The 144,179-nt window shown below is 37.1% G+C and overlaps 1 protein-coding gene across 2 annotated transcripts; it reads right to left on the bottom strand.

Annotated features, from left to right (window-relative positions):
- Nucleotides 1–67,376: 67,376 nt before the first annotated feature.
- Nucleotides 67,377–124,429, bottom strand: P2RY1 (purinergic receptor P2Y1). 2 transcript variants are annotated; one of them, XM_057738353.1, is made up of 2 exons: nt 122,883–124,429; nt 67,377–71,150 (listed from the first exon to the last, which is right to left on the bottom strand). In XM_057738353.1, exon 1 carries the CDS (start codon nt 124,040–124,042, stop codon nt 122,921–122,923), a length of 1,122 nt encoding a protein of 373 aa, XP_057594336.1. In that variant the 5' UTR covers nt 124,043–124,429; the 3' UTR covers nt 67,377–71,150; nt 122,883–122,920. The 2 variants fall into 2 exon arrangements, with proteins under 2 accessions (XP_057594336.1, XP_057594335.1); XM_057738352.1 differs by lacking the exon at nt 67,377–71,150 and adding an exon at nt 114,056–120,776.
- Between the last annotated feature and the right edge of the window lie 19,750 nt (nt 124,430–144,179).

Below are 144,179 nucleotides of genomic sequence, written 5' to 3'. Positions count from 1 at the left end.
TTAATTGAAAAACACCTAAGAAACAATTTAAAATATGAAATTTATACCAATTTTGTGTAAAAAATTATTCATTTTTGTTTGATTGAGGGAGCCCCAAATCAGAGTGAAAACTGACAAATGACCATGGGACCCAGGCCTAAAGTCACACCTCAGAATTCCTTTATTTTCTTCTTTTTAATAATATACTCTCACATTGCAAACGTCCAAATGTCTTGTGTCTTTCAACATGGAAAATTGACAATATCTAGTTTGTCTTTTATATTCAAAGCTAGTTTTTTAAATTAAAATAAAAACTTCCAGGTAATTTAATCTATTAATAAACATAGTAGTTGTGTTTATTAAGTATTTACCATGTTTAGAATTCTGTGCTAAACTTTGCCTTATGTAACTTCGATTAAATTTCATAGCAACATAATACCTAATGAGATAGGTGCCATTATAATCTCCATTTTAGATATTTAATATGCAGAGAGGTTAGAAAGCTTGTTGAACATCTCTGACATTTATGTGTTGGTGATATAGTGGTGAACATAGCTGCCTTCCAAGATCTCTCACATTTAACAACTGATGGAGCAAACCTGGTCAGACTAGCTCTGGGGCCTGCAATCCAGTCACCTAACTACCCTGACTATAAAGGCGTTGCACATATTTTGGGGTTAGAAAAATCAAAATCCTTGTTTTGTGCTTTCAATGGAGGCAATATAGTTATCTTTAGCTTTTGAAATTTCTTATTTGGTACTGAATTTGGTACTTTACAGTGTTTATTTTTCTGTGAACTGAGGGAGAAACTATAGTCAGTTAAAAGTAAAGTCATTGGGACCAATTAGGTAACACATATGTAGTATTTTGACTGATTCAAATTATTTTTTGTTGAAGGCATAGTTAGTATAACAACACTGTAGAAAAATCACTACATTTTACTTAAATTATTAAATAAGGATTTTAATCTACTAAATAAATTAGTGATCCTTCCAGTTATAAAAATTACTGTTTTTTTCAAACAAATAAATTTATGCAAAGGATTGATAAAAGTAAAACGGGAAAGATTTCTATGTAGAATTTGAATATAAACTTTGACATGAACTGCTTTTACTGAAGCAAAATGGAATCTGTCACTTTCCTTTCCCCCAGGTCAATAATATTTCCAGGAACATTTTGAACTTAAATGTCTTTTAAAGTGTATATGTTTTGAAATTATCAGGAATTTGGAACTAAAAATTCTATTTTAAATGTAAATAAGTGTTTTATTATACATATTTTAAAAAAGAAGTTATGGGTAGAGAATAAAGAAACAAGAGATTCTGACCTTTATTGATAGTTAATACTCTTCCAAAAGTAATTCTTATATTAATAAATAAATTAATGAATTGCAAGTTATGCTAGACTTTATATATGTTATACCCACTGTATGTTATGCACATTTCAGTGCAGGAGATATTATGGTTTTCAAGACAGGTAATGTCCCTGCTTTTATGGAACTTATTTTCTATTTGAAGTAGGGGTGTGGGTGTATGTCTGGTATTTATTAATAAACAAATGAATAAGTGTTATGGACTGATTTGTGTTCCCCTAAAATTCATATGTGAAAATCTTAACCTCCAGTAACTAAGAATTTGACTGTATTTGGAGAGAGTCTTTAAAGAGATAATTAAGTTAAAATGAAGTCAGTAGGTTGGGCCCTAACCCAATCTGACTGATGTCTTTATAAGAAGGGAAGAGTAGGACACAGACGTATACAGAAGGAAAACCATGTAAGAAGGCAGCCATTTACAAGCCAAGGATAGAGGCTTCAGAAGAAACCAACCCTACTCACACCTTTACCTCCAACTTCTGGCCCCTAAAATTGTGAGGAAACAAACTTTTGTTGTTTAAGCTCTCCAGTCTATGATACTTTGTTATGGCAGCCCTAGCAATCAAATATACTAAGCAAGTACTACAAGATCAAATAGAATGTGACAGGATAGAGAGCAATGGAGGAGTTACCTTGGATTGGATACCCAGACAGTGTTTCTCTAAGAAGGAGTATTTAAACTGAGATCCCAGTGATGAGAAGGAGTCAGTCATATGATGCTCAGAGAGGAGAGCACCCAGTGAAAAGAACAAACAAAGCAAAGTTTCTACAGTTCGAAGAACCACAAGAAAGCAGGTATGAATTAGATCTAATAGAAAATGATATGAAATGAGGTTGGATTCCAAGCCAACATCAAATGATATAAGGCTTAGACACCAGGGAGAGGAGTTTGGTTTGATTTTAAGTGCAATGGATGGCCATTGAAGGGTGTGAATCATAGAAGTGATATGATTGGATACTCATTTTAAAAAAGATAACACTGGTTGCTGGGTGAACCAGTGGATTTAGGGATCAAGAGCAAATGAAAGGAAGCCAGTTAGATGGCTACCCTGGTCATCCAGGCAAGAGATCAGGTAGCTTGTGCTGTCTGGCTGGTTGTTGTGCAGATGGAAAGGACTGGTTAGAGCAGTGTTGTGTTTTCTAGTCGGAGACCACAGTTCTTACTGCTAGACTGTAATTGTGGTGAGGAAGAGAAGGATCAATAAGTTTTGGCTTAAGTAACTTGACGGTGAAATTGGGGAGGATCAGGAAGAAGTAGTTTGGGGGAAAATCAAGAGTTCTGCTTTGGCTGTCTTATTTTTTAGAGATCTCAGTTTGGCAGCTGGAAATATGAGCCTGAATTTCCGGAGTGTGTCAGGGCTGGTGATAAGAAGTTGGAAGCTGCTAGTATAGAGATGGTATTTATAGCCCATGGCTTGAATGCACTCACCCAGACAGAGTGGGTAATAGAGAAGAGAAAATGTCTTTTCTCACCAAGGGAGACAGTCATCTGGAATGGTCACTGGGGACAGAACTCAGGGTAGGCTTTAATATATTTTTCAAAATAAATGGTACATTTAGGGCTTCTGTGGACAACACATCTGATCTAGGTAGAAGGACAGTGTCTTGTCTGTGGGGATGTACTCTCAGACTCTCACTGAGATACAGCAAAACATCCATTTAAGAAATCAACTTAGGATACTTATCTCTTCATATATATTTTTATTCCAAACACTCTCAATTCACTCAGAACTCTCTGCTTAATGCTTTCCCGCTGCTTCTTGTGCCTATCCCTCACGTGAAATTTCAAGAGATCTTTGAGGAAAATGGAAGTCAGACCTCATAAGTTAACAAATTACATCCTGCCTCCCCTTAATACTATCCAGCCCTCTCAGCTTCCTCCTTTCTGGAGGAGGATAAACAGGGGCTGAAATAAAACAGAGTTACTTACAATGATCCATTGAATTGAGGACAGAAAATAATGATCTATGACTCACATTAGCCCCCTGAAGTTGTCAGAAGATCAAATGAAATTCAGAATGTGGTCTTGACAACACAAGCAGCTTAAGCAAAAGATATTTTTATGACTACAAATTCATCAACTTCATTTGTTCATTTATTCATCCACTCATTCAACATTTATTAAGAACTAACTGTGTTTTAAGTACTCTTTTGCCACCCAGGGTGGTATGGCAACATGACAAAGCCCCAGTCAATCAAATGCTTCTACCTGAAGCAAATGAAGCTGGTGGCTTCCTGCTGAGATGGCTTCTGCAAAAGGACAGTTATTTTGCTTGTTCTTTATGGTTCTCTGATACTATCTTAATTCTTATCAGTGCCCAAATCTTGGTCTCCAGCTTGTCAGTGACTCCATGAGCCATTGCTAAACTTCTTATAAAAAGCTTTTATGCTTAAGAGAACCAAGGTCAATTTCTATCATTTGCAAGCAAGAGTTCTGGTTGCTATATGTCTCATAATTGGCAGACTTTAAAGGGCTACATCAGACTTTCAAAGACTAAATATATATACATTTCAAATGGCTACATATCAAGAATTACTATCCAAGTCTCACGTGAATTGTAGAATGAAGGACAGTTTTCTCCATGAAACCCTTTACTGATTCAAGAATAAGTGGAAGACAAACTCTTCTTAATATCCAATTATTTCTTCAGTTAGCTCTACTTTACTGAATCTTAAAACAGCAAATTATTTCTTGCTGTCCATCTTGCCACAGATGAAGAATGAAAATTTGGGCTGAGGGATTGGGACAAGTAGAACTAATTGCTAGGTCAAGCAAAGTAAGTTAGATGCAATGTCTAAGCACTATTTTAGAAACTCTCCCCAGAACCTTGGGGTTACAGAGCTAAGTGCCAAAGAGAATAAAACGTCGAATTGGTCCAATCATTTCCAATTTGATGACCAAGAAATGAAAACACTTGGGGGAGTCTATTCACAAGCTCAGGATATTTCTAGTTCTCTTTCTTTGTCAGATCTTCAGGGTAGACTTTGGGCTTTAAAAGCCAGAAGTGATAGCAAGTCATCCTAAAGTGTGCAGAAATGGAAGCATGATGAAGCATGAGCCCCCGGTTTTCTCATTAGCCTTCTGGCTGGAAAAGATAAAGAAAACCAGGAAAAGGATGACAGTGTCTTTTTTCCAGCATGGGCACCTTAGTTTTTCACTCTCAAGAGAAATGCCACCAGAAGGCATTTATTTAAGAGGGGAAAAGAAATGTTCTTCGTAACTTTCACTGGAAGTTACAAATAAAAGTTCTACTTTGCAGTTTGACCTGCATGTTAGAAATGTCTGACTATTGCACACATTTAGACCCATAAAAGCCATATAATTATGTATCATTTTATTCTTTTATATCCACAATCAAATCTGAAATGTGAGGCAGCTCTTCAAGGATTTAGTAACGTTAATATTATCTCCATAGATTGAAAATTATAGAAAGTGATTTGGTAAAACTGTATAGTATTCTTACTGGGCTGCCACTATTCATTTGTTTTGAGAAGTATTAAATTACCCATTTGTTTTTCAAGGGAGAAATGATTTTAAAAATTATTAACTGGAATTTTTAAATGGATGTGTATATTGTATTTAATTATATATCAATTAAATTATCAATGGACTCTAAGTACTTCACAGTGTCATAAGTCTGAATTTACCAAGAGAAGACTATATTGAGTGCTAATTTTTTTTAACTAATTAATTAATTTATTGGCTGTGTTGGGTCTTTGTTGCTGCACGTGGGCTTTCTCTTGTTGCGGCGAGTGGGGACTACTCTTTGTTGTGGTGTGCAGGCTCCTCATTGCCATGGCTTCTCTTGTTGCAGAGCACGGGCTCTAGGCATGTGAGCTTCAGTAGTTGCAGCACATGGGCTCAATAGTTGTGGCTCACAGGCTTAGTTGCTCTGCGGCATGTGGGATCTTCCTGGAGCAGGGATCGAATTCGTGTCCCCTGCATTGGCAGGCGGATTCTTAACCACTGAGCCACCTGGGAAGCCATGAGTGCTAATTTTTAAAGAAAGCCTAGAGAAGAGCTGCTACCAGGTCTTGCAATAATAATAAATAACAAAACAGCTAGTATTTATTGAATATTTAATATGGATTATATCATTTAATCCCTAAAACAATCTAGAAGACTGGTACTATGATTCCCATTTTATAGTTGAGATAACCAAATCCCAGGAAACTGAGTAAATTGTCTAAATAGTCCAAAGTTACACAACTCGAAAGTAGATGAGTGGAGAGTTGGAACCTGAGTAGCTTAACCCCATCATCTGTACTCTTGATCATTATTGTCTTTACCAGATAAAGTGTATATCAATAAAGTCACATTCTGTTTACTAGACAAGGGATGGATTTTAATGAACCATTTTGTATTTGAGATAATATAACCTGAAAGGTTTGTAAATAACTTGTGCCTTGCCATGTGCTACTGTAGTGCATGCTCTTACCTCAGAAAGCTTGGATTTAATTTTCCACCTGCAGTTTGATGTATCAGGGTAGCTGAGGGCAAGTCAGACAGGTTCACCAGTTGCTGCTGTATAAAATAGATGTAGTTCATCATCACCCTCATCCTTGTTTCTTATAATATATGAAAAAATATTTTAGCTATAAAATACTATATTATGACTTTAAAATTAATATTTAATTTTTATTAAGAAACCTATATCCCAAGAAGGATAATGAGAAAAGGAATATGGGTGAAACATATTCTTAAAACTATTTGTTTTCAAAGATTCCAACTTTCTTCTTGACAATGTTATTTTCTTACTGTCAGCAAGATTTACAAGAGTTATTTACCATAGAAATGGCATTCATTGAACCATTTGTTGTCTGTGCCCAGAAGCCAGCCAAAAAAAGACAGCTGGGAAGGGTACTAGTGCTTACAGTCTGGTCAGTAATATCTTTTGAGAATGGTTGCCCAGTTCAGGTAACTCGTGTCTCAAGAGAATGAACTGCCAATTTCATTTTAACATTAGGTATTTGATAAAGAGATGAGGGAATCGGAGGTAATGGCAGAAGAAGACATAAGAAAGATGAGAAGTGATTTTATAGAAATCAGGAGTAGAGATGAAAAGTGTTGATGAACCAGATTGAAAAGGAGCTCCATGTTGCTGAGAAACAGAGAAAGGGAGAGGTCAGATGGCAGGTAGACAAAAATGGTAAGGAGAAGCTAACATATAAATTTGAAAATTTAAATCAAAATTGCATGATTGGCAAAGAGACTGGAAGTGATGTAGTATCATAAATAATATGAGCAGTGCTTCATCTATCAGGGCCTTCCCATAAAACTGAGTAGTTATTGTGTGGGCAGGAAGTGTCAGCTTTAAGGTTTGAGAGATTTGGGGGGAATGGAATATTGAGGGGAAAAATATTATGACTCAATAACTTTTGCTGACATTGTAAATCCCTAAGGAAACATTTTCTGCTTGAGAAGAACTGACAGCCTATTTCTCCCTTCCCATTTTATCCTAAAATACACTTTATCTCAGCTTCAAAAAGTGTATGATACACACACAAACACACTCTCTCACATACATATATATACACACATATGCACACATACATACATGTATATACACACATATTCACCTAAGATTTCAGAGTTCATTGGGTTCTATACTCATCTAGGATTATATTTTTTATAATAGGGAATGCAAGTTCTATGAGTATAGAAACAGGTTGTCTTGTTCATCAGTATATGCCCAATGTCAGGCAAATAATCTTGTAAATAAAAGATGCCCTATAGATATTGGCTGAGTGAGTGAATGTCATTCATTCTTGGTTTCATAGCAAATCCTCTAATTTTCTGAGGTGGTCATCAAAATCCCAATTGCATCATGGAAGGCCTAATTCTGAACTGTAAACTTTTCTGGAAATAATGAAAAATAAACATTTAATTTATGAAGAGAAAAATCTTAATATTTAATAATACTCTTTACTCATGTAAGTAGGGTATAGTTTTATTATAATCTATATGATAGAATGTCAGAGCATTCCACTATTGAGAAAATGTTTTTATCTACTCAGACTATATAGGGGTTGTTATGTTAATTTTCAAACAAATTTCTTTGTGAACAAAAGGATTACTGAAAGCCATTACCTTTTACAAATTGACAATATGGAAATCTCAGTTAAATATAGACATAAAAGAAAACCAACTTTTAGAACTAATATTGAAATGTCATTGATGTCAGTTTAGCACTGGTGGAAGATATTAAAAGCTTCTCAAAACTGACATTTTTAATCAAAGTAATATTTTTAATAATAGTTCCTCTGCAATCATGGCAATCACTTGTGTTATTCAAAATCTATTTTTTTACACCTGTACAGTGGCACAGCTCTAAAGGTGGGTGGCGTAGGCAGTACACAGACAGTGTGAACTGAAGGTCACCAAAAGGTCTGTGTCCCCAAATTTCATCCACATCGTCAGTAATATGGTGTTAAGTTTGTAGAGAACTCGCTAATATTATTTGAATATATTATTCTGTTAGTCTTATCTCCAGCACATCAGATAGGTTGAGTATATAGCAACAGGTGCTTGAACAATTTAAGTGACTTGCTCAAGGCCATATAGCTAATAAATAATGGTTCTGGGCCCCAAGCCTAAGCCTTCTTATTCATAATCTAATGTTCCTTCCACTGTGACACAGCCATTCTTGGCACCAAAACATCCTGCACTAAGGACCATCCTTTAGGTTAAGCACAGCGGTGTTTCCAGAAGATCCTTGTTAAAGTTTAAGTTTACTTGAGAGATGTGTAATGAAATGAACCAAAAAGAAGCATTAACCTTTGGAAAGAAAAGTCAGAAATCTAATAGGATAAGATGCAAAATAGGTCGGTCTTGAAAAAGTAGATTTTTTTTTTTAAATTAGGAAGTCCACAAACAGAGCACTGCTGTGATTGGAGTAATCTGGACCAGACAGGTTACACCACAGGAGGCCCTGAATACGGGCACATAGGTCTAGAAAGCAGAAAACCTCCGGGGACTGTCACTGGGAGCTAAAGGAAGTGGAGTAGGAATTGGGTCTGAGGAAGAATTTGGTCGGGCTGAGGCCAGAGAACAATGCATACTTGTTTTTGATAAGAATTTAACTCACATATATTTTATCAAAAGTGATTTGCTTTGAAAAGAGATACCCTCTCTTCAGGCAGTAAAAAAAGTTTTCTAAAGTTCTAATTTTCAGGTGTCATACATTTTTAAAACTCACGCATTAAGGAATAAAAAGGAAAGAGCACCAAAACTCCCTGTCCTCTACTCTTCAAGATGCACACAGATCTGGACACTAAAGGTATATATATTTCTTGGGAAAAACCCACACCTGCCCTCCTTTCATGCCCAAGGTCTTCAAGTGCCCTGCTGAGGGCTCCACGTTAGAGCCTTATGTTTACGGATCTGGACCTCAGTGGAAAGTGTTGTAGTCCATGCCCAGGGGTGCCTGGAAAAGGGATTTGAGACCCAAAGTTGACACACGAAGCCTTCAGACCCAGTCACCTCAGGCAACCAAGATCTTGTTCAGAAAAGCCAAATAAAGAGCTAAAATTTAGTGCTTTTTGCATGTCATTTTACCTTCATTTTATGGCTTGATATCAAAACCTCTTTCCATTAAGATACTAACAGTTGATAAAAAGCCCAGATTAAGTTTTGCTAAGAGAAAATCTAAGTTAGTGTCAAGCTCCCTTGACTTTCTTGTATTGTTATTTTCAGGAAACTTTTTTTGAGACAGAAAATATAAGGCAATGAATAAGCTGTTGAGTGAGGTGAGGCTGGGGCTGTTAAATGAAAAGGCTTTTATGTATATAAAGTTTTTTGAAGGCTGCCTGATTAAAAAAACCAGGGTTTGTGTCATAATTTTAGTTGTAGGTTTTAATCTTTGTTTCTTTTTAAAATCAATTGTCAACAGCTCACCAAGTTTCCAGCATTTTATGAGATACTAAGACCAGTTTGTTTGAAGACAGAGATTTTATTTGATTTTTTTCAAAGTTTGAAGCTTTTTTTTCCCAAACATATTTTCTTGAGCAACTAGTAGAGAGATAAATTTAGTTAATGAGGAAGAGGATGGGATGGAGAACTGTCTGTAACATGGAATTAACATTCATTTAGCAGATATGAGTACCTGTAGTATGTCAGGCTGTTCTAAGAGGTAAAGATACATTAGTGAAAAAAAAAATCAAAACAGAAATCTCCACCCTTGTGGGTCTTGCTTTCTAGCTGGGGGAGACAGAGAGTAAGAAATAAATAGAGAATGCTAGAAGGTGGTAAATGCTATGGAGAAAAAGAAAACTTGAAAGCGAGTAGGGAGTGTCAGGGTGTGGTGTGGGTTGCAATTATGAATAGGACTGTAGGGTAAAACCACACTGAGAAAAGCATATTTGAGCAAAGACTTAAAGGAGATAAGGGAACAATTACGTTGGACTCTAGGGGAGAAGGTTTCCAAAGAGAGGAAATAGCTGGTGCAAAGTATGAGGCAAGAGAAAGCCTGTCGAGTTCCAAGAATAGCAAGGAAACCTGTGTAGCTGAAATGGAATGATCCAGGGGGGAAGGGGTAGGAGATAATGTCAAAGAAGTGATGGATGGCTCAGACCACATAGGACCCTCAACGCAATTGCAAAGTTTTGCTGCTGAACAAAAAGGGAGAACATTACAGTACTTTGAAAAGAGAACTGACAATGCCTTTACTTACAGGTGTAACCACTCCACTCTGGCTGCTGTGTTGAGAATAGACTGTATGGGAGCAGGGAGACCAAATCGGAAGTCATTGCGATAATCCAGGGAGGCAATGATCCTGGTTTGAAAATAGGGAGAGGTGGTCAGATTCTGGATACATTCTGAGGAGAGAGGCAACAAGATTTGCTTAGGAAGTGACTGAGATGACTGAAGTAAAGAGAACAATCCAGGATGACTCCAAGGTTTTGGCCTGAGCCACTAGAAGGGAATAGCTGCCATATACCAGCGTGGGAAGGACTGTTTGGTGGAGAGATCAAGTGCTCAACTTGGACCCATCAAGTTGAGATGCCTGTTAGATATTCTACTGTAGATCTCCAGTAGGAGGTGACTGTGGGAATTGGATGTTCTAGGGAGATGTCTGTGCTGGGGATTTGGGACATATTTGGGGATCATCTACCTATCAGAAAGTAATTTTCAATAAAACAACACAACCGAATCAGATCACAGAGAGTTGAGTGAGAGAGAAGGCCCAAGGCCAAGTGCTGGGCCTTAAAACACTCTGATATTAAGAAGCTGGGGACAAGAACAGAAACCAGGACTTTATCCTGAGATAGAACAACCACAGACCAGTGAGGGAGGAGGAAAACAGGAGAAGGGGTATCCTAGAGGCCAAGTGAAGAAAGTGCTTCAAGGAGGAAGGAGGGATTGGCTTTGCAAATGCTGCTGATAGGATAAGTAAAATGGGCCCTGAGCATTGGATTCAGCACTGTGAGTTTGCTTTTGGGGTTACAGCCAAAGTTTCTTTTTCTTTGGCTTTGGCTCAGTGTGTTTTTCAGCTGGGTGTCTTGCTTTCTGAAGCCAGGTCTGACTCACCCTGGAAATAGAGCTTGCAAAATCTGGCCTGCGGCCAGGTCATGTGCCTATTTTCCCTGACTCTTCAACTTCTAAAAGCAGCCGATCTCTCTGATAGGGTTAGGCCAAAACTCTCTTCTGTCTGCTGGGTGGTAGCAGAGAAGAGGCTCAAAAGAATTGAATCCCATTCTCCCAGAGCATTTCCATTGTGGTTTACTTAGTATGCAGACTCCCAGAGAATATAAACGACCTGAGTCATTACACTTCAAGAGCAACAGAGTAGGTGGCCCACAGGTTATTTATTCGAGAAAAATGAAAAACTGAAAAAGACGAAAAAAAAAAGTCACAAACTTGGAATTTGTCATAATTTTGCACAGCATTTATTATGTTATATGTATCTCAACACCCAATCTCATCTCCGAGCTCATAAATTAGGTATTGCAATACCTTTACATTTCCAGAATGATAAAAATATGTAAACTATGGTTTAAAAGCACTTTAAAGATATGAAGCAATTTAGTACTTTAAAAACAAAATTCCCCCAGGAAAATAAAATGCCATTTTCATCACAGTACAAAATCAGATAACTGAAATATTATAAGTAGTTTATAGACTGACTTAGAGAAGGCTTTTATAGATTTTGACTAAAGAGTAAGTTCAGGAGATGCAGGTCACAGATTGTTCTATTATATTTTTCTTTTGTACGAATTTTTCTAATTAAGGGTTTACTTTGTGTAGGATTTTAATAAGGGGAAAATGAATATAAATAAATAAATTTCAACAAGCATGTTTCAATTTCACAAATATACTATATACTGAAGATCTAATAATCAGGATACAAATTTGTTTTTCATTTATCTATTGCTACCTAATAAATCACTCCCAAATTTAAAGGCTTGAAGCTACAATTTTTCTTTTTAATCTTTACAAATCTCTTGTTTAACTGGGTGAAGCTGGGTGGTCGACTACATTCAGCTGAGTGGTTCTTCTGTTCCATGTGATGTTGGCAAGGGCCCCAGTCATCAGGATACTTGGCTGGGCGGGAGTACCAGTTGGCTCACTCACTTGGCTGACAGTGGTGCTGGCTTTTGCTGGGAGCTCAACTGAGGCTGTAGAGTGCCCTGGTTCCTCTCCAAGTGTTTTGGGATTTCAAGAGGCAGAAAGTAAAAACTCAGTGCCCTTAAGACCTAGGCTCAGAAAGTTAAGAATGGCATTTCCGCTGCATTCTATTGGTCAAAACCAGGTACAAGATTAGCTCAGAGTCAAGGGGACAAGAAGTTAGCTCCACCTCTTGATATAAAGAGTGGCATATGCATCCAAGAAGGGAAGAAATGGTTGAGGACCACCTTTAGAGATTAGCTACCAGTTTGTCCTCTGGCCCCAGCAGTTCAAGACCCTATCAAGTGCAAAATACCTTCACTCTTCCCTAAAACCCCCAAAGCCTCATCCCATTATGACAGAGCTCAAAGTCCAGGATAATTTAGTCCTGTCATCTAAATCATGCCCAGGTATGCATGGGGCTCCTCAAGTGCAGTTTCTCATGTACAGAGACTTAAAAGACAAACTATGTCATCCAAATTCCTAATGTACAATGATGATATAGGATAGCATAATTGTAATAGACACCCCTGTTCAAAAAGGGAGCAAGTAAGTGAACCCTGGAAGTCATCAGTCCGTGGCTGGATACATGTTGCCATTTCCTCTGACACAAGGGAATTTCTCCTCCCTCAGAGTGAATTCTATGGTTCTGTGGTTCTTAGATCCCGAAATTGCTCACATTTAGAGTTGAATAGCTTTCTCTACCCATAGAAGTTGGGGGCCTGGAGGTCTTCTTTAATTTTAAACTGCCTCTGTAGTGTTTGGTCCAAGCTTGTATAATTCTTTTTAAAATGGTGTGGGTTTTCCATGCATCAAATTATAATCTACTCCATTAGACAAAAATAACACCTATAAATTTCTTCCAGACAGGCTCCTCCTTACCTTGGGCTGTGGAAAAAATACTTTAAATATTCTTAAAATCCCTTTTAATGCAGGGGAAAGGGTATAAGAATCATGTCTTTGTAATTCCTGGAGTCCCAATTTTTAAATTGAGAGGGTCTATAATACATGTCTTTAAGCTTCTCAGATGTTCCGCAATCTAACTCAGAGGGTATACAAAGTGCCCCATTACATTTTTCTGGGGACCCAACATGTAAGAACAACCATACCCCTGAACTGATTTTCACCCTCAGGCTGTGTTTTACTGGCAGTGCCCTGGATTGCCTCCAGGTTTTAATTTACTTTGAGTATATTTTGTGAACTGGGATTGTAGGATTGACAGAGAGTTTTATTATCCAAACCAGTAATTCTGGGTTTGGAAATGTTTCATCTATTTTAATCTTACCACACACAGTTAAAAGAAAACATTTGGCACTTTCAAAATACTGCCTGGAAATATTCTTAGCCATATTTACAATTTCATTAAGAATGTTGCTAAACTTTCTGTCACTACGTAACTTTTTTTCTTAATCAATTTATCAATTTATTTATTTATTTATTGGCTGCATCGGGTCCTTGTTGCTACGCGCCAGCTTTCTCTAGTTGTGGAGAGTGGGGGCTACTCTTCGATGTGGTGCACGGCTTCTCATTTCAGTGGCTTCTCTTGTTGTGGAGCATGAGCTCTAGGCATGCAGGCTTCAGTAGTTGTGGCACATGGGCTCAATAGTTGTGGCTTGTGGGCTCTAGAGAGCAGGCTCAGTAGTTGTGACGCACAGGCTTAGTTGCTCCACGGCATGTGGCATCTTCCCGGACCAGAAATTGAACCTGTGTCCCCTGCATTGGCGGGCAGATTCTCAACCACTGCACCACCAGGGAAGCCCTACATAACTTTCTGGCCACTGCTGGCTACTAGTCCTAAAGTCAATGTCACATATTTTAGGATTTTGTTATGGCAACACCCTACTTCCAGGTATCAATTTTAATTTCAGTTATAATGGTACCCCTAATGAAAATGCAGCGCGTTTAGAAAAAATAGTTATCTTAAAAATAGTAAGTGCTAAGAGAACTAAAATTCGCAAATTTGCTAATGCTTCTCCATGCCTATCTATATCAGAGTCTTTTAGCAACAACATACACATGAGATATATAGCCAGCTGTGAGTTTTTGTCCACTGATGAACTGGCCTGTAAAATTAGTAAGCCAATATCAGGGCATCAAAAAATTGGCTTTAGGGACTTTTTAAAGATTATTTTCTCTTAAAGTTACTGCATCCTCATTTATTTTACCAATCACCTTTAGGCCCCTAAATGTGAAACTATCATGATTTTTTTTTTGTCCTCCAGCTAATTAACCATCATGTTTTCTAGATTCTACCTTTACAGTATCTCTCCTCGCCATGCTGTCCACTCCATGGCTTTAACCTCAGTCCAGATTCAGGTCTCCTCATCTCTCGTCTGGTCCAGTTCAATAGCTTTCTCATTTCTAGTCTCTTGCTCCCCTTGTTTCCCCTCCTACCCATTCATTTAATAAAGTATAAGACATGCTATGAAGCACACGCACTATAATAGACTGTAAACACTCATATATGAACTAAATATGGTCCCTTCTCGAGGAACTCAACCCTATTGACAAAGGAATTTTTGTTAAGCACAGATTGAGCCACTTTATTCACAATTCAAGACCAATAGCAAAAAATCAGTTTCTGTTTCCGGCTCTAGTCCAGGATTCCACATTGCATTTATTTGTACAGCCCCTCAGTGTACTCCAATCTGTGATAGTTCCTTAGTCTTCCTTCGTCTTTGATGATCTTTACACTTTTGATCAGTTATTTCAAAGAATTTCTCTCAATTTTTTTGTCTGATGTTTTCTCATGATTTTAAGTTTTGCATATGTGACAAGAAACACCACAAATGCCATCCTCTGTCCTTCTCAGTTCATTATATTAGTGGGTACATGATGTTGATATGTCTTAATCACCAGAGATGCTAACTTTGATCCTTTGGTTAAAGTATTTGCTAAGGTTCTCCGCTGTAAAGTTACTATCTCTCCCTTTATAGTTTAAAAATACCTTGCAAGAGATTCGGGGGGGGGGATCATATTAATATCCTATTTCTCCTCAAAATTTCACCCGCTGATTTTAACATCCTCGGTGGATCTTGCCTGCAACAATCTATGATGTTTGCCTAATGCTGCTTCTGTATATCCTTCATTCCCTCTACATTTATTAATCAGAAGTGTTCTGTAAGGAAAAACTGCCTCATTTTGCCCATTTATTTATTTATTTATATATTGATGAAGCATGGACTTATGGATATTTATTTATGAATGACAAGCAAATACTATATTTTGTTGCTCAAATTTCAATAGTCACCTTTTTAAGGAAGCTTTCTTCTTGAATTACTTCAACTGGATATTATCTCTCTCTCCTCTGAACCTGCAGATTTGCAGCCCTTTTATGTTGCCCTCTACTTTTTGCCTTATACTACAGATATTTATGAATATGCCCATTTTCATAGCCTCCACCTCCATTTCATGTACTGGATTATTGAGGATAGAGATGACATTACTAACTTTCTATTCCTTCTACAGTCAATGCACATTGTAGAAAATCAGTAAATATATGTTGAATTAAATTCAATTGGCTAAAGCATTTTTGGCCAGAACATAACTTAGCAACCCAAGAGCCTAACGCTGTGTCTCACTTGTTTTCACACCCGCTTTTTATCTCAAGGTTTCTTGTCTTAGGATCCTTAAACGTTTTATTATTTATATCCCAATCTCTCAATGTTCTAGAATATTTGTGTTTCAAAAAAACTCCTCTCTTTAAAATACTTAAAATTGTTAATAGAAGGATGGGAACTTGAGCAAGAACACAAAAGTTCAAAACAGTGAGAAACCAAACCAAAAACTAAATTATGTACAGATAAAGACATGGGGCATCAAAAGAATTAGCTATAGGCATTAAAAAAGTGACCAGAGAGCTAACTTCTATGCAGCTAGACAAATTGGGGTCTGAAATGTGGAATTTGGATTCTCTCAATTTTTGATTTGGTTCTCTTGACTCATTTACTTATGAGGGACTGTATCACATTAAGGGTGAGAATTATGTCCAGGTCACATCATAAGATAATGTGTGTGTATGTTTGTGTGTGTGTGTGGAGGGTGTATACACATGTATATACAGAGATTATTCTTTGTGCCTCTGTGTCATTAGTCTTATGGAAGACTATTAAATGTCTTAATAAATATGTGTTAAATATTTATTAAGAGTGAGAATTGAGCTATTAATGTTGAGAAAATACAAATAAGTTGCCCTCCATGTAGATCTCTAATTTCAGTCACTTGTGTACTATTTTAAAAATACAGAGCTGGTTACTGACATCTGGGATATGAACCCAGGTAGTCTGACCCCAGAGCCTAACCACTGATTCTAAACTGCCTCTTAGTCTGCATTAAAATGATGTGTTCCTTAAGAACCATAAAAATCATTTTTTATAACACTGGTGGGCACATTTATATTTTGTGATTCCCTAGAAACTGGATGAAGTATGTCAGTGACAGTGGTAGTACAAAGTGTTACATACTATGAGAATGGATGGTACAATGAATTGCTACAGGAGGTAAGAGAAGAAAAAGAGTATGTCCAGGTGGGCAAAGTGAAAAGATTTAGTGGAGGAGGTGGCGTTAGAATACTTGATTTGTGTGTGTAGAGACGGGCGTGAGAGGGGACATCCTGGTTTCAGGGAGAAGCACAGATTATGCATGAAATGCAGCAAGTATTGATAGAGAATTTTGTTGGAGCACACGTGTGAATGGGAGTGATGAGAAGTAAAGCTGGAATAGTACTAGATGAAAGCATTAAAGGATCTTCCTTTTGCTAATGATTTACTGTGTTAAGAAAAGTAAATGAAGCATCTGGACAGATGCCCCCAAACCTAGAAGTGTAGTCCTCAAAGTGTTTTGAGTTGGCAACATGCTTTATATTTATAGATTGAGAAATGCATTGATCAAGATATTTATTCAAATACAAGAAAATTTAAGTCAGAATTTGGATAAACTACCACCAGGTGGTAGCAGATATGCTGATTTCTTAGTCCAGATGACTTGATTTAAGCCAGAACATACTTGTGTGAGAGTCAGTTCAGAATTCTGTTATACAGGATCTCATGTGTGTGTAGGTTTGTCTGTATAGCATAGAACTACATCATGTAATTACCATATGTATGTAAAATAATTTACTTCTAACAGTACAGCTGCATTCCCATCTTAAGAAACAATACAATGTGTTTCTTTGTGAGACATTTTATTCTTAGCAGTAGAATGTGCAGGGATATGTGCTAATTCAATGGGATGGTTGGAAATTGCTATTTTAAATATTATTTCAAATAAATTAGAAAACATATGATTAGCTGAAAGTCTTGTAGTTGAAGGAGTGAGGCCAGAAAATGGGTTAAGATTGAGAGAGATTGGGGAAAGGCCTAAATTTGGGTTTTTCACAGATAATGGATAGAGTCTAAGGGGCTTCAGATCACAGGCACATCAGCCTCCATGACGCAGCTAATGTCTTCTCCTTTTATCATCTAATTTAATCCTCCCAATAGTCCTATGAAATAGAAAGTACTATCTTCACTTAAATATAATAAGACTGTGGCTCAAAAAGCTAAGCAATTATCTTATTTATTGGCACAAGTAACAGATCTGGAATTTGAACCCTTATCTGATTTCACTTTCAGTGCCCTTTCTTCTCAGTACCCAAGGAATACATGATCCACCTACTTCAGAAACCCACTGGCCTTTGTCCTCATCAAAGCAGGAAAGGAGGTGATAACAGTTTTTTAATTCTGACTAATTAATCATTGAATTTCCCCAACATTTTATTATGAAAAAAATTCAAACATACAAGAAGTCAAAAGAATTTGACAGGAGGTCCTTCATATGGCTACAATCTAGATTCTACAATTTGCATTTTACCCTACTTGCTTTATCACATATCTGTCCATCTATTCATCCCAATATTTTATCATTATCCCAATTTTATATGCATTTCATAGTAAATTGAAGACATCAGTATGACTTCACCCCATTACTTCAGCATGCATATCATTAACTGAATTTCAATATTGGTTTATAGATTTATTAAAAATTTGAATATAAACATACAATGAAATGCAACGATCTTAAGTGTATCATTCAATAATTTCAGACAAGTGCAAACAGCTGTGTAACACGAATTTCTCTCTAGATACAGAACATTGCTCTCAGACCAGAAGTTCTCATATGTCCTTTTCCGATCGAGTTCCATTTCCTCCACCCCTTTTAGAACACCATCACCCTGTCTTTTGATTGGTTTTTAGTTTGTTTAGCCATAGATTCATGTTGCCTGTGTTAGAATTTTATATAAATGGAATGAAACAGTATGACAGGGTGTACTCTTTTGTATAAGGGCTCTGTCACAGCAGCATAACGTATTTTGAGAGTAATTCATTTTGTTCTATGTATCAGTAGTTTATTCCATTTTTTTCCTGCTGATGAACAGCTGGACTGTTTTCGTTTTGTGTCTATTGTGGAATAAAGCAGCTCTGAATAATCTTGTACCAATTTTTCATTTCTTTTGGTGTAGTGTAGGTTTAGTTTTATAAAAAAACTGCCAAAACTTTTCCCAAAATATTTGTACCACTCTACACTCCCATTAGCACTGTATGAGCATTCTGGTTGCTCCGCATTACTACCAACACTTGGTGTTACCATCTTTTACAGTTTGTGCTTCCGGAGGGTTTGCACTGTTTTCTCATTGGGGGAGAGAGCCGCGCGCAGTCACCCTTGGTTGAACCTTGCGTTCCTTTTGAGTCCAGTTCCGTTGTGAGCTTTCCCCACATTGTTTTGTCACTGTTTATAAATATTCACCAAGTTCCTCACTCATATTATTTTTGCTTCTCCATAACATTTTTTAAAATTGGGATATAGTTGTTCTACAATGTTGTGTTAGTCTCCATAACATTTTGCTTTTCCTGAATTCTCTGACTTTAACATATTTTATTTCTACTAACTAGCTCTGATAATGCCTCCTTTTCATTGCAATAGATTTTTCCTTTTGACTAGTATGGCTCGATCATAACTGCGGAGTTTTTTATTGTTGGCCGTCAAATAAGAGGATTCATTTATACAAGCTCTTTGCAGCCCAAGTTGGACGGTAATTAAGTAAGGAATTCTGCCAGACATTTCAGAAGAATTTCAGGCTCAAAGTTTTTAAGTTATGTAGGCAGGAATTGCTTTTATTTGCAATGAACTTCTTGGGCCTGGGTAGAAGTAGGACAGCTTTATGGTGAGGTGGTGATTTGTGGTTGCTTGATCAGAGGAGTTTGGTAATATGTGGAAAACTGGTAAATCAAAGGGTAAAAGGCAATGAGCAGTAGGTTTTGTTTGTTTGTTTATCTTAATTTGGCAAAACTTAAGTGGACAAAAGAGCAAAACCTAGGGATTGCCTATATTAAGTGCTGTGTTTGTTAATCCCATTGTATTTGTAACTCACTGTGAGTAACAGAGGTTTCTTGTTTTTTTACCTGCTTGATACCTATGAGAGGGAAAACCTACTAGAAGGCTTCTTGGAGGGCATTATTGAAGTTTAAATTTTACTTTAAAAAAGTCACTACTGATAATTTGCAATTTTTTATACTCTGCCAGTGATTTTTTTAAAGAAACTTTCCTTTTCTTTATCAATAGTAACTGACGTTTGTTTACGAGTTTATAGTATGCAGACCACTTTGACATACATTTTCCTATTTGATCTTCACAATAGCCCACGTGAAATAGGTATTATTGCATTGTTTATCTGTTAGAAAAGTGTGGTGCGGAGAGATTAAATGACTTGCCTGGCGTCTTTCATATAACTTGTAGCCCTCTCTGCCAATGATTAAAATAGTTTAACTGATTCCAAAAGGGCAGGTACCCTTGCTAGAATAAGAATGTTTAAAATGACATTTAAAGGCAATTTCGTGATACGGACTTTACATTTAGAAATTCTCAAAGAAGGTAGTAGCATAAATTCATTTCTGTTTTCATTAGGTAGACAGTTCTCAACAACTTATGCTTGTTTCCACATTCATTAAAAAAAGAGAAAGAAGAAACGTGAAAACTTCTTGGTCTACCATTCTCACCTGAAGTCAGCAGAAAATCTCACTAGCCAAAGAAAAAAGAAAGAAACTAGAATTGAATGGCGTGGGTAATGTAAGTATACAGGGAGATAACAGGAAGTGGAGCCACAAAACAATTCTTTGGACATCAGAACAATCTTTTTCACTTTTTTTGGTAATAAATTTATTTATTTATTTTATTTTTATTTATTTACTGTGTTGGGTCTTCGTTGCTGCATGCAGGCTTTCTCTAGTTGCAGCGAGCGGGGGCTACTCTTTGTTGTGATACGCAGGCTTCTCATTGCAGTGGCTTTTCTTGTTGCGGAGCACGGGCTCTAAGCATGCGGGCTTCAGTAGTTGTGGCACGTGGGCTCATTAGTTGTGGCTCCTGGGCTCTAGAGCGCCGGCTTAGTGGTTGTGGTGCACAGGCTTAGTTGCTCCACGGCACGTGGGATCTTCCCAGATCGAACCTGTGTCTCCTGCATTGGCAGGCGGATTCTTAACCACTGTGCTACCAGGGAAGCCCTATTTTTCACTTTTTAGCTGTGTGATCTTGGGCAAGATTTTTAAATTCTCTAAGCTTTATAAGATGATTTTTAAAACTAAATAACAGTCTACAAATTTAAAAAATTTTTTTACCAGTCTTGCAGAATAACATTACCTTTCCCCCACACCAATTTCTAGATGAGAAAACTTATGTTGTTACTTATTCAAGGATGTACAGATAAGTTATTAATGAAGCTGGAGCTATTGGTGAAGCTGTTTCAACATAGATATAGACAAATTCCTAAAGCTATTATCCTTTCCATATAAAGCACCTACCAGTTCCTTGGAAATTATAACTTCTTAGTAATTATGAGTCTCCCAGGCAGGAGAGAAAGAGAGAGAGTGAGGAACAGTGAGAGATGGAGAAAGGAAGGGGAGAAATATATAAGCTGGAAATATCTTAAAATGGGATTAATATGTGCTATATTGAGGTACTTTGAAATGCTCTCTTTCAAGTTCTCTTTTATAAAATAAAATTATTGTAGATCAGGAATTCTACACTTAAGAGTCCACTAAATCTGTGGGGTCTCTGGATAGAATTTGTAAGGGATAATCTGTGAACTTGGGAGGGAAAGAAAATTGTGTCTGTTTTACTTTAGTTCTCCCTGAAATTTAGTACTTCCTTCAGCTTTGCATGTAGGTAACAAACCATTTCATAGAACCCACAGATTTTTTAATATCAAATTACAGTTTTTGCACATATACTGAAATCTTGTATATGCCCGGGACCACTTCCAAATAATTGTAGTTATTAGAACCACCACTTGATCTGATTATTCAGTGCACTAATAAAGAAGCACCTATATTCCTACGTGGCAAATTTTAAATATTTTGATGATCTATTTCAATATAACTGGTTTATTTTGTAATCCTATGTATTCTATCTTATGCATTCAAGTATATATACATATGCATATATATATATATATATATATACAGTTAAGTATATATTCAACTATCACAAAGATGAAGATATAGAATATCATTAGCATACAAGAAGACTTTCTCATGCCACCTCACAGTCAATGGCTAATCCAAGATAATCACTGTTCTGATTTCTATCATCCTGGTTTAGTTTTATCTTTTCTAAAAATGAATTTTCTTGAAGCATGCAATATATAAGTGCCTGGCATTTTCTGTGTAAACTTACGTACGAGTGATTCATTCACTATTCATTCATTAGAGGTTGCATTCTTCAAAGATAGGTGCTGGGAAGGAGTTTGGGTTGCAAGATGCGGGTTAGTACTCTACAAAGAAGGAAGGGGGCAGAAACAGGATTTGGCAGAGAAAGAAGTTAAACTGTGATGCAGACCCAACAAAACCACAAGTGACTATTGCCCATCAGGGTGTCCTGTGTTGAACTGCATTGGCTGAGCATTTACGTCCCTGTCTTGTTCAGTCCCCAGGTATAGGTTGCCCTGGGAAGGGCCGACCAGAGGCAAAGCAGCTCCTTGCAATTGAGGCAGATTCTGAAAGAGGTCGACAATTGGAAGCTATTGCATTGCTAGTGACTGGTCAGTAAATGCCAGGGCAGGGATTTAAAAAAAGAAAAGAAAAGGAAAGAAAAGAAAGAAGGAAAGGAAAGGAAAAGAGAGGAGAGGAAAGGAAAGGAAAAAAGAAAAGGGGTAAAAACAAATTATCTGAATGTGGGATTAATATCTCACTACATTGAAATGAGAGAAAGTTTCTCTTCCAAGTTCTTCTGTATATAAAAAATATGTTTTGGCAATCCCACTACTGGGCATATACCCTGAGAAAACTATAATTCAAAAAGATATATGTACCGCAATGTTCATTGCAGCACTATTTACAGCAGCCAGGACATGGAAGCAACCTAAATGCCCAGCAACAGATGAATGGATAAAGATGTGGCACATATATACAATAGGATATTACTCAGCCATAGAAAGGAGTGGAATTGAGTTATTTGTAGTGAGGTGGATGGACCTAGAGCCTGTCATACAGATTGAAGTAAGCCAGAAAGAGAAAAAAAATACCGTATGCTAACTCATACATATGAAATCTAAAAAAACAGTACTGATGAACCCAGTGGCAGGGCAAGAATAAAGACACAGACGTAGAGAACAGACTTGAAGACATGGGCGGGGAGGGGAAGCTGGGACAAAATGAGAGAGTAGCAGTGACATATATACGCTACCAAATGTAAAATAGATAGCTAGTGGGAAGCTGCTGCATAACACAGGGAGATCAACTAGATGATTGGTGATGACTTAGAGGGGTGGGATAGGGAGAGTGGGAAGGAGTCGTGGGAGGGAGGGGATATGGGGATATATGTATAAATACACCTGATTCACTTTGTTGTACAGCAGAAGCTGGCACAACAGTGTAAAGCAATTATACTCCAATAAAGAGCTTAAAAAAAGAGAGCTGGAAAAAAAATATATTTGGAAGCTGGATCTAGGTGGTACATCTTGATGACACATTACCACATTTTTGCTGTGTAACATTACATTGTGTGAATATAGCTTGACACTAAGTCTTGGTTTCTGATAGTTTGTCTACACTTTTATACTTTTTCAAAATTGCCTTGGCTATTTTTAATTTTTTGTATCTCCATATGAATTGTGGAGTTACTGACTGCCGGAAGCTAGTACCCAGTAAGGGCTATCCTTTGGGAAGAGTGCGAGCTGGTGAACATAATGAGCTGGATTCCATCAGGCGAAGAGTCGAGATAGCGTGCACGCTGACCTCTCTCCCTGATCTCTAGCGCAACTTAAATGTTCTCATCGGCTTGCATTAGCAGATTCATGACAGCAGGATTTGGTTTGCATGGTGAATATTTTGAAGTTTTCGTAGTATTGTTATAATGTGTAGAAATATTCAGAGAGAGTTTGCATACCAAAGGAAACCTGTTTTCTGTGTGATTAATACACACACACACACACACGTACACACACACACACACATGTGCGCACACACACAGCCTTCTGTCTCGGAATTTTTATTTTGTGAGTTACTGTATTGGGAATACAGTAAGGTGGTGTTTAGTAATATACATTTTATATTAATTCTGGTAACGTAGCTTTGGTGGAACCTGTGAATAGAAGCCTACAGAACCCAATACAATAATGGATGTGGTTAGCCATTTCATGCTCCAGTGCCTACAGCTAAACATGTACTAAGGAAAGTAAATGATAGTGCAGACTTCCTTTCTACAGTGTCATTTCCAGTTGGGGAATGACTGTAATTACGTTTAATTGAGTTGAGGCACATTATTACACTGATGCATGCCTCTCTTGATTGTAAATAAGAAATGTGTGGTATTTTATAACAGTGGAAAAATGCTTTCAATCCGGACGGAGTAAAAATCAGTATGGCAACCAATGTATGTCTCGTCCCAATAATAGACAGGAAGGCCCTTTGGTATTATTAGAAGGCACTTCTGACATTTGATTAACAGAGGTCAGGTAAGTAAAAAATGCATGTAATATACACAGAAATCTGTGTAGGCAAATGATATGAGGCAAAAGTGGCACAGTGAAAGAAAAGTGGTTAGAGATACTGAAGACCTGAATCTTAGCTCCAAAATCGTGACCCACTAGTTATATTTGGAGAAGATACCCCGTTACTTTATCAGTGAAATGAAGCTGGTGAAACTGCATCTTAAAGATCTCATACCACAAAGCTCTGTACAATTCAAACTTTAAGGAAAATATGACCTGAGAAATATATTAATGTTATTGCCAATCACTTGAGTTACTTAAAAATACATTATTTGAGGGAAAATGTAGATGGCATATAATAATTGTGTTTTTGCTATAATGATACCTAACTTCTACATTTTTGACTTTGTTTTTCACAACATCATCATCTTATTCTTCCCTATCCATGATTAAATCAGTTGCATTTTCACTTTAAATACACATTGATATACGAAGTTCATGTCCTACATAAACTCAGCAATTGTGATTTTTTTTGTATGAAGGATGAGATACAAATTACTAAACTAGATTCAGATTGTCAGCATTCTATCAGATTCCAGGCTTAGTGGACTCGACACAATTTATCAATTTTGATAATCACAGAGCATAAGGAGAGGTATTAATGGATTATCTGATTACTTAGTTTTGCTCAGTGCTATGATATGTACACGTTTAACAATGTTCCTTCCATCTCCCATTTGCAACTAATGATTCTGCAGTTCTGTGTTGACCTTTGGTTCCAATTCTAATTTTGGAAATGACTGGCTTTAAAGCCATGTTGAAAAGAATTCTGAGGCCTCTTCTGGGCTTGGTAGGAAAGTGCAAAGTAATCAATAGATGATAACTGCTTTAGGATGGAGGAAGCTGTGGCTGCATATGTGTCGCAGGCTGGCCATCCCTGCTGCCTTTACTGCTTCATGGATCAGGGTGAATGTCATGATTTTGAAGTGGAAAATTTAATTGCATAAATCATTGCAAAAGAAATTATTATCATTTGTTAGCCTACACATCATATAAATTATATTAACAATCTTTGGCCCCTCCCCTTCCTGTTCTGCCATCAGGCTGGAGTGGGACAAAAATTCATAATGATGGTAACACTGTATTTACGACTCTCTCATTGAGGAGAGCCCTCCATGACTTAATTTAGTCGTGAGACTTTGTAGTAAAAGCATCTTAGCCTGATGCAATTCACATATTCCATTTTCTTCTCAATAGGGCTAATGTCCCCCAAATCTCATTCTTTTCTAAATAAAAAAAAAACAAAAAACAAACAAACAAAAAACCCTGCAAAACTTTAAATAGCATTTAGTATTTCTTCAATGCCTCTAAGCACCAAATGCTCCCTAGGAGCGTTAAATGATGCTTCAGAAACAAAGTTGCCAAAATACACAGGTGCTAAAGATTTAGGATTCTCTCTGCTAAAGTAAAAAGATCCAATTTCAATTTCACTGGGCTTAGTAAATACACATATGCTCCGAGGACACACAAACAAACTTTGTGTTTTCAAACCATTCATTCCCTAGTTCAGAGATTATCTTTTTTTCCCAATAGCTAAAGTAAAACATATCAAAGGCTACTTTTCCTCAAAGAGAAGAAAGTATGGGGAAAAGTACTAAGAAAGCACACCAACATGCAAGCAAATCACAATGATAATAAAAAGCAAAATATAAGGAGATGCAACCACATATTTTACCTAATGGCTTGCTCTGAGCCTCTTGTAAGTTTTACAAAAGACTCATTGTATCCTCAAGTGTTTATGGTATTATTAGGTATATAAAATGTATGCCCTGAATTATGGGAATATAATTAAAGATAGAATTACCAGTAAGTAAATGAGGGAGAGAAGAAATGATCTATAATTGATACTTTATACAGAAATAAAAGTTGCTATAAAGACCTCAAAAATAATTTGTAAATAATGATGTGTTAAAAATCTCTAGAGTTTTCAGGGATTTACTAATGGACATCTTTCCACATGTGTAGTACATGTTTTGGAAACAAAACGTATTTGAAGTATGACTCCACCAACTAATAGTTAGTTCTTTGACCTTGATTACATTACTTAAGTTTCTAAGCCTATTACTTCATTTATAAAATGGACATGTAATAGTACTCAAAATCCTAGAGTTTTCTGTATTTTAAAAGAGATACTTAATACAATGAACATTTATTGAATGTCTACTATATGCAAGACACTCTTTTTAAGAGCTGTGTAAAACACCACCACCAATAAGATTAAATCCTGCCCTCACGGAGAGAATATTCCAGTAGGAACTTCATTAACTTATCCATTCACTTAACAAATATTCATTAAATGTGTATCATATTTCAAGAACTGTGTCTCTGCTTTTGTGGTGTTTACTTGCATGCACACAATACACAAAAAACACAAATGCTTATGGATAAGGGCTAAGAAGGAAAGAACAGGATCTATGGGAGAAAAACAAAGGGGCAGCTACTTTCATTTGAATGGTAAGGAATGACTTTTCTCATAAGGTAACATTGAGACTAATTCATTAAAATATCAGAAGGATTAAGCCTTGGAAAAAGATGAAGGAAAGGATTTGCAGCAGAAGGAAGAACATATTAAAAATGTCCTAAATTGAGAACGAGCTTGATGCATTTCAGGACCTAGAAGAAGGCCAATGTTTCTGAGTGAGTTTTTGACTGAGTGAGTAAGCAAGTGAATGGAAAAAGGAGAGATAGGCAGAGGCCAGATCTTGTATATCAATTCTGTGCCATGATTAGAATTTGGCTTTCATTCAAAGTGCCATTGAAGCCACTTAAAGGTTTCAAGAAAGGGAGAGATGTGATCCAATTTATCTCTTAAAATTTACATTCTGGCAGCTGTATGGAGAATGGATTGAGGGGGATCATATTTGGTACCAAAGGGAATAAGAGTTTATTGCAGAAGTTTGGGTTAAGAGTCATGGATGGGTGGTGGTGGTCGATTCAGAAATGGGTTTGAAATATGTTTCGGAAGTAGAATTAAGTGGTGGATAGTACAGGAGAACTGATAGATGATGCAGAGTCGGGTCTAAAGAATGGTAACCAGGTTTCTGACTTGAACAACAGGGTGAACCATTCCACTTGAAGTGCCTGCAAAATAAAATGCTTGGCTTAATATCTGACATATGTTAGATGTTCAATAAATGCTAGCTCTAAAAAGTTAATTGATGATATGTACCTTAAGCAACCAATCCTTTTTACAAACTTTGCTTTACCTGACACTGTAGCATAGTAGCTAGAAACTTGCTTTTCAGAGTGAGGTCAGTAAAATGGCAGCATCAACATCACCTGGAAATGTGTGAAAACCTTAGCATCTCAGGTTCTTTCCCAGATGTAAAGAACTAGAGTATGTATTTTTAAAAGATGCTCAGGTGATTCCACACTCAAGTTTGGGAAGTACTGGTCTAGTTCAGGGAACATGAAACTATGGTGTGCAGGCCAAATCTGACCCATTGCCTGTTTTTGTAAACAAAGTTTTATTGGAACACCACTGTGCTCATTCATGGCCGCTTTTGTGCTGCAGTGGCAGAGGTGAGTGGTCATGACAGAGGCTGCATGGCCTGAAGAAACTACCATATTACTATTTGGCCTTATAGAAAAATTGGCCAACCCTGGTCTAGTACATAGATTCTGAAGCAATGTGGGTTTGAATGCTAGCTCTTGCATTTACTAGATGTCTATTATTCAACAAATTATGTAGCTAATCTGTGCCTTAGTTTCATTTCTAAAATGAGGACAATAGCAGTACTTGCCTTATAAGATGGCTCTTATAAAGGAGAAATAATATAATTTTAGTAAATTGTCTGGCATATGTGAAACATTCAATAAATATTAGCTGTTGTTATTTTCACTTGGTATACAATTTAGCTTACTCATAAGAATGGGTAATATTTAATGGTGAAAGAGGCCTTAGTGAAACATTAATTTGAAAAGCTAATTGGTATTTGTCATACAGATAATGCCTTTTGGAGGTTTGCTCTGATTTTTAATGTAGCTGTTGGGTGGGGGCGGAATATGGAGTAATTAGTGAAGCTCAGCGTTTTCATGTCCTATTGAAGCCTGGACAAGATAGTTTTCCAGATCAAGTGTCAGCAAACTACAGCCTGTCAGCACATGCAGCTTGTTGCCTATTTTTGTATAGTTCTCAAGCTGAAAAATGATTTTTACATTTTTAAAAGGTTGTGAAACAAAACAGAATAAAAAAGACTAGATGATAGAGCTGAGTTGGGGCCCACATGGCCTAAAATATTTACTGTTTGGCCCTTTACAGAAAAAATTTGCCAACTCCTGTCATAGACAAAAGAAAGTACTTTAAGTTTATCTTTTATGTTTTAAACGTACTGGATTAAAGAATTAAGCACAGAGTTAAAAACCCAGATTTGTTCTGTGAGCCTTTTTTGGGAGTTATTCCATCTATGAAACTTCTTTTTGTCTTTTCATGTTAGCATCTCACTTGCCAAATACCTGTATCTCTGTGGTTTCAAACTGTACCATTTCTTTTCATCACTACTGTAAAAAGCAAATCCACGGCTAGTAAGTCATTTATCTATTATGCAAATTGTTTGCACAGGGGAGGCTAGTGGGTTTTTAAATGGCACTCTTCTTAGTTTTTATTGCCTAGTTGGTCTGAACTTGGAATTTATCAGACCTAGAAAGAATTCCTAAAGCAACTTTTCAATAGACTCAAGAGAAGGCAGGCAGGAAAAACTGAAGGAAGGAAGGAGAAGCAGTGGTCATTTTAAGACTACTTCCTTATTGCTTCAGACAGGTCTCCCCCAAACCCACCTACTTTCACACTGACCTCTTTTTTCAGTCTCAGAGTTTCAGGTTCAGTTCAGGTAAGGCTCATGCAAGGGCAGTTTGCTTAAGGTTCAGAGGACTAGCTAAAAGCTGTTGTAACAATAAATGAATCCACGATCTTTTCAAGATACCCACAGGCATTTCAACTATAGGTGTACAGGGGCTCACTTGCACACCAGGCATTGTCTTTTCTCTTACAGCACGTGGGTTGTAGCTTGAGGACACTCTCTCAGTAAAGCTATGCATGGTTAATTTCCTAAATTAGTTTTCTTTAACAAGTATCTGCAAATTTGGAAAGAATGACTTGTAAAGAAACATATTTTCTAAGACTAACTTTTGATAAATACCATGTAAACTATCTGGAGTTCTTGAACAGTATTCCAAATATCTCAATAATTGAAAACATTTAGCAGATAGGTCTAAGGTTTCCAAATGGTATTCTAATCAAATATACAGTAAGCTTATTTAGAAACTCACTCCTCTGTTCTTTCCAAATTGCCTGACAATACACTTAAGATAATACACATACAGTTTTGTCCCAGAGTATAATAGTAAAAATAATGAGTCAAATACAAGGGGAGGGATGTTTTGGCTTATGAGAAAGAACTCCTAGAACTGCATTGTCTAACATGGTGGCCACCAGCCACATGTGGTTATGCAACACTTGAATGTAGCTAGTTAAACTGAGGAACTAATTATTTTTTAAACTTTTATTTTACATTGGAGTATAGTTGATTTACAATGTGGTGTTAGTTTAAGGTGTACAGCAAAGTGATTCGGTTCTACATATACATACATCTGTTCTTTTTCCGATTCTTTTCCCATATAGGTTTTTACAGAATATTGAGTAGAGTTCCCTGTGCTGTACAGTAGGTCCTTATTGATTATCTATTTTATGTATAGTAGTGTGTATCTGTTAATCCCAACCTCTAAATTTATCCTCCCCACCCCCACCTTCCCCCTTTCCTATCCGTAAGTTTGTTTTCTAAGCCTGTGAGTCTGTTAATGTTTTGTAAATAAGTTCATTTGTATCATTTTTTTTAGATTCCTCATTTAAGTGATATCGTATGATATTTGTCTTTCTCTGTCTGACTTACTTCACTTAGTATGATAATCTCAAGGTCCATCCAAGTTACTGCAAATGGCATTATTTCATTCTTTTTTTATGGCTGAGTAATATTCTATGATATACATATACCTCACATCTTCTTTATCCATTCGTCTGTCAATGGACATTTAAGTTGCTTCCATGTCTTGGCTATAGTACATAGTGCTGCAATGAACATAGGGGTGCATGTATCTTTTCAAATTATGGTTTTCTCCAGATATATGCTCAAGAATGGGATTGCTGAATCATTTGCTAGCTCTATTTTTAGTTTTTTAAGGAACCTCCATACTGTTCTCCATAGTGGTTGTACCAATTTACATTCCCACCAACAGTGTTAGAGGGTTCGCTTTTCTCCACACCCTCCAGCATTTATTATTTGTAGACTTTTTGATGATGGCCATTCTGACCAGTGTGAGGTGATACCTCATTGTGGTTTTGATTTGCATTTTTAAAATTGTTAGCGATGTTGATCATCTTTTCCTGTGCTTTTTGGCCATCTGTATGTCTTCTTTGGAGAAATGCCTATTTAGATCTTCTGCCCATTTTTTGATTGGGTTGTTTGTTGTTGTTTTTTCATATTGAGCTGCATGAACTGTCTGTATATTTTGGAGATTAATCCCTTGTCAGTTGCTTCATTTGCGAATATTTTCTCCCATTCTATGGGTATCTTGCTGGTTCTTTTAATGGTTTCCTTTGCTGTGCAGAAACTTTTAAGTTTAATTAGGTCCCATTTGTTTATTTTTGCTTTTATTTTCATTACTCTTGGAGGTGGATCAAAAAAGATCTTGCTGTGATTTATGTTAAGGAGTGTTCTGCCTATGTTTTCCCCTAAGAGTTTTATGGTATCCAGCCTTGCATTTAGGTCTTTAATCCATTTTCAATTTATTTTTGTATATGGTGTTAGGGAGTGTTCTAATTTCACTTGTTTACATGTAGCTGTCCAGTTTTCCCAGCATCACTTATTGAAGAGATTGTCTTTTCTCCATTGTATATTCTTGCCTCCTTTGTCAGATTAGGTGATCATAGGTGCATGAGTTTATCTCTGGATTGTCTATCCTGTTCTACTGATCTATATTTCTTGTTTTTTAAGACATAATGTCATTGCAGCCTTAATAGACTACAATCTAGTATAAACATAACTTTTACATGCCTTTGGAAACACAAAAAATTATCTGACTAGCTTTATTGTGATATTTGCTTTGCTTCAGCGGTCTGGAACTGAACCAGCAATACCCCTGAAGTCTGCCTATATATATAAACCATGGTGTTAGGAATGTCAGAGAAGAAGCACCAAGGTCTTTTTGAGGCATTGTCATTTAAAGCCAATACTTGTAGGGTAAGTAGGGTATTACAGATATAGAGGAAAGAGGAGCAAATGTGTGAAAGAAAGAAAAGCAAATGCAAAAGGGTAGAAAAGGAATACCATTGGAATATTTGAGGGCTGCCACGGGAATGTCCAGTGTTGCTTTTACTTAGACAGCAGAAGGGTGGGAGATGAAGCTGGATAAGGAGAAAGGATTGTATTATGAAGTGTCTTACACACCATTTAAAGGACTTCAGAGTTTACTTTGGGGGCAACAAAGTCACTGACAATCCTAAACATGATTTTATTTTTTATTTTTAAAATTTATTTTATTGAAATAAAGTTGATTTACAGTGTTGTGTTAGCTTCTGCCATACAGCTAAGTAATTCAATTATACACATATATACATTCTTTTTCATATTCGTTTCCATTATGGTTTATCACAGGATGTTGAATATAATTCCTTGCACTATACAGTAGGACCTTGTTGTTTTTTCATTCTATATATAATAGCTAAACATGATTTTATAAATTTGATTATAAAAATTATGCTTCAGAAAGATCATTTTGTAGATTCTGAGGAGACTAAGTAAGAAGTGCTTTTGGCTAGAGATAGAGAGTTTGGTAAACTCTTGCAGTGGTTCTGGCAGGAAATGATAAGAGCCTAAGCAAGAGCAGATAACTGCTATGGGACCAAAAGAATGCTGGATAAGTCCAGGCTTCCAACTTGGGGAGGTGGATATATGCAGGTACCCTTTACCAGGGCACACAAGGGAGAAAGAAATTTGGAGAAATAATAGCTCAGTTTGGGGCATTTGAGGTTGAAATACCTATTAGAAATCCAGGTAGAAAAGTTTGCATGTTATCTCTTTATGTTATCAAATAAACCAAATAAAAATGCAGAGGAGAACATATGAATCACTTTAAAGCTTTAACCATGAGAAGAAAAAAAAAAGGTATGATTTCATCTCAAAATGAATGGTCTTAAAAGTATATTGTGTACTTTGTCTTACTTTGCAATCAAGGAAATTTAGGTGAAGATTTAATCTAATTAATGTTCTGTACAAGCAACTGCAGAGAAAGTTAGTTATATAATAAGGAAGATTGGTAGCACCCTAAATGAGCAATATTAGGGCAATGATCAAGTAAACAGCAATATGTACCATCTTTGGAACATTATGTAAACATGGAAATTATATTTTGGAAACTATTTAATCAGTAAAATAGTGATGATATGATGACAAGTGAAAAAGCAGGATACAAAGCTGTGTAAACGGTACAATCCTAATTTTGCTAAAAATATATGCACCTGGGAGTGGGATTACAAGTAATTTTGATTATCCCCTTGCTTTGCTTTTATTAAATATTTTACTCTGAAAAGCATTAGAGAATAAATAGTTCACATAAAAGAAGTATTTAATTCCACTGAATTAAAAAATTACATTATTGATTTATAGATAAAAATAAAACTGAAATTCATTCAACAACCTCATTTTGGATGTGAATGTGGCATACTTTCACTTCCTGTTACTATTATCTTGGAAGTAGGAAAGTTCACTTATTTATACAAAATAGACATGCTTTTTGCAAATTATAGGATTATTACCAAAATTTAAGGAAATCTTTATCATTCAAACTAGGACAATTTTGAGAATAAAAGGGTCACTAATAATAATTATTCTGGATAGCAGGTACAAATCTGGACATATGGTTACACATTCACTTGGATTAAAATCTAAGGCCTCATATTGTGAAAAAAATGTTGACCTTTAGCATTATTTCATTTCCTTTTTTGTAAGAGTAAACATTTCAGGGTAACATGTATGATTGAGCTAAATCACACAGTGGCATGTATAGGCAGCTCTTTTTGACAATGATTTGCTCACTCACTAGATTGTAAAATTCAGGCTTAAAAGTAACTTATTCATCCTTGATGGGCTGATATAATGGGAGGAGAAAGAGAAAGGGTAAAAATCCATCTGTTCAAAATAATTTATGTAAATTAACTGTAATTCAATAAAAAAAGATATTAAGTCAATAAAAATGATTTGTACCATTTAGGCTTTTCTGGAGTTTATAAACTTCCATTTGAAACTGAAAGACAGTGTGTAGTGCATTATACTCTGAACTTTAATATATTTTATCTTCTGGTTGATCTCCTAAACACTATGATAGAAAATTTTTTTTTATGAAAATCATTCACAAATGTTATCTCATGCTACATGGTTGCTGTATTACAAATGACATAAAGTTTCACAAGAATTGATGTGACTAAGTAGAAAGTCATAAAGTCATTTAAATAGTTAAGATTTGTATCAACTTCTGTAGCTACTGGAAAAAATTGTCAGGATGGAGAAAGCACTTTCATAAACAGATGAGTATATTAAATGCTATAGAATGCATAAAAAAGATCATGTCTCCTCTTTGTTAATTAACACTATTAGGAAAGAAAAACCCAACAGTTCATAAAATCATAACTTACACTTATGCACAGTATTTTTTTTTTTTTTTTTTTTTCAGGTTTAGAAATTTAGATGTTGGCATGTGGTTTATTTTTTTTTTTTATTATTATTTTATTTTTTTTTTTGGGGGGGTACACCAGGTTCAATCAACTGTTTTTATACACATATCCCCATATTCCCTCCCTTCCTTGACGCCCCCCCCTCGATTCCCCCCCACCCTCCCTGCCCCAGTCCTCTAAGGCATCTTCCATCCTCGAGTTGGACTCCCTTTGTTATACAACAACTTCCCACTGACTATTTTACAGTTGGTAGTATATATATGTCTGTACTACTCTCCCGCTTCTTCTCAGTTTCCCCTTCACCCCCCGTCCCCTCCCATACCTCGAGTTCTCCAGTCCATTCTCTGTATCTGCGTCCTTATTCTTGTCACTGAGTTCACCAGTACCATTTTTAGATTCCGTATATGTGAGTTAGCATACAATATTTGTCCTTCTCTTTCTGACTTACTTCACTATGTATGACAGATTGTAGTTCTATCCACCTCATTACATATAGCTCCATCTCATCCCTTTTTATAGCTGAGTAATATTCCATTGTATTCTTGGATAGAACCAAAATCACAAGCTTCTTAGCAGCTTTCATTGTTATGCAGCTAATTACATATTAAGTGCATTTTATGATTTACTTTTACCAAAGTATCTTGAAAATTATGGCAAACAAGCTTATTAGATATTACTTTGAATTTCAGAATAAAGTTTTGGTGGTACTGGGACTAATGGGTAGAGGGAAACTATTGTTTATTTATCTTTGATGTTATACCTTGAAGGGAGATAGGCACTCAAAAAACCTTATTTCTGTTAAACTTTACAAAACTATGAGGGTCAGTTTTATGCATGAGAAACCCAAGAATTAAAGTATTTAAGTGTTATTGCTAGGGACTAAAACTAAGTATTTCAAACCTAAGGTATACATGTGCTTAAAAAAAGCATTAAGACAGAAGGAGCCCCAAGCTGGTGGAGTATGAAGACCCTGATCTCACCTCCTCTCACAGATAGACCAAAATCACAACTATTTACAGAACAAGATGGAAAATTTTTTTAATGAAAATCATTCACAAATGTTAAGTATCTGATGCCCTATGGTTGCTGTATTACAAATGACAATGAGAAAGACCCAAAAACTAGCAGAAAAGATTTTCCAAAACTAAAAATATAAAGGAGCCACAACGAGATAAGTAGGAGAGCAGGGAAACATTATAGGCAAGACCCACACCCCTGGTTGTCAACCCACAAATGGGAGGAATATCAGTTGTAGAGGTGCTCTCCAAGGAGCCTGGGTCTAAGCCCATATCAGGTTGCCTAGCCTGGGGGAACCTGCACCAGGAAAATGAGCCTCCAGCATCTGGCTTGGAAAACCAGCAGGCTTGTGATTGGGAGAGCCAGAGGGCTATAGGAAACAGAGACTCCACTCTTTTTTTTTTTTCAAATTGAAGTATAGTTGATTTACAATATTATATTAGTTTCAGCTGTACAACATAGTGATTCAATATTATTATAGATTATACTCCACAAAAAGTTATTATAAAATATTGGCTATATTCCCTGTGCTGTACATTATATCCTTGTATTTAGTTATTTATTTTTGTTAATTAATTACTTTATTTATTGGCTGTGTTGGGTCTCACTGTGTGAGGGCTTTCTCTAGTTGCAGTGAGCAGGGGCTACTCTTTGGTGTAGTGCACAGGTTTCTCATTGCGGTGGTTTTGTTTTTTTTTTTCTTGTTGCAGAGCACAGGCTCTAGGCACCTGGGCTTAGTAGTTGTGGCACATGGGCTCAATAGTTGTGGCTTTTCTTGTTGCAGAGCACACGGGCTCTAGAGATACAGGCTCAGCAGTTGTGGCACACGGGCTTAGTTGCTCCGCGGCATGTGGGATCTTCCTGGACCAGGGATGGAACCTGTGTCCCCTGCATTGGCAGGCAGATTCTTAACCACTGTGCCATCAGGGAAGCCCACGTCCTTGTATTTATTTTGTACCTAATAGTTTGTATTTCTTAATCCCTTTCACCTATCTTGCCCCTCCACCAACACCCACCCCTCTTGTAACCACTAGTTTATTCTCTGTATCTGTGCAGAGACTCTGCTTTTAAAGGGCATGTGCAAAATCTTACATGTGCTGAGTCCCAGCACAGAGGCAGTTTCCTAAAGACACCACCAAAAAACTATTAGAACTAATAAATGAATTCATTAAAGTTGCACGATCAAAATTAATATACAGATATCTGTTGCATTTCTATACACTAATAACAAACTATCAGAAAGAGAAATTAAGAAAACAACCTCATTTATAATCACATCTAAAGAATAAAATACCTAGGAATAAATCTAACCAAGGAGGTGAAAAACCTGTACTCTTGAACTATAAGACATTGATGAAAGAAATTGAAGATGATATAAACAATGGAAAGATACACTTATCTTCATAGATGAGAAGAATTAATATTGTTAAAATGACCATACTCCCCAAGGCAGTCTACAGATTGAATATAATCCCTATCAAATACCAATGGCATTCCACAGAACTAGAAGAATAATTCTAAAATTTATATGGAACCACAAAAATATTTGACTAGCCAAAGCAATCTTGAGGGAGAAGAAAAAAGATGGAGGTATCAAGCTGCGTGATTTCAGACTATATTACAAAGATACAATAATCAAAACAATATGGTACTGGCACAAAACAGATTGATAAATCAGTGGAACAGAATGAGAGAACTCAGAAATGAACACACAGTTGTATGGGCAATTAATCTGGGACAAAGAAAGCAAGAATAAACAATGGGGAAAAGACAACCTTTCCAATAAATGCTTTTGGGAAAACTGGACAGCTACATGCAAAAGAATCAAATTGGACTACTCTCTCACACCATGCACAGAAACAAATTCAAAATGGATTAAAGACTTAAATGTAAGAAGACTCCTAGAAAAAAACCTAGGCAGCATGTTTTTTGACATTGGTCTTAGCAATATATTTCTGGATCTGTCTCCTTAAGCAAGGGAAACAAAAGCAAAAATAAACAAATGAGACTACATCAAACTAAAAAACTTTTCACAGTGAAGGAAACCAACAACAAAATGAAAGACAGCCTACTGAATGGGAAAAGATATTTGCAAATGGTGTATCTGATAGGGGGTTAATATCCAAAGTATACAAAGAGCTCATGCAACTCAACATCAAAAAAAAAAAAAAAACCTCAATTTAAAAATGGGCAGAACACCTGAATAGACTTTTTTCCAAAGTAGTCATACAGATAGCCAACAGGCACATGAAAGGATGCTCAGTATCACTAATCATCAAGGAAATGCAAATCAAAACAACGAGATACCACTTCACTGTCAGAATGGCTATCATCAAAGGGACAACAAATAACAAATGTTGGCCAGGATGTGGAGAAAAGGGAACCCTTGTGCACTGTTGGTGGGAAGGTAAATCAGTGCAGCTACACACTTTTGGAAAAAAGTATGGAGGTTCTTAAAAATTAAAAATAGATATATCATATGGTCCAGAAATTTCATTTTACGGTATTTACCCAAAGAAAATAAAAACGCTAATTCTAAAAGACATATGCACCCAAATATTTATAGCAGCATTACTTATAATAGCCAAGATATGGAAGCAACCTAAGTGCCCATCAATAGATAAATGGATGAAGATTAGATATAGACAAGATATAGATATAGGTGTAGATACACATACACACAGACACACACACACACTCACACAAATGGAATATTAGCCATAAAGAAAAATGAAATCTTGCCATTTGTGACAAGATGGATGGATCCAAAGGATATGTTATCATGCTAACTGAAATAAGTCAGAGAAAGACAAATACCATATAATATTACTTACATGTGGTATCTAGAAAACAAACCAAGCAACCAGACCAAACCAAAACAGACTCATAGATACAGAGAAGAAACGCGTAGTTGCCAGAGGGGAGGGACGCAGGGGGTGTGGCATAATAGGTGCAAGGCATTAAGAGGTACAAATTTCCAGTTATAAAATACAGAAGCCACAGGAATATGGTCAATAACAGCATAATAACTTTGTATGGGGACAGAAGGTTACTAGATTTTCCATGGTGATCATTTTGTAATGTGTATAAATTTCGTGTCACTATGTTGTACACCTGACATGAGCATAATATTGCACATCAACTATATTTGAATGAAAACATAGTTAATTGTCATAGTATGCATAAGTAACTTTGTAGGATAAATGTAACTCACCTTTGAAATATTTTATGGGTCCATATATCCCTAATCTCTATAAAGATCTCTATGCAGTTAAAAGCTTAAAATAATGTTGTTTTAACAGTAGAAATAAGTTTATGGTAGCTTTGAGAATAACATATTCTATTCAGTTTGATAATGATATTCCTAACTAAATATCTATTCAAAAGCCCCTATGAAGAATTAAACGGACTTAAACACCACATGAAAGCATGAAAACAGTTTTGTGTTATTTTTGTAATTTGTAAATAGTTTACTTTTAAAGGTGCCCTGGGATGTTAACAGAGAGATGGTTCATGCGGCCAGGACATCATGGTGTGACTGGAAAAGAGGGGCAGTTTGGTGGAGGGTGGAGAGCAGTGAGAGAGGGCATGTGGATTTGAATTCACATTCTGCTATAACCCGTTTTCTGACTTCAAATGGATCCTTGGTGGCCTCATTCCTTCCTATAGATGATTTCTAATTTCCCATTCCCATAAAGTCTAAATTTTGAAAGAAGGAACTCGCAAATTAAAGTAATAACCAAGTACATTGGAAAGTCCCTGAAGACGATAATGATAGAAGTGATGATGTTATTATTATTTTTTTAATATTTATTATTATTTTATTGGCTGTGTTGGGTCTTTGTTGCTGCACACGGGCTTTCTCTAGTTGTGGCAAGTGGGGGCTACTCTTTGTTGTGGTGCATGGGTTCCTTATTGTGGTGGCCTCTCTTGTTGTAGAGCACGGGTTCTAGGTGTGTGGGCTTCAGTAGTTGTGGCACATGGGCTCAATAGTTGTGGCTCACGGGCTCTAGAGCACAGGCTCAATAGTTGTGGCGCAGAGACTTAGTTGCTCCACAGCATGTGGTATCTTCCTGGAGCAGGTATCGAACCTGTGTCCCCTGCATTGGCAGGCAGATTCCTAACCACTGCACCACCTAGGAAGTCCAGAAGCCATGATGTTATAATGCTCTCTAAGGTTCACCCAAGCTTTGCAAGTATGACATTCTATGGTTTGTTCCCGGATTTGTTATGAGATGATAACTAGTTCTTAGTAAGCTGGTCTGTGATTCCATCCACTAGAGGACAGTAGTAAACGTGCAGAAACATATTCAAAAAAGTCATAGTGCAACTCACTGAAATGAAAACCTATTTTGCAGAAAGATGCTATGCAAAGAAGCTCATGAATAAATAGGGTCGATATTGTGAATAAAGCCACAAGCATTAGAGGGTTATAGAAATTCCTGATCTAGTAAATATTTAAGTAATATAGTGCTTAAATGGGCAGTTTCTCCAGGATCAGCTCCTCGTAAGAAGTCAGCTGTGTTGAGAGAGAAAGGCCCCTAGAGTCATCATCAAACATGCAGCTGTGCCTGCACTGGCAGTGAGGTGAGCCATCGACAGCCCGGGGCCACGCCTAGCCCAAGCAGGCTCCAATCTCTCAGGGGTGCGGTACATACTTTTTTGTGTCTACAGCCCAGCCCAGCACTTTGTATGCAGTAAGTGCCTAATCAAAGCTTGTTCTTCAACCCTAGCCATCTCTGCTCGGTTCTCTGTTTTGCCACTTCTCAGCTTTTCGATTTTTGGCAAATTACTTAACTTCTCTGACTCGGCTGGTTTTGGTTTTGTGGATTCAAGAATTTCTGAGGACTCTTTAACATCCTCAGTTATATGCACTTTGCAGTCTCACCGTTTGAGATATTTTATGTATTTCCTTACTGCCCTTCCTTGCGGGAGAACAAGTCAGGCCTTTAACTATGTTTCTCAATACCTTTTTTATTCCAGATTACTTCATTCTCTGATATAAAGTTTCTGAATAGGTAAAGTAAGTTCAGTGGCAGATAGACTGCCTAAATGTGTACCTGTGAGTATATGTCTTAATCTTTCTGAGACATTCTTAAATAGCAAGTGGGGATACTATCTCTCTTAGAGTGTTGCTAAAGATTAAAATGAGATATGATATTTAAAGCACAAGGGTAGAGCTTCGGTTGACTTCTCACAAATATTGGTTCTGTACTCTGACAGATCTAATAGTACATGGCTATGTTATCTTCTTTTGATTTATAGGTAGAGATTTATGGAGAATTCTATTAAAATAGACTGTTTTTAGTACATGGTGGGTCATATGTGTCTTTTATTATATAATTACTAAATATAGAAATGTCTTAACATCATTAAGACACAGTTAAGCAATAGCGCCCCTTCTCAAAAAAAATAACTGGAGTAAATAAAAATGTGCTCTGATAATATTTTTATTAATGAATTTGTAATTAAAGATAAATGTTCTGAGTTTTTAATTATATGTGATTGAAACAAACTCTTCTCTTTATAACATATTTAGTCACTCTGTAATTTCCTGCACATCTAAGTGTTCATTTTGTTAGAACTAGCATGTATTCTCATCCTTACTCCCAATATGAGATGAAAACAACTCCAGTGTCTGAATCATTTATCCATTAGTGACAGTGAAATAAACCCATAGCTGAAATAGAATTAAGAAATTAAGTGTTTTAATTTCAACAAAGGCAAAATGACAGATTGGTTTTGGAATAACTGTTGACAAGACATAGATATAATGCCTGTGACTAATATAGACATGACATTTTATTATTTTCTGTCTTTATAAGTAAGTGGGGTGTGTGAAAATCCCAGTTCTTTTTCCATCGTGAGAAATGCAAAGATGATTGGACAACTGGGGCTTCTTCTTCCTGCTAAGAGCCTACTTTCTGTAAGAATCAAACAGCATCAATAGTCCTGGAAAGGCCCATGAAATAGGCCCTCACTCAAAGTACATCAACACAGATTTTTTTCCTTTACCCAAAAGTTGCTCTGTGTTTCTAGGCTCTCTCTGTCTCTCTCAATTTTATTCAAAGTTTTTTTTTCAAGAATGGATTCTTCTTGGATGTAAATGAGTATAAAACATTTTTCAAGGAAATGTTTTTTTTGGGAAAATGCAGTCACACCATAATAGGGGACACAGAATGTGTTTGACTTGAGCCAAAGAAAAGAATTTCCCTAGATACTCTTATGTAAACCAGGTGGATAAACAGAGCACACTGTGCCAAATCTACAAAGTTTTGAGGGGCTCAAAATACAAGCTAGATGCTGAAAAACCAAGATGTGAATGGTAAAATGAGGAACAGCATCTTTCCTGTTAGGGGTGGTCTATTAGCAAGAATCTCTAAAATAGAAGACATGATTTCTCTCTTGACAATTCCCTAATACTTCCAGAGCCAAATACTTTATAGCCTGGTCTACCAGTGTTTCACAATTATGCCCTACCCCACCAGTACAACTTTGTCCTAGTCACTACTAGTGCCCTCCATACCCACATTCCATCCCTACCCACAATCACCATTTCCAACCCTTCCTTCCCTGAGCCTTTGTTTGGCTGCTTCCTTTGCCAGGAATATCTTTCCTCCACCTCTGGTGAACTGTGACTCAATCCTCAAGACTAGCTCAAATGTCAATTCTGAAATCAATAGCTTACTGGGAATCTCTTCTTCCTACCCCCAAGCAGAATTTTCTTCCCTCCTCTGTTCTCCTATAACTCTGGCATTTGCCTACATGTGTCACTTGACACATTGCATTACTACAAAATATTTATGGTATTGCCAGTGCCATTTGTTTCATACCCTCTTGCATGTGTTCATCTTCTACTAGCCAGCGAGTTCTTTACTTACCCACACTCACAATTCAGGGCCTGCAACACAGTAGCTGTAAATCAAACATTCTCAACAGAATTATTAAAATCCATACCATTCATGTGCACAAAATTTAAAGTCTTCAGAGTTCCTACCAATCTGTAGTTTTAAAAAAAAGGAGAGAGGACTGTATCACCTTTGCATATATTTGTTCTTTGAATACTTGTTTATTTACTGATGTATCATCAAGGTACTTTTAACATATTAAAATTGAGTTTATTGAACTTGGCATAGTGATAAATCCATTCATTTCCTTCTATTTTCCAAGCTAATGGCTGTGTTTGTTTTATTTTAAACTGCCTTGTAAAGGAATAGACATTTATACACATAGACAGTTGTTGACTATCAAGTGTTTTTTAGATTTAGGTTTGAGACACCCAGCTTTTGGGGAATGGAGATGCACAAGGGTCCAATGGAAACATTTAAGTTAATTTAAAGTGGCTTAAAAGTCTGCCTTTTATTGGTCGATCATAGATTCGAGTTGTGAAGTAATATAATTTAATGTTAGAAAATACCAGGGTTTTTTTCTCCATAATTAGAATGACTTGGAAGTGGAGTGGGTTGGAGAATATTTAGAAGACGAGAGACAGGGAAGATAAAATTGTTGAGAGAAAGTCAGGTTGGCCAAATGGTTTGATGTGGGAATGAGAATCAGAAAGAGGAAAATTCCATCCAACAAATATGCATAGACATTGGCAATGGGATCCTAGAAACTGGTAACTACATTAATAATTAACTAACATTAAAAAGCCTAAAAAATGGTTGAGATTTTGACACCCACCTCAGGAAAGTTGCTCCATTCTTGCAAAAGAGAGGTGTCAATCTTTTTGTAGAAGTGGCTCATTTCTTAGGTTCAATGGGAGTGCCTGCCCTGACTGGAAAGGGCCTCTTCAGTCATTCCTTGTTTTAGGAACAGGAGTCACTGGGCATTTCAGCCAGAAGGGACAGTCAGAACAAAATCTCATTGTGATGATCAGTAAGTGCTTCAGTGTCCTGGAGGGTAGTGCTAGCAGATGGGCTTGGTTGAGATGAAGCTGGAGAGGCATAAGGGCCAGGCCCCGTGGGCTCGATTTGCTATATAAAGGCAAAGGGACTTGGGGAAATACCTGCAGTGACTTGGCTTCTGGACATGGTCCACTGTGCAGAGAGATGGGATGGTTGGGGACATGTGCTTTCTTTTCCAAAAAATGTTAGAATGTTATTTTCTGGATTTCTCTAGTTGTCAAAGTTGGACAGAGTTAATCTTCTGAAAGCATTTTATCTCTGTTCTCATAAAATGTTTATAAATGCATATAACAGTGTTTCAGGTCTTGCAGTGTGAGAATACCACAAGGAGCTTTCTGGCAATTGTGAGGTGCTGTGCCATGTGTGCAATAAAGAGGGTGTGGTTTATAGGGCACACAAAGCTACTTCCAAGAACTAAGATTCTGCCTAACAGGTTTAGACACAAGTCTTAGGCTGCACAAATGGCTAAATACACTTGGTTATGAGAGGTACAAAGAGTCATTTTGAGCAATGAGATTGCCAGTTTCAGTGTGAAAAAGGCTGAGAGTCAGTTTTAGCCATCAGCATTTGCATTTATGAAATGCACCCCAGACTGGGTAGGATGCCAGCTTTCACTCATCTTGGTGTTTCTTAAATAACACGAGAGAATGTGGGGTACCACTCCTTCCAGTAGCTCCAGTTAAGCCTTTCTGTATTGATAGATTTCTATTGAAATAATGAGCTTAACCATGTTTGCTCACCAAAGCCCCCTTCTTTATGTGTCAAAACTATAAATGGTACAAACAGCAAAAGCAATATCTTGTTAATTCATAAATCTATTATCTGGAGGTAATTTCTGTTGTCCTTCATTCAGTTCTTAAAACAGTAAAAACATAAATATAGACCCTCAATTTCTTTCCTTCCTTCCTACTTCCTGCCCTACACACACATACACACACACAGAGACACACAGACACACAGATAGGCAAATATACACACACTAAAGTGGGGAAAAATAGCCCTTCCAGAAATATTTCTGATGGCAAATTAAAAAGGGAGTGCCTTTGGCTTTTAGACAGACATACCTTTTCCAGATTACAGATTCTTCCCAGACAGGTTTAGACACAAAAACTCAGCCACCAACTGATTGCAGTAGGTAAAATTAGGTCTCTGAATATGTTATCTTGGTGTTTTAGAATTCTTAGCCTAGAAGTACTTTCATGTATGTATATAATTTACTTGGTGTGACAGAAATTTTAATATGAATAAAACTGTAGGGAAGCATTAAATAATCACATAGGAAAATGCATTCTAAGAATATAGTAATTAACAAGGTGTGTTTCTCATATTTAGTGTGTATGCATACAAAAAGACAAAAGCTTGGTATGGACCATTACTAAATGGTTGGGGCACACTTACCTTGCTCTGAAAAAAAAAGATGAATCTTTATAACCATGGAAATGGTTCTTCATCTAAGGGGAAAGTGGGGAGATGGCTCAACTAACAATAAAGAACTTAACAATATTTTTATTTAAACTTCAGTTCATTGGTAATCATTGTTCACTAACTCACTTGTGACAATAATCAGTGTTGCTGGGTCAGCAGCCAATTCCAGGTTTTTCTGCTCACTTTATGGCTTCATCCTTGCTTGTAACAGATGATGTGTTGGGTTGACCCCTGGACAAGTGGCCCATTGCCATAGTGGGGGACAACTTGCCAACTCTACAGAAATTATAAACCTGAAACAAGAAGAGAAACTGTAGTAGTTACCAGGTCCAGGGCCCTAATACAGTACTTATTCATCTCCCCCTTCCTTTGTTTGGGGAAACACCCTATCTTACATTTTAGGGCACGTGGTTTGGATGAGGTTTTCTTTACCCTTAGCTTCAGGGGTGAGTTTTTGGTTGGTTTAAGCGAACCAGCATTGCACATCCCTTTGAGTAGAGTAATTGATTTGGGGATTTACTTGCAACTTAATTTGGGCAATGAACAGACCCAAAATGAGCAGACCCATTTGTTTATCTGTTAGTAGAGATAAGTTCTATTTTGCAGACTTGAAGCTGAAAAAAGTATGAATCCTGAGGCGATAATAGCCATCTAGAAACCAGGAGGGGAAACTTTCCTTCAGAATGAAGATAACGTATTTTAAAAAAGCCAAGTCCAGAGATGTAGAGAATCAGGCTTCAGTTACTTCATTGAAGCCCCTGAATTAAGGCTCATCTAAAGCCAGTCCTTACTCTTGGACTTCTCATTACAGCACTCAATAGATTCTTTATATGTTTTGGCCATATTGGTTGGGTTTCAAGTTGCTTGCTATGGAAAGAACCCTGTCTAATACAGCTTATCACCTTATTATTGAAGCACCAGCTTAGACTTTTACCTTCTTAGTTGTAACTCCATTAGAAGGATGATAGCAAGTAAAATCATGCCCTGACAGCTGTCAATGACATCAAAGACCAGTATCTCATCTTTATTGATATTTCTGATTATATATGTGTGTATGTGTGTGTGTATATATGCGTGTGCATATATACATATATATAATCATATATTAAAACAAAGGTCTTTTTGGTGAATTAATAAATGTCTTTTTGATTATACAACATAAGGTTGGGTTCACTAATTCTGCATCTAGTAATCCAGAAAGCATGCAAGTACAACCATGTAGCTCAAATGAGGAAAATAAGCCTTAGGAAGATCTGGATCTAATATCTTAAGAATTAAGCAGAGTTAGGAGAGGAAGGCCATACTGATTAATAGAGACCCCTCTGGTGGCCATAAACAGGTACAGAGGGAATCGTAATCATATATTTTCATCTAGACTGCTCAAACATTTTGCTTCCTCTCATACCCTGCAGCTGAAGTTGTCTCATTGTGTCCAAGTAACCTCAAATAAAGTTGGATGATAAAGAACTGCAGCCCAGAGGCAAGCAGCAGTCACGTGCATTGGATTGTAGTTTGAAAGCTGACAGGCTTCAAGTGGCTCATAATATGCCAGAAAAGGGATGGGGTCAGCTATTTACTGTGTAATGTTCAATGGCATTATGAAAAATCTACTAAAGGAGATGTGACACCTTGTTAGGTCCCAGCAGCAGAGGCTGGGAGAAACAGTGTCAGTTATGCAATGTTTCACTGCATGAGTATGAAGTTTATTTCAAAGATCCTCTCAATACCTATTAATCAACATTGAGGGTGCAGGTGTTATATGAGCTGCTCAGAGGTATTCTACATTTTGTATTTGTACAGAAAAGCCTTCTAATATATCTGCTTAGAAATGTAGCAATTAAATCTAGATAGTAAAAGGTAATAATATAGTTAATAATGAAGAATAGACAATGCTGGGTTTCAGTACTCTTCCCTTCATCATTTTGTGTGACACCAAGTATTATGTCATCTGAGAGTATTCTAGTATCCCTTGAAATCTACTAGCAATTAATTGAAATAATTTAAATTTGCTAGACTGGAAACTAGGGTAGAGTGAAAGAAGAGAAGCAAATAATAATAAATATTTACACAGATTTATTTTAAAGATAATCTTGAGTTTTTGAAAGTAGAAAAAATATTAATTGATAAGAAACGAAAATAAATTTAGGGTTCACTCAAGACAACTTAAATCTAATAGTAATTTGAAATGTTTTAGTTGATGGAAATCTTTCACGATGAATTTGACTACATAGTGTGGTTCTGATAACAGGTTGGCAGATGTGGCCCTTTGAGTGCAGTATGTCCAAGCACTTTCTAGGTACAGTGGATACATCAGAGAATAAAACAGTAAGGACACTATCCCTGACCTCATGAAGCTTACATTCTAGTATGGGGAAGCAGGAAATAAACACGAGAAATAACTACATTATATACAGTATGTAGTATTGACAGAAGATGTTAAATGCTATAAAAAATACAACAGGGTTGAGCTGCTGGAGCAGGGGATTCATTTAAATAAGGTGGACAGTGACACCTCGACAAAGACCCAATGCAGCCAAAAATAAATAAAATAATTTAAAATAAATAAATAAAATAATTTTAAAAAAGAGACTGTATGTGGAGTGAGTTTGGGAAGAGTTAGATGAATCTGGGGTTCAGAGAGATCTTGACTGAGAGGTCGATTTTGGAGGCACTTATTTAAAGCCATGAGACTGAATGCATAATGGCACATAGATAAATGAAGTTTCTATTTTAAGTAATTTGCCAGACTAAATATCTAGAAAAATTCCTTCTGGCGTAGAACACCTAAAATGCTAGATAAAACATAATAAATTGTAAATAAATAAGTCTGAGCTCTAGTAATAAAAATAATCGGAAGCCAGACAAAGAATAAAGAATGATTGCACCGTGGTAAGCTGAATCTAGAGTTTCTTTTGACATCTCTCAGATCCTGAGGGCTCAGAGCCTGGCTTTTAACTGGCCAGACATGTTTAGGACTGGAAATTCAGCTGCAAGCCTGTAGAATATGCTGGACAGATAAGAGATATTTTAGTAAAACAGAAAACTTGAAATGACTTTCTTAGAGAGTGCACTGAGATAAATCAACCCAACACTTGAAAGGAAATATCCACTAAAGATTATAGCTGGGGTGGGGGCCGGGGGGGATAATTTAGGAGTTTGGGATTAACGCATACACACTACTACATATAAAATAGATAAGCAAGAAGGACCTATTGCCATACTCAATGGGAACTATACTTAATTTTTTGTAATAACCTATAATGGAAAAGAATCTGAAAAAAAAAATGTATAACTGAATCACTTTGCTGTACACTTGAAACTAACACAACATTGTAAATTAACTATACTTCAAAAATATTTAAAAAATACAGTAACTTTTAATCATATGTTTATCTTACGATAAGATAGTAATGTTTACCTTAGTAATGTTTTATCTTACAATGAAACAAAAGAAAAAAAGAGAAAGGAAATAGTTGTAGACTTGGCACCGGTGGAGGCATGGACTTATGTTTAGGGGACAGAATTAAAACTTCTTGTGTGGCCCACAAAACCCTCAGTCTGAAAGTCAAGTTTCAAAATCGAAAGCAGTTCCTCTCTGCAGGAGATGATTTAACTACTTACCTGTGTACGATATTTCTTTCTCTCTGGCTCTTTCCCCTCACCCACTTTTATCGAGACATTCTTTCCATTGCCTCTCTTGTCGTTTATCCTATTTCATTTTGATTCTACTCTCAGCAGTTTTTCTCATTGTAGCCATCTACTTTGGGAGAGACCCCTAGTAGGCCAGGTTTCAGAGGTCACAGAAACTAGACTGCTCCAGTTCCTTGCAGTCCCACACAAGCTCTTCCATCCACCTGCCACTGGAGTGGGTAAAACCCATCAAGGTTTTAGCAGCGGCTCCTGAGCTGACCCACTGTGCTTTGTGAATGTCTGTTGGCTGTTGCATAGTTCCTGTGTTCTTACACACTGGGTGGCTTCACGTTGCTTCTTCCTGCATAGTATGTGGATCTTAGGGATGTTGAAGGATTGTCCCCACTCATATTTTTTACTTCATGAGGATAACTTGTCTCCTAGTTATTCTAAATATTGTCTTTCAGTCTTTGGTTTTGCTATCAGTTTTCTCTGTTTTTATATGGGGATTTGGGATGCATCAGAAACTATGCCCACCACTATTACTATCTTCTGCAATCCCCATAATAAATTTTTTTTTAAAAAGGAAATGGAAGAAAAGACTCAGCTTTTATAAACATATAAATATATATTCATATATATATAAATATATGTAAATATATACAAGTATACAAAAAATCAAGACGGTTCTTAGAATAATGGTACATGAAGAAAGAGCAAGCAGAGATGGTTAAATAGTAAAATGCATTACTGGAAATAATTATAATGCTCAATGATCAGACCAGCCTCAGGAAAAATTGTCAACAGTAATAGGTTTTCTTTGGTGCTGAGCACTCCTGGTTCTGTGGTCAATGCCCTCTTCTGGCTTCCACACCTAGCATCCCGGTAACCTATGTTTTGTGCCCATCTATGGCCTATCAATATCTACTTTTTGATCCTTATTTCCCATTCAACCATAATTCAATGTTAAGAATGTTAACTAGTATCTTTGGAAAGAACACTAGACTAAGGGGAAATCTCAGTTTAGCCATTAATTGACTGGATCAGCTTTGACAAATCAATCTATCTTTCTGTTATGTGTGTGTGTGTGTGTGTGTGTGTATAATTATACATATATATAATTATAGATAAATTATAATAAAAATAAAGAAAAAATGAAATCCAGACCTTGTAATTCATTAATAAACATGAAACACATACATATAGAATAGAAGCATGAGAGATATGTGACCTATTCATCCCATGTCCTTTTTCATCTGGTTATGAAACTCAGCTCTGAACTCAGAAATTAGGGTGAAAAAAGTACATTCATGGCTCTGTGTGCTTCACTCACCTGTGGTGCTCTTACATAACTAGAGTCTTCTCTCCCATGAGATAGGCATCTCTGGCTACCCTGTCAAAAATAGGGTTCCTGATCCCCCTTCTAGCATATCTTTCCTAGCTACTTGTTTCCTTGATAGAATTTTCACCTTTCCAATTATTTTATATGTCTGTGTATTTGCTTGTGGTCTGTCCTCTTTAGTGGACTGTAAGGTTCATGATGAAAGGCATTATGTCTGTTATTTTCAATAATCTGTGCCCAGTGCCCAGCGTAGTTCCTGGAGCATACTAGGCTCCCAGATATTTTATAAATCTTAATGCAAATGAAATAAGTGAATGAATGGGAACACTTGGGCAAAACTTTGCAGGGGACTAGTCTGTGACATTTGAAAGTGGGCATTAGAGCCAGAAGATAAGTGTTGTGCAACAAGAATAATGTCTCTAAATTGAAGACAAAGAATACGTTACCTAGAACACACAAAGCTAGGTAGGAAAGCACACCGTATGGTTAGACAGAACCTAGGAACTGTCACTAAATAGGAAAACAGACCTTTTGAACAGATAACTCAATCAAGTTATTGGTTAAGTAAAAATAAGTTGACAAAATATGACACATTGTTTGAAGTAAATTTTATTATTTAAACAGTTAATGGCAATGTGAAAAGCTAAAACTGGAAAAAAATAAGAGTTAAAATTTACTGGGATGTGTCACAGTAAAAGAGACACTGAAGAAAGGATATAAAAATTCATTTCTGGTGAAGAATAGGAAAGGTGCTATGTGGAATGCCAGTAAAAGAATCATGGCTGCAGGCACTGAAAACGTGATTATAGTGAGTAATGGACATGTCACCTGAGACAATAGGAGAAGTTGTTACTCAAGTAATGAGTTTGAGTAGAAATTAGAAGTTAATGACTTCTTATATAATTCTCTAGTTCGAATATCAACAAAATGATTGAAAAGTATTCCATGACCATAGCACATATGTCAGACTGTATACCTGATAGTATATGCTTTATGAAAATAATGGAAACAGTTGTTCAAGTTCAGGCAAAATGGATTAAGAATGTGGGTGGTGCGGTTTCAAAGGACAGGAGAACTAAGAGAAGGACAGAGGAGAGATAGAATGTCACGTGTTGACCTTAGGGATGGTCACAGTGGTTAATTCTTCCTCATAGGGGCAGCTTATGCTCTGGAAACAAACAGACAATAAGAAAGTGCAACCAAACAGCAAAACAATTAAAATTCTTTGTAACGGGAGTCTGAATCCAGCTCCTGCTTGATTCCTCACTTCCCTGACTTTCAGATATTTTCCTGAAGAAACAGAGAAATAAAGCCCAGAAATTTCTCCCAAGGGCAAGATGCATGCTTCCCTAGTCTCTGTGAGAGTCAATATCTTGATCAAAGTGTAATTGAACTGTGTGCAAGCTATAACAACAATACGAATAGACGTATAACTCAAGAACATCTCCTCCGAGCTGGAGGAGATTCTTAATGTTTACCAGGTTAGACATTTCGAAAGTCAGGTTACTGCTGCATCTGATGAGAAAGTGGCATACTCTGAGATGTCTTCCAGCTCTAGGCAAAGTCAGTCTCAAGGGCTATTTTTTAAAACTGACGGTGATCCTATTAAGCTTTTATTTAAGAACGGAATCTTCCAAGCCTAAAATGAAAACTGTAGCAATCATAAAACTAAGAGAAGATAGGAGGTTGGATACCAGCTTATGAGCCATTTATTCTAAATGGATAACTTGAAGGGTTTTGCCAAATCTGTAGCCCTTCAGCAGATCTATATTCCATGACGCTCCATTTATCCAGCACCACCAGGAAACTGGTTCACATAGACCAAATTTCCAGATAACTGAAGCATCAGAACTATGTTTTGAGCTATATGATATAGCACACTGCTTTGCCAGTAGAGGATGCTGAATTTAATAATCACTCCTTCTCCCCCCAGAGGGTGATTCAAGACCATCATAATGCATTGTCTTTGGTAATGACCTGGGACTCTACTGGGATGTGAAGGACTAAAAGATTTCCTCCAGACCAAATGGACCCTACATATTCTGCTTCTATAGTTTTATCAGATTTTAGAAATTTTTTTTGTCTTATTCCTTTGGCATTTGCTTTTCTCCTATGTCCTTGTTTCTGATTTGTTCCCTTCTTACAACTGGAATTTTCCACTTTGAAAGCTTTATCTCTTATTTAGAGTAAACTACTTTGGCTTTATGATAACTGTTTGTTTTGCAATGGCATTGACCACTCAGGGGTACTTTTTGTTTAATTCCAGGTTCTTTCCTGGGTTCTAAATGATTGATATGTCAGAAATCTCACATCTAAGTTAATCATAAGACAATGCATTATTCTTTTTTAGTGAATAATTTGAAAAATAAGATAAACCTCAGTATTATTTGATGCTCAACATGTAGAAATTCAAGTTCAAGAATAAAAACATGACTATTTATGAGAGCTACTGGATTAGAATATTCCACAAACAAATATAATCTCATATTTCCAGGCTACTAGGCACCTTGTAGAACTACAGCAGATATGTGCTTTACACCCTCTCCCATATAATTTCTTTTCTATAAAGTTTTGCCTGCCTTTCTGAAGCTAGTATTTTATGCACCACATTGTAATGAGGAGGGGGGTCTTAATATCTATGGTGAGTTACACGCGATGCACTTGGTTAAATTCTAAAATGTTAAAAAGTATTCTGAACAGATTAATGTGAACAATAAATTTTATTTTAAAAACCCACAATTTAAGCTTTATAATTTACTTTAGGTAGTTTGGGGTTCTTCTTCCTCTCTCATTTGCATAACCCTAGTCTGGAATCTGTTTTTTCAAGGACCACGTAGAGGAAAGACCTGAGTATCCTGATGCTTGAGGCTCCAGACTGTCTCTATAGATTAAAACCTCTGTTAGGAGAAATGCAGACTGTGTGAAGAAAAACAAATTTAACCTAAACCCTGAGCTAAGAGCAATGCCCTGACGTTAGCCTGGAGAATTATGCAACAGTAGCAGATCTAGCTCCTTTGAATTTCTACTTGGCTCTCTCTTATGATTCCATACTTCTCCTATACTATGTGTTTATTACTCCATTTATTTGTTTCACTCTTATTCTTTTCAACTTTATCGTATAATCAAATATTCTAAATATGTGCTTCTCCCTTATATGCAATTCTTTCTCCAAAGAGATCAGAGGCTCTGAGAAGATTTCTTTGGGAGAAAGCATGTTCAGAAAAGTTTTTTTAACTGTATCATTAAATCTCCCTGAATTTCTGTGGATTGAATAATAGGCAGGTGCGAACTGAAGCAAAAATTGTCATTTACTTTCTTCTTATCTCCCTTTAGCAGTGTATACAGTATCCAGAGGAGGAAATGATTACACATCTTTAATTTTATATGTTTTCCAAATGGTATGCAATAGTCACTTTGCATTCAATAAAACTACTTAAAACATAGAAATAAAACCAAAAGCAAAGATATACCTGCACCTAAATTCTTTAGCTATCCGTGAAATCACATATCTGGCAAAACAATAATTGAGAAGATAGTTGAGAAACGTAGTACATAAAAAATATTTCTGAGGCGTCTGTTTTACTTAAGTTAATGTATTTTAATTAGGAGAGGCCTTAGTTTTTATTTTCTGTTTATTGCATATTTTATATATAAAATAAGAGATATAAAATAAGAAGAATAAAAATAAAACCTTTTCCTGTCATATAGATTTCAAGAATTTTCTCCTGTTTGTTATTCAATTTGTTTGGAAGTTTCTTTTTAAAGACAAAAGTTTTATATGTACTTTACGTTGTCAAAATCCATTTTTTTTTCACTTTATATTTTCTTCTTTGGATATAATGTTTTGAATAGCCTATCCCTCACCAGTATTATACAATTACTCTTCTAAATATGTTCTTCTCTTTCCTTTATGGGTTTATTTAGCTTTTACGTTTATTTGAAATTTATTTCAGTACATAGCACAACATAGGGATCCCACATTTCTCATATATTAAGAACACACACTTCCAGCAAACACAAACAAGTGCTTTTAGAGCATGTCACATTCTCTGGATTGGAGTCTTAGGATTAGTTCTTATAGAGTGAATCAAGAGTTTAAAAAGGCTGCAATAGAACAATGATCTTCTTCCTTTTAAAGTTAGAAGAACTTTCCTTAATATGATGTCATTGTACCTCTGAATTTAGGAATATATTTGTTGAAGTTCTTATTGAATACCAACATTACCAGGAACTAGGTGCGGCGGATAACTGAACTACAGATCTGCAGCCTCTACCCTCAAGCTCACGGCCCGAGGCGGTGTGGGGGTGGGGCTGGGGACTGTGAAGACAAGCAGACACGTCCAGAACACTGTGGTAAAGGCTATGCCATTAAGCTCTGCCTAAGTTACCTTTGTGGCAGTGAGGGCTCCCAGAGGAGGAGATATTTGAGCTGTGTCTTGGAGGATGAATGGGGATTCACCAAGAAGACAGAGGCAGAAGGCATTCCAGGTCAAAGGAGCAGCAATTGGCAAGATGCACATGTGAAGTATGCCAGCACATTGGAAAATTATGAGAAGTTTGCTATAATTCAAATAAATATGCCAAAAGAGATACCATGCTTGGAATGATTATCGTTGTGGCTATTGAGAAAAACGATTAGAAGAGCGGAGAAAGTTGAGGTTATTGGTTGAGAGCTATTTTAATAGCCCAGGTGAAATATAATGAATGTCTGAACTGAAGTCATTACAATAGGGATGAAGATGGGAAGTGAACAGGAGAGAGGCAGTACTCAGAAAGCAGACTCCTAGGTTTTGCTTGCTAAACAGAGTAGATGGTGGTACTAAAGCCAGGATATAAGTTATAGGAGGCACAGCAACTTTGGGAGATTATTTACCTCTGCATACCTGAGTTTCAGTCACCTAAGGACCATCCAGTCAATAGTTGGTTATTGGTATCTGGAGTACAGGAGAGATATCTGAGCTAAATCTTTGGGAGTCATGGATGTGTAGTTTCAGAGTCAAAAAATCAAATGTCTACAGGTTACAGTTGCTAAGTAGACACAGTAAATGAGTAAAGTGGATAATAAGGAATGGTGGGAACTGTCATGAGCTGGAGAGAGCGTGCCCTGCCTACGGGGGACAGCTGCTACTAACTTCTAATAGGTTGTTGATATGCGACTCAAGGGGGCCAGAGCTGGCAGCTTTTTAAAAAAGAGAAACTGGAAACCCCGACTTTAATATGGGCTTTCCCAATCTCAAACTAGTTTAAGATTAAAAAAAAAAAAAAAAACTTTGTGAGCCAGAATAAATTAGTTGGCTGGCCAGGTTAGATCAGTGGATACCCCTGTTGTAGATGGTAATGCAAATTGTAAACATGAATGAAATTCCTGAGAAAAATGTAGCCTACAGTGAGAAAAGGAGAACCTCAGAATGAAACTCATAAAAACTTGAGGCTGAAGAGAGAGCCTTGAACCAGGTACTGCACAATGTAACTTATATTTTTAGTGGTGAAAGAGTAAAACTTACATTTTATTTCACAGCATAAAGATGTGTCCCATTAGAAATCCATGAGTACCAACTTAAAATAAGCCCTCAATTGTGGGCAATCCTACTACATTTCTTTTGTCAACTCACCCTCATCCATCCTAGATATCATTTCAAATCTTCTCCACTATCTTTAAATCTCTGACCCTCATGACTAACTGCAACCATACCCTCTTTCAGCTGGTGACCCCATCTCATAGTTTATATAGAAAATAGAAATGATGAGATAGGATCCTGTGTTTAGTTTCAGGGATATGAGAAATTCCTAACTTCTGCTGCTCTATCCTATTCTCTTTCCTCGAGCTTCTCATGAATCTTGCACTCTCAATGCCTTTTCTCTATGATATAATCAGATACCCCATCTTAATCTTTCCCTAGGTTTTTAAACACATCCAGACCTCTCCCATTAACAAGAATGAAAAACAAAACAACCACTCCGAGGCCCACAAGTTTCTCCAGCTTACTCTATCTTTCTTTCCTCCTGTAGTCAAGCTTTGTGAAAGAATCGTATACACGCCCTGTCTCCAGTTCCTTTTCTACACTCACTCTTTAAACTATCTGATCTAGCTTCTGTTTCAGAACCCTACCAGACTCTCTCTTGTTAAGGTCACCATGCTACTAAAACCATTGAAAGTTTTCAGCCCTCACCTTTTTTGTCCTCTTAGCATCACTTGACCCTGTTGACCACTCTGTTGTTTTCCTGGCTTCTGTGATATCTGGCTCTCCTGGGCTTCCTCCTACTCCTTCAGATCACATCTTATTCTTCAGTTCCCCTGGGAACCCTGCCTTTACTGGTTCAAATCTCACTATTATATGCTCTCCGAGGGCAATAAAACTCTCCTTTGTAACATTTTTAACTGTGAAATCTTATATTTGTGTGCTCTCCCCACTTGTAAGCTGAAGATAGGTAGGAAGCATGCTAGGTTTTCTTGTCATCATATACACTGTACCTGGTCAAAGTCCTGGGGGCTTCATAACTATCTATCTAAAGAATGAATGGCTAAATAACTGAAAATGAGTGAATTTAAAGCCTGAAACTACAGACAGTAGAGGCTGCCTCACTTGCCTAGCACATTATTTCATATTTGGATCATTTTCATTTTTATTAATTAAACACACAAAATATATTTCAGGAGTTTAAGAAGTGTTATCTCAATTGATTTGATTTTTGGGTTACCTTTATTTGTAGTTTGTATTCTTTGACTCACACAGTATATAATATAACCTCTAAGTAGAGTAACACAAAAATGAATGAGTTTGTCTCTACTCTTAAAGGCATAATTTTTTCTTCTTTATATGCAATAAAATTTAAATTGGAAATAAAATTTAAACATCTATTCATTCAAACAGCTTCAAATGAAGAGAGAATAACAGTAAGAATGATGAACAAAAGAGTGGAAGTCCTAAAAATCTCCTTGAAATTATATAAAAAGGCTTTTATTTTACCCCAAATATTTTTACATTATTAAATATGTTCACGTAAAAGATCTATATCTAGAGAGATGTATAAAAGATCTATATTTAGAAACTGGTATGAATGAACACTTTCAGCATGAGCAATGGACCAAATGCTATTGCTTATGATCATCAGCTACATTCATTCAACAGGCGTTTATTGAGCACCTGCTATTAGCTAAGGTAAGCTAAGCCAAGTTTCCAGGACCAGCTGAATGTGAGACTGAGCACAGGGCAGAGGAAGAGATCAAAGGCACAGAGATTTTCAGATGTGTTGACTGCAGGGAGGGTGAATGGGAATTATTTCTGAAAGTTTTGAATTTGGGCTGCTGATGTGTAACTAAATTAAAATGTGTTGACAAAATGCCTACAATAAAAGTAAAGAGTTCTTGCTTATAAATATTGTTTCGGTAATAACCGACACATCAATAATGGTTGAAGGTCAAGGATTAGTCAGCAGTGCTGGATTTCATGGAGAGGTTAAGCCATATAATAGATGAAAAAGGCCTTGAGATTTCCTAATTAAATATATATGAAAGTCTAGTAAATAGATTTGGAGATTATAAAACAGAATTTTTATAAAACAGTTCCAATTTCTCGGAACTGAATGTGTCAAATCAACTCAATCCATGTTAGACAGCCCTGTGTTCAAATCCCAGGTTTGTCACCTTTGATGTATGACATTGGTCAAATTTACCGAACTTCTAAAAGCCTCAGAGTTTCTCATCTGTGAAGTGGAGATAACAATACTTGCTCACCTAACATTTGGGGAAGAGTTAAATACGATGCTTAGTACGATGTCTTTCTCACAGTAAATGCCAAATATATAGCATTGATAATGAGGAGGAGGACAACGGTGACAACCATCCTATGTTTATGAGGGCCAGGACAGACAGAAGAGAAAGGAAGGAATGAGCCTTTAATTCAACATAGGGATGACATTTTGAAAGACCAAGTCATCTAGATGGAGAGGTGAACTGTAGGAAGGGTAAATTTCCCATCGCTGGGAGGAAGGACTAGGTGATCATTTGGCAGCAAGCTGATAATGAGGGTGGAAGCATGAGATAAATGTTGATATTCTAGTTCTATTATTCTATCATAGCTCTATATTCTATATAGTTCTGTGATTCTGTCAGTTCCCCAAGGAATGAGATAGACATAGCAGGCATAATTTGGGGGCAGAGGGAAAAGGAGAAAACTTTCTTATAAGGTTAATAGAAAAATCTAATATAGTATTTCACAACAAAATCAAATGATTGCCAACTGAACAATGACAGTTTTGTGGTCAAAAGCACAGTGGCAGCTATTATAGTTGACCCTTGAACAAAGAGGGGACTAAGGGCGCCCAACCTCTGCCCAGTGGAGAATCCGAGTATAACTTACAGTTGGCCCTCCATATCCATAGTTCCTCCGTGTCCAAGGCTCCGATTCTACAGATTCAAGCAACCGTGGATCGTGTAGCACTGCAGTGGTTACTATTGAAAAAATCCACATATAAGTGCATCTGCGCCGTTCAAACCCGGTGTTGTTCAAGGGTCAGCTGTATACTCAAACACATCACCGTGCCACTTCTGCCCACACACTGAGTTTTACTAACAGCAGGCTCATTTCTTTCACTGTAATGTCAGGACTTTAGGAGAATGGAAAAAATTTTATCTTCAAAAAATGTTGGGACCCCTGATTTGTGGAAATGACAGTACGTATTTTCATAAAAATAAAAACCTGGATTTTGAAAACAGACTCTTTGGTGGGTGGTTAGTAGCATTGCCAAAGAACTATTCAATTTACAAAATAATTTACCTATAGAAGTCTTTTAAGGGGCAACTCTCCAAAAACATTTCACTTTACTCTTAATTTTTGAACTCCACGTAAGATGGAGTACTTATTAATGTAGCTATTTCTGAAGACTGTGTTCTTTTTTTGCTGTTTTTAGAGCAGTGGTTATGAGCGATGGAGCCATCCCCAGTCTTGTGATGGTTCATATTTACTCTTGAGGTGACTGGCTAGAACTAAAACTGTACATTCTAGCTCTAAGCCTAAATGATATTTACAATCCTGAACTCACTATCACAAGCTCAAAGAACTAAGGGACTCTAAACATTAGAATAAGATTTAGTGTGACATTATTCTTCTGAAGAAAGCATTTCAGATAAATCTTCCTGGTATCTAGATGTCAGAGAGTATAGGATGCTTTGTGCAATAATCCCTCAGAGGAGAAACTTTGAAGGAGTCCTATTTTTCCTTATGGCATATGAAACCTCAGCATGTGAGTTGTTCTCACACACACAGCAGCTCTAAATTCTCCAGGGGAAGAACTCTTTAGTTTTAAACAGACTAAAGAGACCTGTTCTGGATCTGATTTTCTCCCAGGCAGGCAGACTTAGACAGAAAGTGGATTTACAGTTTACTCACGTACATCCTGAGTGCAATGTTGTTTAGAGGTCTCCAAGGACAACCCTCCTTGTTGTTCTGAATAAGAAATAAAATCATTAGGCTAACTAAGGTCTTCTAGCTATCTCAACCACACCCTATATCTTGAGTTGTACCTATGAGAAGTGCATCAAAGCAACTCCTTATTTGCATATGGATGGAGAGAAGGGACAGGTCCCTTTTATTCTTGCGGAGTAAATAGGGGCCGTGTAGCAACTTATCAGCAGCTTGGCATTCTTGGATTTAACAGTCATGGTTCTATCTAGTTTTGTGTGATATTATTAGACCCTGACCGGCAGTGTTTTTATACTTCTACTGAGGCATAAATTTGACTTGAACATGCTGCAAGGCCAGAAGGTTTAGATTAACTAGTGAGCAAATGGATGAGTCCAGTTGACTACTCAGCAGCCACGTTTCAAGGCGCATTTGTTGTCTTCCTTCTGGGATATATTTACAATAACTGGAGTAAAGTTATTTCATTATAAAACCTTTGTTTACTTATGAAATCTGGTCATTAAGTAAGAAAGGAGATGCTTGAATTTGAAATTGAGTTTAATGCATGTTCGCTGTAATGGAAGTGTGATGGATCACATTTTGAATTTTGTCCAAATTTTTTCATACCTATGAATTTAGAGAATTCCCAAGGTCCCCATCTTCAAAACTCTCTCTCATGGATACAGGGAGTTAACTGCACCTATAAAAAAGGTGTGAAACATGTCAAGGCACGTGGAAAGGAGGTTGAGGATGAGGAATATACTTTGATTTCTGTCTTCCAGGAAAAGTCTTCAAGGCAATGTCTCCTTTTCCCAGTGTTTGATCTTTTAAAATATTTATTTGGAGGACATAAACATTATTAAAATATCTTCTGTAAGATCATCTTAAATGTTACCTTACAGAGAGAAAATATCCAAAACAATTCGGTCAATAAAACTCAGTTAAATTTAGTAACATAAATTCATCCTGAAAATTCATTTCTAACAAAAATTTTAGTATAAAATGTTGGTATCATTTGATAAAGAATTACTTACCATTCCGTAATATAGAAAATGTGGTGATTTTTTTCTATGAAAGTAACTTCTGATTTGATGTAAAATCCTTCAGTGTTTCCTCATTGCCTTCAGGATAAAGTCCACACTCCTTCACGTGGCCTATAAGCCCCTTTATTGTTCCACTGGAGCCTCGCCTCCAGCCACACACCCCAGCTCACATTTCTCCAAGCACCAGTCATACTGAACTATTTGCAGTTCCCAGACCTTCTGGGCCTTTGTTTATGATACCTTCTCTGTCGGAAACTCTGTACTCAGTTTTTGACCTTTACAACTTGCCTCAGGAGGCCCAAGAACGTCCTCAGTCTGCACTCAGTGTCCATCACCATGCTTTCCCAAACACGCCATGTTTCTGTGCGTCACAGCAGTTTTGATGTGGCATCATAATTGTCTACTTGTCAACTTCATTCATTCATTCAAGCATTCCACAAATATTTAATGAGTATTAACCACGTGACAACACTATTCTAGGCACTGAGGACAAACAATGAAAAAAATAACTACCAGCTATCATGGAGCTTTGCTTCTGGTGGGGACACAATGAAAAGTGTGCTATGAAAAAAAAAAAAAACTCAACAGTGTAAGGTAAACAAGGAATAAATTAGTTCTGGTGGGGAAAGTGGTTGCTTTTAGAAAGAAAGTGGTTTATTTTTTGAAAGATGGTCCTGAGAAACCCTTTAAAGGTCTTTTTTTTTTTTTTTGGTTGGTTTTCTATTTTTTACATAGATTTGAAGTAAGCAACAGAGCAGGCGATACTGGTGTTTAAATGAAAGTGTGTTCTAGGCAGAGAAATCTATATATGCAAAGGTCGTGAAACTCAAATATTCCTGGCATAAACTGCGAGAATAGCAAGGAGGGCAGAGTGGCCGTTGTACATACACTGTGTGGGGGAGAAAGAAGTGGGCATGGTATTAGAGAAGTGTCATGGGATGTTGAAGTAGGACAATAGTTCTCAACAAGGCTGTACATTAGAAACAACTGGTGAGTTTTAAAAAATATAGGACCTCCCAGTCTCATCCCACGAGAGTCTAACTTTAATACCAGACATGGTATTTGTTGTTGTTGTTTTGTTTTCTACCCTGTTTTTTTCAAAGTTTAATAAACTTCTAATTTTAAAATAGTTTAAGGTTCATAGAAAAGTAGCAAACATAGTACAGAGAATTCCTGCATCTCCTTACCCAGTTTCCTCTACTATTATTGACAATTTGCATTACATTTGGTACAACCAAGAAACCAAGGTTAACTAAATAAACTCCACACTTTATTAGGATTTCACTACTTTTTCAACAGATGTCTTTTTCTATTGCAGGATCACATCCAGGATTCCACATTACATTTAGTTATCATGATTCCAATAGTCACCTTTAGTCTGTAACAAATTCCTAGGCATTTTTGTTTTGTTTTGTTTTTCATGTCCTTGCCAGTTTTTTTTTTTTTTTCTTTTTAAACAGTTTTATTTATTTATTTATTTATTTATTTATTTATTTATTTGTTTATTGGCTGCTTTGGGTCTTGCGACGAGCAGGGGCTACTCTTCTTTGTGGTGCATGGGCTTCTTATTGTGGTGGATTCTCTTGTTGCGGAGCACAAGCTCTAGGCATGTGGGCTTCAATAGTTGTGGCACGTGGGCTCAGTAGTTGTGGCTCTCAGGCTCTAGAGTGCAGGCTCAGTAGTTGTGGCACACGGGCTTAGTTGCTCCGTGGCATGTGAGGTTCTCCGGGAGAGGGATCAAACCTGTGTTCCTTGCATTGGCAAGTGGATTCTTAACCACTGCGCCACCAGGGAAGTCCCCTAGTACAACTTCAGAGGCCCTATCTGACATGGCCTCTGTTTACCTCCCCAATGATACCTCTTCCCAATTGCTCTCACATTCTGTGCTCCAGATACTCTGAGCTTCTTTCCATTTCCCCAACACTCCATATTTTCTCTTGTCTTTAAGCCTTTTATACATGTTGTTACTCTGACACAATTGTGGGAAGAGCTGGGAAGATAAAGATCCAAAAAATGTAGTTGAAGAAGCAGAAAAAAAGTCACGAACGAACGTGTCAGAACTTGCAGGGAGCCAGCGTGTGCTGCTGTTGGGATGAGACCAGGAGGTATATGGAAGGTTGCTGGCTCTTCATGGCTGCCACCTCTCTGAGTTGTCAGCAAAGTGTCCGGTGGAGGCCTGAGGTCACTTTTGATGGGCCAGGCCAGCATCAGGAAGGAGGGAAGAGCAATAACAAACTGGCACCCAGCAGCATCCCTGGATTTGATGATAACCTTCAGAATATAATGACTGCTGCTTCTCTTCTGCCTCCCAGAACTCACACAGTTTGCCTTTAGGCCAACTCCAATCCAAGGTCATGCTCCTACAGGATGTCATGGCGTTCAAGGAAACCTATCTGCTTGAGGACACAGAGAACTCCAGGAGGCTCTTACCTAACTTCACCCACAAGCAGCTGGCAGCTGGGGCCCAGGTAAGATGCTGTGGGAAGACATTCTGCAACCTTTTTGAAACATTGAAAATGTTGAAGTATCTCCTTGCCAGTTTTGAGGAGTTCTGTTCAGGTGCTTGGTAGAGTGCCTTTGATGTTTTTCTCGTGTTTAGCCTGAAGTTATGGGTTTGGAGGAAGGGTACTCCAGAACTGAAGTATCCTTCTCATCACATTATATCAAGTATGTGCTATCAGCATGGCTTAATGACTTATCATGGATGATGTACCCTTGATCACTGTGCCAAGACAGATTTTCCCAGGTTCTACCCTGTAAAGTCTCCTCTCCCCCCTCCCCCCTCCCCCCGCCCCCTTTTCCTTTACTCTATTTTTTGGGCAGTAATTCACTAAGCACAACCTACATTCAAGCACAGTTAGGGGGTGAATTTAAGGTTCACTTTTTGGAGTGGGGAGGCACTGATGTTTTTAAACAGATCCTGTGGTAATTCTAACGTGCACCTGATGTTGGGCATTTTAGTCCACTTTGGATTATGACCCATGTTCTGAATGAAATGGGAAGGCATTGAAGACGTTTGAAAAACTAAGTGATGTTATCTGACTTGTGATTTCAAAGACTTTCTCAAGCTTTTTAGTGGCCTATGGGGGGACTGAAAGGGATCATGATTTTTTTACATCTTCAGAGCCTAGTACTATTAATAGATACTCAATAAATGTTTTATGAATGATTGTGAAACAGATTTTTTTTAAAAGATTTATTTATTATTTTACTTACTTTTGGCTGCGTTAGGTCTTCATTGCTGCATGTGGGCTTTCCCTAGTTGTGCAGAGCACGGGCTACTCTTTGTTGTGGTGCGTGGGCTTCTCAGTGCAGTGGCTTCTCTTGTTGCCGAGCATGGGCTCTAGGCACGCAGGCTCAGTAGTTGTGGCTCGTGGGCTCTAGAGTGCAGGCTCAGTAGTTGTGGCACATGGGCTTAGTTGCTCTGTCGCATGTGGGATCTTCCTGGACCAGGGATTGAACCTGTGTCCCCTGCATTGGCCGGCGGATTCTTAACCACTGTGCCACCAGGGAAGTCCAACAGATGGTTTTTGTATTGCTCTTTGGCAGACAGCATGGCACAAAGAGTAGTAAGATAAGAAGTCTGAGAAGCTTCTAGAACGTAACATGACCTAGAATAGACATATGATCCTTTACAACCAGGAGCTTCTAGAACATAAACATGATCATTTACAACCAATTGAGCAACTGAAAACTTCCATTCCTTATCTGTAAAATGGAAATAACAATCTTTCACGGGGTTATTAGTAGACTAATAAACATAATCAAATATAAGGGATCCGTTTATACTGCTAATAACCTGCCATGATTCCCCAAGCCTTACACACACCCAGTGAGAGAGCAGTGATAAAGAGGGTGAGATCTGGGGTCCTACAGCCTTGGTTCTTATCCCAGCATTGGTAGTTACTACTTTGGCCAAATTATATCACCACTATGTCTCAGTTTCTTCACCTTGGAAATGGAGATAGTAGTTCCTATCTCATAAGACTGTTGTGAAAATCAAAAGATATATTTTAAAGCGCTTAGAATGATTCCTGGCAAATAGTAAGCTCTCAGTATGCAAGCTACTATTATTGCTATATCACCTCTAGGGTTTGTATTGCATGTTCTCAGAATATTTTCTCACTTAATACTAGTGTGCTGCATACTCTCTGTTTGCCCCTCCAGATGCATTCTCCATCCTGCTCTGGGCCTAGGCAGCTGACCTCTATGGGCTGTGTTAAGATGGTGTGCAGTTGGAAGGCAATCACAGGCCATCACAGGGTGAAAGGAGAATGATGGTAAGATATCAGTCCCCCTCAGCACAGTCCCCCCTGGTGTCAGGTTGACACTGGTGAGTTTTCCTGTGGAAACCCTCAGCTCCTGGCCAGAGGCCCTCTCTACAACTCTCTTTCCACTTCCAGTAATCACTTTCTTTCCTGCCCTTGAAGGCCGCAGGGTGGTAAATGGTCTCCCTTATTCCCAGCCTGAGCACTGTCCCTTTTTCCATATATGTACTCACACTCTAGTAAATAGTCCCTTTATTGGAGTCTTCAGTTACCTAGTTTGGGTGTACATAGATTTCCTGTTGAAATCTTGACTAATACATCTGGAAATAGGCATCATTCCCATTTTGCAGGTGATAATACTGAAGCTATAAAAGACTATACTCAGGATAGTGAAAACAGCAGAAATTTCAAGCTAGATAGCCATGAGTTCAAATACCGTGTAAATCTGAGCAAATTACTTGAACTTTTTTTGCTGTATGAAGAAAAGTTCAAGTAATTCATGTAAAAAAGTTCAAGTGAACTTATTTTTAGCTGTGTGAGTTTGGACAAGTTATCATCTAAACTCTCTAAGGCTTAGTGTTCCCTCCTAGTACATAGGATTTCTATATTATAAGTAATATTGCATTTAAAATAATCATCATAGTATCAGCCACAGAGTGGTTAATAAAAAAATGTTTGTTTTGTGTCCCAAGAAGTCGCTACAAGTCATAGTCTTGGGCAAAATTTTGGATATAGTTTGGCAATTTCTAACTCAATGTCAGTGGTCTCTTTGTAGGCTAATTTTTCTCATTTTTATTATTTTTAAGTTTATCTTCACATGTACTGTTATCAAGCAAAATTCTTGTAGGCTTTCCTTTGTTGTTGTTTTAGTCTTTGTTTTGTTTTTGCAAATTTAGCTATAGAATTATGCTTCCAAGGGATACTTCTACTTTGTATTTCACAGTGGCAATATTAGGTGAAGCTTATGAAAACAAAACCTTCCTGTTAGCCTTCTAATTTGAAAAGTGTCTTGGCAAGTTTGCCTAGTGTAGAAAATTTTCATCAAAATGGCATTTACTAATGATTATAGCAATCATAGATACCAAATCTTTTTATATAGCGTTTTCCTATTGGTGTATTTGATAATTGCTTATCTTACACAGCGGGACAGATTTAATTCAAAACTGTATCTGAAAGCTTCTCAGGAGATGGAGAACAACTTTTCTGAACAGCATTTGGCTTGAAATAACTGTTTCCATATTGGGGACTTTCAGTTATTATCAGAAATCATTTATAATCTGATTGGCAATACAAGTGGCATTGGATGGCTTTACTGAATCTGATATTTTGTCCAACAAGTATATTGATTGGAATATGTCAGCTTTAGGCATATTACGGAGTTGTTACATTTAACATAACTGTCACTTGGAAATTTCATTATAGAGTAGTGCACTGGGCCTGATCCTACCAGGAAAAAAACAAATTGCTTATTAAAAAAATTTTAGGCTCCCAGACTGCCAATTCAAAAAAAGAAATTGTCTTTTTATGTTAGAGGATCCATTCCTGTGAATTTTAGAATTGAAAAAGTGGTCAGAAAGCAAGCTAGTTGGCTATCCATGTGCACCAAATATTCTTCATAATTTATTTAAGTGTCCCAACAATCTTGCAAGGCAGGAATTACCTCCAGTTCACTGAGGTTCAGACAGGTAAGTATCTGACTGTGAGTAACCCATCTTGGAAGTGATGGCTTTGGATCTCAAGTGTAGTCTTCTCTGATTCCCAAGTCCACGTTCAATCCACCTCATCTAATCACCAGCTCTATGTTGTCAGTGCAGAAATTTATTAGAGAGTGGTTTTTAAAAAATTACTAAAAATCTCATCTTACCTGATATTTAGACAATTTTCTCAACTACTAAAACTGATCTCAAAGTTTTCGCTCCCCATCCTATTGCTGTGTTCTCACTTTAAGGCCTCATCATCTCTCAACTGGATTGCTGTAATACCATTTTAATTTGTCCTCCTGAGTCTAGTTTTTCCACTCCAATATATTATCCATATTAATATTTTAAGCACAAAGACCTAATTATTAATCCCTATTGATACCCTTCCATGGCTCCTTATAACCAACGAGGTAAAGTCAGAATTTCTCAGCACAGGACTTCCTAGGTGGCACAGTGGTTAAGAATCTGCCTGCCAATGCAGGGGATACAGGTTCTATACCTGGTCCAGGAAGATCCCACATACCTCAGAGCAACTAAGCCTGTGCGCCACAACTATTGAGCCTGTGCTCTAGAGCCCGTGAGCCACAACTATTGAGCCCATGTGCCACAACTGCTGAAGCCCAGGTGCCTAGAGCCCATGCTCTGCAACAAGAGAAGCCACCACAATGAGGAACCCATGCACCACAATGAAGAGTAACCCCTGCTCGCCACAACTAGAGAAAGCCTGTGCACAGCAATGAAGACCTAATGCAGCCAATAAATAAATAAATAAATAAAATTATTAAAAAAAAAAGAATTCCTCAGTACAATGTAGGAATGACTACAATATGTAGTCAAGACATTCTTGACTACATATTTAGCAATCAAGGTAATTTCTCATACCCTTAGTTCCAGGAATATGGAGTTTCCCTAAATCCACCACACTTTTCCATGCCCCCCAGCTTGGACATGTTTCCCTGAACACTTACCCCCATCTTACCTGGAGAATGTTTATTCATCTTTTAAGAGCTTGGTCAAAAGTTACCCTTTCAATGAAGTCTTCCCTGTCCTTTCTGAATGATTTTATGCCCAAATTATTATTTCTATTTGTAAGAACAACACTGTACTGAAGGTTTTTTTGTTTTATTTTATTTTGTTTTTGTCTCCTCCTAGCAAATTTTGCATTTTGTCTCCTCCTAGCAAATTTTGAGCTCTTTGCAAGCAGAGACTGTGTCTAGATGTTCAATAATTATTTCTGAGTTAATAAAACTGTTGAAGCCTTGAGAGTTAGTTCCCTATTTTCAAGCAAATATCTTTAAAAATAGCAACTTCAGGCATCTAATTCATTACATTGATGCCTCAGAGACATTTCCAACAGAACTTACTCTTGAAATCTTCTAAACGAGCCCAGGGCATGCCTAGAAAGTAATATCTGCTTACATTAGTAAAAGTTGGGAAGAGGGCTCAAGAAGAGAGAGAAGGAAAATGTACAAACAGAGAGCAAAAAGGAGAAAGCAGCACCCAGAGAATAAGCTCAGCTGTCACAAGGTTGAAAAGAGGTAGAAGCTGGATAAAAAGTACATATGTGGCTTCAGAGCAGCTCAGAGATGGGTTGTGGCTTCCTGAGCATGGAGTAATCGAGGGAGGGTTATGGATTAAGAAGGGGGACAGGGCAGTAGGCTGGGCTAAAGAAGCCAGAGCAAAAGTTACAGCCTGCTGGGGTTCCCAGCTGTGTTCTTCCATTTCTTCATCCCAGTATTGGGATTCTACACCAACCCTGCTAATTATAATTAAGGGCATGTCACTCCCATCTCTCCTGACACTCCTTTCAGATTATTTTTGAAAGAAAAATACAATGAATTTTGGGAGCAACAGACATCTGAAATTGACTGTATAAACCCAAACAAAAAACTCAGACAAATAATAATAATATCTTTTTTTATTCACCAGTTAGATCCCTTGTAACAAGATTTCCTTGTTTCTGTCGACACTCTGGCAGGTGATATGGACAAGCCAAGGAATGTAAATAGCAAAATGGAAAGGAAAGAAAAGCAAGCAATGGGCATGAGCACTAGAAGGGATAATCATATCCTTTACAGTTGAAAGCTGACTGTAGGCACAAGCAATCATTAACTAATTTCTTCATTCAACAGAAAATTGGATTGTCCCTTTTTCTGAGCACGCATGAAAATGGTGTGAGAACTAACACTTGATGTCGTATGACAATGTCATATCCACAGGTGCAATCAGAGCATCCTTGGCCACTGATGCCTCCTAACTAGTCTTCATATCTGCAGCCTCCAAGCCTGTATTGTTCAATACAATAGATGCTACCACATGGAGTGGGTTAAAGGTAAATGTAAATTAATTGAAATTATAAAAAATAAAACGTTCAGTTTTTCTGTCACACAAGCCACATTTCAACTGCTCAGCAGCCACATGTGGCTAATGTATTGAACAGTGCAGTTGTAGAACATTTCCATCACTGCAGGGATTTTTATGGGAAAGTTCTGCAAGCCTTCCAATTTACCCTAAACATCCCCACTAAGCTAAGCCTACTGATGCATAATTTTATCATATCACTTCCTGGCTCATAAACTTCTGATGGATTTCTTACTGCCACCAGGACAGCGCTTCTCAAAATTTAATGTGTATTCATATTATCTGGAGAGCTAGCTAAAATGCAGTCTCTGATTCAATAGGACTGCAGTGAGCCCACAATTCTGCATTTCAACTCAGTTCCTGGGGGACACTGACGGTCCTTCAACCATATTTTGTCATCTGTATTCCAAATTTCTTTATTCCTTCATCAGCCCTACCTGATGTTCATCAGCTTCCAGAAAGGCCCTTCTTTGCGCCAGTGGCTAAGTTTCTCAACAGTTCCTTTGGCTGACATTATTCGTTCATGCTCGCTTCCTAGGTTCCTCCTGTTTCTTCATCTTTAGGGAGGTTGTCCCCAGTGGCTCAAGCCTGCTCAACCACCTCTACAGAGATGGCTTTCAAACTTCAGTGTGCACAGGGATCATCACAAGGCAGCTTGAAAACTTGTGCTACCCGGGCCCTACCCCAGGAGAGTCTAGTCATTAGGTTTGAGATGGGGCCCAGAATCCACTTGATTAACAGACTACAGGTGATTCTAAGTGTTTCCCTAACCAAACTCTGAGAAATATTGTCTTAGTGTGCTTCTTATGTACCTAACTGATTTTGATACTTAAAAAACACAGACGACCTTATACTGATATTCAACTGCTTATAGTGTTTTTCATTTATTGCAAAATTAAGTATAAACAATCTATTTATGTCTTAAAATGTCTAGGGCTGTGGGTTTCAACCCTGAGCACATGTTGGAATCCCTTGAGGGCAATTTTAAAATCCTTCATTCAGAGTCCCATTCCCAGAGATTCTGATTTAATAGGTAAGGGAATAGGCTTTGTTTATTTTTGTTTGTTGTTTTTGTTTGTTTTCCAAAGCTCTGTAATTAGTTTCCTGGGGCTGCTGTAACTGAGTACTACAAATTTGGTGACTTAAGACAACAGAAATTTATTCTCTCAGTGTTCTGGAGGTTAGAAGTGTGAGATTGAGGTGTTGGCAGGGCCATGCTTCCTCTGAAGGCTCTAGGGAAGAATCTGTTGCACGCTTCTCTCCTAACTTCTGCTGGTTGCAGACAATCATTGGTATTCCTTTCATTTCAGTTCCTGCCTCTTTCATTGCGTAGCCTTCTTTCCTGTGTCTGTGTCTCCAAATCTCACTCTTCTTATGTGAACACTGGTCATGGGATTTGGGACCCACCTGTATCAAATCTGACCTCATTTTAACTTGATTCCATCCGCAAAAACTATTTCCAAATAAGGTCATATTGGACGGGTATCTGGGGTTAAGACTTCAACATTTCTTTTTTGTGGGAAACAATTCAACCTGCAAGCTCCCCAAGTGATTCTAATGCACAGCCTGGTTTTGTTTTTGTTTTTTTATTATTAGTTACCTATTTTATACATATTAGCGTATATACACAGCCTGGTTTTAAGAACAATAGCCTAGACTCAATGGTTCTGAAACTTAAGCATACGACAGAATAACCCTGGGGGCTTGGAAATATAAAGGAGCTAAATCCAAACCCTAGAGTTTGCATTTTTCTAACAAGTTTGAAAACCACTGGTGTAAGGGAAAGGGAAGTAAAATGGATATACAGTTGACCTTTAAGCAAAACAGGTTTGAATTGCACAGGTCCACTTCTATGTTACAGTAAGTACTACAGCACTTCACAACCCATGGTTGATTGAATCCACAGAATCACAGATTCAGAGGAACCACGTATACCAAGGGCCGAGTATAAGTTATACACAGAGTTTTGACTGTGCAGAGGGTTGGCACACCCAACCCTTTGGCTATTCAAGAGGCAACTGTATTTCTTTCCTACCCTTGGAGGAGCAGCATAGGTATCACCTGGTAGCTTAGGAGAAATGCAGAATTTTGAGCCCACCCCAGGCTCCTGAATCAAAGACTGCATTTTAGCAAGATTCCCAAGTAATTTAAACTTTCTTTAAATTTTTAGAAGTATTGTTATATACTATTCAAAATAAAATTGCTTTTAAATGGCTGGTTGAATTAGTTAGTAAGGGGATGGATGGATAAAGAAATAAATGAGGGAATAATAAAACAAATTCCCCAACTGCCTATCTACCAAGAGACAGAAAGTGGTCCTTCTAACTCCATCAATCATGAAGTTGTGTTAGCAACTGTGAAGACAGTGGCTTGTCATCTTAGTGGCTCCAAGGGAATCTGCCCATTGGTTCTTCAGCATCTGAATGTTCTCAACTTATTTGGCCTTTTCCAGGCTTTAACCAAGAAATTCTGTACTTTGTTCCTCTTGCCCCTTCCCAAATGACCTCATCTTAACATTTTGTGGCTTCACTATCAGCACTCTGTCATTTGTGCCAAAGTCTGAAACAGGAGGCTGGCTGGAATACAGAGAAACACAGCTCAGTATAGATTTAGTGATGAACTGGCTTTGGGCCAGAAGAGTAGCAGGTAAGTTTCAGAGTTTCAGCTGAAAAAGAAAGAAAAGCTTTCAGAAAGCTTAGAGCTAAGTCAAAACATGCCATATATTACTTTTTTTTTTTTTTTTGGCAGATATGCTGTAAAATAAGAGTAGACCAAATTCCCCAGGTAGTAGTAATTGACTTATAAATGTCATTATTGATAGATTTTGTTTCTGGAAACATTGTTCTAGAGCTAGAGTGCTCATGTGAGTCTCAGAAAGGAATTTAGAGTCAAGCTTTGAAAGTCTTTCTTTTTCTTTCTCCACTGCTAATTTCCATTTTCCTCTTGGAAAGTTGTACTTTTTTTTTTTCTTTCAAGCAAGCTACATACCCAAGCAGTCATGAACAGTTATCGTCTGGAAGACCAAAATTTTCTTGGAAAGAGTTGTTTTTAAAGGCCATTATCTTTCATTTCTTCATGGAGCCATTTCACACCCACATTGAATCATTTAATAGAAAGATTGATAGAGTTCACTTTAAGGAATGCTTTTTTAACTTGACAGTTTGGGGAAGAGCTGATATTTCATTTTAGTAAAATGGGTATTTTCTGGAGAGGCACAGTCTGATTTCAGGAAGCAATGCTGTGTGTGTGCTGCCTCCTGCAACAAGCTTGAGGATCAGTACTTGAGTAGTCTGTTCCCTCCTCTTCCTCTTCTGTAAAATAGGGTTGACAAAGGTATCCATTGGTCTTCCAGATATCTATTAGATTTAAAGAGAACATATCTTATAATCAAGAAAAAAAAATCTCTCATGTCTTTAGCCATATAATATAGGTACATTTCTGTAATTTAATTTAAATTTTATTTTCTTTTTGGTATGAACTTACAAAATCAGTTTCCATATTCTAAATGTGCGATTAAAGCAGTAGGGTTTTTTTGTCTGAAATCAGCCAGTTACACATATTAGCAGCTTTGGAATAAAGAACAAATTAATAACTCTAGATATCTCTTTATTTGTGCGCAATGAAAAATGTTCCTTACCCAAATTCAGGAAGAAAAATTCTCCTTCTTCTCTCTGTCATATTTTCTACTGGTAAATTACTGAATCACTGTGTGTGGCAGCCGGGTTCAGCTCTTGGGCATGCCCCTTGAGAATTGTCAGGGGCACCCAAGGTCCCTCTGCTATTTCTAGATGACAGGAATAGAAGAGCAGCCTGACGCCATACTCTAAAACAGCTGTGCACGTGTGTGTGTGTGTGTGTGTGTGTATGTGTGTGTGTGTGTAAGAGAGAGAAATTATTTCCTTCCCCCTTATTAAAGCTGGTAAAGACTCTGTATCTCTGCATGTTTATGCAAATCACGGATTGTACACTTTGAGCATAATGTAGGGATCTTAAGAAATCACGTGATGTGACTCTAAATTGTAGCGTTATAAAATGTAGATAGCCCTAGCCAGGAGTCAGGAGAGTTGCGTCCTGTCTCACTGAGGTACATAAACTATAAGTTACTTTCTAAGAGTGGTGTAAGAAAAAAGTTGATAACCAAGATTTTCTTTCTCTCATTTTAAAAATAAACCACAAGCTGCAGGTTAACTCTACTTTCTTTAGTTCTTATTGGGAATAGTGCAACATTCTGGTAATAATGTTTTATTGGTTTCCAGTTCTATTACCATCCTTCTCTTCCTCAAATTAGAAACAAGTCTCTTTAATCCATCCTTGAAAAAGGCTTTTGTAACCCCTTAATTATTATGCATTAGAGCTAGACATAATAACACAGTACAGGGCTGATGAACACTCAGTAAAACTGCAGATTATTTTACAGATCAAGAGTATAAGCTCTACGAGAGAAGGAACCAGCTTAAACACTGAAAGAGGCCTGCCTGGATTTGATTGAATACTTTACTAATAATGTGATCCTGAGCATGTTATGTAAACTCTGACTATTAGTTTCTTCCTGCCTAATAGACTCTACACTGTAGGGTCATTGTGAGAATGAAGTGTTATGAAACAAAGTTTTTAGTATGGTGCTTGATATGTAGTAAATGTTTGTGAATTTGAGCTAGAATTCAGTCTATAAGGCTTTGTTCAATTTATTTACTTACATTGAAATACTGTCTAGTTGAATGCGTCTTAAAATGCTTGCCAGCTGGGTCCTAAAATCTCCTGATTAAGCAGAAAATTATGTTTTATATTTTATTTGTTATGATGGATTTTATTAACACCTATTTGAATTTATAACATTGGGCTTTATTTTAGTTGTTGTTTATTACTGACTGATTCTTTTAAATGAGATGTTACAATCTTTAAACCTTTTCAGTTTCACTAATATGTTGTCAACCTTTCTCTATCTTCCAATTCTTAGTCAGAAGATATGACTGCTTTTTAAAAAAACAAATTCCAGAAGAAGGTCTTATTTCCAACAATAAAGCCCTCTCTTCCACAAGCTAAATGAGTATCAGAACTTAGATATGGAAAAATTGTTTTTAAAGAGGAAGACAATAGAGCATTGTAAGAAAACTTTCACAGAAGATAAGGCAATTTTATGAATTATTTATGGAAAAAATCCACTTTTTATTCAGTTATATGAAGATTCCATGTTTAAATATCCTTCATCTAATGGCTTTGAATATCCAATTTCCTTACTGAAGTAAAAAAAAAAGTTCTTTGATGTTAGAGAAATTTTGCACATGTTAGAGCAATTGAAAGGCATGTTCTCACTACCTTCTGTTTTCCTCTGCTATCCCTATAATGTATATATGGTTAATCTATCTAGAATATCTCTTAAATCTCTTAAAATCTACAGAGACCATTGTAGATAGCAGCTGATTGTGTTGTAAAAATTCGTAGATTTTATATTTTTCTTTGGAAAGAATCACATTCTTTATTTTTATCTGAACCTCAGGTTGTACTCAGAAAACACTTTCTGTTACTTGGTACCTATGCTCTAACACAGAATGAAAGTTTATTACTGTCATGATAATGGTACTGTTAAGCTATTACACTCAAGAATAACACATGTGGATAATTAATAAGGTTTTTGACTATGGAACTTCAAAGCATTTGTTGAAATAAGAAAGAAACAATACTTCATATGTAAGAATTTATCCAGAAAACTCCTGATTCAAGTTATATTTATAATGATTTTCAGGATAGTGTGATAACTGTAGAGAAAAACGGGAAATGACTACAACAGGAATCTGACTAAATATTGACTAAACTATGACAACCACTCATGGTATAATTCCTCTAAGTAAAACGTAGAAACAGTAAAATGGGAGACTGATGGGAAAAAGACAAATTAATTTATCATTAAAAGCATAACTGCCAAAGAGACTAGATACTTGTTTTGCCTGAATAGTTTTTCTATTTTCTAATATAAGGATTTAATGCTATAAATATCCTTCTCAACACTGATTTAGCTGCATTCCGCAAACTTTGCAATGTTTTATACTCATTTTCATTCAGTTCTATGTATTTTTAAGTTTCCTTTGGGACTTCTTTTTCGACTCATGGATTGTTTAGAAGCATGTTGTTTAATTTCCAAGTGTTTGAAATTGTTTTGATTTTGTTTTTCCATTATTGATTTCTAGTTTGATTCCGTTATTATCAGAGAGCATCTTTTTAGGACTTCATTTCTTTTAAATTGGTTTAGGTTTGGTCTATGACCCAAGATATGTTCCATGTTAATGAATGTTCCATGGGCACCTGCAGAAAATGTGTATTGTGCTATTTTGAGGTGAAGTAGGCTATAAATACCAGTCAGATCCTATTGACTGGTGGTGTTTTTCAGTTCTTCCTAATCTTTGCTAATTTTCTGCTTAATTCTTCTATCAGTTGCCAAGAGTGGGCTGTTGAAGTCCCTAACTGTAATTGTGGATTAGACTATTTCTCCTTTCAGTTCTAACAGCTTATTTTCATGTATTTTGAAGCTCTTGTTGTTTACCGCTGTGTTTTCTTGGTAGGTTGAATCTTTTGTCTTTAAGTTCATTGATTACCTCTATTGTCATCTCTATTCCACTACTGAGCCTATCCAGTGAGATTTTTTTAAAATTTTTGTTATTGTACTCTTTTAGTTATATAATTTCCATTTTTGAAAATAAATTCTGTTTCTTTGCTGAACTCTTCGGTTTTTCATATGTTTCCAGGGAGTTTGTAATTTCTTGTTGAAGAAATTTTATTGCGGCTGCTTTAAAACCTTTTTTCAGATAGTTTCAATATCCAATTTCTTTGTTTTGGTCTCAGAAATAGCATTTCTCCTGGTCTGTCCTCCAGCCACCCAGTGCTGGTGGGCTTTCAACTCAGTCTCTGCAATGCACTGAGAAAAGAAGTACCCACCTGGGAAGCCTTCTGTCACTGGATGGGTGGCCAGGAGCTGTCTGAAATTGTGGGTTCTGGGTTACCTTCTGCTGTTGGGTAGAGAGCCTGTCTAGATCTTCTGCTGCTGCTAGACGGAGGGGCTAGGAGTCACGGACTCCTTTGTCTTCTGCCAGTGAGTAGAGGGTGAGGAGATGCATGCCTTGTTTTCTACTGCTGGTTGCAAGGCTGGGAGTTGCCACGTCTGGGAAGTTCTCTATATTAGATAGCAGATCCAGAGATGCTGGGCCTAAGCTGCCTTCTGCATCTGGCTGGAGGGCCTGGAGACATTGGGCCTGCAGGGGGCTACCAGTGTGAGTGAAAAGGCTTCTTGCTGCCAGTGAGTGTAGGGTATGGAGTGGGCACATGTATTTTAATACCACTGATTGAGTAATTTTTTTTCCTAGTTGATAAATCCTAGATTTATTTTCTCAGTGCTATTCTTGGCTTAACCTTCTATTTGTTAAGATGGAATTCTGTGCAACCAATTTCTGTTCAATGGGTACAAAGTTTCAGTTATGCTAGATGAGTAAGTTTTAGAGATCTGCTGTACCACATAGTGCCTACAGTTAACAACGCAGTATCATGCATTTCAAAATGTATTAAGAGGGTAAATCTCATGTCAAGTGTTCTTAACACACACGCGCATGCGCACACACACACACACACACACACACACACACACACACACACACACACACAGCCAAAGGAACACAAGAAAACTTTAGGAGGTGTTGCATATGTCCATTACCTTGATTGTGGTGATGGTGTCATGGGTCTTTGCATATGTTCAAACTCGTCAGAATTGTACTCATTAGATAGATGTAGTTCTTTGTATATAAATTACACCTTAATATGCTATTAAAAAAAAGACGATTTCTGTTGAGTCTAATACACTCCATTCTGTATTAATTCTACTAGTTAATTAGTGTCATTATGATGCTGTTTTACATAGTCTTAATCGCTCATTAACAATTTTGGCATAATAAAAAATTAGAAAAAGAGCATAACTATTGCTAGGTATTAAACTGACAGATTAATATTAAAGACGAGCATTTTCTTTGGATTTCTTATAAGAATAAGAGATTTGAGTGATTAGATTTGTTGTTATGCAAAAAGCAGAAAAATAATTGTTCCAATAAGATAGCTCTGCAAACTTTAGCTTGTTCACCCTTCAAATTAGTTTAATTATTAAGACCACTATTGGTTCCAGAAGCTTAACTTGACCAAAGGCCAAATAACTTATTCAGTAATATTAATTCAAGAAATATTGACAGATTGCCTGTCACTTGATAGGTTCTAATCTCCTTTAAGAAAAATAGTCCTATTTATGGAATGAATTTTACTATCTATTCTGTTTTCCTGAATCGCTCTCTCATTTGTTCCCTTGGCAGAGTAACTGGCCCGTTTAGCCTTGGTCAAGCCCATAGAGACTATGACATCTCAGTTTCTTTCCTGGTAGAAAATTGGAGTCTAGTGCCATAGCATTGGCACGAAAGTGGCAGCTATCCTGGAAGTGACCAGGAAGGCTCTCTGACAGCTGGAAGGGCTGTGGGTAATAAACACAGTCAAACCTTCCCTCTTGAGATACGTGAATTAGGGACGAAGGAGGGTGTATCACAGCAATTACCCAGCCACATCAGCATTTGTGTATTGTTATTTCATTATCATACCCCTTGACCTCTTGAACTTTACCCAAAGCAATTATTGTTTAATCTGAATTATTACTTATACAATTGATAAGATTTATTTTTCAGAGGCAGCACCTACACTTGTATTTAAGAGAAAGTTCTGAGCGTAGGTTTAAAATACCACACATTTCTTAACATTGGAAGACCTTGTTCAATTGAAATATAGTCACCTTTAATGCATTTAAAAACAGCTCAGATTTTTACATCTAAATGATACAGGATATTTTATATTTGCTATATAATAGATCGTTATACTTTATATTTCAAAAAGTGGAATTGAATGGAGGTTGGGGAATCACTTATCAGCCAAGACACAGATCTTGTAGCTTTTATGACTCAGACTATCTGAGACTGGAGGATTCTGGAACCCTAACATACTATTTCACTTTATTCTCTTTTGGCTCATCTGTTTGGGCAGGTCTTGGAGTACTGTGCAATCAGAGCTTCACAAGGGCAACACACTGAACTTCAGACTGTGGAGCCCCAGCACCCAGAGGTGGCCTTGAATGCCAGTGTCCTCTGCTTCTAAGCTGATTCTTTAGGTCCAGGGTTCCAAAGAAAAACTTGGCCCAATTAATTGCATCTATATTTCTTCTTTCTTTCTTTCTCACTGCCCTCAAACTCAACCAGTCCTGTTATATGGAATTTGATTCCAACCACAATAGGGAAACTGAGGCTTACTCCCTTCTAGGTCTACCTACAAAAAGCTAAAAAATCAAAGTAAGCCATTATTGAGCTTCGGTCTTAGTGCATAATGAACGAATGGGCTAGAAACTGATGAATTTTGTGGTGCGGTGTAGACTGTAGACATTGATCTTCTATTAGCATTCATCCACATAGATTACTTCTCTTTCTGTGCTCCCCTAAGATTCTTTAAGTATGTCGGTCACTTCCCTATTGGGAGGTACTGCTAGGAATTTGGAGGATTAAGTCATCTGTTCCTGAGCCTTTAATGGGCCAAAAGCTAGAAAACTCAGAGACTTACAGGAACCAGCCAGATAATTACTGTTGCTCTGGTAGTGACTCTGGTGAACCCCAACACATTGCATCAATGTAAAAAGAGTGGCTGTTCCTAGGGTTTCTAACAGGCTTTATAGCCTGAGGTGGTTTTCAAGATGTGGGATTCTCAGTACTGAAACTGGAAAAGTCCTGGGCAACTGGCATGATTTGGCCACCCTAGCTTCTAAACATAGCCAATTGTTACTATATTTGAACTTCCTTCTTTCCATCCCTCCTTTCTTTAGTATGTAAAATTTCCTGAAGTTGGGAATTAATTCAAATCTAAACATTAACCTGTAGATAAAATCAGAGACCAAGTTTGGCCAAGGAGCCTCCCAGTTTGTGACCTTTGCTTAAGAGATGAGTGTGGACTGAGGAAGGGAGAGTCAAATAGATGACCTTGGTTTGCTTTTAGCCTGGGTCTTAAACCAGAGTCAAAAATTAACTATTATAGCTCATTTATCCATAATATCTTATTAACACTAAGGATTCCATGTAAGCTTTAAGGCTGAAACCTAAATTAGTTATAAATTGTGTCATTTTAATCTTTTTTTTTTTTTTAATTTTTTGGTCCTTGTATTTGTATATACCCTCCTTGGGAATCCACTAGAGGTACCCGTGAGAAAACAGAATTCAGAGACTCTGTTTATGCCCAAACTCTCAACACAACTAATAATTCTAATTATCACAATACGCTGCATGTTCCTCTGCCCTTTCACTACTGACCTTGTCACTCTTTCCTTTTTACCATCTGGAATTTGCTTATTGCATCAAAAACAAATATCTTTACATCCTCAGCTTTTTCTTTTCCACAGATTACCCCCTGCCCCTGCCAGACATAAATAAGTTAATAAGTATAAAAATACTTGGAGCTGTGCCTAGAATGTAATATGTGTCAATAAGTATTTTAATCATGGTCATAATAATTATTAACCGAAACCTGACTCTGCCCAGAGGACACACTTTTTTGCAATTCTCTCAAGAGGAAGCTTTCCATTTTTCTATAATGCCTCAGCTCTCCCCATGGGAATAAAATGACTACATTCTCCCAGCTACCTGCTGCTGTCGGTAGACCATTATTTTTCTATCTTCCTGTGAAAACTCACTGTGTTTTCAGACCCTTACCATTGGCCCAAACCCTGTTTTACTCACCTTTGCAGCCAAATCACAATCTTACTATCACTGAAGACTGGAGATGCTTCTGCATTTTCCTCCACCCTGAATTCTGTCAGAATCCTAACAGACTCCATGTCCATGTGAACAAGCCATCCATTACAGCCTCCTGCTCTCTGCACCTCCAGCTTTGTTGTGTGCCTCTTCAATGTCACCAGTAGGAAACTCTGAAATCCTAAATGTCAATATGCCACTCTCAGACTACAACCTCCTTTTAAAATCTTCTCCTTTACAAAAGGCACTTGAGCCTTTTCCTTTGCAGTACCAACCCCTCTCTCAGCATCATCCTTCCTAGAAGAAACTGAAGCTAGCATGTGGAAACAGCCTTACTTTCCCTCCATCACACCTTGAAACTTAGGTATCTGTCTCTCTACTACCTGACTCGGAGGAAGGGGGGCCATGACGTCATCTTGATCAAGCTTAACTTGCCACTTGTATTTTTAATCTAATCCACACTGTCTAGGACAGTTCCAAATCACTTATTTCCATCCTCTCATTCTGTATTATTTCTGGATCCTTGCTACTTGCCTGTGAATCCATTTAAGTCTCTTCCATCTCAAAAACAAAAACAAAAACAAACAAACAAAAAAGCACCAGAAATGCCTCTTTAGATCCTCCAACTATCACCCCACCTCTTCTCATTCCTTCACACCCTAGCTTTTCAAATGCTCTGGTCCAGCATCTTTACTTCCCATTCTCTTTTAAGCATTTCACACTTGGGCATTTCCCACAATCACTCCCATTAACAACCCCTACTTAGCTCACTTAACATACTTGATGCCAGGAGAATCATTTTATTTTCTAATGTTCTTGCTCCTAAGGAGTATTGGACTGATCTTCACTCAGACTTTTTCCTCTGTTTTACGTAGAGAATTTCATGTGTATACATGTATTTTTGTCATTTTTCTAGCCATTTCTCAGCCTCCTTCATTGTATCCTCCATGATGTTTCCCAGTTTTACACTTACTTCTCATACTAACCTGTATCCTTGTCCTCACTCATGACCACGATACATACTACCACCGGTGTATGATAACTCTCAAATCTATCCCTGTGTCTCTGACCTCTTCTGAATTCTTGATTCCTAATATGCGATTCCTATAGAAAATCTGTACCTAAATGTCCTAGAATCCTGAAAAGACAACATATACAAAATTGACCTGGTCTTTCCCAGACTCTCATCATAATCCTTGTATGAGGGTGAGTCAAAAATTATCCGCACTCTGTCTATAGACTTTACAGAAGTTTTAATATAACCAGAGTGCGGATAATTTTTGATGCACCTTTATAATTTGTCACCAGTATTGATTTATTTTTTCTATCCATTGACCTAAGAATCCTCTTAGAACCTTCCTTTTCCCATTTCCCCACACTAATGATTCTATTTCCTTCACAAAGGAAAAAAAAAATAACCAATAACAACATGTATTAAAGAAATTTGGCCCTTAGGAGTGTCTGAATTCTTATCCTGGCTAAAAAAGATCTGAGGCTATAGACTTGGCTTTGCCTCCCGAGGGCCTTCTGTCAGCTAGCGTTGGGCACTGGAGCCAAGAGTAAGATAGTGAACAAGGCGGCCCCCAGCAGAATGTGGGGCAGGCTGCCTCACTGAAGCATAGGTCATAAAGCAGAGGAGAGAACCCCTGGGGTCATAGCTACAGGCCCTTCACAGACAGCTGTGTCTTGACTGAGTGGATTGTGAATTGGGAATAGCTTCAAAGTGGTTCAGCTATTACTGTGGAAAAAATCCAAAACAACTGAAATGATAGCAACAACCAAAAATATAACTAAATGCCACTTTCTAGAGTGAAACAAGAGGACTACTCAGGTCTGGAGTGATTAGTAGACTATCAGAGAGATTTTTGAATAACAAAGGGAAACATTCTTAAAAGCATCCAAACAGAAAATGCAAGTTACCTGCAAAAGAAAGAAACTATCCTGGCCTCAGTTTTCTCTTTTTAAAGATGAAGTGCGACAGGAATAGAGCAGTGTCCACATCATCATGAAGGAAGTGGCTGTACCTAGCACAGTTCTTGTTTATGTAGGGTACCAGGAGAGGTTTTCAAATATGCAAAGATTCCAAAAACATTTCACTCACTTGTACTACTGCAAAGAAAATTACTTAAAGATATGTGTAGCCAACTGAAAGATGAATGAAAGATTTAATGAGAAAGCTGTGCTATAAAATATGGATGGTAAGCATCGGTGTCAGTTAAATATAGAAGTAGGTCAACAAATCTGTAGTAGATCACACAGAAAATGATAATTTATATAGGTTACATTCTCTTTCTACAGTGCAAAAAAACCAAGCCAAAAAAAAAAAAAAACAAAACCTTGCATAAATAGCTTCCCCTGCAATGTGTCAAATGCCTTATAAAAAATTACATCTTGTCATCCAATAATCCTTTCCCTGAGCTAGCCTAAAAACAATCTGAGATACAGGCAATATATACATAAGGATGTTCCTCACATCGTTATTTATTATAGTGAAAATCTGAACCTAAATATTCAGCAGTTATAGAATGGGTACCCAATTACACATGCATTTGAAGTAAGTGGAGAAAAAATTGTAAGGCAGAGTATGGTGCGAGAAAAGCAGGCATCTGATCACAAAGGATATTGACAATGTGATATTTCCAGGCTTGTAAACTGCTGAGCTAGCCTACCAGCTTCCCTGGGCAAGGTCATCCCTCTTTCACATTTAAAATCTCCACTCTGGAAAGGAGTGTGCAGCAATCATTCCTGTTTCTCCTAATAGTTAATTTAAACCCTGCTTGTAAAATTCTCCCCAACAATGAATTTAAATTGTTTCAAGTGTTCACTATTTTCTACCCAATTCTGTATATCCAATCCATCTAGAAGGAAATCCAAAGAGTTTTTTACTGAGTTCTTCCATCACAGAGTCTTCACAGAAGGGAGAGTTCCAGAAACAAGGGGTTGAATAGTATTGGCACACAAGTACTTATGTCCAACAAGTATTTATTGAAAATTATTTGACTATATCTGATGAAGAGAATGCAGTATCAGCAAGGCTTTGAGAAGTTCCAGAACTGGTGTGGAAAGTTAAATGATTGACTGTTCAGCAAATGTTCACACACTGCCAAATGCCCCCACCTCTTTAGGAGGAATATCTTCCCTGTACTGTTGATGATGGGTTTGGCTATGTGGCTTGTTTTGGCTGATGGGGTGTTGGTGAGATGAAACTAGCAGAGGAGTGAAATGTGTTTGTGAGATTGGATGTAGTCTTTCGACATTTGCCGTGAAAATAACATGCTTGGGTAGCCAGCCCAGGAGGAATGAGAGACCCATAGAGTAGATCTGGACCTATTCTACAGTTTGGCACCAAGCACAGCCAACCTAGTCCAGATCAACCAAATTCCACCAACTTGAAGATGTGTGAACAAGAAATCACATGCTTGTTGCTATAGGTCACTGAGTTTGGGGATGGTTTCTTTTTTTTTTTCTTTAAGAACTTTTATTGAGATACAATTGACATACAATGCACTGCATATATTTAAAGTGTACAATTTGATTTTTTTTTCTTATTAGTAATGTGTATATGGCAATCGCAATCGATGGTTTCTTATGCAGCATATTGTAGCAGTAGCAAACTGATATAGTTTTGTTTGTAAACTTGGAGACAAAGCAGTGAATTAAAAAATATATTGTGAAAAATATTGGCACTTGTGAAAGACAAATGTAAGAAATGGAAGAATGCAATGTTACTCAGGAAAAAAAATTCAAGTGTAATAATCAAGTATATTCAGATGCTAAGCTCATGAGAAATGGAAAACAGAGGAAATAAAAGAGATTATTCAGAATCTTAGTACCATCAGTAGTTGAGGGGTTAAAACGCTTGTAACAAAACTCTCTAAAAATTGAAAGGAAGTGGAGTAATATACATGATCTATGTTTTGACCAGATTGCTTTATTTGTTTGGGCCTCTGTTTTATCTTCTGTAAAAGGGGAGAACAGGAGTGGATAAGCTCTTTCAGCATTAAAGCTTAATAAGCCTTTGAGATCAGTTTAAATCTCTTTAGGAAAATAAGCTTAGAAAAGTATGTAGAAATGGATGCATCAGAGATTTTAAGGAAATCAAATTTTCATTATTTTGGTAACCCTGACTTCTTATAGTCATTCCTTATTCAAGTTACTAAAAAAAGACGCTTATTAATATTATTCAACATGAAATCAATTCAATAAATAGATAAGGTTCTAGTTTAATGTGAAAACTGATTTGAACAGATTGAGATTTTTGAGTTTTATATGTTTGATGAATTACACCCACTTGCTTTTAAATGACTTCTCTGCTACATGCCAATGTAATATTTTAAGATATCTTTTATATATTTCTAATTTCCCATATTAAAGAAATAATTTCTCTTTCAACATTTCCTAAGTTAAAACATACTCTTTAAGACATTTTCATTTTAAAAACTTATAAAAGCAGCTGAGAAACAGAAATCTCTATCAGTTTTTATCTAAATGATCACTTAGTTACAAATTTTTATTAATTTTGTACTATTATACAACTAAGGGTTTTGGGGATAATAGAGATTCTAACAGATTCTGGAAGGTTACCTAGTTTATAAGACTGAAACCAGGGCTTCCTAGGTGGCACAGTGGTTAAGAATCCACCTGCCAATGCAGAGAACACGGGTTTGATCCCTGCTCTAGGAAGATCCCACATGCCGCGGAGCAACTAAGCCCGTGTGCCCCCCCCCCAAAAAAAAAGACTGAAACCATCTACTCTGTTGAAGAGTGGTGTAAATATAAGCTTGAAAAATTTATGACACAACATAAATCATTTGTATTACAGCAAATATGACAAAAGTGCCTTGCATTTTAATAGTGATTTGCTTTCAAATGTCCTCCTGATGGATTGATAGGGCTTTCTTCTCATGCAGTTATCCGATGTGAAGAATATATATGAAATGTGCAAAGCCTCAGGAAGACAGGTCCAGGCACCACTAATTGGATTTTATAAAAGCACTGATGATTTACATCAAAGTTTATTACATTCTACCCAGGTTAAAACTTAATTAGCAATGATAAAAAATTTTAAGGATTTAAATATTGCCCAAACCTCAAACTAAAATTCTTGTTTGATGTTTAAGTGTATTTTTCATATGCTTCTAATTAACAGAAGGTATTAGGAAGAATGTTGAACTCTTCCAGTAATGCTTATCTATAACTTCAGTCATATTCATAGCCTTGCAATACTTCTGTTTTGCTGACCTATGCATAAGAAACATGACTTTTAATTTTTATTTTTATAAGCATAGTTTTCACTTCTCAAAACCTTTGATTAATCCAATTTACCTTTTATATTTAAAGAGGTTTCATCAGTTACAAACTGTTTGGTGGTCATCATATTTCTCAATTTATTCATTGTTCCAAGATAGAAAACCAGCAATAATTTATAATCATAAATTAGAAAAAAATCTTTGTTTCATGATTTAGAATCACTTGATATTTTAAAGAGTAAAATGATGACTTCAGTATGGACAATACAAGTAAGATCTATGCATTCAAATAATAGAAATTATAATTGTAAAATAAAGTTTAGAAGGAAAAAACCCATGGCTAGGCAAAGAACTACATCTCACCAAAAATCTTTCAACAGGTAAGTTTTATAATGGATTACAGCAGACAGTTGTTAGCAATTACACAGAAAAACTAAATAAAAAGCACACAAAATATGCTCTCTTCTCAAGTCTTACAGACGTGAAGTCGTAGCTCTAATGTAGGAGCATGGTTATGGACAGGAATTTAAAAAGATATACCATGTGCTAGCAATGTTCAGAACATTAGTTTTAAAGAAGACTAAATTTTTATCTGTTTTATTCTCAACCCTCCAGGGGATATTTGACTTCGTAGAGGAATATCCCACAGTAGGCATGGGGGAGGAAAAGCAACAAAATAGATGCTGTCCTCAAATGTGTATTGATTACGGAGTGTTTGGGGGAGAGAGGGAGGGTGAATAAAATGTGCACACAAGTAACTCTAACGAAAGATTGAGTAAAACATGCCATCAGAATCCAAACAAAATCTATCTATGTTAAAAAAAGAGGCGGGGAGGGACTTGGGGTAGGAGGAGGAGAATAGACAGATTCATTGATTAAATATTTATTGAGAGTCTCCCATGTACCAGATGTTGTGCGAGGCTCTTAGCAGACCATAAAGATAAGGAAATACAGTTTCTGCTCCTCAGGGCTCAAAATCCAGAAGGAAAGATAAGATATGAGATGTTCCCACAGCAGTCTGTGAGTTCAAGAATGGCAGGGACTGTGTCTTATTTGTTGTGGCATCCTAAGTGATGAGTGAGTGTTCACTAGATGCTGAATTCACAATTCTAAGGAATCAATCAGTAATTTGCACGTAGACAATAAAACAAAGCTAAGCATTACACTTATTTTTTTCTTAATTCTCACAGCAGCTCTCTGAGGGAGCAACTATCAAATGATGAAACTGAGGGTTGGAGAAGCTAGGGAAATTGCCTAAAGTTGCACAGCTAGTGTATGGTAGTGTTCATCCAGAATTCAGGCTTTTAATCCTTTTTTTCTTATTATATTATTGAGTGATACAAGATGTAAAAAGATATAGCTAAATTGTTGTAAGGGTTAAAGAAGGAATTATTCCAACTAGGGAAATCAGTAGAGGCATCAGACTATAGGTGGTTGCCCCGGGCACTGCAGAATGGAGAGAATTCTGAGGGATGGAAGCAGGATCCAGACTCATACTCTCCAGTAACCATGAGCACATGTGAAAATTTAAATTTAAATTCATTAACTCAAATAAAATTAAGCATTCAGTTCCTTAGTTGCACTAGCCACATGCCAAGGGTTCCATAACCATGTGTGGCTTTTAGGTACCATATTGATCAGCACAGAATTGTACAGAGTTCCATTCTCAAAGAAAGTTCTATTGGAGAGAGCTATTCTGGAGAGAAGGGACTATGAAAAACAGTTTTCTCAATGAGAAAACAGCAAAGACAGCAAGAAAGCAAAATTTATGTCTCTTCAGAGAAGATTAAGCTGTTGAGCTTGGAGAGAGCATAAGGTCCAATTCAGTACGTAGGACATGGTAAGTAAGTGCCAGATACATTTTGGATGATCTTGAATGCCAGCGAGGGGAATATATGTGAGTGTGGAAGGCAATGAGAATCATGGAGGATTTCTCATCGAGGAAATATTGTTATTGGATCTCTTTTGGAAATGGTTCAGGGAAAAAATGAAATAGTGAGAGCTGATGGTTGGAAAACTGGTCATGAAGCTATTGAGCTTGGGATGAAAACGCTGAAAAGGTTGTGGGAAATTTAAGGTAGAACCTCTATGACTTGATATTCTGAGGAGAAAGGGAAAAAGAAGTTTGAGTAACTGGGAAAACAGTGGGAGCATGGTCAGAAATACAGAAGTCAGGAGAAGGATGGTGTTTGTTTGGAAGGAAAAAAAGTAAGTGCAGTTTTGAACACGTTGAATGTAAGATTCTTTTGAAACCTTTATCTGGAAATGTCCATGAAGCACCAGGGAAATTTTCCAAATCCTTTTCTTATTTTCACAGAAAAATCAATGGCTGGCCTATGAAGATGAGACAGATGGGGAGATCAAGGAAGTCATCACCAGCAGGAGAACCAATATCCAAAGTGGCAGGAGTGGAGTCCAAAAAGGTGCCAAAGTCAAGAGAAGCAGGTATGAAAGTTGAAGTAAAAAGCCAAAAGTTGGGCCACAGCTAAAGTAGTCTAGTTTGTCTCTTATGGCTTTGGAATATTGTGCACTTTTTAAAGCCCTGTTGGTTTAACATCATTCCCCAAATAGGCTACTACTAGAAAAGTTCCTAAAAGTGTCAATTTCACATTGTTGGATATCTTAGCTAATGATACTACGACAATGCCTTATTGTGTATGAAGTGTTATCAGAAATTCATATAGGAGTCTCCTAAATTTTTCTATGGACTTTCATACATGATACAAACTGCGGGCATGTTTCATTGAAGCAGAAAGCCTGGTAAGAGTTATAAACTATCAGTCCTGTTGTTTCAAATATCACAGAGAATCACGAGGGCTCCCTTCACCTTGGTGTTAGTAGATTCCAAGATCCCGGGAGTGATTCTCTTTAACAAGAATTTTTCTATTCACCATTTAGATTTCGTTAGTGTAATTGGTAGTGGAAGGAAAGAACCAGCAAATGTAATTTAAAAGAGGAAACAGAACAGAGGTGGTAAGATAAAGTTCTATGTGTTTGTTCAACTTCGTGAGCAGAGACAGGAAGATGTAAAGATCTATCTTTCAGAAGCTATTTCAGTCTTTTTCACAAACTAAGACCTGGTACTTTTGACAACCAAGATTTCAGGGGAAAATAATGTAAGATAAAAAGATTGGTACTAACTCAGAATTTTGAAGTTTTACACAGTGGATTCCTGCACCTAACAAAAATTTTCTACCAGACCTCACTCTGTATTATTGCATTTATAAATGCTGATTTTGTTCAGTGATTTACTTGTTTTAAAAGGGTAAATGCTTGTAATTTATATACTTCGTAAGTCTGTAATTACTAAAAAGCCATTGAAACTCCTTAAGGCAGAGAATTTTTAATGAGTCGATACAAGATCCTCCTGTGAGATATCTTGAATTCAAAGGGAAGGAAGCAGGTGCAAAAAAAACACGAGAGGCCAGTTGAGTAACCTCAAGTAGAATCAGGATTGAAATGCATAACTCCCAAATCTCAGTGGCAGTGTACGTTACTCAGAAAAGCAACATGGACTTGACAGCAAATGGAAGAGAATTAACATGAAGAGGAAACCTTGATGGTGTTGAGAAGTTAGTCATTAGCTATAGCAATTCAGTGCAATTGCCATTACTCACAAAAGGGTAAGATATTTTACAGAAGCAACTATTATTCAATAAAAGAGAATTCTCTCTCATGGTTATGGTTCTGTGACAGATTGTGTGCCAAGGATCAGCTAAGATAAAATGAAAGTGAATAATTGTCTCAGCAGCCATATTTCAAAACTCATACCTTCTACCGCAAGCCTAGTGTTGACAGCATCTATCCAATCCCAAACATCCAAAGGAGAAGTTAACCCGTTTTACTCTCCCCCCAATATGTTGTCTACACAATGTCAAACATACAGGTGCCTGAAATGACTGTTTTTCACTTAAATAATGGAGAAACTGAAATTCTTCTACCTTTAATATTTTGATCTGAAGTTGGATTTTTCACTTCTTACCTTAATGCTAGCAATACAGTTAAGTGAAGACTGAAAACAAGAACTTACAGAATTGCTCTAAGCTGAACTGTATTTTTCCATTAGCACAACATGTAGTAGGAAGTTTTTCTTGGCTGCACGTAGATAGCTGTGAATGTGCCATGGAAGCAAAGATGAACAATTACAGTAACAAGGTGGATTTAGTTCCATGTTGAGAGTTCATGTGCAATAATGCTTATGTAGCAAATGACAGGGACTATATGCTAAGCTTTCTACAAAAAATTCAGAAACAATGTTTGGACTTTTATCATCTTTTTTACCAGCTTTAAATAAGTAAATGAATTATGCATCAATTGACACATCTGGAAACGCTTATACAGTATTTCGTCTACTTTGTTGAAAGGTATTTGGATAAATCAGCTTTGAGTTCCTCCGATTTATGATTTCAGCTGTGTTTACAAATTAAAATTCATTAGAAATGGGACTCATTTGTATATTGTAAAATCAGATTTAACTATCTACATGCCAGCTTTTGTAGTAGTAGTCTTGATTTTAGGAAAGACTCTTGTCTGTTGGTGAAGAGAACATTACCTGGAAGAAGACTGCCAGCTGTGAATCCCTGCGCCTCTAATTATTGACAGTGAAACCTTGGTCAAGTCGTGCCTAATTATGCGTCTGTTTTTTTCCACCTGTATAATAAACATAATAAAAGTACTTACCTCATAACGATGTTGTACCAAATTAGTTAATATATGTGAAACCCTTAGAATAGTACCCATTATAAGATAAGAGCTATCAAAGTTTCACCTTATATTATTATAGGTCTATCGTATATTATACACAGCTGGAGGCCAATACGTGAGCAACGAATGCAGGAAAAAAGACTGTAAGTTAAGTTTTGATACATAAAAGAAAAATCTCATAAGATATACTTTTTAAAAAATGTTAAGATTTCAAAAATGCTCTCAACTACCAAAAGAAACACTATATCTAATCCTCCAAGTAACTTACTAAGACTAATAATTCCTTCCCTCAACTATTTATTCACTAAAAATCTTTTGTTTTTTAAATTTTCACACTTAAAATTCATGAAGACTAAGTTACACTGATTTACTTAAGAGTTTCTAATATAAAGCCAGTCATATGAAGAATAAAAAAGAGTATTTTTTTTTTTTTTGGTATTGGTAAAAAATTTTTTTTAAATTTTTTTTGGGGGTACACCAAGTTCAATCATCTGTTTTTATACATATATCCCCATATTCCCTCCCTCCCTCAACTCCCCCCCTCCCTCGAGTCCCCCCCACCTTCCCCATCCCCATCCTCTAAGGCATCTTCCCTCCTCTAGCTGGACTCCCTTTGTTACACAACAACTTCCCACTGGCTATCTATTTAACAGTTGGTACTATATATATGTCTGTGCTACTCTCTCGCTTCGTCTCAGCAGTGGATAACATCCAAACTTTTAATTAGCTGTGATAATTGGGAAAATGTAATTTGGATAATTAATGTTCACAGAAAACTCTAAAGGCTCATTTTATTTCAGCCTCTTCTGTTTCCAAGTTTTTAGTTTATTTTTGGTTGGAACTGCAAACTAAAAACAAAGATGCAGCTACTTCTCTGTTTTATACTTTTCTACCATAATTTTTATTAGCAAAGATAGAAATGGCCAGGGAGTAAATCTATGTGAGGTTTCGATGGTCTGTAATGATTGAATGATCTCTAAAATAAATTCAAAGTGGTTTCTGAAAACAAGGTTTGGGCTGATACAGACCTTAGGATGAGTCTTGGCTATGCCATTTAATAACTATTTAATTTTGCACAAATTATTGAAACGTTGTCAGCTTCAGTTTCCTCCTATGTCAAATAAAAATAATGGTATTTATTTTTTATGATTTTTAAGATTTAAATTAGATGATACATAAAAAATGCATAGTACATTTCTTGGCATAAATGGTTCAATAAATGTGATATGGTGGTGGTGATGGTGGTGATGGTGATGATGGAAATGATGGCTATTGGTTCTGCTCCACTAATGTTTTGGTCTTTAATCACTGATAGGTTTCCTCATTGTAATATTTATTTCTACTTCTAGAAGTCTTCCTTCTTCTTTACAGGACCTTTCTCTATGTACCTCTTTTAAATAAATATTCCTCAAAGACCTGCCTGGTTTCTATTCAGCTTCTCACTCTCATCATGGCCTGTTTCTAGCTACCATCTTAACAGCACTGAATGCAGACTTGGGAGGAGATGTGCATGCTGGCTCCAGCACAGCACTGGACTTTACCCAACTTGTAATGCCCCAAACCACATTCATCATTTATGCCCCAATGCTAGTTAATAGCATTTTATTCACTAATTTATCCAGGCTAGAAACATCAGTCAGCCTTAATGGAATATGAGGTATTCCTCAATTGTCTTTTGCATACCCTTGTGGCTTAGCTGGTGCTGCTGCCTCAGACTGGACTGTCTCACAGACTCATTGTGGAAACTCTTCTTCAAGTCTGAGCTCAAACATTGAATCCTTTGATAAGCCTTTCTCACTTGCCTCTCCAATTAGAAGTAGTCATTTTTTCCTCTGTAATCACACTAAGCATTTTTTTTTCTTTAAATAGAAACATCTATTTTTTAAGCTCTTTTTTGGAGTATAATTGCTTTACACTGTTGTGCCAGTTTCTGCCATACAACAAAGTGAATCATCTGTATTTATACAGATATCCCCAAGTCCCCTCCCTCCCATGACTCCTTCGCACCCTCCCTATCCCACCCCTCTAAGTCATCACCAGTCATCGAGCTGATTCCCCTGTGTTGTACAGCAGCCTCCCACTAGCTATCTATTTTACATTTGGCTAGAGTTGGTTCATTTAAAGCAAACCCAGATTTCTCAAGGTGAGTAAAGAAAGAACAACTTCACCTTTAGGGTGTGAAGATGGATCTGAGGTTCTGAGCTTTGGTCTGCAGTCATTCACTTTCCCCTCTGGAGAATTTCATATGGGTTACAGCCAGCAGTGTGGGGACCTCAACAGGGATCCTTTTCCTTTAAATGTTTCAGTCTGAAGATAGGCTTTTTACTTTTTTCCCTTAATTCTGTCAACACAGTCCAATCAAGATTGGAACTCTAAAACAAAGCATTCAAACAAACTCAAGAGAATCAGGAAGGAAACAAAGGGCAATCAGACCGTGTGGTTCACCCCAACATGAAGGTTTGAGTTTATAAATAAAGCTAATCTTTCAAAAGCTTTTATTTATTTTTATTTTTTGTTATGCTAATTATAGTCTTCACCAAATACAGTATAAACTTCTATCTACTGGGACAGTGTTTTATTCATCTCTAAACCGCTCATGCTGTAGCACTGTATTATATATAATACATAACTCAGCAATTTGTGAGCGCAGTTCATGAATGCATGACATGAAAACTTTGACTTCAAATTTTAGCTTGAGAAGATTGTGACAGGTAACAATATTAATATGCCACCATCATGTGAACGTCCATGTGTAAACTTTTGTGAACTTGTTTGACCTTAAATGGCATATAATAAATCATTTTTTTTGCTTCTTTCTATGTTTCTTCTGAGGAAAAAAAATAGATAAAAGTACACTATTCAAAACACAATAATCCATTAAAGGGGGATAACTTTTAGCCTTTCTTTGTCCATCAGAAACACTGAGAGCTGTGGCTTTGTTTTCCTATCCTTAATTTGCAGGCAATTGCTTCTGAAGAATCAGACCTCAGGTTGACATTAGGATTGTGAAAGAAGTATTTGTCCTTTGAAATTTATTTCAAAACATCTGAAAACTTAGATGGTATATTTTTCTTAACTGCATAGCCTTGAACTTCTGGGACAAAAGAGGAAGAAGAGTTGTAGGAAGGACTGTGATTAAACCTTAACCTAGAGGACAAACTGGCCAGACATGGATGCGTGTGCTGGTTTAGCTTGTTCAGACTTGCTACTCATTGCATAAACACTCCCGTTCGGTCCATCAGACCCACCCATCTCTGTCTAGTAGGAATCAGTGAATCATGTTGAATCCTGAGTAGGCTGTTGTGATCTTTACCTTTTTAAGGTCTGTCTATTGCCTTTGCCTCTGATCACCTTTTCTTTGCCTCCTGCCTCTTTGCCTGACACCATTATCTACCAGGCATCTGGATAAGGAAATAGGTTTAGAAGGAGATTTGAACGAAGTGATATTTTGGAAAAAATTAGGCAAGAATTCAGGAGACCTGGTTTGATTTTAGTTCTAGCTGCTTTTGAGTAGCTATTGACCTTGAATAAACCCCATTGTGTTTCTGCATGTAATTTATAAAATTAGTGAACTGGAATAAATAGTATTCATGAGTTTGTACTATTCGCATATGTTAAGGTTCTATGTAGGTTGCTTTTTTTTTTTAAATAGATGTTTAGTGATATATACAATGCACTAATAAGCACAGAGGTAGAAATAGTATAATAATGAGAAATTAATAGGATCAAAATGTTGGTACGGGAAGATAGGAAAATAGGGAAGAAGATATAGACCTAGCTACAGTGATGGGTAGCCTTGCCCTCCAGATTTGTCATGTAAAATAAATTTTGCACAAAGGAAATGGTTTTAAGGGACAGAATGTGCTAGCAATATATAGTTTTACTTAGTTATAGACATTGGTTGCTATTTTACACTGATAATGTCTGCTTCAGTGTTTAATTTTTAGTCTGTATCTTTTGCTTCACTTTTTATTTATCATTTTTCTTTACAATTAAAAATATTAAAACATAGAGTGAAGAAAAAGTATAAAATAAAAATTATTCTCATTACCCAGAATCATTTCCTCACACTTTTGGAATTCTAGTGTTTGTTTATTATTTGTACATGATGTATGTATTAGTTTGTGTTCTTCCAGAAGAAGATCCTAAGACAACTATTTGAGTGCAAATAGTTTATTTGAGCTGAGCAGGGGATACCAGCAGAACAGTTGGGTAGTGGGAAAAGGGAAAGTAGCTAAGAAAGAATACTTTAGTCAATCCACTTCTATGGTGGGTAACTGGAAACAGTAAAAAGACACAGGTCTCAATGATCCCACCTGAAGGGGCTGGTTTTAGGGCTGCTGGGGGTGGATGTTAATCTCTCAGCACCTCTGGATCATTTTCTGTGTGTAGAGGGGCACAGCAGCCTTCCACAGTTGAGGGGGAATGGCACTTGGGCACAGAAATGTGGATAGTGGCAGTAGGGAGTCAGCTAGAGCACACAGAATGGCTAGAGAGATACGGTGGAATACTGACAATGTCTACTACAATGTATCACCAAATTTTTTGGGTAAATCTATTTTTTTTAATAAAGATGATACTAGTTTACCTTAAGCAAGGTAGAAAAGTTAAAATTATGTAAATATTTAAAAATCATTCTAAATTTGACCATCTGGTAGTAGTCATCAACATGTTTAGGTGAACACCATTCCCTTTAAAAGTGTGTGTGTGTGTGTGTGTATCTGTGTGCATGTGTGTGTATCTGTGTGTGTGTGTGTGAGAGCATGTGCACATGTGTGTAGAGAGAGAAATTCAGTGAATTCTTCATTTCAGGAAAAATTTTTTATGTCAATTGAAAGAAAAATGCACAATGTAAAAGTTGCAAGTTAAGTTTCATCTGGGGACCTTACTGAGAACTATAGCCTGGGAGACAGCCTCTCAGATAGATAGCTCTGAGGAACTACTCCAAAGAAGTAAGGGAGGCGTCAAGATGTATATGAATTTTCTGCTGGGAAAAAAACAAACAAAAAAAACACCATACAGTCAAATGTCAAAAGCGTACTCCTAATTACGAAGAATAGACATCTCAATTTAATGATTTTAGTGCTTTTCTAAGGGTGGGAAAATGCAAGAATCTGGGGTCATTGAAATTTTCCTTAGATATGCATCTTAACTATCTAGGGGCCAGTATATCCAAAGCATAGAAGACTTCCTGTTTTTCTTCATTGTGAATTCCCCTCACGGTGCACTTGTAGGTAAGTAGGTGACTGCAGTGCCTCATGGCTTGATTCTTGTAGAACTGGAATGGCAGGCAACATTCTTTTCTTTATAGATACATCTACTTTTCTTTGGTCAGATTCCTTATATTCTTATGTTGGATTTTCTTTGTCTTCAATATCTATCAGCCATTCTGTGATTGCTTAAAATTTATTTTTGCCTCTTTCATTTATCTAATTTAAATAAATCCATTTATTAAAATTATCTCAAACTTTTCTTCTACATCAGTATTTCGATTTTTAGTGAAGTTTATTTTTTTACTTTGCCTTCTTTAATTTACTTATTTCTGTGATTATGTTTATAGTCTCCTTTTATTTTCTTAAATCTACACTTCCTCTTTTCTTCTATTTTTATCTTATCTTTGAGCTCTTGAATTCATGTTCTTACTAAGTTATTCTCTTAGATAAGATCATTGTGATGAATTTTCTTGTGCCTTGAAGTCACATTCCTTTCTTGTTTGTTTTCTTCCTCTTTTCTGCATATTTTGTTTTGCTCTGATACCTTTGTGTGTTTGCCATGGCACTTTCTTTCACATTGCTCATAACTGAGCTGTTCTATTCAGACATTTTTTCTGAAATAATGTGAGTACACTCATGATTCTTCCTAGTAGAGCTGAACCAAGTTTCTTTTGCCCTTCTAGCCACTGTTTAAGAGGTATTTTGTTTTCTATTCATTTTCAGTAGATGGATAGAATGGTAGGGGTGGCATAAGAACTCAGGTGAAGTGATATGCAGTCTTTATAATACCATGGCTCTGGGCTCTCTTCTGAGATGTTGTTAAATATCCTATAGAAGGAGTCAAACCATCTAGTTTGGTAAGTCACATTCTTATGGGGGTTATACTTGGGTTTCATACTATTTCCTCATTTCAGTGTGTTTGCCTCACTGTTCTAGGATAGTAGTAGTTCAGCTTCCTGGCTTCAGGATAAAAAGAAAAAGTTAATCTGTCAGTTTACTCTCCCTTAAATTCAAAAATGCTTAGCTATTGATATTTTTCAAACTACATCTTTAGTGGAAGAATACCCAAGAATTGACTGGGATAATTCACTTATAATGAGATTATAGATATATGGTTATATGCCATCCATGATGGTGCCTGTAACTGGGTGAGCCAGTTTTTGGTTTCTTTTAACCTTCACGACAGGGCAAAAGAGTTTGCTACACTCCCATTTTAAGGTTTTGCTTGTTTTTTCTGTCATTGTTTTAGAAATGACCTTCAATCAGTCAATATTCAGACCTGCTTTTATTGTTGATTTACAATAGTTGATTTACAATATTATATTACTTTCAGGTGTACAACACAGTGATACAATATAATTTATAGATTATACTCCATTTAAAGTTATTACAAATAATGACTATATTTTCCTGTGCTGTACAATATATCTTTGTTGCTCATTTATTTTATACATAGAAATTTGTATCTCTCAATCTCCTACCCCTCTCTTGCCCTCCTCCCTTCCCTCTCTCCACTGGTAAATACTAGTTTGTTCTCTATATCTGTAAGTCTGTTTCTGTCTTGTTGTATTCATTTGTTTGCTTTACATTTTAAATTTGACATACAAGTGATAACATAGAGTATTTGTCTTTCTCTGTCTGACTTATTTACTAAGTATAATACTATGTAGGTCTATCCACATTCCAAATGGCAGCATTTCATTCTTTTTTATGTGAGTAGTATTCCACTGTATGCATACACTACATCTTCTTTATCCATTCATCTGTTGATGGACACTTGAGATGCTTCCATATCTTGGTTATTGTAAATAATGCTTCTATGAACATTGGGGTGCATGTCTCTTTTGGAATTACTGTTTTTAGATTTATTCTGGGACAGTACGAATAAATTATATAATTACAAATTTAAGAAATTCTTATAATACACAGAAAGAATTCTTGTATTGGAGAAGTTTAACTGGGCATTATGATAATTTCCAGTTAATTTATTTTATAATTCTGAATAAGTATATTGTGATGTAAAATATGTAACTTAGAAATAGGACAATCAAAGGTGACCTCTAAGAATACCATCAAACTCAATAAATATATAAGTAAATTAAAGGTATCTATATCAGTCAAAATCCATAGCAGATGGAAAAAAATAATTGAATAATATTTACTATTTGGTAAAAAAGACAAGGAACAAGGGAGTGTGAGGCACCTTTATTCAGGGATTAGGAACAGTGGGATAGTGTTACCATCCCTAATTTGGAAGGGGCAGGAGAAGGAGGGCTTACAGACCAGGTGTTGGCAATGTGAGGGGGGTGCCCCTTACATGCAGAAACACGTTCACAACAGAAACCTTGGAAATGGGGAGGAAGAGACTCTGATCCTTTTCTTCTTCCAACCTCTAGTCTCCTACCAATGCCTCCCATTGACCAAACCCACAGAAAGCCAAAGGGCAGGAGGCCAGGTGTTGAAGAGAGGAGAGGTTGATCTCCTGAGGCTTAGTAAGGCAGGAAAGAGTGGGGAATGGATCTGGAGCGACAAGCAGAGGCCAGCCAGCACAACATCTTACCTTAATATTGTCTTTAAAGATCATTTAAAGAACAGGAATGAACTCTTTAGCTATAGAAGTAAGGGGCATATTTTTCTGCATATACATAAACTTACAAGGCCAATTGTGTAATTTGTAAAATGAAATTGTTTCATGCATGTTCTATGTATATAGGCACTCACATGCAGAGTTGTTCCTACTACTTTCATAGCTAACACTTCTGGAGTGCTACATGCAAGGGACTTTTCCAAGGGCTTTACATGGATTTACTCATTTACTCCTTCATAGTAGATACTATCATCCCCATTTTGCAGGTGAGGAAACAGAAGCTCAGAGAGGTTGCCTCAGGTTGATAGCATGAAGTGGGACCCTAAGCTGGGATGCTAACTCAGGCATCTGGCACGAAAGAATTTCACCCTGACTACCATTCCTACACGAAGTCTATGCTGTGGGCACATAGACTCGTCAATTGCTTTATTTTTGAGTCTTGTGAGTTTTTGTGTCATTTTTATTACCCTTGAGTAATGATTACTCAGTTGGCAAAGTACTTTAATCTGAAAGAAATGACCCATTTCCCAAACTCTGCACACAAAGTCTGAGAATCAGATTCCAAGATGTTCTGTGTCAGAAGGGAGCTTGGCCAATCCTCTCTTTAGTTGTGACCAGACCAGTCCCCTCTCTAACCTCATTAGCATTTGTTGATTCACTTACTAGAACAGATGTAAATCCTGTTTTGTAAGCTTGAAAAACCATCCTCCTGAAATGCTGCACAGCTCCTGAACGGTGGCACTGTGACAATATTTTGCATCAGATATGATTTTAATAGCAGTGTGTGGCAACTCTGTCACAGAGAAAGAAATCTAAGTTTCTTCTTATGAAATGGAATAAAGAAATGGAGATTTTTATAAAAGAAGTAATGATTTCAGTAGCTTCCAAAAGTGAAAATAGGAATTAAAAACAATCACATAGAATTTCTCTCTTTAAATTGAAGGTCAATTTGGGAAATAGTTAATCCAAGCTGCTGTAACAGAATACTGTAGATTACATGACTTAAACAACAGAAACATATTTTCTCACAGTTCTGGAGGCTGAAAGTTCAAAATCAGGGTGTGTGGTTGGGTTCTAAAGAGAGCATCATGGTATTATAATATGTATATGTGTATCTATCTATGTGTGTATCTATCTAGAAGGAAAGATCCTTTCAATTGGGACTCAGTAAATGTTGGTTGTCCTTATTTCTTTTGAATTGGGGTTATAATTTCTGTTTAAATCTCTTTAGGTTTATATTTTTATCATTGGTCCAATTTAAATTTCTATGTATTTTTGAAGGGCAAAAGCAAGAATAATTTTGAAGTTATAGAAGAAAGTATACAATTAATTTATAAAATTGGATTGGGCTGATAAATTAGCCAAGGTTGGGATATATGTCTTATCTGGCTCTAATTTCTTTTTTTTTAAATAAATTTATTTATTTATTGGGTCTTCGTTGGTGCACACGGGTTTTCTCTAGTTGCTGCGAGCAGGGGCTACTCTTCATTGTGGTGCGCGGCCTCCTGATTGCCGTGGCTTCTCTTGTTGCAGAGCACGGGCTCTAGGCGTGGGCTTCAATGGTTGCAGCACACGGGCTCAATAGTTGTGGCTCATGGGCTCTAGAGCACAGGCTCGATAGTTGTGGCTTAGTTGCTCTGTGGCATGTGGAATCTTCCCAGAGCAGGGCTCGAACCCGTGTCTCCTGCATTGGCAGGCAGATTCTTAACCACAGCGCCACCTAGGAAGTCCTCTAATTTCTTTAATGAGTAAAGATGAACTTTTTTGAACATAAGACTGAATCTAAAAGAAAACCACATTCTTTCAACTTCAGTACTGAAAATAAACTTATAATACTAAAATAAATTATCCTATTTTCTATTTAACAATGCATTTGATCACCAAGATGCTTTCCCCTTTTTCAAAAAGGAGAAAGAATATGATACATGACCATATGAATACTAATAAAACGCCAGTGACAGTCTGACCTGTCATCATTGTCAGGTAATCAGATAAAATGCTTTACATTGCCCCTTGGATTATTCATTTAAACAATGTGACATGTACAGCAACAATGTACATGATCAATACTGCAGGATTGTCATTGATTGTAAAAGCAGATGCAAAATTATGATTTTAAAATAATCACAAACTGACAAAAAAGTTGGAGGTAACAGTACAAGAAACTTTTTATTTTCCTGAACCATTTAGGACAAGTTGCCAACCTGATATCCCATTACCCAGAATACTATGATGTATTGATATATTTCTTACAAACAAGGACCTTTTCCTATATAACTGTAATACAACCATTGAAATCAAGAAATTACCACAAAAACACCAGTAACATTTAACCCTCAGATCCCGTTTAACTTTCACCAGTTGTCCCAATAATGACCTTTATAGCAAAAAAAATCTAGCTTAGAATCACAGGATACATTCAGTTGTCAGGTCTTTTTAGTCTCCTTTTCCTAGAATGATCTCCTATCTTTCTTTGACCATCATGATCTTGACACTTGAAATTTAAAGACCAGCTGTTTTGTAGAATGTTTTCATGTTTGGGTTTGTCTGATGTTTCCTTATGTTTAGATTCAGTTTGTACATCTTTGGTAGGAATATCACAGAAGCAATGCTGTGTTCTTCTTGTTGTAGCCTATCAGATGGCACACAATTTTGATTAGTCCCATTACTAAAGAAGTTCCATTACTTTGGTCACTAAATTAAGGTGGAATCTGCAAAACTTCTCTCCTATAAAGTTAGTTTTCCTTTCAGTAATCAGTAAGTGTTGTGTGAGCTGGTACTTTGAAACTGGGTTACTATCTTATTCCTCAACAAATTTTCAACTGATTCATTTATTTATTTATTTGTATCTGAATGGACTCAAGGTTTTCTATATTATTCCATGGGTTATAGTTGTTCTTTTCCATTTTTATTTATTTTGGTATCTATATTGATACTGATTGAGCCATGCAGAGACAACCACTCCTATGGACATCCTCCTCATTTTCCTTAGGCTTTTACACCCCATGCCTGGCTGCCCTCCTACACAGATGCCCTCTCAATCCCCTGGGTCTCTGGCACCCTGATCTGGACCACTGCAACTCCATCAGACTGGCACAGATGCCTGCCTCACTCTGCTCCATCTAATGGCTTTAGCACTAAATTGTTCAGGAAGGAAAGGTGAGGGGAGTGGAGGGAAGGAGGGGGAAAATGAGCCAAAATTACAATTTTGTAGTAAATTGTGTAGCTTTAAAATTCTGCAACTTAAAAATTTTTTTTCTCTGATATTTTCTCAATTTCATATAAGGAAACTATCAAGTCACTCTCAGGCAATTCATATCTCTATTTGAGCATAGTGGTCAGAAATGTATGTAAAATTTCTTTTCAATGAATCTTATTGCTTGTCTATGGCTGTCTCCTGAGTCTGCATTAAAGAACACTGAGGGAGGATCTAGTCCTTTGAAGGAGAGAAGACTTATGATGGATTTCTGAAAGGCTTCTTTCAGAAGCTTTACAAGTATGCAATTTAAAGTGTCTGTTCACTAAAGAAAATAATAGAGCTTGAAATATATGAAAGATCTTTTTGATTATGGGTGGAAAAACATTCCCTTTTAAGGATATAGAACCATTATGGTGAAACTGACTTGGGACCTTTACATTTTCTGCCATTCAAATGTAAACTTTAACCCTGATCCGACCCAGTGAGGTGTTTACTGTTGAAGAAATCTGTCTACACTCTTTGAGAAAATGTCCAGACAGGAGGGATCCCGGCCAAGGGAACTCAGCTTTCTAAAGACTTCCACTGCTCGAATGATCTGTAGTGCTATCTGGTATTCACAACCCGCACTGCCTTGTGATATCTCTTCTACCGCTCTTTCACATTCATTCTCCTGCATGTAAACAGGTTCTGTTTCTGCTTTGCTTCACCAGCTGTGCTGTAAACAATTTGATTATACAGACGCTGCATTTAAGGATTTTTTTCCTGGATATCATCCAAAATATCAGTAGGTGTGTAATTGTTTGTAGAATTAATCAATGAATCAATGGTCTAATTTATCAACTAATTAACTCAAGTACCTGGTGTTAACCATACTTTAAAAATATTTTTTCCACCCTAAAAGTCCTCTGGGTTTGGGTTTTTAAGAGAGAAAAATAATCTCTTGCTTTTAATGATCCCATTTTCATTGTTATAGATTCTGTAACTTAAAAAAACAATTATCTCATATGTTTTCCCAATATTGTTTAAGAAAACCATCCTGATGTTCTTAGGCAATTCATCCCTCTATTTGCACATGCGGTCAGAAATTGCTAGAGCAGATGAGAGATTTCCTCATATTTGTAAAAAAGTCAAGGAACAATTTTAAAATGGAATATTCCTACTCTGCCCCAAAGAAAATGCTTCAACATCATCAGGTATTTGGTACCGTTAATGGGAGAACATAACCAAAATCTTGAGGCAAATACATAGCTTCACCAATCATAGAGTTTGTTTTTTTCAACTTGCCTTAGCTATACCAGTTATTTTTAACAAGGAGTTCAACAAATCTCAAGTGTATTGTTATTACATAGGTGACAAACAGAACATCTCTCCAGAACATGAGTTAAGTACACCTTTCAGTGCCAGCAAATGCCACTTTGAGACAATGCTATATTTCTCCTCCTGAAGGCTAGCACTTTACACACATTTGGAAGGTGTTAATGATAAGCAGTAATATGGCATCTCTTAGATACAGCCTGAAGAAGGTATTTTACATAAAAACATTGAAAATATAACAAAAAATATTTTGCGCTTTTCCTTTCTAAACGTACCGTTTTGCTATCAGCACAGAAACTGCACCAGATGATGACTTGAGGATTTAACATATAAAACAGAAATTACACCCCCATTGCTTCCCTGCTTAGACCCTCTAATCCTCTTACTGGGGTCTAGCAGCCCAGGCGTGCTGCGGCCCGCCCCAGCCCTGCTTCCTAGCTCATCTCTCACTACTCACTCCTCTATCACCTTGCCTGTAGCAGCCCCTGGGAGAGCCAAGCTAGTTTCTGCTTTTGTGCCTTTTCTTTTGCTCTGCTCTTTGCTTGGAACTGCTGGTAACTCAAAGTACCACTTGGTAGGTGTGAAGAGAGTTTTTTTGTATCAGCTACTTCCATCTCAAATAAATAAGCACTATTAGTAAACAGTGTTTTCTAGACAAATGGCACTTCCAAAAAAGTCCCCTCAAACTTCTTCCAACCAGATTGCTGCCTCTGTATAGGAATTCTGGAATCCACTGTCTAAAAGGTCTTCCCCTATTTCTCCACACAGCTGGCTCAGGTCAAACACCAGCGCTTCAGAGAGGCATGATATCATGTTCTTCTTCCGTACACTAGTCACTCTTTCCTTACTATGTTCTCTACTATTTTTACTTTCTTCATAGTACATGTAACTTTCTGAGATGAATTTATCTCTGTCGGTGTCTACTCATCATTTCTATTTTTGCCGTAGACTGTAAACACAGTGAGAGCGGGAATTGTGTCTGTTTTTTCCTCCCACTGTATCCTCCGCTTCAGTAGTGCCTGATACACAGTAGGCACTCAAAATCTATCTGTTAAATGCAGAAAAAAATGATTTCTTTGTTTGACAAAATTGGATACTTGGCCCACTTCTGAACCAGATGATTCTAGCAATCATATTTAGCAATCATATGACAATTTCAACTGCCCTCTCACCAGTATTTCTTCAGAATATTTAAATCTTGCTCTATTTGTAACAAGACACTTTTAAATAAAAGAAAATGAGTAGGCTGGAAAACAGAAAATTATATTTATTAGCACTCCACATTTGGACCCAATTACAGTAAGTCCTCTATATACGAACCTTCAAGTTGCGAACTTTCGAAGATGCGAATGTGCATTTGCGTGTCCAATCACTTAAGTTAGTTTACATGTCTGGTGTACACTGTCACACGCGTACCTCCTCTACAAGTGGTTGCGTTTTTGTGTACTTTACTGTTCAGTACTGTATAGAGTACAGTAGCACAGTATCTTTATTTCAAGCCCAGGATGTCTGGAAGCAAGTATAAAAGCAGTGGTGATGTAGCTGGTACTGCTACCAGCTCCTGTATGCCAGTTGTTGTACTGTACTATTGTAATTTTCGAGGTACTGTACTGTAAGATTAACAATGTTTATTTTTGTGTTTGTTTTTTATGTATTATTTCTGTGAAAAGTATTATAAACTTCTTACAATACTATACAGCCTATTGTGTTAGTTGGGTGTCTAGGCTAACTTTGTTGAACTTACGAACAAATTGGATTTACAAACTCACTCTTGAAATGGAACTTGTTTGTATGTAGTGGACTTACTGTAATCAAAAGAGGAAGTCAGTCAATTCCCCATTCCTTCTCCCAGGCTTGGTGAATGGCTCCACCGTTCACCCCGTTCATTGCTCAAGCTAGAAATTTGGGAGTCATGTGAGGTCTAGACCGCTCCCTCTCCCTCATGCCCTCCATCTTCAATAAATCCTACTGCTCATGCCTCCTATTACTCTTTTCTGGTCTTTCACAAGGGCACCCACTCAAAAGTTCTGATCTCATCATATCTCAACTAGGATGCACTCAATATATTTCATTGAATTTGGAATATTCCCTATTTGGGCTTTAAAAGCCAAATTTTTCTTACTTTAAAATGTAGTTTGAATTTCTCATCTTTTTGCAACATTTTTAAAGGAAGAGTAGTGCTGAAAAATCAAAGAAAATTCTAGATATCATTGGTAAAAATGTACAAACCTTTAGGCAAATAGATGTCAAGTGTAACTTAATTTTTAAGAAAAATACTTTTTATTTCTCCAAAAGCTCAAAGAGATTGCTGAGATACATTAGTGTTCAGAGAATTTGATAGATTTTTCTAAATGGTATCAAATATAATTGCAAAAAAATGTTTAATTTAAGCTTTTATTTATTATAGATTTGGAAACTGTGAAGTTCTTTCAGTTTTAGACTGTAATTTGTACTGAAGAACATATTCTGCTGTAAGGTGGCAGTGTAGCATTTTGAGAATCGTTGTCTAATATTCCTAAAACGAACAGTTGAAAGAGAAAATTACTTGAGAGTACTTTTCATGACAAAGGCAGATTTAATTTTAAGTAATATTGGAAGAAATAATAGTAGCAATATGGAGCTAAATACACTATGGGAAATTCACATTGTTCAAGTGGTGTAATTAGGCAGTTTCATAGTATTATTACTTGTATATAATTAGGATCAACTCTAGTTTCACTGCAAATTGTCTGCTTTTTCCAAAAAAAAAAAAAAACCAATTCTGAAACTTCTAGATATTTGTCGTATTAAATATTATCATGATTTTTATTTGCTTGCTCTTCTGGCAGATTAAAAGAGATGCTTGAACACTGATGTGGATTGAATATATAGAAGACAATGAACTACTTGAAATACTTTACAAATTTACATGAAAATGAGCTTTAAAAATCCACTATTGTCATTTCAATTTTTTTTTTTAAATTTACAAGACGAGTTTACTTTCTAAATTGCTAAATGCCTAATAAGGTGAAAATTTTCTTATTATGGAGAAAAACTTCAACATAAGATTAATACCACTTTCAGCAGTTGATTTTAAAACTTTCATGAAAAGAAACGCCACAATCTACAAGTTTAGATTTGCTGTGCCATATAATGGAATTTGACAAGGCTGAAAAGATTTCAAGTCCTAATGAGTACTGTATGAACGGTAACAGGAATACCATGGGGAATGAGTGCGTTTGCCAGAATTGGATTTGGAGGCAGCAGGAATAATATATCCTGGCAACCAGGGTCTGCTTATTCTTTCAGAGTTTGAGATTTGAACAACAGTAATATAAACAGAGACACGTTCAACAACATCACACTTCAGAATCAATACATTTTGCTACTTGACCTTTCAGAGCCACTGGTCCTCTCCATTCCTCCCTGAGAACACAATGTTTCTTAACATTTCCTTCTTGACCCTCTGCCCTCTGGCTTACTTCCCCTCCTCTCTAATCATCTCCTCACTGCTAAGCCCATCTTCTCTTGTCTCCCTCCACACTCATTCTCTTTTCTCATTTACCCCTGTTTGTCACTACTTCCTTCTGGGTTTTTAGATGCCTATTTCCACCTTCCCTTCTTTGCTTCCCTGGATAGTTTGTCCTGGTCTCTTCAGCTGAGTTCTTTTAGTTTGACTCCAAGCCTCTCAAGTTTCCCTCTCCCTGCAAGCTGATTCCGTTGGCCATCTCAAACAGCCTCTGCCCAACTCCACTTCCTAGGCTCCCAGCCTCACACTCCAGCATCACTATTCATCGATCCCTTACAAGTGCCAGGCAGTTGTACAGAGTTGCAGATAAATAATCTCATTCAGACTTCACAAGAACCCAATGAGATGGGTATCACTTAGCCTATTTTTGGATGAGATCATTGAGGCTTAGGAAAGTTAAGTATCTTGCCCAGTTTCTCATGCTTAATAATTGTTTGTGCTAGGATTTGAACCCAATTTAAGAATTTAAGAGTGAGACTCTTAAACACCATAGAATATCAGCCTCCAATTTGTTAAGAATTACAAGACTTGCCCTGACCTTATGCTGTGATTTTCTTCATTCTCACCTCACACAAAAGGCATAGTTTCCATCTTGCATTGGTGTCTGGATTCCTCTATATCTGACTTTCTGCATTGTAACTCCTCTTCCTCTTAGCCTGGCCAAGGGAGACCAGGGAAAGCAGGGAAAGGGAAGGACATGAAAAGTCTAGCCTTTCTTTGCACCTTTCAAGTGTTTGAGGAGCAGAGTCCTGCCTTGTAATGTCATTTCATCGTCTGGACCCAGGTGTGAACTGACAGGTGTTGCCTCACAAACCAACCTAGTAAAGTGGACAGACTACCTGCCTGATGCAAAACTGCCAGGTAAATTGGGGAGAGGTCAGTGTTAGACTCTCAAAAGGGACAGCTTCCGTCTCGGCACAAGCGTCCCCACAGAGCTTTGTGACAGAATATGGCAGTGTGGATTTTGTCACAATCCCCTCTTCTTCCTGACCTTCCCTGCCTCTCTCCCGATCTAGTCAGTTGGCATCTCACGAGCCAGATTTCTCCTCTAGTGTCATGCCTTAGTTCGGACCTTACCCACACTCCTGGCTAGGTCCCTCTCTCTGGTCTGCTCTTCATCGATCGCTCCCGATGCGTGCTTGACTTCACCATTCCAGTCCACCCCTGGCTGTCTGTCCTCACAGGTACCATGAGTTATAACCTAGCCATCCCACAGATAATTTGCCTGCAGATGTGACCATCAACCTTGCTGGGCATTGCGCATGCCCTATGAATCTATCTAGCTTTGAGTATCTGTTTTAAAAGCCTTTTTCTACTCTGAGTCTTGCTGCTCTGAAAAGAGATTCCTGGGTATGTTTCTCTCTTGCTATAGTTTCTGACCAAAACAAACACACACACAAACAAACAAACCCCTATAGTATCAGCTCTAATTTCTCTATTGCACTCATTCTTTCTCTTTCTTTAAAATGAACTTTGTGCTGACACAGACGGATACCCGTACCAATCACCGCAATCACGATATAAAACACCACATTCATTAGCCCGAGAATTCCCTTACGCAGCTTTGCCGTCATTCCCTTATGCCCACACAGTTCTGGCTGTAGGCAATTACTGATCTGTTGTAGCATGTAATCTTGTGTCTGGCTTCTTTTTCTCAGCATAGCATTTTTGAGATTCATCCCTGTTGTATTAGTGGATTGCTCCCTTTTGTTGCTAAATAGGCTCTATCACAATTTGTTTTGCCATTCATCTGTTGATAGATATTTGAGCTATTTCCGGGTTTGATTCTCATTCTCTCTCTTTTTATTTAACTTTTTATTTTGAGATAATTATACATTCACATGCAGTGATTAAGAAATAATATAGAGAGATCCCATGTACCTTTTACCCAGTTTTCCCTAATGATAACATTTCTATCACTGCAAGTACCCTTCACATTACCATTATATCCATTTCCCAATTTCTCTGACCCCGCCTTTAACCCCTGGCAACTACTCATCTGATTTTCTCATCTCAGGAAATATATAAATGGACTAATACAGCATCTGACCTTTTGAGGTTATTTGTTTGTTTGTTTTACTCAGTCTGTTTCTCTGGAGATTCATCCAGATCATTGGTTGTATAAATACTTCCCCCAGCTTTTACTTGCTGAGTAGTATTCCACGAGATAATTTGTACTACAATTTAACTAACACCCACTGAAAGATACCTGAGTTGTTTTCTATTTTTGTCTATTATGAATAAAATGCATATAACATTTTTGTATAGATTTTGTTGTGAATATGGGTTTTCATTTTTCTGGACAAAATGTCCAGTGGACAATTTCTGGGTCATATGATAGTTGCATGTTTAGTTTTTTAAAGAAATTGCCAAACTGTTTTTCAGAGTGGTTGAATCATTTTACATTCCCACAACAATGTGTGAGTGATCCAGTTTCACCACATCCTCACTAATATTTGGTGTTGTCATTATTTTTTATTTTAGCCATTTTGATAGGTATGTGCTGATATCTCACTGTGGTTTTAATTAGCACTTCCCTAGTGGCTAATGATGTAGAATGTACATTTTGTGCTTATTTGCCATTTCTACATCCTTCTATTTTTGCCCACTTTCTGCTTCGATTATTTGTTTTTACTTCTGAGTTTTGAGAGTTCTTTACATATTCCATTGCTTGTTCTTTGTCAGGTATGAGGTTTGCAAACACAATCTCCCAAGCATGTCTTACATTGTCTTAACAGAATCTTTTCAGAGCAAACATTTTAAGATTGGTAGAATCCAATTTATCAATTTTTCCTTTATGAATCATGCTTTTGATGTCATCTAGAACTCTTTTCCTAGTTCTAGATCTTTAAGATTTTCTCCTTTGATTTTTCTAAGTTTTATAGTTATATGTTATACATTTAAACTCATTTTGAATTAATTTCTTTATGGCTTTTGTCCTTTATTATGAGCTTAAAATAATACATGCTGCAATTGACTTTTTTTTTAAGCTCTTTATTGGAATATAATTGCTTTACACTCTTGTACCACCTTTTGAGGTACACCAAAGTGAATCAGCTGTGTTTATACATATATCCCCATATCCCCTCCCTCCCGTGACTCCCTCCCACCCTCCCTGTCCTGGCCCTCTAAGGCATCATCCATTATCAAGTTGATCTCCCTTTGTTATACAGCAACTACCCACTAGCTATCTATTGTGCATTTGGTAGTGTATATATGTCTATGCTACTCTCTCACTTCATCCCAGCTTCCCCTTCGCCCCCCACCCCCCCAACCCCATATCCTCTAGTCCATTCTCTGAATCTGCATCCTTATTCTTGCCTTGTCGCTGGGTTCATCAGTACCATTTTTCTTTTTTTTTAGATTTCCTATATATGAGTTAGCATACAGTATTTGTTTTTCTCTTTCTGGCTTACTTCACTCTGTATGACAGACTCTAGGTCTATCTACCTCATTACATATAGCTCCATCTCATCCCTTTTTATAGCTGAGTAATATTCCATTGTATATATGTACCACCTCTTCTTTATCCATTCATCTGTTGATGGGCATTTAGGTTGCTTCCATGTCCTGACTATTGAAAATAGTGCTGCAATAAACATTATGGTACATGTTTCTTTTTGGATTATGGTGTTCTCTGGGTGTATGCCCAGGAGTGGGATTACTGGATCATATGGTAGTTCTATTTTTAGTTTTATAAGGAACCTCCAAACTGTTTTCCATAGTGGCTATACCAACTTACATTCCCACCAGCAGTGCAGGAGAATTCCCTTTTCTCCACACCCTCTCCAACGTTTATTATTTCTAGATTTTTTGATGAGGGCATTCTGACAGGTGTGAGGTGATACCTCATTGTGGCTTTGACTTGCATTTCTCTAATGATTAGTGATGTTGAGCATCTTTTCATGTGTTTGTTGGCCATCTGTATGTCTTCTTTGGAGAAATGTCTATTTAGGTCTTCTGGCCATTTGTGGATTGGGTTATTTGCTTTTTTGGTATTAAGCTTCATGAGCTGCTTGTATATTTTGGAGATCAATCCTTTGTCCGTTGTTTCACTGGCAAGTATTTTCTCCCATTCTGAGGGTTTTTTTCTTGTCTTGTTTATGGTTTCTTTCACTGTGCAGAAGATTTTCAGTTTCATTAGGTCCCATTTGTTTATTCCTGGTTTTATTTCCATTATTCTAGGAGGTAGGTCAAAAAAGATCTTGCCTATGTCATAGAGTGTTCTGCCTATGTTTTCCTCTAGGAGTTTTATAGTGTCTGGCCTTACATTTAGATCTTTAATCCATTTTGAGTTTATTTCTGTGTATGGGGTTAGGAAGTGTTCTAATTTCATTCTTTTACATGTTGCTGTCCAATTTTCCCAGCACCACTTATTGAAGAGGCTGTCTTTTTTCCATTGTATATTCTTGCCTTTTTTGTCAAAGATAAGGTGCCCATATGTGCTTGGGTTTACCTCTGAGCTCTCTATCCTGTTCCATTGATCTTCCTGTCTATTTTTGTGCCAGTAACATACTGTCTTGATCACTGTGGCCTTGTAGTATAGTTTGAAGTCAGGAAACCTAATTCCACCAACTCTATCTTTCTTTCTCAAGATTGTTTGTTTATTCGGGGTCTTTTGCGTTTTCATACAAATGGTAAGATTTCTTGTTCTAGTTCTGTGAAAAATGCTGTTGGTAATTTGATAGGGATTGTGTTGAATCTGTAAATTGCTTTGGGTAGTACAGTCATTTTCACAATGTTGATTATTCCGATCCAAGAACATGGTATGTCTCTCCATCTGTATCCTCTTTGATTTCTTTCATCAGTGTCTTCTAGTTTTCTACATACAGGTCTTTTGCCTCCTTAGGCAGGTTTATTCCTAGGTATTTTATTCTTTTTGTTGCAATGGTAAATGGGAGAGTTTCCTTAATTTCTCTTTCTGCTTTAAAAATCATATACCATGATCAAGTGGGGTTTATCCCTGGGATGAAAGGATTCTTCAATATATGCAAATCAATCAATGTGATACATCATATCAACAAATTGAAAGATGAAAACCATATGATAATCTCAGTAGTTACAGAAAAAGCTTTTGACATAATTCAACATCCATTTATGGTAAAAACTCTCCAGAAAATGGGCATAGAAGGAAATTACCTCAACATAATAAAAGCCATATATGACAAACCAAAAGCCAACATTGTTCTAAATGGGGGAAAAACTGAAAGAATTCCCTCTAAGAACAGGAACAAGACAAGGGTGCGCACTCTCACCATTGTTATTCAACATAGTTTTGGAAGTTTTAGCCACAGCAATCAGAGAAGAAAATGAAATAAAAGGAATCCAAATTGGAAAAGAAGTAAAATTGTCACTCTTTGCAGATGACATATTATACATAGATAACCCTAAAGACTCTACCAGAAAACTGCTGGCACTAATCGATGAATTTAGTAAAGTAGCAGGATACAAAAGTAATGCACAGAAATCTCTTGCATTCCTATACACTAACAATAAATCAATTTTTCTGTAAGGAATAAGGTTTACAGTGATGACTTCTTTCATTCTTTCCTTCGTTCCTTCATTCCTTTGTTCCTTCCTTCTTTTCTACCTTTATCCCTCCTCTTTCTTTTCTCTCTCCTTCTTTCTTTCTTTCTTTCTTTCTTTCTTTCTTTCTTTCTTTCTTTCTTTCTTTCTTTCTTTCTTCCTTTCATCTGTCTGTCTGTCTGTCTTGGTCATGGATATCCAACTCTTTTAACACCATTTGTTGAAAATATTATCTTTTATACATTTAATTGTTTTTGTACCTTGGCCAAGAAGTAATTGGATATTTTTCTCTGAATCTATGTCAGGGTTCTCTATCCTATTCCATTAATCTATGTGTTTATTCCTCTGCCAATACCAAACAGATTACTATAACTATATAAGTTTTGAAATCAGGTAGTTTTGATTTATCCCACTTTATTCTTTTTTCTCATAATTGTCTTAGCTGTTCTAGTTCTTTTGCTTTTCTATATAAATTTTCAGATAATCTTGTCTATCTCTACAAAAAGCTTTGCTGGAATTTCAATAAAAATTGTGTTAATCCTATATATCAGTTTGGGGAGTATTGATATCTTTATTATATTGAGTCTCCTAATCCATTAACATATTATATCACTTCATTTATTTAGCTTATTGATTTCTTTCATCAACATTGTATAATTCTAAGCATACAAGTCCTATACATGTTTTGATAGATTTCATTTCATTTTTGAGCTATTGTAAATGGTATTGTGGTTTTAATTTCAGCATTCATGTGTTCATTGTTAATATATAGAAATACAATTGATATTTGTGTGTTTGTTACATCCTGTGACCTTGCTGAACTCACTTACCAGTTCAAGTTATGTGTAGAAACTTTAACTCCCCTTTATGTTTCTTTACTCTCCCTCATTTGTAATTATCTTAAATATGTTCTCTACATACATTTAGAACCAAATCAAATAGTATTATAGTATTGCTTCAATCACCAAATAACTTAGAAAACTAGAAAGGAGGAAAATACATATATTTTTATATTAAAATATGGTTTATTTACAATTTTGTTTTAGTTTCAGGTGGACAGCAAAGTGAATAACTGAATGTATATATATATTCTTGTTTTACATTCTTTACCATTATAGGTTATTACTATACTATATATTGTGCTATACTGTCCTTGTTGGTTTTATATTTTATATATAGAAGTGTGTGTACTTTAATCCCAAATTCCTAATTTATTCCTCCCTGCCCCCCTTCCCCTTTGGTAATGATGTTTGCTTTCTATGTCTGTGAGTCTGTTTCTGTTTTGTAAATAAGTTCATTTGTATCACCAAGATGAATTCTTTTTACATTTTCCCAAGAGGCAGAAAAACCCCTGAATAAAAATAGCTTTGTGTTATATCTAAGACGATGGCCTGGGAGAACTCACAGGATGCCCCATGCGAGCCTCGTGCCCCAGCAATAAGAAGCTATTCCAAGAAGGGCATGGTATCTGCTCAGAAAGCCAGAAATGAAGGGCGCACGTGAATGGCAACAGGGTGGGTAACTAAGCAGTGCACTGCAGATACAGGCCGCCTTGTGAGTGCCAGTATTGAGAGACGACAGCGTGGACTAGGTGCCCTCCTTTCAACAACTAAATTTCCTTATGGATTTAAGCCACAACTTCAAAGAGAAGGGCAGAGCAACTGAACAAAGTGAAGTTAAATTTCTGCCAGATTAACAGAAGAGAGGCTCATAAAAATTAAGTTGAACTATAGAAAAATAAATGGAGTGCTATATCCTGCACAGTGGCCTTCGAATCTTACACTCTATTTTCATGCTTTTTTTTTTTGTACTCTCCTGCTTCCCTTTCCAACATCCTTGTTCCATCAGAATTACTACCATTATTCCTGATTCTCCAGATGGAACCTCAAGCATTTTTGACTTTTCTTTTTCTTGTCTCCATTTCATTTATTTACCATTATTTCTTCCTACAAAATATTTTATGCTTCTGCCTCCTTAATTTACCACACCACCATTGTGTGAATGTCTTGCTTAAAGCAGCAATGTCTCTGCTCCCCCTTGCTGAATTCTCTATAATGTTATTCCCTTGATTTAAAACTTATCATGACTTTCTATTGCCTTCTGTAATGAATACAAACCTATTTGTTTATTCCTTCACAGTGTGGTTTTATTCTGCCTGTTTAACCTTATTTTCTCTCATCCACTGAGCCACAGTGAATCTGTTTTCTCCCTTTCTTCTACCTAAGTTCATCCTCTTTGCAATCTGCTGCCTTTGCTCATTTTTCCATTATACCCAAATGAATTGCAAGCTTGGCATACTTTCCCTTCTTCCTTCTGAATATTAAATTCTATTCTACCTTTAAAGAAGCCAACTTTATAACAACTGCCTCCATGACTATGCTTTCTAAGTCTACTCTAGTTCAACTGAAATTCTTTTCTCTGTGAAATCCTTTTATACTCACAGCTTCTTGATACAATTTACCTCTTAACTATTCTCCATCTGAGATTTTTTTAGTGCTAATTCAAGCGCCTTCTAAATGCCTGGCACTGTTTTGGAGGCATGAGTTATAATGATAGAAATATTTAGCCATGATTAGGTGATAACTTTAACCAATATGAATAGGCATCTGGCCAATCATCCAGTTCTCTGTACACGTGCATAGATACCTGAATATCATCCCTGGTTGAGGATACACTATATATCCCAAAATCAATCCCACCCCCCAACCTCTATGCCTACCCTGGCCACACATACCTAAACACAAAAAATCAATTATTGTGAGAGATAACACTGCATCAGCAGTCCAACCCCAACTGCAGTCTATCTTAGGCTTTTCAAGTTATCTATTGCTGGTTAATAAACTACCCCAAAACCCATAAATAACCACAATTTTATTTTCCTAATAGATTTTGTGGGTCAAGTTTTTATACATGTCTCAGTAAAGATGGCTTCTCTTTGCTCCATGATGTTGGAGGCCTCAACTAGGAAGAGCCAGTCAGTTGGAGGGACTAGAATGGCTGAGTGCTTGGATGAGTCTTCTTTATGTACGTCTGGTGCTTGTGCTGGTATGATTTGAATGGCTAGAGGATCTTGGGTTTTCGTTTTATCCCTCTCTCTCTTTCTCTCTCTCACAAACACACACCTCTACCTCCCCACGTGGCTTCTCCAGCATGTGGCCCCAAAGTAGTCAGCTTCTTATACCATAATTCAGAGCTCCAAGAGAGAATGTTCTAACCAATAAGGCAGAAGCTATGTAGCTTTTTATAACCTAAGCTAAAGTCACAATGCATCACTTTGCCATATTCTGTTGGTCAAAATAATCACAGACCCTCTCAGATTCAAGGGGAGGGAACATAGACCCCAATTCTTAATGGAAAGAAATGTCAAGGATTTTACAGTCATGTTTTAAAACCATCACACAAGCTATCCATCACTGCATAAAGCCAGTCTATTTCCCTCTTCCCTGATTGCATCCATCGAAAGACAATCTGTCTAGACTGTGGGGACACTTACTGCCAAAGTTCCTATTGCGATATCAGTTATTTCCACCCTGGTTTCTTTCTGCAGTGTGCCTCTTTTATCCTCATGATCCAACATGATCTCTTGGGTACAAGTTTGCTTGTCACCAAACTTTTCTCCGTCCAGTTCATTCCCCTTCTCCTCCCATTTCTATCCTCTCTTGACCACGTTTCCTACCGTTTTTTTTTTTTTTTTGCTATATATTCTTTCCAAAGGAAACTTCTGTACCCTCAACCTTCTTTTACCAAAAGCTGCTGATAACTTTCCACTAAAATATTTTGCTCACTTTTTTCCAGTAGAAGCCATCTCTTCTATCTCATTATCCTCACCCACCAGAAAAGGGATAGGCATTCTCCCAGGTCCCCACTGCTTCTTAACATTATTGTTCTACTGCCATGTAAATCTCTCTTTTGAGAGTAATGCCAACTAATTCTTGCTAGCTGCCCCCCTTACTCGGTGCCCTCCTCGTCCACCCACTTTCTTTTCTTTTTTTTTTTATAATTTTATTTATTTATTATTTTTTGGGGGGTACACCAAGTTCAATCATCTGTTTTTATACACATATCCCCATATTCCCTCCCTCCCTTGACTCCCCCCCCCAAGTCCCCCCCACCGTCCCCGTCGTCCACCAACTTTCGAATCAGTTTCCTCCACTCAGTGACCCATCCAGTGTCCTCGCCTCACAATTATAGCTCCCCGCTACTGTGCCACCCTTTACTGCCCTTCAACTCCGATAACCACAGCTATTCCTTCCCCTTTGTCCTGCTGATGTCATCCATCTACTCCAGTTTCCCCAAGGAACTTGTTTTCTCTGGCAATATCAAGCAATTTCTCTCTTTATATCTTTTTCTATCTCTAACCCGTCTTCTCCTCAAACTACTAATCTCTTTTCCTCAGTATCATCACCAAACCACTTCTTGGTGATCGGTAATCATCGCTATTTTTATGGTTTGACAATGCTCTCAATGAAACACCAATGCTTTCTAATTTCTAAATCCAGCAGACTTCTTCATGGCCCTTGCTGTAACAAGGGACACAGAGGATTTACCCCCAGGAACACACCTCCCTGGGGGTAAATCCTCTTCCAAAACTGATTTCTGCAGGAGACCGTCAGGGATCTTCTGTGCCTCCAGTTCTTCCTGCTCAGTATTTTTCTCTGTCCATCCCACCAATGCTGGTGTTGCTTATGGTTCAACTCCACCTCCCCGCCCCCCCGCGCCCACCCACTTTGCTGGCCCTTTTCCTCTTCTCTGCTGACACATGCTCCCTGAGGGATTTCACCTACTTGCTCGGTTACAGCTATCATTTGCACATGGCCAGTTCCCAAACCTCTCTCTCTTGCTACAACGCTAGAATGGGTCTTTGTAATGAAATATTCTACCTTTCCAGCTAGATGGCTTTTAACTATCTGCAATTTAGCAAGCACTACAATCCTATTTACCACACCCCTCTTCCCACACCACCATTGGGAGACATTACTAAAGCATGATTTGCGAGTAAAGAAGTAATAATGGTGGTGACCGATTTTAAAAGAAAATAAGCAGATGTGAAATTTTCAACCTATGTGCTGCTAGGCTGTTGCAAGCAGGTGGAATTTCTTCAAATACAGGATGAATGCTGATTGTCATGACCAATATCTCTAGGGATAAGCAATTCTTTTAGCTCTTCTATCTTATTGAAAATCCCTTTCAAGAATGCCTCTCTTTGTTCTTATTTTAAGCTGTGCAGGCAACTTTCTGAAAAATAATTAGATTAAACAAAAAGGCAGATGTCTGTTATTGTGACTGAGATATAGTTGTTGTATACTCATAAAGTGACATTCTAGTTGGTAAATGATTCTCTTGTCCGTTTGCTTGGTGTGAGTCAGTGCCCCAGAGTTGGTGAACTCTAGGTGAACTGTTGAGATCAAGTTTCTAGATCTGCAAAACGAAGACCAGGCTCTGGACTGGTGACTGAAAATAGACCATGAACCTGAAGGTGAGCCCCAGTTAAGCAGGTCAGCAGACTATTCTTATAGATATATTTTCAGCTGTACATATTTGGCCTTATATATCTTTGTCCTGCACAGTGAATATCACAGTACAAAGCATCAGAAAGTTGAATACTTGCTTTTTATTTGATCTCAGATATTCAATGGAATGTCCAAAAGGACAATTAAAAAATATATATATTCTTTCTCAGATTCTTTTCCATTATCGGTTATTACAATACATTGAATAGAATTCCCTGTGCTATACAGGAGGTCCTTGTTGGTTATCTATTTTATATATAGTAATGCATATCTGTTAATCCTACACTCCTAATTTAATCCCTTTCCCCTCTTTCCCCTTTGGTAACCATGTTTGTTTTCTCTTTGAGTCTATTTCTGTTTTATAAGAAAAGTTCATTTGTGTCATTATTTTAGATTCCATATACAAGCAATATCATGTGATATTTGTCTTTCTCTGAAAAGAGCAATTTTAAATGCACTCAATCCCACAGCATGAATTTCTAAGAGACCCACTCTCAATCCCACGATGTAAATTTCCAGAACCACAAAGCCTCCATGGCATGAAAGAAAACAGAAATTTTAATATCTCTATTAATATAAATAACATTTGTATTAATAAAAACAGAAATAATAATAATAACAACAAAATGGCATGTGGAGTGGCAAAACCTTAGCAGTCTCAAGAGTGGTATACCTACCATTTGTTAAATGTGTATTATATGGTAGGGGCTTTGCAGATTTTATTGCACTTAATTCTCCTAACATCTTATGAGCTGCAAATTTTTATGCCCATTTGATAGCTGAGAAAAACACAAGGGGATTTAAATAACTCGCCCAGGATACAGATGTAGTAAATGGCAGAGGTAGCTTCCAACCTAAGGCATTTGGACTGCAAAGTCAATCAATGCTCTTACACATAGTAGACATTTGCTATTTTGCTGTTAACTGTTCAAACCAGAGAGAATAGTATGAAGAGTTAAACTGCCAAAGTTTACATGATTTGAGTTTCAAATCTGTAACAGCAAATAACAATCCTTAGGTGTAGTCTAAATGCTGATTTAATCATTTCTTTGGGAATTCCAAGTGAAATCTTCAGAAGAAAATAACATTTTAAAAAAAGAGAGTGCATGTAACAAATTAACAACTAAGATTCTTTGTGTTGATTTTTAAATAGTTTTGAAAAACAATCTCTCATGCCCTATTCCATAACTCCATGCTACCTTTTGCTGAATAGTGTCATTTTTAAAATATTTTTGACAAGGTCCTCAGTAAGAAATCAAATATCCACTGTGACCCAGGACACAAGTGCATGTAAATATACGTGTTGTATGTGTGAGTGTGTGTGTGTATCTGAAGTTAAAATCACAAAGCCTTACTCATTGCCTACAGACTCTGATCTATTCTGTTTCACTATGTGAAAGCGTGCCTATCATAACTGACTATACTCTTTTCCTAATCCACCAATGCATCAAGATCCAGTTTGAAGAGCCCCAGGATGTGGGAGGAAAGTGTTAATAGGAGTGAGAACCTTCAGTTTTTTTGCTACTTCCACCTTAACATGAAAACTTGACTCAGGAGCAAACTGAGGTGACTGGATTGGATCATCTCTAAGGCCACCTTCTGTTTTAATCTATCATCAAGGAGTTTGCACATTCACACAGGTGATCTCCCCTCATCAGGTAAGCAGGAAGGGCAGTGCATTTTTCCCCCTCTGTGCAGTACTGACTGCTCCCACGTGCCTCCCATCCCCCTACTCCATACCCAAGTCCATTTCTAAGGGACTCCAGTGCTGTCAGCTGCTCAGCCTAGGGGCCTGACTCCATCCACAGATGTCGTTTGGATCATCGGTCCCAAAAACCATGCTGGCTTGGGATGTTAGTTCCCAGGGTCTATCCCAAAGCGATATAACCTTGCAGCGTTAAAGGAAGTAAGCACAGTATTAATATTTACATGGATTTCTAGTGACATATGTTGTATCTTTAAAAGCCCATCCATCAGACTTCTAAATTGTAACAGATCTACTTTGAATTTTGGACATGCTTTTTACATTCGGAAATAGATCAAAATTCTAAACCCCCTGAAAAGAAAATATAAACTTCCCAGATCACTAAAGTAAAAGAGAGAATTTAAACACAGTATATTTACTTGTGGAGAGAGAAGCTTCTCTGACTATAATCCCAAAGTGACCTTGAAAATCACAGGGTGCCCAAAGATTTATGGTAAATTCTTCTCAAATCAGAAAGATAATTATCTATGTAATTTCTACATATGCACTATACACACACATACATACACACACACGTACACAGCCACAAAATTCTACCAAAGCTGACATTAATAAGTAAGGATTCCTGAATGGTGAAGTCTGGATAGTAGAGCCAGTTAAGGAGTTAAAACATCTTAGGGGCTGCAAGAGATTTGCATTTTTCTATCCACAGGATTCTGTGATAGGGCACCTGTCTCAGCAGACAACCAAAAAATCCAGTGATGGACCATTATGCACTTACCTTCTCCACTAAGGAAAGAAAGCATGTGGCCATTACATGTACAGCTTTTCACTGCATAGCAAAGTGTGTGTGTGTGTGTGTGTGTGTGTAAATTTGAGAGAAGTAAGCAATGTAGGCTAATAGATAAACAGAAACCACAAAAGATTATTAGAATGACTACCTCCAATGGATTAAAAATTAGAGGAGGCATTACATCACATTAGATAACAGCTAACATTTTAAATACGGAACACTAGTATGAGAAACATGTATTAAGATTGTGTTCTGTATTTTCCTCAAAGAATTAAGTCAAGTTCCTATTAATAATTAAATATCAAATAATGATGATCTTATCAGTTATCTTGCACCATGATTCTTTCTTTACCACTTCACTTTTTATAGTCCAGGCTACAAGTTAAGAGATGCCTGAACTAATTCAATACATCCTATAGTATTGCTAATATTTGCCCTTCAGGATAATAGTACATGTCAAAATTTGGGGAAACCTGTAAATATTAGTACTATAATAACATAGAAGCCATCAGACCACATTTCATAGTTTTATTGAGACTTTTTCAGTTTTAATAGTCTATGGTAGGTACAATTCTAATGACCATGATTATACCAAAGCTCTCCTGTTATTACCAACAGCAGATATGAATTTGGCTGCCATGCCTTGGACACACACACACACACACACACTCCAAGTTGTACACTCCTGCATGCAAACTTATAGGAAATGTACAGTCCTTTTAAAACACAATTATGCACAATTAGTCTGGAATCTGTTAAGCTACCATTGATTTAGATAAACCTGAGAAAGCTCAAAATGTCAAGTAACACTGTTTCCATACCTCTCACTCAATGGCACTATTAATCACAAAGATATCTAGTTCAATTATCTATATTAAAATCACAGATATTATAAAAATAAACATTTTTTGCAAAAGCACTAAAACATACTAGAATTCAAATTCACAATTTTTGATATGTAGCATATATTCCCCTTCATATTAATTTCTAATGATGTGTATAATACAATGTACAACAGAATTAAAAAAACTGTAACAGGATTCAGCAGCCAAATAATATACAGTTATTACTGTAAAACTTGGAATTAAAGATATCAAATGAAAAGAAAACAATAAAATCACTAGCAGTGCTGAACTTGCTGGTAGTGTGTTACTTAGAAACTCCATCTCAAAGAAATTAAGACTATACTATTTCACCCTAAGAAAGAAACACAAAATAAAAATTGAAGCAGAAATGAGCACAGTAACTGATTACACCAGCTGCCTTTTTCTCTCCCCATTCTCCCTAAAGTATTCCCTTAAATTCTTATCTGTAATGCCCATCTCACCAGACTTCCAAACATGAGCGATCTACTTTGAATTTAGGACAACCCTTTTGCATTTGGACATGGGAAGCTCTGACTGTATTTGGTGACACAATTCCAAATGTATTGAAAAGACAATATAAACTTTTCTATACTAGTATATAAAATGTACACAATACAGACCCAGTCTGGCTAAGATATTTAGTATTTACTATTGCTCTTAAGGGTAGTTTGACACCAAGCTGTGTCTATGTAGAAAGAACCCTAAATAAAAAGATAAACATGCAAAAGCATTTCTAGCGAAAATGAATCACTTGTATCACAAAACAGATTTTCATATTTTAGATAAAAAAAATCTGAAGACTTAAACATTTCAAGATACTGATACTCAGAAAGCATCATAATATACAGTAACATTTTTTCTGTATCATATATTATGTAAAAGACATCAATGTGACATATTAATATTATACATTGTAATAAATATAATTTACATCAGTATGTTGAAGCTTTCAAGAAAGTTTTTCAATCTGTACAATGGAAGGACTGTGAGCTTCATCAATAAATACTATTATGATAGTTACAATTTGACCAGCTAAGTTAAAGCTTCACTGTATCTCTAACTAGTTACACATCTTTATTGACACTAGTCCAATTCCAGTTGCTACAAGCACTGACATCTCTTGTATCCAAAGGCAGTATAGTGCACTGTCCTGAGGAGACTGAAAAAAACTTACAGGTCATATCCATATCACAACTGGTGAGCTCTGTATGAATTTTCAGCCAAGGACTGGAATTGAACAGTCCTGGAAAATACAGCAGCAGATTTCATGCATCTCTGGCTGCCTGTAGCTCTTTACCACATCCCCAAGGCCCCAACAGATGGATGTCATCCAACCCTTTTAATCCACGGAGAGTGGTCTTGATAGGGTCAAGAGTTCCACAGCTGGCTGAGTGGCAATGTCACCATTTTAACTCCAAATCCTACTCTCAGGCTGTATCTCTTCCTGGTTTGCCTTTCTAGCATCTCTGCAAACACACATTGATGTTCAAAGAGTCCAAGATGCCAACTGATGAGCCATAAGATGCCTTGAACTTGGCATTCAAACAGTTTTGTAGTGTGAAATTTAGTTAACTGACGAGTTCTATAATTTTGGCTTTCCTTTTATCAAAATGCCAGTAGATTTCTGCCTTTACTCTTAAAATACCTACTCTTATCATAATATGTCATGAATCAGCTCTTCAGCCAATAGATAACCCCTTTATCTTGACCCTCTGTATGTTTTCATCATTAGCAGACTCGTCCCAGAGACCAGTTTGTGCCTGGAAGGGGTTGGAGAGATCATTCTTGTCACTAGTAGGCAGGCATCTGCATGTCATCATTGTCTACCACGTGATATATAAAACTAAAGAAGAAACACTCTGAAAAAAGCATGCCAAGAAGTCAAAGGGCATTTCTAGTTACTGTTCACCTCCACACTGGAGCCACACTCCAAAAGAAAGTTCTCTGGAAGCTGAAACAATGTACTTAACACATACTGTAAACCAGGCTGGGCATCCTCAGACCTAAAAGGAAGAACACTAAAGTAAATGGTGAGGGAATAGTATAGAAATATGTACCATTAGCCTTCGAGTTTAAGGATGGAACAGGGCTTTGACATTTCCGTTTTGGCTAATTTAGTGATATTAATCGTGTCTCACTGAACATGATATTTGACAGGGGTAATATACTCATGACGTATCTTAGTCTTTTACTTTTAGGGCTCCACAGTAGACAACACTGCAGGGCCCTAACCAAATGAGAACCTAGCTAACATTTCTCTTTCCTCAAAATGAGGAGGTATAGGGAGGACATCTGAAAGGTTTCTTCTTGATTTGATTTCTATAATTCTGTGCTTTACGACTGAACATGTGAAAAAGTAGCACTCTTTAGGATGGCTAAACACAGCTTTTCTTCATAGGTCTTAATGGCTGGAGCAAGTCTAGGAAGAAACTTTAGGGCTCACAAATCGGCAGTCCACTCAGGCCCTGCAGGAACTGAAGCCCAGCTCTGACTTCCCCTGTCACCAGGTCCCACAGGGCGTTAAGGTTCTTGCCTTGAGACACAGCCCCAAATTGCTCTACATATAAAGTGCTTTCAAACAAGTTGCCCCACCGTCAGTTGCAGACTCTGACGTTGGCTTTGTTGAGGTGTCTCCACAATTAAAAATTCCTTTGACACTGGATTTATTTATTCGGTCTTGTAAATTGTCACCTCACCTCATATCGGCATCATATCAAATTTGACCATTTCAAGGGCTAGAAATGCAGTAATTCAATATCCACTGAAAATCGTTATTAAAGTTATTGAAGTATTTTACAGATTTGTCATTATTTCCTGGCAGAGGGAAAAATATAAAAGGAAACACTGTCCGGTAGTCTCCTCTTAAATTATTACTAGTCTGCTTACTTCAAGTACTTAAATCTAATTCTTCATATGTCCCTTTCCCATATGTTTGGAATTTTTTCCTTCAAATATGAGGATATAAGATCCAGTAAAGCATTATTGCATCTCATTCTATCAACACAACCCGTACAAATTCTGCCTTCTTTTTATATTGCATTTAATGTTTTCCAGCATTTGGAAGAAGTGGGGAAAAAAAAAGAGCCTTTATACCATAATTAATTTAAACTAAAGTCCTTATTCTAAAAATGTCTTCTCCCCACTCCTAGTTGCCTCATACGTTCGAGAATATGCTTGCAGGCTATGCATTATGCATGACTGTCAACCACTCTCCCTCCTGCCCAGCATCCCTCAACTTGCTAACAGTTTTTCAACTTTGATCTGTAATTTTTCTGTGATTTTTAAAACTGTTTTTACAGATGGAAGTGAGCATTTGTACTGGAACACAAACACACTCCTAGGGCACTGCACAGCAGGAGTGCAAGTAAATGCTCTTTGTCACAGGAAGTCTAACAGAGTTCATGGTGTTTACAAGGAAAGGACATGCACTTTGATTATTTTGAAGATATTTTATCTGTAAGACAATATATGCAGGATTCCACCACCAAACATTTAGCACTCAACATAGATGAGCAGTTTTCTGGAAATAACTGGGAGATAATCACTCTTTAGACTTGTAAATTCATTGACTTGACTTTTCTGTTTAATTCTCCAAAGTAATTCAGCCAGCCACCACCTATGCTTACAGGACCAAAAAAGACACCCAGCTGCAATCTGTTCATCTGCTACTGAATGAACCACGTTTAGTATTTTGCTGTACTATGCTAATTTGAAAATATGAACTTCAATTTGTTCCTACTTCAGATTATTAAAAACAATAAAGACTAGATGAATCACAAACTCCAGTTTCAGAAGGTCAGTTTTCTTGGAGAAATTATTAATATCCAAATAGTTCCAATACTCATGTAAACTTTAAACAGAAAAGCTTGCACATTTTAAAGGCAGAAGAGAAAGTAAATATTTAAGTAGGATAGTAGTATTTTATGTTACATACTTTTGGTTAGAAAGAAGGAAGTCCTTGAAAGCAAACCCAAACAAGCTGAGTGTGGGTGTAGGCATTTCCACTCTTATTTTTTTAAAAAACTCACTGCTTTCTTGGTTTGAATTTTCTCTAAACTTACTCGAAACTTAGAGAAAAAAGCACTTGGCTCTTATATTAAGCATCCTACCATGTTACAAAAGTGGGTGTTTGGGGATTCCTGCATCTTCACAAGCTTGTATCTCCATTCTGCTTGAACTCGGATAAAATATTGAGGGTCATGTCTTCACTCTTGGACTGCAAATTTGCCTCACTTCTTCTGGAAGCTTTCCTGGTGGCTCGGGAGAGTCTCCTTCTGAAAGTATCTCCTGCCAAGAAATAGAGAATGGGGTCCACGCAACTGTTGAGACTTGCTAGACCTCTTGTCACCTGATAAGTGGCATAAACTCTGTCATTGAAAGCACACATTTCTGGGGTCTGAAAATCCAGCCGGGCCCTCAAATTCATTGTTTTCATCACGTGGAAAGGGATGTAGGACACGGCAAAAACAGTCAGTACAATAATCACCAGGTAAATGGATTTCCTCCTCAGAGGCGAATTGTCCAGGTCTTTGTAAATCAAAGCTCTCACAATTAATCCGTAACAGACCAAAATCAGCACCAAGGGGACACAGAACATGGCCACAGTCGTGCACATGCTGTAGATGAAATAACTTCTCAGGTACTCGTCTGAGGTGGTGTCATAGCAGGTGATGGTTTTGTTTTTCCGGATCCCGGTACCGGAGTAGAAGAGGATGGGAGATATCCCCACCACCACGATGAGCCACACCAGCACGCTGATATACACCGCGTTCTTCTTCTTAAGCCTGCCCAGAGACTTGAGCGGGTACACCACGCCGCTGTACCGGTGCGCGCTAATGCAGGTCAGGAACAAGATGCTGCCATAGAGGTTCACGTGGAAGATGAACCTCTGCAGCTTGCACATGGCATCCCCGAAGATCCAGTCGGTCTTATTGAAGTAGTAGAAGATGAGCGCCGGCAAAGTCAGCACGTACAAGAAGTCGGCCAGGGCCAAGTTGAACATGTACACGGAGATGCCGCTCCATGGCTTCATGTGGAAGACGAACATCCATATTGCCACGCTGTTGCCCAGGAAGCCGACAATGAACACCAAGATGTAGACGGCTGGCAGGTAATAGAACTGGAAGCCTGTCTTGGTCAGCGCGCATTTGAACGGGGCGGCGACGGCGGCGGTGGAGGCCACTGTGCTGTTCCCCCAGGGCGAGTCCGGGCCGGCCAGGAAGGCAGCGTCCGTCCCGTTGGGGACCGCCGGCCACAGCACCTCGGTCATTCTCTCCTCCCCGACTTAGGCGGCGGCTCCAAGGGGCAAGCGGCGGCAGGAGGGCGGCGGCGGCGGCGGCGAGGGGCGCAGCGAGCATCGGAAAGGCGGGCGAGCCGACTGGAGCGGGCGCCGGGGAACCCTGCGGGAGGGGGCGCGCGGGGGCTCGCCCACGCCGGCTCCGGCCCCGCGTGCGCCGCGGGCCATGAAATCAGCCCGGGGCCGCGACCGAACCGGGCTGGCCGGAGGACCAGCAACTTCCCTGTCCCGCCGAGGTTACACAGCAGGGCGCGCAGGACCCCGCCGCCGACAACTTTCCGACTGCGCTTTCCCTAGCGACCGCGGGTTCGCGCCGCACAGCGCGCCGCGGGCTCAGCGAGCCAAACTTGCTGCGCGGCGCTGTGCTCTGAGGTGGGGAGGGCGCGCCCCAGCCTCCTTTCCCCAAAGATCAACTTGGTTTGGGCATTCTCCTTCTCCCTACCTTGCAAGCCAGCAGCTCGGCTCTAGGGCCCGCGCCGCTGCCTCCGCGCCCCCTGCGCTCAGCCTCTGGGGTCCATCGGAGTGCGCGTGGCCGCAGAATCGTGCGCTTCTGGATCGCGTCCGGCTCGCCGCCTGTGTGAGCTCTCAGGTTCTGCCAGAGACCCGCTCAGTCTCGAGGGCAGGCGGCGGGAGGGCGAGCCGGCTCCCTGCGAGGATGGGCGGAGTTTGGGCACCCGGGCGAGTCCGCGGTCCGCGGGGAGGCGAGGGGCGTGTCTCCACGAAGCCCGCCTGCGCTCTCCAGGGTGTGCTCCTGCGGCTGGAGGCGTCCTCTGAGAGAGCCGGTCTTCGCCGTGGCCCCCCGCGCTCAGCTTCTGCCCCGCTGCCACTACCGGAGTCGGCGGCGAAGACGAGGGGCGCGATCGGTCAGGGTCAGGGCTAGGGCTGGCTGCTGGGGAGCGATTGGCCCGCGAGCGCTCCTTGGCTCTTCCGCCAGCTGTCTCGGCAAAGTGAAGTTGCTGACACACAGGAAACCCCTCTGACCGCTCAGGGGCTTCTGTCTACAACTCTGGAGTCGACCGGAATGCGACTGAAGTCTCTAGGGCTCTCGAGAACCACGCCAGGTGTTTTTGCACGTTCCAAGCAGCCTGCCGTCCCCAGATGGGAACGCCCAGGCGTTGCAGTGCTCCGCGCTTCGCCGAGACTGGATTCCTGGCACTTGCAGGAACCTGCTACTCCCAGAAAGCTTGCGAAGGAGGGAGGGTGGGGAGCGAGATGGGGAGAGTCTCTTTCTGTCCTTCTGGTCTGCCTTTCCGCTTTTATTTCAATATGGTTTCTCAATTAACCAAATGCTAATAAACCGAAGTCTTTGGTAACATCAACGTGAAAATTTCTAAAAGGGCTTTGTAAAAATATGATTAGTTGGTACTTGACGTTGCTTCAACACAATTTAACTTGTTACAGTATTGGTTGAGGCTTCCTTGAATACTGCATTTATTCAAAAACTCGTTTTCATGGCTTGAATGTATCAAATGTTAAAGCCATGCACTTCAAAATTGTAGCTAAGTTTGACTGGAAAATAAATGAATATTAGCTATTGAGGGACATATTTAAATGGGCCCACACAGGGATGGAATCTACCAATCTTTGACAATTTATTAATTAACAATATGTTTTATGTGAAATATTCATAAAGGCTCTTCTCTTTGAAGAAAAAAAAATCCAAAAAGAAAATATCTGTAAAATATATACCATAAAGATTTCTTTCTGGTCCCAAATGTTACATGATAGTGTTCTCTTGAAAAATACACAAAGGAAAATCAGGAGCTCCTGGCTTTCATACCACAAAGGAAAATTCCCCACAAGGACCAGACAGTCCTTTCAAGGGCCACATGTAGAAAGGACCATATCCAAATGCATGCCATTGTGAGCACACTGGTATTTTGAGTTGTGGTCAATAGAACATCATGAAAATAAATAATAAAAGTAAATAACTCAAGGACATGAATGTTGTTTTGAAAACAAGTCTGAATTGAAATGAATGCTACAGGCCTCATTTTTCTCACCTGTAAAATAAGGCAGTTGGATTTGATTTTTTTTTTCCATCCATATATGATTCTGCAATTCTGAGTCTTAACATGAAACATTTTCATATTCTTTGATTAAGATGGTACTGACTGGGATGATTTTCAATTAAGAAAGAGAGAGGGAAGTAGAAGAAAACATTAAGACTTCCTCTCGTACTCAATAGGTCCTAATTCCTCACTCTTTTGCATTTTTCATTTGCAGCGTAAGCAATATGTAACCTCATTCAGAAGTCCATTTGCAATGCATTAACTAATAATGTGAGTGTTTGGAAATGTATACTTAGTCTAAATACCGTTAAGTACTTTCAGAAAACTGGACATTTTATTAGGAATTTGGAGAAGAGAGTTGTCCTAAGTGCACCATAGACTTTTTAAAATGATATAAAAAAAGTTAATTTTGTAAACACTGTTTTTACATGCCACATATTTCAGATTTGGAATATATTTAAGTTATATTTTAAATCAAAATTGTGCCTTTCAGGAATAATTTATATGTATTCAGTTATTGTCTGTTGATTATAGGTTAACTAGATGTAATAAAGGAAAAAATAAAATACCATCTAAAACCCAATAACATGTCAGTATTTACTGATGCTTGAATACCAATTATAAATGCCTTAAAAGTATGAAAAGAATATGTTTCATATCTGTGAGTTACCTCAAACATTTTGTATTAGTTTGTTTTTTATTTGATTAATGATGTAAATGCCTGACCTTAAGAGATTAACAATTTAGTTGGAAATGCAAAGAACTTACAGGGTTAACCATGATAATAACATATAACAATAGCAATAATAATACGCCTTTCCTATATACTCAGCACTATGCACAGCGGTGAGTCATTTAATGCTTATAATATCCTATGGTAATTGACAATTGTATCCCTATTTTATAAGTGGTGAAATGAAGGCACAGAGAGATTAAGTAACTTATCCATAGTCACATAGTAGAAACTGGAATTTAAACTTAAGCCATCTGTCCCTAAAGGCCATACATTTAACCACTATTCTATGATAAAATACATACTAGTACAGGGCACTGATAGGAAAATTAACTGTTAGTGGCCACTACAAAAAAGATTAAGTATAGAAAGTGTTATTCCCAGAAGCCTTCTGTCAAGAGAGAAAATTTAGAGCCATACCTTGAAGGTACTGACAGTTAAAGAGTGTTTCAAAAGCTTCCCAAATGTTCTGCTCTACTTAGGCTTTTAAAAAGTAGTCAACAATTTATACATAATTTGAGAAGGACAGACAATTCTAGGGAAGTCAGACCTTTTCAGTTTCCAACTCATAAACAAAAAGGCTGCCCTTCTTGTTACAAAGATTCTAATAACCATCATTGTGAAAGTTCTTTCCCTTTTTTTAAAGTCACAAAAAATCCAACAATCATTGAGAATGGAAAGATTATTGAAAAATTCAAATCGAGGGCCACAAACATAAAAAGAAAAAAGACTTCTGATAAACACAAAATGTAAAGGGTGGCAGAGAGAAGGAAGAGCTAATGGGTGGGTCAACTGTTAGGATTTTGCAGGTGAGAGAGGATGAGACAAGGGAATCCTTTGAGAGATCCCTCCAAGTGTGACAACTAAAATGTGATAACTTCTGAGATATACCTTAAGAAAGTGAGGGGACTCTTCTATTCGTCAAGAAGAATATTGAAGAAAGAAAGGAGAAAGAAACCCAAGAATTCACAGCTGATATCCTCCAGTGAGGTGGAGAAGGTAGGAGGGCTAAGGTGGAGCAGAAGTGGAAAAAGCACGTAAAGAAAGGATGAAAGATGGTCCTGTGCTGCGGAGGGCCCAGCTGCTCCTATAAATGATGCACTTGTCATGGATCCAATCAGTAGGGTTCTTGAAACGTATTTCATTAAGAATCACATCGGGGTATAGGACACAGAATAGGAGATAGCCTGGTTGCTCCAGGGTTAGCATGAATAAGAGCAGAGGAGAGTAAGAGACCAGGGAGGCTGAGGAAAGGGAGAGGCGGAAAGGAGGGGGAGGAAGGAGAGGGAGGAAGGAGAGGAGAAACACCTCATGTGTTGGGGGAGAAGACAAAGCAAGGTGCCTTCACAGAGTTAGTAGGGACCTTTGGAAATCTCACTGAGCATTGCTTTCCAATTATTTAGGTTTGAATCTGGGTAGCTGTGGTGGGTAGAGGTCTGGGAGATGGTGAGATGACACAGGCTAAGGGGTCCTATAGTCAGGGTAATGTACCGATTGAGTATCTGCTCCTTGGCAGATGACATGGAGCTTGGTTTTCTTTTCTTTCTTTTTTTTCAGCTCGATGAAGTTTATTATTATTATTATTATTGAAGTATAGTTAATTTACAATGTTGTATTAGTTTTAGGTATACAGAAAAATGATTCAGATATATATATATATATGAATTTTTTATTGAAGCACACTAGGTTTTCCATCTGCACCCTATTACTTACAAAGACCTGTAAAATCCCAGACCACTTAAATCTTTTCAACCTTCACAAAATTTCTTGCTCCCAGAAGTTAAGAATATTCAAGGAAGCAGCTTCCCTATAGTCCCCTTTTTTAGTATTTACTTTCCTTAGTCCCATCTATATGAAGCCCTAGTCCCTAGTCTTGGGTGCTTTATAATATTTTTAAAAGAATTTTTGCTAAACCCAGAATAAAAGATGCCAGTCCTGGCTTGTTGTCTTTCTCTAATCATTAGTATCTGATTAATATTCCCTTTGCTGTCTTTGTATCTGACCTCTCTGGTTTCACAAAGGCATGTCTCACATTTACCGATAACAGATTGGAAATGCTATATTACATGCCAGTTTTTCCACAATTTCTTTATACACTTAGCTTTTTCAGGAGACAGGGAAGTAAATGTTTGTAAAGCCTGTGGGTGCAGAAATATCTGTAGAGCCAGTTACCCATATCCAAGATCTCACACCATAATCATGGACCCATGGAGTGTTTCCATGGTAGGGTACAAAGGACAAGAATATGACATTATTTCAGCATTATTTGTCATCATTATTATATCCACCATAAATAAATTGTTGACTTCTGGTACATCCATGTTTTGAGTACATAAGCTAAATCCCAAATAGGTAAATGAAAATCATGTGTGAAAATAAATACCTGTTTTTCTCATGTTAAGTCACATGTTCCATCAGCTCACTCCTGAGATGTTGATCTCAGTTATGTTCTAAGCGTTTCACATTTTTCTTTTTCTTTTCCTTTCTTTTTTAAATTTTTAAATTTTTTATTGAAGCATAGTTGATTTACAATGTTGTGTTAATTCCCGCAGTATGGCAAAGTGATTCAGTTACACATATACATTCTTTTTTTAATATTATCTTCCATTATGGTTTATCATAGGATGCTAAATATAGTTCCCTGTGCTATAGAGTTCTATACACATTTTTTTAGATTAAACTTAATAGCAGTTGTTGTCACTCACACTTCACATTTTGGAATCTGGCTTTCCGAAAAGTTGATAAATTTTCACCAGTGGCACTCAAAGTATGAACCAGTTTTAAGCTGATGAGCATTGTGTCCATTTTTATAATCTTTTCATTTAGATTCTTGTAGAAAGGCTGGAAGTATGGGCTTATCCAAGAGTCTTCTTACAACAAGCCCAAGTTTGGATACTCTGCTGGAAAGATACCTGGGTAGCCAAAGAAAGCACCTAATATGTCAACATACTAAGGTGAAATAGACCCATGCTTTGTCTTTAAAAACAATAAAATGGAATAAAATAAAATTCAATATAGAAACAGTTATTTATAGTTGACAGAGAATCCAAATAGTCTCGGTTATGCTTCAGGTATAGAAATAATCAGTTACTCCTTGACAAATTCTTACGTTTTCAATGATAGGGTTTAGTAGAACCTCAGTGTTATCTCTGATTTTCATCTTTCAACTTCAGTTCTAGACAACTGATACTGTAGCTAAATATTTATCTTAGAGACTGTACCATAATTATAATAATCACATAAGCGAAATACTATCTTAGCTCACCAGCAACGTCTACTTTGAGTCTCTTAGCACAGTTTCTCAAACTTGACTGTGCATACAGATTGCTTACGGGATCTTGCTAAAATGCAGTTGTAGGTATGGGGTGGAGCCCAAGGCTTTGAGTTTGCAACAAGTTCCGTTTGATTTCCAAGCTCCTCATCCAACCACTACTCTCTGAGTAGCAAGATTTTACATGATCCTGCCTGGCATGGCTTTGCTATGCCCATTTAAAAACGCTGTAGCTGCTCGTACCCGCTGACTAAAACACATTAAGGGTTTAGCAATCTTGAACTGCCGTATGCATGTGCCATGTGCTGTTTGGAATGTTTTTTATGTATCAGCTCATAGCATGTGGTTTTGGAGAAGAGGACAGAACTGGCTTCAAAGGTCCATTAGGGCCACTTAACAGCTGTGCAGCTAGACACATTGCCAAACCTACGTCATGTCAATGTTCTTATCAATAACTCCTATATCACAAGATATCTGTAAGAATGTGATTGTTGTAAGTCAAGTGTTTAGGACTGTGCTTGGTACATTGTAAGTGCATAATAAATAGTAGCTATTATTATTATCATTATTATTTATAATACTGTCATTTTTACCTTTAATGGATATAACTTGATAAGTGGGCATTTGGATGTAAGAAAGCAAATTCATCAAAATCAGCTTGGACAAATAAAGTGACTTTATTAGAAGGGTACAAGAGTTTGGGCTTTATAAGAAAGAAGGTATAGGAACTTGAAAATCATGTATTTTGCCTATTCTCTCTACTTCTTTAAAGACATGGGGTCTCTTTTCTCTGCCTTTCTCTACTCAACCAATTGCTTTTCTTTCCCTCTCTCCTTTTTCTTTCTTTCTTCTTCCTCTTCTCCCTTTCCCTCGCTGAAAATCAGTTTTCCCTTCCTACATAGATATGACTCAATGTGGCAATTCAAAGCCTCGCTTTATTTCCAGTAATAAATTCCTGGGGAAAGATTCTGCACTGACATGGTCAGGTTCACTTTGGCCTGAAGTTGAAGGGGGTGAGCCAAGTGATCAGTGATGTCCTCCAGGGCTGCATGACAGACTCCAAGCAAAAGAGAAGGGTAACCCACTTCTCTTAGGAGGAAATATGCAGGCAGGGAGTGAAACTGCTATCACCTCTGGTATAGAAGGCAATACAACCAAGGATGTGATTGGTGGGTGGGGAGGGGAGAAGAGGGAAACAAGGGTTTCAGGAATGCAATTGTGACAGGCAAACTCCAAAGTTTCCAGGAGGCTAGAGGATTGAGCCTGGGGCCATTCGGAGCCTGGTGGAGAGAACAGTGCTCCAAGGTTGGTGAGAGCAGGCCCTGAGAACCTATTGCTTTGTCAGGGAAGTTGCTGAGAGTTAGCTCCCAATGAGAGAACCCAAGTGACATCCACAGAGCATATGGGAAAACTGAACAGAATGAATGAACTAAGGAGGCAGACGGCAGAAAAATCCTGTTGTCTTATCGCTTTTGTCTTGGCTAAAGGACCTGTAGAAGAAAAGATGAAAAAAAAAAAAAAAGGAAAAAAGAATCTTTGCATTCCTGCTAGGAAAATGGAAGTCTTCCTTCAATCAACAATGTTATGAGGTTCTGCTTCCATGATGGAAACCAGCCCCAAGGTACGGTAATTTCTCCTGGGACCCTCATTATAAATTCAGTTGGGAAGAACCCAAGGGACCTATTTACAGTAATTTGAGTCTTTGGAAATAAGGAGTTTGACATGAGCTTTGGAGCAGCAAAGAAATTGAATTTGGTTTAGAGAATGAATGCCTCGGAAGAAAGTGGAAGGCAAGTCTGGAAAAACTTTGTGGTGATTGCGTGAACCCGTCATGGATAAAAGCTCTGTTCATTCTCCTCAGGCATGAAATTTTGACTGTAGGATACATTACAATTTACTTTAGCAAGATAGCATGAGAGATTAGATTAGATTTCATCTCCAATGAAACTGGCAGACTGGTAAGTGTTTGGATTGAAAGTGTATGTGTGAAGGACAGCTGTGGCAAGGGGCAGCTGACTGGACTATCAACCTAATACTTTTCATTTAGAGACAGGCAAAGATTACTCCCAGCATGGGATGGGTATCCTCAGGCATCTGCCAAAGATAGACTTTACAAAGTCATGAAGTTAGCGTTCAGTAAGTAAGGAAATGTGGTTTAGCCATGGAGGATAAGGTTGATGTCCTTAATTACAAAAAAAAACCAAAACAAAACAAAAAAAAAAAATGAGGGGAGGGAAAAACTTGTAAATAGTTGTTCTGGGGAAGAAAGTCAACTTTATAATATTCATCCCAAAGCATTCTGTATGTTATATTTTATGTGCTATATTATAATCAACGAAAGGGGAAATGAAAGAACTAAGCTGGGAACACTTGCTCAAATAAATGCAGGAAAAAGATGTGGGGCTCTAAGAGAAGGAAAGGACATGGGACAAGCATTTCAAGAGCAGAGGGAAAATAAAGCAGTTGCTACTCTGGCCATGGAAGGAAAAAGGCAAAGGGAAACAGATATAGTAGATATGATGAGCAAGAGCTAGGTCTGTAAATCAGCTGGGATATGAGGAAAAAGACAAACTCTCCTTACCTCTGAAAAGACCATTTTGGTTAGAAGTTCACAGAGGTAATACATGAGGAAAGGAAGGGAACCCACTGCTTTTTTCTCATGGAGGAAAAGACTGCAAAAAATGAATATAACATCCCAAAGATGTAAATATACAATATTAAATATATTAAGTATAAAAATATTATATGAGGAAATTAGAATATGAGGAATATGGTATATGGTGATATTTGAGGATGTATAGGAGGAAATAAAGTCTAAATTTTCAGGCAATGAGGAAAGGCAGAAGAAGAAGAAGAAGGAAAAGAAGAAAACAGTCAACAATAAAAGTTGGCCATCAAAGAAACCTTTAAGGATTGATAAACTTCCTACAACTCTGGATAAAGCAGAGAATATGTAATAAGAAAAATGTCAGGCCTTAGAAGATTTGATCATATAGCACTCTGAAATGTGTGTGTATGTGTACGTGTATGTGCATTAGAGAAAGGAGGAGAATCGAGAATGAAGGAAGGAAGACTTGTGACTCTTCAGTAAGAGAAGTTAAAGAAGGGTTATTGATTATCATGTAGATAATCTAAAGTGTGATTTGAAAAAAATGTGGCTAATGCCATGGTGACGCCACTGAAATAATTTAATTATTACCAGACTTCAACATTCCAGAAGTGAATGACCTACTGGCATTTTTAGAGAGGAAACTCTTTCTAGGTTAATGGCCTCAAGCTGAATTCCTTCTATAGACTGCCTGACTGATTTGTTGGCTTATGGGAGACTACTAGAATAACAAGTATGATGAAATAAAGAGACTCACCAATCATTTTAAAAACGTATTCGATTTTGATTAAAATTACTTGACTGATTACCCAAGAACAGGATTATTGTGGGAAGAAAAGTTACAGCAGATAAGTTACACATACACACATACACACACACACACACACCCACACACACACACTGAGGAAAAAAAACAGATTCAAAATTCTATACCCTGGGACAACCAATATTAACATCTACTCATCCAGAGATTTTCCCTTTCAAATATAGTCATGCGAATATATATTTATATTTTAAATTATCCTGCCTTCCTGCCAGGATGTAAATATATGTATGTATACATATCTTACCATTTCTTTCCATTTTCTTAATGGTGACAGGACACCACCAGTAGTTGAAAGGATAAAGGAAAGAAAACTAGGTAAATAATTTCCTGGCATTACTAAACAGGAAAGACTGACACAGTAACAGAGGCCTTGATACATAAAATACAAAGATGCCCTATACAGGGACAAAGGGAACTTGGTTTCCTTAAGAGATATCATGGTGCACCATTGAGTTTAGACCAAGACTTTGAATCAGGTAAACCGTAATTTTCTTTCCAGTAACAAAGGTAAAGCTCTTACCTCTTAAGTTACTGCAAAAACTTTATATCCCAACATTCCCTGGTCAGAAGCTTTCAGATAGAAAAGAATCAACAGTGCAGATGGCACAGATATGTAGTATTTCAATGTAGTTCTAAATGAAATGAAAAAAAAAAACAAAAAAACAAAAAATTTAGCATTTAAGGTACAAAAGTAAAATGGATATTTAGTCTGAATTCATTAAAAATACAAAGGTGAAATGTTTAAGATAGTAAAAAACATAAGGGAAAAGTATTTAAAATACATTAATAACCTATAAAATAAGTTGTGGTAAGTGCCATTAAACCGAAAAGAAGAGCCAAAAAATTGTATTTATATGGACAATATAAGGAGGATTCAAAGATGAATTAGAAGTTGGAAACAGGAAAGTAAATATAATGAGAAATTATAAAAAGTTGTTTTTGAAAAGAGGATGATTCAGGATGTAGTGATTATTCACAGCCATCACCAGGATAGTTATAAAAATAATAGCTGATATTCAATGAACACTTACTGTGCTAAGTCTAAGGACTTTACTTTTTTTTTTTCTAATTTAATCTTTGGGAATTATAAAAAGATAGTTCTCTGCCAAAGAGCCGGGTTTTACAGAAATGGAAAAGAGACAAAAAACCAGAAAAGGTAAGGGAGAATAAAGGCATTGAGACACAGGAAAAGACCCTAAACTTAAAAAGGAACATAAGGTAAGTTAAATACAAGGAAATGTCAAAGTAAATCAATATCTGCAAAATAGAAGCTGCTGCATTTGATGATGAATTCCATTAAGAAGCTACAGGAAATAAGACCAGGGCAAAGCAGAGCTACCACACAGAACGTTTCATAAAATCCCCAAAACTCCTAATTAAAACCAATATAGAAAAACATGGCAGTTCTCCAAAAGAAGCATGTAAGGATAAAGTACCTCCTAATAAGGGAATGCACTATAGGAAAAGATTTGGGAGCCAGATGGCTGAGGTTATTCACTGGAGAAGTCACATCAAGGGGCTGGAAGAAGCAGGAAAGATGGAGGTTTAACCACAAATTCATTGGGTATTATTAGAAGGAAAAGAAAGGATCCAAAAGGCCTAATCATGGAGATAAAGTCCTTCTGGGAGAGCAGAATTGCAGGAGCCTAAGAATGAGTGAAGGAGACAGGAGGACGTGCCAAATGGGAAAAACCACATTATAGGAAAGATGGGTAAACCACATCATGGAAAAGAGGAGGAAGAAAGCGTTGAAGGCAAAAGAAAATACAAGAAATTGATTTTCAAAGCCATGCAAATTGTTGGTTGGGGAAGAGTAATAAATGCATATGTAAGTAGTACTTTTAAATGTCACCTCCAACAGTGAATATACAAAGATAAAATACTACATATAGAAAACAAACATCAGAACACAAACACTGTTTCATTTGCTAAGTTCTGGAATATGAGGAAGTGGGCTCCATTAGGCCCAAGGTATTGAAGATGCAAGGGTAACTCCAATGGCTTCCCCGTAATGGTATCAAATTAAGAAGAGTAGGAGACTCACAAATTGGTTCTCGCTGGCTATTCCCTCCCCTTGAGACATAAAGACACCAAGATAGAATGGCTGTCTTCTTTTCTAGCTATGGTAAGCAGCTCAGTGCTCTAAATGTGGTTTGCTTTTTCTCAATAATGGGATCCTTACATTATGTATTTTTGTGCTTTTCAGCAGTCAAAGACATTGGGGCTTCGAAAATGAGTGACGTTTCCCCTTTATCCTCAGGGTAGAGAGTGTGCCAATACTTATCTAATAATTCTCTGTTCTTTCTCAGTAACTCTTAAACATTTCTTCCCTAAAATCAGCAATTTGATCTTCCAATATAACTCTTATGTCTCTTTTCCTGTGAATTTTAAAAAATTGAGACAAGTAACAAGATAAGGTATTTTTGATGTAAATTTGGATGACTTTGCAGGAAGGATAAAAATGAAAATTACCTAGAACTCAAAACCCTTGGTACACAAATATCACCTAAGTAAGTGAAAAGTAGAATCAATATTAGATTCTAACCTCAGCTCTCCCACTGCCTGACCGTGGGCACTTAGCTTCCCTGTGCGGTTTGGGAGTATTAATTCCTATATCTACGCACCTCCTGGGCTATTATGAGAATTAGATAATGAACTTGCACTTTGAGCTTTTTGGAAAAAACCAATGCTACATAACTTTTTAAAAAGTCTTATTTAAAACCTTGTGCTTTGCAAAGAAAAAAAACTATTTAGCTATTTGAGATTCTATATTCAGTCAAATACATATTCTTTGTATAGCACCTATCATAAAAGTATGCCCTAAGCATTGGTTTTTATTATTTACCACATTAATACTTAAAACATGGAATCTGGATTATTATTCTATTATAGGCTAATTCTTTTGAAGTACAGCAAGAAAATAGATAATATGAACCTGTATACAGCAAAAAATATTTTTCATTCTATTTCTTTTTCCTAAAATAAGACTTTCATTATGTTTTCTGTGCTCAAAAGACTTATATTTTCTCCCAATTTCATTAATTTGGGACTTTTATAGATTCTATAGCAGCCCCAAGTCTTCCTTTCCAAGCCCTCTCCTCAAGACAAGGCAATGTCCTTCTATTCCCCATGTATTCTATGGTAATTCTGGTCTACTCACTCTTTCTTCACGTCATTTACTCTTCCTTTCACTGTCCTCTCTGCTTTTTCCATTTTTTTAATCCTTTAAAAACCTCGAAGAACTGATGCAGTGAAAAACTGTATATATACAAATACACACACGTAAGTGCATACATGATATTTTATATTCAAAGCTATTAATAAAATACTTATTTGTAAACATTTTTAACTTCCTTATAATATTCAAAGATTTTGTTTTCATGAGATTGTTTTCAGTGTTCAAACTCTCTTCCCTCCCACTTTGTTGTTTTGTCTGATGGGAAACCCCCTGCTTTACAATCTGCACCCTGAGGGGACCTCTGGAGTGAGGAAGAAGAAGAGAAAATGATAGATTCATTTTCTCCTAAATGCTAAATGACAACTCTCAAATTCCTCTTTCCCAGCATCCTGGGAAGAGTGAAAATCTTTTTCTGATGAAGGAATTACTGTTTTTGCAACAATCCTTCTACTTTCTTTGTAATCTGGAGTTTTTCAAATTCTATTCTTTTGTTGGAGTCAATTTTTTAAAAAGTAAAAAATGAGATGTTTATTGTAGGTAACATCTTCATTTTGTTTTATAAAAAATTCATTAATTTATTCAAAATATATTTATAAAATATAGGTTATGTGTAGGAAATGAAATAGCTCATATGTATATTTTTAATTAATTAATTAATTAATGTATTTATTTACTGGCTGAGTTGGGTTGGGTCTTTGTTGCCGCGCATGGGCTTTCTCTGGTTGTGATGACCTGGGGCTACTCTTCATTGTGGTGCACAGGCTTCTCAATGCAGTGACTTCTCTTGTTGAGGAGCACAGGCTCTAGACACACAGGCTTCCGTAGTTTTGGCACATGGGCTGGGCAGTTGTGGCGCACAGGCTTAGTTGCTCCATGCCTGTGGGATCTTCCCAGACCAGGGATTGAACCCCTGTCCCCTGCATTGGCAGGTGGATTCTTAATCACTGTGACACCTGGGAAGTCCCAAATAGCTTATATATTTTGAACCCTCTTTAATATACATTTAATGTCTTTGTATTAAAATGATAATGTACATTTTTACATAAAAATCAAAATCAAGAACTTAAATTTAAATAACTATAATGACAGTAGAGCAAATCAAGAGTAATAGTGTATTCAGAACAGTGTTACAGTCTACAACAGTTGACCTTAAAATTATTTTTTAAATATTGTAGATACTTCCTTTCCTTTGCAATACACTGCTAAAATAGTTACAAAAGCTAAAAACTGATTAACCACAATGGTAAAAAAAAAAAAAAAAATAGAAGGCTGAGACATTGAGATGAGAGATTTCAACACATTTTTGGTAGTTGTGTTAATTGACTTAGCAGAGAAAAGAAAGCTGTATCTTGAAGTGGAGAACTTCTGAAGGAAAGATGAATTTATCACTTAAAGGGGCACTGACTGTTTCAAAACATCAGGTACCAAGAGAGAGGATAAGAACAGGGGGATTTGGTTGAAAATCTGGACAAGATGAAGGAGGGAAACCCAGGCTGAAGACACCAAGTTTCCTTGCTTTTCTGCACATTGAGGAACCTACCTCTTCCACCAACTCTTTCTCTTCCCACCAACCACCAGCTCTGAAACTCTGAACCAGGAGACCTCAGGTTAAATAGAAAACTCTGGTGACGTCGGGTCTGAAACCATGAAAATTAGCTCAGAAACTGTGTTGTGAACTGATGGGCCTTTGGCCTCTTTGCAAGCACATTAACAGGCAGTGTATCCTTTCTCTTATCCCTCCAACCCGCACTCTAAGCACGTGATGCACTGATTCTTCTCTAGTGTCCAAAAGGCCCTTCCTTCAGTCCTACTCCTCACCCAAAAGAAAGATTTCTGAATATTGGCATTTCTCAATTTCGAATCTGAATATATAGTCAAGGTACTCCAATGCCTTGAGGAAGACCTTCAGTCTGAAAGCAATGTATCAAAACAAACAAACAAATAAAAAACAAAAAGGACAAAGACAGCGAAGGAATAAAAAATGTGAAAGAAAACCCCCAAACTGTAACATCTTCAGTGAGTTAAAAGAAAATATTCTGTCCATAAAAAAGAAATGTAATAGCACAAAAGAATGATATAAAAATAAAGTATACATAAAATACTTAATAGTAATTTAACAGTAAGAGTCAACATAAAAAATTCTAATAGGGATTTTGGAAGTCAATATGTAAAGTGTAAAAATTGAAAAATCAGCACTATAAACATGACTGAATATTGACATACATACCCAAAGAAAGCTTAAAAAGTTGAAACTGTCTGTATCTGAAGAGAAGAACTTAAAGTTTGATAGAAGACCTACTGCATAACACTCAGGACTCTGTAATAACCTATATGGAAAAAGAATCTGAAAAAGAATAGATATATATGTATGTATAACTAAATCACTTTGCTGTACACCTGAAACTAACACGACCTTCTAAATCAACTATACTCCAATATAAAATAAGAATTAAAAAAAGAAAGTTTGATAGAGTTTACTATACACCCTTTAGCACTGTTTGTTTTACCTGCTTGCGTGAATGACTGGTAAACAAACAAAAGAAACAAACAAAAACCAATTAAAACAAATAAAATCAAAGGGAAAGGTACAGATTTTATTTTTAAAATTGAAGCCTTTGGTGATTTTATTAAAAGCAAAATTAGTACACTCTATAGAGCAAGTAATTTTATTTCTGATGATTCAAAATGCAATAGTAATTCAGGGTCAGTCATTATGGATGTCAGCTTGGTTATATAAATAGAAACTGTAAGAGACTGCAATAGATATGTTTCTAATCTAGAACATAAGTAGGAAACAAATCTCTGACATTTTTCTTTTGATAAATGATTTACCTATTTTTATTTTCTCAGATTGCAGAAAAGCAAATTAGTAAAATAAGATTTTGAATTAATTTAGCTATAGAAAATCTAAATTAAAAGTTTCATTTTGATATTTCTTAAGGAAGGAGCCAATTTTGTTATTATGAAACATTTTAGTTTTACTGATTCTTTGTCAGTTGTGCATAAAGTGATTCTAAGATTGCACCTAACTGCAAAATATATATAATTAGTGTATGGTTGACGACTATTTTAATCATGTACTGTGTTTTTATTTATTTATGAATGCCTCTTTTATCTAGTTTATCTAATTTCTTGACATACACTTATTTATAATATTCGCTTATAAAACCTATTTCTGTGAGGTTGGTAGTGATACTCCTCTTCTATTCCTGATTTGACTTGAGATCTTTCTTCTTTTAAAAAAAAAAGGCATTTTATAGCTATAAATTTCTTTCTGAACACTACTTTAGTTGAATCATACTGGTTTTGGTGTATTCTGTTTACATTTTTATTCATTTAAAATATTTTCTGATTTCTCTTGTTATATCTTATTTGACTGATTATTTAGGAATATGTCATTTAATGTCCACATATTTGTGAATTTCCATGTGCATTTAAGAATGATAGTTTAGTGTTTTGGGAGGGAGTGTTCTATAGATCTCTGTTAGGTCCAGGTGATTTTTAGTACTCTGTAAGTCTTTTATTTCCTTACTAATTTTCTGTCTAGTTAGTCTGTCCATTGTTGGAAATGGAATAGCAAAGTCTCCAAATACTATTGATCAATTGTCTATTTTTTCCCTTCAATTCTATGAGTTTTTGCTTCAAGTGTTTTGGGGCTTTTTTGTTCAGTGCATATATGTTTGTAATAGTTATGTCTTTCTGATAGATTGACTCATTATTATAAAATGTCCTTTATCTCTGGTAAAAATTTTTGTCTTAAAGTCTCTTTTGTCTGATATTAGTGTATCCATTCCAGTTCTCTTTTGGTTACTGTTTGTATGCCATATTTTTTTCATCCATTTAGTTTAAACCTGTTTTTGTCTTTGAATCTAAAGTGTTTCTCTTGTAGACAGTATATAATTGGATCACGTTTTTTAAATCCATTCTGCCAATTTCTGACTTGATTGGGATGTTTATCCCATTTATATATAATGTAATTACTAATAAGGTAAGAATTACATCTGCCATTTTGCTACTTGCTGTCTATGTTTTTTATGTCTCCCCCCACTTCTTCGTTATTGCCACATTTTGTGTTTGATAGATTTTTGTTTTAGTATACCATCTTAATTCTCTTGTTGCTTCTTTTACTGTATTTTTCAGCTATTTTCTTAATGATTGTTCTGGTGATTATTATTAAAATCTTAACCTAAAACAATCTAGTTTAGATTAATACCAGCTTAATTTCATTGCAAAAACTTTGCTCCACTATAGTTTAATTCCCTTCTTTACTTTGTACAACTATTGTCATACAAATTACATTTTTATACATTATCAACCCCAAAACAGTTTTAAAATTATGCAGCTGTCTTTTAAATCATATAGAAGAAAAGAATTACAATGAAAATATATTTATACTGTCTCTTATACTTATCTATGTAGTTACTTTTACCAGTGCTCTTTGTTTGTAATATAGATTACAGTTATTGTCTAGTATTTGTCTGAAGAATTCTCTGTTTCCTAAGTAGAACTGCTAGCAATATATTCCCTCAGTACTCTTCTATTTAAAACATAAAGTTATGTACTTTGTTGTATTTGGATCAAGTGGGGATTAAGTCTTATAAACTATGTCTTTATGAATATGTCTTTGGTGGTTTAGAGATTATTCATTTATGATTTGAAAATTGTGTTTATAATAGAACTTTCATCAGAGGAAAAAAGAATACTGAAATGGCACTTATAAATCCCAACTGAAAGAGTTCTCAATCACAAAACTTAGAAGATGTCTCTAGGAACTGTCAAGTTAATGTTTTCAAAAAGCCACCTGGGAATGAAGCTGATAAATTATATCTCTGGTATTTGATAATCCAGTAGATATCAAATACTTTAAAGTAGATATGGAAAACAACATATTATTTCTCTACATTTAATAAAATCACTTTGATCTACTGTCAGCTAATGAAAGAAAGCAAGTCATTTCAGCAAAAATGTTTAATTTTTTAAGGATATAAAAAAGTTCTGAGTTGATAGGTAATTCCTAGCTACTTTGAGTTCCATCTTTCCTGCCAGAGTGATTGTGCTACAGTAAAAATATATATACTCTGGTACCTTTACAAGGGAAATGAAATCAATATACCAACCACCCTTGAGTGTGAATCACTGATTCCACCATGGGTCTATACTCCCTAACCTCCTCCCTTCCTTCATCTGACAGATCCAAGTAGTCACCAGTCATTAATTGTCTATCTAGATGGTATATGATCAATACTTAGTTATATTTTGACAGAAAAAAATAGATTTCCACTAGTTAACTTTTTACTAATAAAGAATGGCCTCAACAAATGGAAGGCTTAGAACAAAAACCCTTTTGTACTTTTTCAGGGAGCAATAGGTATTGCCGTTTATAATACTAGCTATCATATACTTTCTGCAAAGTAGGTAGTAATCTGAAAATCAAAGAATCTGGGAAACTTAAGAGACCATGAGTGATTGGTTTATATAATATTCATATTTTCAAGCAAACTTTTAAGAAAAATGTATTAACATCTTGGACATTTCTACAACTCCATTCTCATTATTTCTACTTAGAACAATCATGTGTTAGAGAAAATAAAGAAATAACCCTCTAACAAGATTATATCCTACAAAAACTGCAGGTACAATGTGTGACTGTATTTCCTGTCTCTTAGTGATTGTGGAACATATCCAGGACTTTCACATCAAGTAATTGACTTCATCATAGAAACATTGCAGATTCCAAAGCCTACATCAAACAATGAACTTTTAATTTTTTAATGCAATATTCACTCTTTGCATGGAAGAAAAATGCTCTCTGCTGGTGGTAAGTGGGGGAAAACAAAAGGTAATCTTTATTTACTCTGGGATTGAATAAACTAAGCAGTATGAAAAGAAATTCCTAAACAGATATTTAATATCAGAAAAAATTCAAGGCAGTATTTATTCATAAGAACAAATCATTTGGGACTGAATAATGTGTCTGGATACTTTAGGTATGAGAAATTTGAGAGACCCATAGTAGAATTTGGCAAAAGGATCCCTAACTAAATAGGGCTGAAATTCTGCCAAGTGAATTAATCTCCTCCCTTAGGCTTTGTCTTCCTGGCTCTCTCCCTAAGGATTATTTGGCCAGCTCTAATATTTATTGCTTATAATCTTAAGTACATAAGGTGTGCTTGTTAATGTGACCTCTGGTTATATTTACATAGTGAAGTATACACATTAGCAGTCATAAAGTTGTACTGACCTTTGTCATTAAAAAAAAAAACAACCCAAACCTAAAAACTCAAACCTAAAAGATGAGTCCAAAGAAGGACTTTCATTTACAATTGGCAGAAAATCCAGCCTAAACTGGCTTTAAAAAAAGGAGATGATTCACTCACTTAACTGACATATAGGGGAGGGTTGACTCCCTCTCTCTCCTCTCATTCTCCTTCTCCTTCTTCTTTGCTTCCACTACTCTTTCCTGTTTCCTCTCTTTTTGCTCTCTCCACTGTTGTATCACTTTGAGGTCTTCATTTGCCTTCATATTTGTGCAGGTTTCCCATAGCAAATAGAAGATGGCTTCATCTTTTTTAGATCTCACATCCTCTAAGATTCGGTCTAGCAGGAGGGAGAATTCCCCTGTCTCTTCCCAGCATTCCTGGTGAATGTTTACTTTCACTTCTGATGCGGTAATGTAAACCATTACTGAACTATATTCATGGTTAGGAAGAGGAGAATGAGGCATATTGATTGGCTTAGAACTGAGTCACTCACTTCACTCCTAAACCCCATCTGTATTAGTTTCCTACGGCTGTTCTAAAAAATTACCACCAACTTGGTGGTTAAAAGAACATGTTTATGCTCTTACAGTTCTGAAGATCAGAAACCCAACATCAATTTTACTGGGCCAAAATCAAGGTGTGGGGAAACCTGTGTTTCTTCTGGAGGCTCTAGGGGAGAATCCATTCATGAGCCTTTTCCAGCTTCTAGGCTGCCATTCCTTGGCTTTTGGCCCCTTCCTCTATCTTCAAGGCCAGTAGCCAAGTGGTCTCATTGCCTTCTTATTCTGTGATCAAATCTCTCTCTGCCTCCCTCTTGTAATGATATTTGTCATTACATTTAAGGTCTATCCAGGTAATGCAGGATAATCACTCAGTCTCAAGATCCTTAACAATCACATCTGCAAAGTCACTTTTGCCACATAAAACAGCATTCACAGGTTCCAGTGATTGTGACCTGGGTCTCTCTGAAGGCCATTTTTCAACATACCATAGACAATATAAGCATAAAAACAGAGAGATGGGGAGATGGAAACACAACAAATATTGGAAAGATAAGTAACAAGTATCTAACACTGATGTGTTTTAGAAGCTGTTTTTATTTTGTTCCTTTGTCTTTTGTAATCATATTACCAAAGCAAGGGTCCTCCTTGTGCTTCTAATTTTAATTTAACATCAATGGCCAAATTAACAAGTATATAGAAAATATAAGTGGGTATTGGGA

The sequence above is a fragment of the Hippopotamus amphibius genome, chromosome 6, assembly GCF_030028045.1.
Source record: "Hippopotamus amphibius kiboko isolate mHipAmp2 chromosome 6, mHipAmp2.hap2, whole genome shotgun sequence".
Taxonomy (NCBI): domain Eukaryota; kingdom Metazoa; phylum Chordata; class Mammalia; order Artiodactyla; family Hippopotamidae; genus Hippopotamus; species Hippopotamus amphibius.
The sequence above is the reverse complement of the archived record's forward strand: the minus strand, read 5'-3'. Positions and strand labels throughout refer to the sequence as shown.

Bases quoted from the DNA above. Each gene is read 5' to 3' on its own strand.
- P2RY1 (XM_057738353.1), bottom strand. From the start codon at position 124,042: ATGACCGAGGTGCTGTGGCCGGCGGTCCCCAACGGGACGGACGCTGCC.